Source organism: Ahaetulla prasina, chromosome 6 (genome assembly GCF_028640845.1).
Source record: "Ahaetulla prasina isolate Xishuangbanna chromosome 6, ASM2864084v1, whole genome shotgun sequence".
Taxonomy (NCBI): domain Eukaryota; kingdom Metazoa; phylum Chordata; class Lepidosauria; order Squamata; family Colubridae; genus Ahaetulla; species Ahaetulla prasina.
Genome location: NC_080544.1, coordinates 85,711,765 through 85,855,943, shown reverse-complemented (window position 1 = coordinate 85,855,943; position 144,179 = coordinate 85,711,765). Strand labels below are relative to the sequence as shown.

General features: G+C 40.7%; 1 protein-coding gene, 1 long non-coding RNA gene and 1 pseudogene across 2 annotated transcripts; all 3 read right to left on the bottom strand.

Moving 5' to 3' along the window:
- Positions 1–49,595: 49,595 nt before the first annotated feature.
- LOC131200738 (uncharacterized) lies at positions 49,596–80,836 on the bottom strand. The gene is made up of 8 exons (XR_009155697.1): positions 80,556–80,836; positions 77,707–77,769; positions 72,720–72,809; positions 58,179–58,575; positions 56,117–56,789; positions 51,175–51,250; positions 50,018–50,058; positions 49,596–49,932 (listed from the first exon to the last, which is right to left on the bottom strand). It is a non-coding gene; the product is annotated as an uncharacterized LOC131200738 (long non-coding RNA).
- Positions 80,837–91,614: 10,778 nt separating this feature from the next.
- TIPARP (TCDD inducible poly(ADP-ribose) polymerase) lies at positions 91,615–131,357 on the bottom strand. Its single transcript, XM_058187936.1, has 6 exons — positions 131,009–131,357; positions 126,899–127,859; positions 98,943–99,111; positions 97,986–98,167; positions 94,230–94,499; positions 91,615–92,404 (listed from the first exon to the last, which is right to left on the bottom strand). Exons 2-6 carry the CDS (start codon positions 127,798–127,800, stop codon positions 91,957–91,959), a joined length of 1,971 nt encoding a protein of 656 aa, XP_058043919.1. The 5' UTR covers positions 127,801–127,859; positions 131,009–131,357; the 3' UTR covers positions 91,615–91,956.
- Positions 131,358–134,146: 2,789 nt separating this feature from the next.
- Positions 134,147–138,356, bottom strand: LOC131201322 (protein phosphatase 1 regulatory subunit 12A-like; annotated as a pseudogene).
- Between the last annotated feature and the right edge of the window lie 5,823 nt (positions 138,357–144,179).

Genomic DNA, 144,179 nt, shown 5'->3' with positions numbered 1-144,179 from the left:
TTCTTTGATCAGTTTCCACCCATTGCTTCTTGTTCTACCCTCAGGTGCTTTGGTGAACAGCCTGACTCCCTCTTCTTTGTGGCAGCCCCTGAGATATTGGAACACAGCTATCATGTCTCCCCTAGTCCTTCTTTTTGTTAAACTAGACATACCCAGTTCCTGCAACCGTTCTTCATATGTTTTATCCTCCAGTCCCCTAATCATCTTTGTTGCTCTTCTCTGCACTCTTTCTAGAGTCTCAACATCTTTTTACATCGTGGCGACCAAAACTGGATGCAATATTCCAAGTGTGGCCTTACCAAGGCATTATAAAGTGGTACTAACACTTCACGTGATCTTGATTCTATCCTCTGTTTATGCAGCCCAGAACTGTGTTGGCTTTTTAACAGCTGCTGCACACTGCTGGCTCATATCTAAATGGTTATCCACTAGGACTCCAAGATCCCTCTCACAGGTACTACTATTGAGCAAGGTACCACATATACGGTACTGGTGCATTTTGTTTTTGGCCTAAATGTAGAACCTTACTTTTTCACTGTTGAATTTCATTTTGTTAGATAGCGCCCAATGTTCAAGTCTGTCAAGATCTTTCTGTAACTTGAGCCTATCTTCTGGAGTGTTGGCTATTCCTGCCAGCTTGGTGTCATCTGCAAATTTGATGAGTTCCCCATCTATCCCCTCGTCCAAGTCATTGATGAAGATGTTGAAGAGTACTGGGCCTAAAACAGAGCCTTGGGGTACTCCACTGCATACTTCCCTCCATGTGGATGTAGTTCCGTTGAGGACTACACGTTGAGTGCAGTTGGTCAGCCAGTTACGAATCCATCTGGTGGTGGTGCTGTCTAACCCACATTTTTCTACTTTATCTAGTAGTAGGTTATGGTCTACTTTATCAAATGCTTTACTGAAGTCCAAGTAAATTATATCGACAGCATTTCTCTGGTCTACTAATTTTGTCATTTTGTCAAAGAATGCGATAAGATTAGTCTGGCATGATCTGTTTTTGACAAACCCATGTTGGCTTTTGGTCATTACTTTGTTTGCTTCTAGGTGTTCGGTGATTCGTTGCTTGATTATCTTTTCCAGAATCTTCCCCAGTACTGAGGTCAGACTGATAGGTCTGTAGTTTCCTGGATCTGTTTTTTTTCCTTTTTTGAAGATGGGAACTACATCAGCTCTTTTCCAGTTCTCTGGCAGCTCCCCTGTGCTCCAGGATCTTTGAAAGATATTAGTTGACTGTCATTTGCAAAATAAACAATCTGTTCAATAGCTGTAACAATAAAATGCATTAAGAGCTATCCATACAGTGTATGCATACTCTACAAAAGAGCCTATCCTCTGGAGCGATTGGAGTTGATTGAAGTGACTCTGGAAACGTTTGCATCCTCTTGGCAGCAGCAGATATGGTGGGTTGAGCCAATGTTTGCCATTTTCAGAGGTGTGCTGATTTAGTGAATGTCAAAAAGAAAAGAGGAGGAGGAGGAAGCTGCACTATGAAAGAACCCAACATGAGTTGATGCAGAACCAGGACATGGTAATATGCCTTAATGCAGATTTAGGAAGAATCTCAAAAATACAATACAGCTCTGCAAAATGAGAAGATGTATTGTCAGATAGCTATTGTAATGTGCCTGTTTAGTCTGCTATCCATCCGTATGCCTGCTGGTGATGGAGTACTTCAAGAAACTTGATGCTCTAGTCCTATAGTTTAAAAATTGGTCTTGGACAGCCTTACAAACAGAGAAGATCTCCAGATAAAAAGCTGTCTTCTAACAACCCTTCAAGCAGAGAGAAGACTGCTATGTATTCCCCTGAAAATGCTAGGAATGGGAGATTTTTTTGGTTCCTGACTCTACAAATAGAAAGCATAGCTTGGAGCATTGAACTTTTCCCTTCATTTTCCAGCTGCAGTCCCTGAAGCACACTCAAACAATCCTCAGGTTGTATTTTTCATGAAATGTCAAAAATAAATGGGCATCAATAAGCCATGTTAAGGAAGAAGTGCAGTTCTTGAAACTTCTGAAAGATGTTTAAGCACCTCGTGGGAAGTCTATTTCTCTATTGCTTTCAGGACTATTATCACACGTCAATAGGTCTTACATGGGTTTCTTGAGTAAAGATTTTTCAGTTTTCTGTAGAAGTTTTCAGTTTCAGTCATGGTTCAAATGTGATTTTATTTTTGTAAGAACACTGGGTTTTTTTTGACAATGCATGTCAGTCATAGATCAGTGCCATTGAAACGAAACACTTGTTTCCGGCTTTTTAAAAACATTACAGTGGATTTAAAAGTTCTCTTTAATTTGGGCCCAGGTATCTCTCAGCACTCAAAAGAGTGAGGCTTGACTACAAAGAGAAATGAAGGAAAATTTACTTTCAATAATTAAAGAGAAAATTTCTCAGTGAAAAAGCACAGGGAATTAATTGCTAACCAAAAGTAGAGTTTATACAATAGAAAAAGAAATCAGAATTACTCTCAATACATTTCGTTATTCACAACGTATAACGATGCAGGTAGTCCTTGACTTACGATTACAATAAGGACTGGAACTTCTATTGTTAAGTGAAGTGGTTGGTAAATGAGTTGCACCTAATTTTATAACCTTTTTTGCTCAATTGTTAAGTGAATCATATGGTTTTTGAGTAAACCTGGCCTCCCCAGTTGACTTCGCTTGTCGGCTCAGAAAGTTGTAAATGATTACATGATCCTAGGATACTGCAACAATCATAAGTACATGCCAGTTGCAAAGCATTTGAATTTTGATCATGTACCTGTGGGGATGCTTTACCAATTATGTGTGAGGACCAGATGTAAGACAAGTTTTTTTAACTAAATGAATGATTGTAAGTCGAAGACTACCTGTATCAACAAGAAATATAAATTCACTTTATTATCCATTTTTTAAAAAAACAATTAATTGTAGGGGACACAACAAAACATATTTCAAATAAAGTCAAAGTTTACATGAATCAAACTATTGATTCAGTAAGCTCCATTGTATCAGTATAAAAATATACAGATAGCATAAATACAGTGTGTGAACAAAAGTCAAGTCACATATAGAAATTTCTATGTAAATTCAAACTGGTTATTTTCTTCCAAACACTTCTTTGACCATTTGACACATGACCTTTGAACATCCCTAAGTACAGTAACTTTTTTTTCTGAAAAAAATGTTAATAAAATTAATAAAACACAGGGTGATTGCCCTATGGGCCTGACTTTTGGCACACTCTGTATTTATTCCAATACTGAAAACTGTTGATCCAGTATCTACATAGGGGCAAACTATTGTAACCCTATGCTGTCAGCAGCCCTCATACTTCTTTCCCCAGCTCCCAGTGTTGTGCTGTTCGGATGGTTGATGGTTGTAGGAGATAACATGAACCAAATCACCCATTTTACTCTTCAAAACTCTAGAGCTTCCCTCTCCATATGGGCCCTGTCCCAATCTGTTTTGTAATGTGGTCCTCTGCATGCAGCCTGAGGAACCAATGTTACTAATTCACCCATGTTTTTCCCTTCCTAAAATCAAAGTTAATTACTTTGGACTCAGATGTAAACCTCAACGCATTCAGACAATACGACCTTCCTCCCAAGAAAAGATGCATTAGGTTACAAGTAAAGTTCTTCCTTCAGTTTCTAACTTAAATTAATGAAAAAGGAAAAAGACCTAAATATAATTCAAGAATGGCCCATTTTTGTGAACAACTTGTGAAATGTGGGTATGGGAAATGACATTGGTTGACTTATATTTCCTGCTCAAAAGAAGGAACCTTTAATTATGATGTCCAGAGGGGGGTGGTTTTTTTCCATTTTAAGGTTAGGAAACGTACATTCTTCAGTTGGCATATGTTGCTTTCAGAGTGACATAATTCATCCATGCACAACCATGAGTGGTCTAATTGCACGTAGAGGGAAAGAGGCTGCAGCAGCAGTACTTCCTGTTTGTGGAAACTGCATTTTCTGTTTTTGGTCCTTCCCATGAAACAGCAAAAAGTGAGGAATTCTTGGAAAAGCTCCAAAGTGATCCTTTATTCAAACCTGCCTCATGCCTCAACTTGAAATAAGCAGTTTATTGGCTATAGGCCTAACCCTCTTTCCGTAGTTCCAACAACTGCTTTGATCACATTAAATTTCTCTTATATGGGAGGAACTACTCCAAGAACTGAATGAAAGATACAGGTATACTTCAGGAAGCTGTACTTGGGGTGGTTGTAAGCCCAGGTAATTCTTTGTTATGCATTCTTCATTCATGTCTTTTTCTTTTTTTAGTTCACCATACTAAACTTATCAACCAAAAAGCAAAGTTCACATACAGAATAGCAATAGAATATGAATGCAATCTTAAATATGTATAGCAAGAAAAAAAAGACATAGAAATATTATATATTGAACAACCACACTTTGATCATAATGCTTGAGATTTTTCTTGCTTCTTTCTGGGGAAAAAAAACTAATTTTTAAATGTTGACAAATAATGTGTTACAATAACACCTCGTAACTCTTCTAACTCTTCTATGGCTCTTTGTTATCTTGGTGGGATTCAAGTACTATAATCAAGACGAACATGTGCATATTTCACATGTAACAGTTGATCTAAAGTCATATTAACAAATCTATAATGTTAGTCCCAGATGGCACAATAATTGAACAAGAACAAACATGTCAACTTAGAAGTAAGTAATCCCAATTTATTTTGAAGTATGGCCTCCCTAGCTTAATTTCTGCTTACAGCAGGACAGCTTGTCTAATGATAAGGAATGCTCGAAACTGTAATTCAACATTTTGAGAGCTACAGATTCCTTATTCATGGCTTAAATGCTACTCAAACATTAGAATATCCAGAACCCTTTCCCCTGCTAGTGGTATTTAATGATACAGGTAGTCCTTGAGCTATAACTATAATTCAGCCTGGAATTGTTGTAATCGTGGTCATAAGTTGAAGCATCATGTGACCAAACTCTTTTTTTTTTTACATTTTTTGCAGCAGCCTTTTAGCAAATACAGCTGCAAGAAAGGTGTGTGCGGCCATCAGAACTTTAAAAATGTGTCCTTAGTAACCTTTGGGAGGGGGTCCATTGTAACTTTGAACACTATTAAGTGACCAGTTGTAAGTCAGGGACTACCTGTATTGGTAACTGTAAAGAGTAGAAAGAAAGAGGGAGCACCGCGTTGCTCCCATATAACACCCATCCTGCGCGGCCTGCACTGGCTGCCGGTAGCCTTGCGGGTGCACTTCAAGGTGTTGGTGACCACCTTTAAAGCGCTCCATGGCTTAGGACCGGGGTATTTGCGAGACCGCCTTCTGTCACCGATTGCCTCCCAACGACCTGTGCGATCCCACAGAGCGGGCCTCCTCAGGGTGCCGTCGACCAAACAATGTAGGTTGGTGGCCCCCAGGGGGAGGGCCTTCTCTGTGGCGGCACTGGCCCTATGGAACGAGCTACCTCTGGGGTTACGCCAATTCCCCGACCTCCGGACCTTCAAACGGGAACTAAAGACTTTATTATTTCACCGAGCGGGACTAGCCTAAGAAATATTTTTAGCGAAATTTTAACGGGTTTTAATCGGTCTTTGACTGTTTTAGTGAGTCAGCCATTAAATATTTGCTTTTAATTGTTTTTAAATATTGTTATTTATTATATTTATATTTGTATTGGTGTGTGTATTTTAATATGGCTGTAAACCGCCCTGAGTCCTTTGGGAGATGGTGTGGTATAGAAATGTAATTATAAATAAATAAATAAATAAATAAAAAGCTTTAGATGTAGAAATGTAGGTGTGTTGTTCCAGAGCAAAGACTGCATTGCCATTGTGTTCGAAAGCTAATATGTATAGTTACATGCACAGATGCTGATGTGTTGAGTGTTCTAATATTCTAACCTAGTCTAAAAATTCTTCTTATTTTTTAGTAGCCACTTAGAAATTTAACCGCTAGTGTTATAGGTTATTATGGTAGATATATACATATTAGGCTCTGCAGTTCCTATTCAATTGATGGAATTAGAAATTTCCCCTTCCCTTCCCTTCCCTTCCCTTTCCTCCCCTTTCCTCCCCTCCCCTCCCCTTCCCTATGCATAATTGCAGTGAAATAAAGATCAGCCTTGTTAATAACTTCAGACACATAACAGCTGTATAGGTAGGGGTAGGCAGTTCAAATTACACTGTAGAGCATTTGGACATCTTTCCCATCCATCATATTGCTACAAGAGCTGATGCTGCTTTACATTGTTGTGATATATTACAACAGAGTGTGTGTATGTGTGTGTGTGTGTGTGTGTGTGTGTGTGTGTGTTTTCTGAGGTTTTCGCGGGTGTTTGTATCTAGGTCTTTGGTTATTCGGGTTTTCTTCCAAGTAAAATATAAATGTTTATTTAATGTTCTGCATCTAGAGGAGAATGATAAGCCAGAGAACTGTGTTACTAAGAAAGAGGGGAAAAACATATTTAGCATGATTCAGAGCCATTCAGCCATTCAGATATTACTCACCCCATTATTTTCAGAGACTCTTGTTTTTTAATTTCTGAAGGGGTCCAAGTGATTAATTTTGTCTCCCAAAACAAAACCCTGCTATATAAATTGCTGCTAATCTAGTCTTGTGGGAAATTGAAGTTAAACTAGTTACCTGCTCTATACAAACCAGAACCAGGTTCAGTGAGTGAGATCCATAGTGATGTTTCCCCCATTTACTTTCTCACCAATCCATTTGCTACTAGCAAATGGACATATCAAGCAGGCTTTGTACTGACATACAAAGCCTGCTTGATAACTATAGTACCTATAACATGCTGGAAAATTACTACATCTAATCCAAGTCACCAGGGAAATGGAAAATAAGATTCAGTTATTTAGTTATCACCAATCCCACCAGATAATCTCATGGACAGAGGACTGGTTGGATGGATGAGTCAATAGCTGGAACTATCACATACTTCTTCTGCTCTCAGATGTCTGATGGAACTGTTTCTGCTGTCAGACTTGCACTGTATAATGGCTAAATTGGGATTTAACTCCTAAGTCATCTACGGTCAAATCTGTCTCCTGCTTCACACTGAGATCTATATTTATTTTCCATCTGTGTTGGCATTAAATGGATGTGGAGCTGTGTTCAGTTTAGTGGTTCAAACTCTTCTTTGGGATAACACACCAATAAACTGAAGAGAGATATTTTAGAGGAAAAATATTTAGTGCATTCTCCAAGATACGGCATATTATACTGTATTATGAATAGGGAGAGAGAATAACTTTAAACCACACTGGTTGATGTCTTCTTGCAACAGTTGGCTTAAATTTGTGATTATTCCTAAAAACTGTCGGCCAAATCTCCTGATGGAAAGTTCTTAGCTGTTCTACCAAGGATTTCTTGCTTTAACCAGCTGTTGCAAAAATATAAAGGAGGGTGTTTTGGAGCCTCTATTTAGAATTAACTGAGAAAGCCTTCTTTGTTTTTCCTCCATTCCATCCCCCCCACTTTTTTTCCTCTTTAGGGGAACAGACTTCATAATTTTGTATGATGTGGATCCCCCCTTCCTGACTGGTGTAGAGACATAAGTAAAACACATGAGAGTATATACTCCTCCTTTAGGGTGACCTAAAGTAAAAGGCTATTTCAGTTGCCCAACTAAAGGAAGCAGATACCTGTAATAAGCAGTATCAATATAGGAAGATACTGGAGGTAGGTAATCATCTTAACAAAAGCAACATAAGCATCATTACATACTGTGTGGGAGAAGTCAACAGTAAACCACTCCTGTATTTTACTAACAAAACCATATGGGTAGATGAGATAAAGTGATTGATGATAGGGGCCCTTGGTTTCAGTGATACCCAATGTGCTTCTAGTGTTTATGATGTGACTAGATTGAAACCTTCCAGGCATCTAGCTGCTGATATTACCATTAAGGAAAATAAAATCTGAAACTTCAAAAGCAGAATTTTAGTGGGAACGTGGAATATGAGAAAGCACAAACATGAGAAAGCTCAATGCAAAGATGAAATTAATTTTGTTGACCTCTTGAGTATCAACAAATTCAAGTAGATTGAAGTTGGACATTTTCAGTCAAAAAATCATGTTTACTACTCAGGATATGAAAAATAAAGAATGAACAACCCAGCTTTCACAGTACAGAAGAACACAACAAAGACAGTCCTTGAGTGTAATACAGTTAATGGCTAAATAATATCAATTAGATTTTGCAGACAGCCTGTTTCTACCCGGAAACCACTTCTGGATTTTGTGCTTGAGGTAGAAAAAAAATGAAACTTTGATTTTGGGCTTTACTGATTAAATAGATAAGGTGTTATGTAAATGGCTAGTTTAAACTACTGTGTATAACTAAAAAGTTGTGGTTTGATACCCTATTCTACTGCACCAAAGTGAGTCGGAAGTCAATGCCTTTTCTTTCTTTTTGTCCCTTCTTTTCTACACTTTTCCTTTCCCCTTTCCCTTCTCTATTTCTCTTTCATTTTGCTTTTGTATTTTTTTTGTGTTATATCATAAATTAATAAAATTGTTGTAGACATTAAAAAAATAGGTTTTGCAGACAACCCCTTTAATATTATGACTATTTGAGTTTATGCCACAGTCATTGGTGCGTGCAAAATTTTGTAGATGAGTTTTATGACCAAATTCAATCTGAAATGGATAAAACAAGCAAAATTGTGCTGCTTCTGGTTGGAAACTGGAATGCCAATGTGGGAAATAGTAAGAAGAAAAATGCAACTGGGTTGTATGGACTATAAAACAGAAACAGAGCAAAAGAACAACTTATCAACTTCTGCCAGTCTGATGATTTCTTCATTGATAACACATTTTTCAGTCAAGCCAAACAGCACCTGCCTACATGGACATCATTAGCTGGAGCACTTTGGAGTCAAATTGATTGTATTTTGGTAAAAGGAGAGGAAATATTTAGTTATAATAGCAGAGGCATGATTGAGGGATGATTGGGGAATAGATCACAAACTGTTTTCTGTGCAAATTCCAAGTCAAGCTAAGATAGACAGAGCTAACTGGTTTTCATAATATGATCCTGAATATATATCTACCATTTTATTTATTATTTATTTAGTTGTCGAGTACGTATTAGATAATATATGTAAGTATAAGCATGAGTTGAATACATAAAATGAATACAATTAAAGTGGACATTAGGACAGGGACAGTAGGCATGCTGGTGCTCTTATGCTTACAGACCTCTTAGGAATGTGGTGAGGTCAACAGTAGTCAGTCTAAGGTTAAAATTTTGGGGGGTTTGGGATGAAACCACAGAGTCAGGTAATGCATTCCAGGCATTGACCACTCTGTTGCTGAAGTCATATTTTCTGCAATCGAGTTTGGAGAGGTTTACCTTAAGTTTGTATCTATTGTGTGCTCGTTATTGTTGTGGTTGAAGCTGAAGTAGTCACTGACAGGTAGGACATTGTGGCAGATGATTTTATGAGCTAAGCTTAGGTCAAACCGAAGGCAGCGTAGTTCTAAACTGTCTAAGCCCAAAATTTTCAAGGAGAACACCAGAAACTACAACATACCTCTGAACCTTATTGATCGGGAGCCAGAGGAACTGTGAAATTAAATCAAAGGATATAATAAAGTGTGGGGATGACCTTGGGAGACAGAGAGAAGAGAGGCCGCCAAAGGCAACTTAGACCACATTGGGAATGTGGGCAGGGCAAGCAGTTTAGAAGAGACCCTCCCCAGTTTCTTGAGCTGTAAACAGGGACAGAGGACACGAAACAAAATTCTTTCAGATTTGCAAGATTCTGTTACTGTAACCTTAAAATAAAGTAGAATTAGCTCATCTGGTCATGCTTCCTGTCTGGTCTACCTCAAAAGACTGAGGAAGAAATTGTTAAAGATAAGTGTGAAAAGATATTACCACAGATCCAGAAACAGAAGACAGGAAACTTGGTGTTAAAAGAAATGCTAGAAATTACCAAGAGGAGAGAAGCAAAACCCAGAAAGATTGCAGCAAGCACAGTTTAGGTGCCCATGGTTTGTGGATGTTAAACTGCACCTGTTTCCAGTTTCTTTATAGATGCAATCCAAGGTGTCAGTTATTAAAACCTGAATGGCACAGGTTATTCGTGGGACTGCCTCTCTCTGAAGGAATTTGCCTTCCCAACCTCAATTGGGATGATCCAAGCGAGGGAGAGGAGACACGTCTTGTTGAGCCGGTTTGGGATGAGTTTGACCCTGTGGCTCCCGAGGACGTGGACAGGTTGTTGGGGAGGCTTCACGCCACGACATGTTTACTGGACCCGTGTCCTTCCTGGCTGGTACTGGCCACTCAGGAGGTGACACGAGGCTGGCTCCAGAGGATTATCAACGCTTCTCTGTTGGAAGGGGTTTTCCCTGCCGCCTTGAAAGAGGCGGTGGTGAGACCCCTCCTCAAGAAGCCCTCCCTGGACCCAGCTATTTTGGGTAATTATCGTCCAGTCTCCAACCTTCGCTTCATTGCGAAGGTTGTAGAGAGTGCAGTGGCGCGACAGCTACCCCAATACCTGGATGAAGCTGTCTATCTAGACCCGTTCCAGTCCGGCTTCTGACCCGGATACAGCACGGAGACAGCTTTGGTCGCATTGGTGGATGATCTCTGGAGATCCAGGGACAGGGGTTACTCCTCTGCCCTGGTCCTATTAGATCTCTCAGCGGCTTTTGATACCATCAACCATGGTATCTTGCTGCGCCGGTTGGGGGAATTGGGAGTGGGAGGCACCGTGTATCGGTGGTTCTCCTCCTATCTCTCCGACCGGTCGCAGACGGTGTTGACAGGGGGGCAGAGGTCGACCGCGAGGTGCCTCACTTGTAGGGGTCGATTCTCTCGCCCCTTCTGTTCAACATCTATATGAAGCCGTTGGGTGAGATCATCAGTGGCTTTGGGGTGAGATACCAGCTGTACGCTGATGACACCCAGCTGTACTTTTCCACCCCGGGCCACCCCAATGAAGTTGTTGAAGTGCTGTCCCGGTGTTTGGAAGCCGTACGGGTCTGGATGGGGAGAAACAGGCTCAAGCTTAATCCCTCCAAGACAGAGTGGCTGTGTATGCCGGCACCCCGATTCAGTCAGCTGCAGCTGCGGCTGACTGTTGGAGGCGAGTTACTGGCCCCAAAGGATAGGGTGCGCAACTTAGGTGTCCTCCTGGATGAACGGCTGTCGTTTGAAGATCATTTGACGGCCGTCTCCAGGAGGGCCTTCCACCAGGTTCGCCTGGTTCGGCAGTTGCGCCCCTTCCTTGATCGGGATGCCTTGTGCACAGTCACTCATGCGCTCGTTACCTCTCGCTTGGATTATTGTAATGCTCTCTACATGGGGCTCCCCTTGAGGTGCACTCGGAGGCTTCAGTTAGTCCAGAATGCAGCTGCGCGGGTGATAGAGGGGGCTACACGTAGCTCCCATGTAACACCGCTCCTGCGCAGACTGCACTGGCTACCTGTGGCCTTTCGAGTGCACTTTAAGGTTTTGGTTACGACCTTTAAAGCGCTCCATGGCTTAGGGCCTGGGTACTTACGGGACCACCTGCTGTTACCGCATGCCTCCCACCGACCCGTACGCTCTCACAGAGAGGGACTTCTCAGGGTGCCGTCCGCCAAGCAATGTCGGCTGGCGGCCCCCAGGGGAAGGTCCTTCCCTGTGGGGGCTCCCACACTCTGGAACGAGCTTCCCCCGGGTTTACGCCAAATACCTGACCTTCGGACCTTCCGTCGCGAACTGAAGACACATCTTTTCATTCGTGCAGGGCTGGCTTAAATTTTATTGATTTTAAATTTTCTATTAATAATTTTAAATGGGGTTTTAGTTTATTATATATTTTAAATTTTTAGGCTAATTATAAAATAAGTTTTTTAATTTGCATTTTAAATTGTATATTGTATTGCCTGTTTTTACTTTGCCTGTACACTGCCCTGAGTCCTTCGGGAGAAGGGCGGTATAAAAATCAAATAAATAATAATAATAACCTGGTCTGATAGGATGGGTGTGTTCCAGGTCCCTTCCTTCGGGAGAAGGGTGGTATACAAATTAAATTATTATTACTATTACTATTACTATTACTATTATTATTATTATTATTATTATTATTATTATTATTATTATTATTATTATTATTATTATTATTATTATTATTAAAGTTGGGCCTTCTTGATAGCAGCCACTACTCTTTGGAACACTCATTCCCCTGAGAAGTGGCAGGACTTTATCCTCCTAGCCTTTCAAAAAGCAAGCATAGGAGTAGTGTGTCACTGAAGCCCAGAAAAGTTGTTGTTGGATGTGAGTGGGGGTACTATTTTTACTTTTAAAACATTTAAAAGTACTAACATTTGCTAGACCAATTCTTGAATACAGCTCGACTATCTGGAACCCATACCACATTTCTGACATCAATACAATTGAACATGTCCAGAAATATTTTACAAGAAGAGTTCTCCATTCCTCTGAATACAACAAAATACCTTATGCCACCAGACTTAAAATCCTGGGCTTAGAAAATTTAGAACTACACCGCCTTCGACATGACCTGAGTTTAACTCATAGAATCATCTATTACAATGTCCTTCCTGTCAAAGATTACTTCAACTTCAATTGCAACAATACACGAGCACACAATAGATTTAAACTTAATGTTAACCGCTCCAATCTTGATTGCAGAAAATATGACTTCAGTAACAGAGTTGTTAATGCTTGGAATACACTACCTGACTCTGTGGTCTCTTCCCAAAATCCCCAAAGCTTCAACCAAAAACTGTCTACTATTGACCTCACCCCATTTCTAAGAGGTCTGTAAGGGGGGTGCATAAGAGCACAAGCATGCCTACTGTTCCTGTCCTATTGTTTCCTTTCATTATATCCAATTAATATAGTTATTAATACTCATACTTATATATATGTTTATATATTGTATAGTTATTACATGCTTATGCTTATATATACTGTGTGACAAAAATAAATAAATAAAAATAAATAAAAATACTTATACTTTAAAAAAAAATTAAAATTTTTATTTTTGTTGTAAGCCACTCAGGGCTTTGCTAAGTAAGATAGATGATTAGGTAAACTAGATAGATAGACAAACAGACAGACAGTTAGATATAGATGTGAAAGAGAAACAGAGAGACAGAGAGAGACAGACAGACAGACAGACAGACAGAGACAGAAAGAGAGAGAGAGGGAGGGAGGGAGGGAGAGAGAGATGTAGATCTCAGGAAGAAATTTAACCATCTAGTAGAAATGGTTGCCACTGAATTAGATTATGGAAAGGAGCCCACTTGATATACTGATGTAGTATCATTTGCTCTTTTTACTAGATATTTCTCATTTACTAGATATAAGGCATATGAATATGATGAGTTGGTGCTCTTTCTGTGCCCCACACAATGAGCAATTAGACCAATAGTTCCTAGTCTGGCACACTCTGAATTTACTGGGAATAAAATAACCAGAATGCCTAGATAGCATATCTGATGTGGGTTGGAGTTGTAGCCTGTCTAGAAACGAAGACAGAGTTAGACTCTAATTGTAGTTAACTTCAACCAAGCCTATGGAGATGATTACTGTTTTGTTTTTTGTTGTTGTTGTATAACCTAGCCAACCCAGTAAAATGGAAATTGCCTCAACACATAAAAATATTTTAGAACAATAAGTGACTCTTAAATGTGTAATGCATGTATGTGAACAGAGCCAGTTATGGAGGGTGTATACCAATTTTGAAGGATACAGAGTACATTTCAAAGATGATCAAGTACAGCCTGCTTCTTTCTGTCTATATCTCAACCATCATCATTTTTCCATCCTGAAAGTAATTAGTTTTTTCCTAATAAAAAAACATGTTTATAATGTTTAAGATGCCCATCAGACAAGAACAGTTGATTGCACAGTGTAGCACAGCATTTCAGAGTCAAATTAAACAAAAGTTTCAGTAATATTAAAGACTATCTCCCATCACCTCCAAGGACCAGGCAGCTATAGTTTGATGCATAGTGTTGCATGACATTGAGAACAATGAGCAGAGAAAGAAGATGATACTAAGCCACTGTTTCTGAATCTTGCCTACTTTAAGATGTGTGGAATTCAACTACCAGAATTGAAGTCCATGTGTTTTACAGTGACCACAACTGAGAAACATTGTATGTATTTGTCATATGTTTATTGATAGGTTTTGGGTTTAAGTGCTTGTACTATAGTGAGGAGGGGTGCAGTGGCTCAGTGGCTAAGATGCTGAACTTGTCAATTGAAAGATCAGAAGTTCAGCGGTTCGAATCCCTAGTGCCGCGTAACAGGGTGAGCTACCATTACTTGTTCCAGCTTTCGAACTGCTAGCAGTTCGAAAGCATGTAAAAAATGCAAGTAGGAAAAACCTAGGGTCTATTATCCTTGGTCAGATCCCACCTTCGTTGCCAGTGTTGAGTCATGGGCGAAGACCCAAGGCACAGAGACTCCATCAGTTTAAACATCTTTATTCAGCTCCGGTACAGCAAGGCCAGGCCCTTTCAAATAGGAGCTGTCCGCGGCTTCAGCCAGTGACGCACGCTTATTTTTCCCGCTCCTGTTCCGGCTTCCTGATTGGTTCTCGCATCAGCCTATCAATATCTAACAATCAGACTGATCAGCAGTTAAGCAATGGTGGTGGTAAGGTAACTGCATGCTAAAACAACTAAGAGATTGCTTTCTTTCTTACTGTGTTTTCCAGCAGTGGTTCAGGCTGATATGAATATAGGTTCAGTGTCTTCTGGAGCGGGAGGATTCCATCTATCAACTTTGAACACACCCAAACATGCCAAACACTTGTGCAAACCAGAACAAGTTTTGACAGATGGCTAAACCTGCTAGTCTAGCCATCTATCAAAATTAACCACTTCTTCAGCATCATCATCTTCACTATCCCATGTGAACGAGAAGGACTAGTGGGTGTGCTTCCAGATGGCCAATGACACTTTGTGGGAGGGAAACAAAAGTGTTTATAACATGAACACTGTCAATGAAGATAGCACCATGTCCCAGCATCCTAGCCACAGCAATGTGGGAATCACAATCAACTTTCTGCCAGTTCAAGGATATTGAATTGCTCTTTAACTCATTTCATGAGGGGGAAAAAGCCCAGGACCCAATAAAACAATGTATTTTCATACTACTTGTGTTTTAATAAAACAGCCTTAAGTTAATTTTGACAGGAAGGGAGGTGGAAAAGAAAAACATGGCTTCCCTTTGCTTTGTGAATTGGACATAATGTTCCCACTTCTTCAGTGATTGAGACATATTTGGGTTTAATCAAATAGTGCTGTCCCTATGTCTAGGTGATCCTTATTCATTCTTATTGTTAAGAACACTTCCCTTGATTTAATTTCCATCCTGCTGTATGGAGTGAAAAATTGTTCTGCTTCATTATCGTTTTTAAACATCAGAAACCATCAATCTGTCCTATCTTAATTAGATCCCCTTAAGCTAAAAACACACCCAGCTCCTGTGGTTGGGTGTCATCCAAACCTTCTTTACAGTGTCATCTAAATATTTTCTAGGGCAAGGTAACCTGATTTGTGTTGGTGCTAATAAAGACATTACTAAACTTTGGATTTGGGGATTTCCCCCCCCTCATGGACCAATACAGCTGTATTTCATAAATATGTGATGTAGGTGAGACTTTTGTAGAATGACAGATTTACAGAGCACCTATTATTAAAATATTAAAAACTGGGCTTACTGGATCATGTTAAACTATCTTTTTTTTTAGAATTATGTGAAAGAATCCAGCATTCCTCGGGAGATATTTGGATGTTCATCCATCAAAATTTGGCAGCTGGTCCATTAGATTACCACAAACAACCCAAAGGTTATGCTGGCTCTAAAAAGATCTTATTTCTATGACTCAACAAAAGTTTTCTGAAGTCTCAAACCTATTTCTAAATTGTGGTGCTCAAAATTGAACCCAAAGGTTGCTTAAAACTGAGCATTTTATCTTATCTGGGCCTTTCAGGAATTGAAGTCTTCGGAAGGCACCAAATTGAGGGGATTTTGTTTACATTTAAAGGTTTTGAAGGTGCCTGATTAGATCATCTGGGCTAATTTTATGCCTTCAGGTGTGATTTTGTGGTATAATTTAGCCTTTAAAACAGGGGTGAAATCCAGCAGGTTCTGACAGGTTCTGGAGAACCAGTAGCAGAAATTTTGAGCAGTTTGGAGAACTGGCAAATACCACCTCTGGGCGGCCGCAGAGTGGGGTGGGAATGGAGATTTTGCAGTATCCTTCCCCTGCCATGCCCACCAAGCCACACCATACCCACCACGCCCCACCCACAGAATCGGTAGTAAAAAAAATTGGATTTCACCATTGCTTTAAAATGTTGTTGATCTCAAAAGAAGAGAAGAATTAAGCACTTATCCTGCTATTTCTAACATGGTTTTGCAAATGATTAATTTGGGTTGCAACACATTCATTGTTCCTAAACTAAAATGTATAGTAAGAGACCAATGCTCGCTATTGTTCATTAAAAGGAATCAATCTCATATTTGAAAAGAGAGGGCCTAGATTTTCTTTTCCACCCAAACAGGATGTCTGTGCTACATCCATCCATCTGTGCTTTGGGGCATTTCCCCCCCAACTGCCTTTTTGAGAACATTAAACAGGAAATTGGTGCCACTGGGTATATTCATTCTTCCCATCTTTTTTGCTTGCAAAAAATGTACAGATTTGCCGAGGCTAGACTCACTTCCTGTGGTACACTAATATTTGCCTCTATTTCTACAGGAAAAACTGCTTTCTGTTTTAACACAAAACATGTTTTTGTTTTGTTTTTTAAAAAAAGAAGACAGAGAAATGGAGTAGGAGATGGAAAAGCCAGCCTTTGGCCTATGTTGAAATAGCACCAATGTTTGTAGCATGAGAATGCACTAAAGACTAATGCTTGTTCTAAATCCAGACCAGTTCAGGCAAGCTGGTAAATTGTATCAGGAAGGCTCCACTCCTTGGCAGGGACAGACTGAAATATTAGAGTTGTCTCTGGTATTTGTCCACCAAACATAAGCAAGGAAGGGTGTGAGGCACTGTGAGCCCTTTTTAATGCTGAAAGAGAGCTGGACAAGCATGGAATAGGAAATACGGGCTTCTAAATTGCTTGGTCTATCTTCTTACCTTATTTATTTATTTATTTATTTATTTATTTTGTCACAACATCATACAAAAAGATTATATAGTATATAACCATATAAACATATATAGGAAGAAGAAAAGAAAAACAATAGGACAGGAACGGTAGGCACGTTTGTGCGCTTATGCACGCCCCTTATGGTCCTCTTAGGAATGGGGTGAGGTCAATAGTAGAAAGTTTTTGGTTAAAGCTTTTAGGATTATGGGAAGAGACCACAGAGTCAGGTAAAGTATTCCAAGCACTGATGATTCTGTTGCAGAAGTCATATTTTCTGCAATCTAGATTAAAGCGGTTAACATTAAGTTTAAATCTATTGGTTGCCCTTGTATTATTGCAATTAAAGCTGAAGTAGTCTTTGACAGGAAGGACATTACAATAGATGATTCTGTGAGTTAAACTTAGGTCTTGTTGAAGGCGACGGAGTTCCAAGTTTTCTAAGCCTAGGATTTCAAGTCTGGTGGGATAAGGTATTTTGTTGTTTTCAGAGGAATGGAGAACTCTTCTTGTAAAATATTTCTGGACACGTTCAATTGTATTGATGTCAGAGATGTGGTGAGGGTTCCAAACAGGCGAGCTGTATTCTAGAATTGGTCTAGCAAATGTTTTATATGCTCTGGTTAGTAGTGTGGTGTTTTTGGAAAAGAAGCTATGCAAAATTAGGTTTACAACTCTTAGAGCTTTAGACCTTAGGTTCCATATCAACAGAAGCAATACTGTTGCTAACTTGTCTGGCTATTTTGCTGAATATATAGCTTGCCATCAAATGCTAAGTGACTTCTTGTTTTCTCGTTGAATTTTTCATCCGAATCAAATTCTCGGGTTGGAATAAACAAGCTCAGTTTCTTGTGATACAATGAACTTGTCCATATATTTTTTGACAATACAATACAGGTAGTCCTCGACTTAACAACAGTTCATTTAGTGACCGTTCAAAGTTACAGGGGCACTGACAAAAGTGACTTATGACCATGTTTTCACACTTATGACCATTGCGGCATCCCTGTGGTTATGTGATCAAAATTCAGATGTTTGCAGCTGACTCACATTTATGACAGTTGCAGTGTCCACAGTGTGTGTGATCCTCTTTTGTAACCTTCTTATTTATTTATTTATTTTATTTATTTAGATTTTTATAAATCTATTTCTGACAAGCAACGTCAATGGGGTAGCCAGATTCACTTAACAACCTTTGTTAAATATTCAATAAGGGAGTGAAGCCGAGAAAATAGGCTTCACTCAGGTCTGCCGTCTAGGCGGGAAACATAGTTTAAGCCTATTGGCCTTTTATAGGGAGCTGTCCTATAAAGCCTATTGGCTAAGCCGTCTGACAGCTCCCTATAAAAGGGCAAGTTGTCAGGCAGATAGTTACTGGGTTATTGCTTGTTCTAATAAAGAGTTGAAGTCAAAGATCTGCCTCTGTCTCTTCAATCACCCACTATTCTACAACCATGTTACTAATTTAACCACTGAAGTGATTCAGTTAACAAATCTGATAAGAAAAGTCGTAAAATGGGGCAAAACTCCCTTACCAACTGACTCACTTAGCAACATAAATTTTGGGCTCAATTGTGGTCATATGTTGAGGATTACCTGTACTATGGAATTGGTTTGCTTCTTCTTGAGGGATGGGAGTATTCCTTAGTCTGGGCAACATCCTGCTCTTCTCTAGAAAATTCTTAGAAAGTGCTGACTTGCCCTGACTCTGCCCCTAAATCTAGACAGTCAGCCAGCAACTGTTCCTTCTGGTTGTAGTGGTATCTTCAGGTTATAACAATAAGTGAACCTCTAACTGCTGTTTGTTTTTTGTTTTTTTGTACATTTAAAAAAAAACAGGTGGAGATTTGATCACCCCATCAGATAGATTGCATTGTATTATGTTATCTTTTTTACTGATGTATTGCTTCTAAAGTTTTACCTAACTCTGTAACCTGGAAGCTAACAAGCTTATTTACAGCTTTAAAAAGAGTTGAAGCAATAGAAAAGTTGACACAATAAAATAATAAAATACACTGTCTCCCAAAGCATAAAAAAGAGGCTCAGGTCTTGGACTCATAGTCTAAAATGATAAGCCATTCCAAGAAATGGGAAGCGGGGGGGGGGGGGAAGGAAGAAGTGGAAAGCTTATTACTCAAGGCCAGAAAAGAAATGTTGGACCTAGACTGGCATCTAGCCAGGCAAGCTGTCTACCTCTCCCTTCCTGGAGTTTTTGTTTAAATAGCAATGAGCAGTTCTTAGGATGATTGGGCTAGTATCATGTGCTGGCCTTCAAGAAAACTATAGAAACTGAGTCCTTTGTCTAGCAGGGAAGGGCAAGAGAAGCTTCTTGCACTTCCTTCTTCTTTGAATAATGGAAGAGGCCAGATTGCTTTTCCTGTTCCCAGCAGCAAAGGGTACAGCCTACCAATGGCCCTTAATTTCCTAACTGATGGATGGCATCAAGATATGCCATCCTTCAGGTTTTCAGTCCACAACGATGTACAGTATTAGATTCTGAGGGGTCCTTGGTACTCTCTGAGCTTGGTTGTTTTCTTGCAGATGTTTCATTACGCAAACTAAGTAATATCATCAGTGCTAGTTTGGGTAATCAAATGTCAGCAAAAAACAAAAAACAAAAAACCAAGCTCAGAGACAGTGGTGAAATCCACATTTTTTTACTACCGGTTCTGTGGGCGTGGCTTGATAGGCATGGTGTGGTGTGGCTTGGTGGACACGGCAGGGGAAGGATACTGCAAAATCTCCATTCCCACCCCACTCCAGGGGAAGGATACTGCAAAATCTTCATTCCCACCCCACTCTGGTGCCAGCCAGAGGCGGTATTTGCCGGTTCTCCGAACTGCTCAAAATTTCCGCTGCTGGTTCTCCAGAACCTGTCAGAACCTGCTGGATTTCACCCCTGCTCAGAGAGCACCAAGGACCCCTCATTTCAACCCTGGCCTACAAATATTCTCCTTTATTAGAATTAGACTTCCTATATTGCTGACCTTTGGTGGGAAATACAACTATTGTTCCTGAAAGTGACAAATTTTCAAAAGAAATCTGATAATTTTGCCCATCTGCAAAGCCTTTTTTTTTCCCCAGTGGGAAGTCAATGGGGCAGTTGCCTCAGGATTTTCACTTAGAGAAGTCCCTGTCCAATTTAGTTTGGTAGTTGACATCATGAGGTGAATTAGCTTTTTCATTAGAGACAATAAAGCTGCCTTGTTAAAGAATTATAAGAGACACCAATTTCAAGAGACCAAAAACAAAACAAAACTGTATTGAAAAAAATTCCACTAAGCTTTTTGAGGTGGGTAGAAGTGAGCCAAACGACCATTCTTCCCTTGGGCTTGTCAGTGTCTTTCAGAAGTTCCAGCATATCATTCCTTTAATGGAGAATTTGACATCTAAACTAGTCTTTTCTAACCTCCAGCTCTCTTGAGTTTATAACTTCCTAATGAATATAAACATTAAAAGTATAATTTGCTAGAAGTGGGAATAAATTATCTTGCTTTGTTGTTTTGGTAACCATTCTGAAAACAATGAAGAGAGCAATGAAGACACAGAGAGAGGAAGAAATGAAAAGAATTTCAAGGCCCTTGTTTTCTAGTTAGTTTACATTCCTAATAATTCACTTTGAGAGTTAATGAGGTGGGATTCTGTTTATTTATTTATTTATTTATTTATTTATTTATTTTTCGTATTTTTATACCGCCCTATCTCCCTAGGGACTCAGGGCGGTTCACAGGCAGATAAAAATGTACATATAAATACAAAATAAAACATCAATTAAAAAACTTATTCCAAATGGCCAAATAATTAAAAATGACAGTATACATAATAAAACCCATTAAAACCAATTTAAATTTAAAATCTAGTCCAGTCCTGCGCAGATGAATAGATGAGTTTTAAGCTCACGGCGAAAGGTTCGGAGGTCAGGAAGTTGACGAAGTCCTGTTCTCTATCATTTCTTATTATCTACTAGAGATACACTAGGCCAAGGGTCTGCAAACTTGGCTCTTTTAAGACTTGTGGACTTCAACTCCCAGAGTTCCTCAGCCAGCTTTGCTCACTGAGGAACTCTGGGAGTTGAAGTCCACAAGTCTTAACAGAGCCAAGTTTGCAGACCCCTGCAGTAGGCCAAATAAGCGGCAGAGCAAATTCTGCAAGTGACAAATTTTTTAAAAAGCAAAACAGGACCCTAGAAGGAAACTGAAAACAAAGCTTGGACCAGAAAAAAATGACAGTCACAAGTATATGGGAACACCATCACCAACAGCTTCTTCTCGGGATCAGACTGAGTAATCAGGTAGATCAAACTTTATATCAGATTTATTTATTGATTAAATTTTTATCCCACTTTTATTACTTTATAAGTAACTCAAAAGGTCAAATATACATATATATTATTTCTTCCGCCTTGTGTTTTCCAAACAACAACAGCCCTGTGAGGTAAGGTGAGCTGAGAGAAAATGACTGACCCAAAGTCACCCAGACAGATTTTCATGCCTAAACAGGACTAGAATTCAGTCTCCTGATTTGGGACAGGCCAGCACCTTAACCAATAGACCAAACTGGATCTAATTGCAAACCAAGTACTTTTAATGACTATAAAATAATAATGGGTACTCCAAAATGTGATCAAAGTCTGAACTACAGAATCAAAGAAATTGGCCTTGCTATCTATGCAATGCTCCTTCAAACAGTTCTCTTACTGTACTATCTCTTTATAATAACTTAATTACAGTTTAGCAATTTAAAGTCCTTACAATTTTTCCTTATAAAATTGAATTCAAGACTCTACCACAATCTCCAGACATTTTTTAAAAAAAAAATTATGCTGTCTGGAACAGCTGAGTGAGCAAAAAAAAGTAGAATAGAATAGAATAGAATAGAATAGAATAGAATAGAATAGAATTTTTTTATTGGCCAAGTGTGATTGGAGAGAATTTGTTTTGGTGAATATGCTCTCAGTGAACACAAAAGAAAAGATATGTTCCTGAAGAATCATAAGGTACAACACTTAATGATAGTCATAGGGTACAAATAAGCAATCAGGAAAAAATATCAATATAAATCATAAGGATACAAGCAACAAAGTTACAGTCATACATAATTACATCTCATGATCTCAATATATTTTTATGCTCATACAGTCTAAAATTGCAATGTTGTTATTGTTGTTAAGTAGTCATATGCTGACTCATATTTACTAATACTAAAAATCCCTGCTTCCTTTGCTTTTACATATATAGGATTGTTCTGGAAAGCAATTATTTTTGCTAATCTGAATTTTTATCATAATGTAATAGCATTTTATTATATATTTTTTTAAAAAGGAATATTTTTTAGAAAAGGAAATTGTAGTTTAAAACAAAATTTGAGATCGGTAACCATATTTTATCATGTGGAAATAACGTTGGAGTTTGTTTTTAAAAAATCTTTTCCAAATGATTTGTGTATGTATAATTTTAAACAAAACACTATTAATCTATTTCTTCTTAATTCAGTGTACAACCAGGATGCTGAATGCAAATATATGCTTCAACGTTTGTAAGAGAGTTGCTTTTTTTAAAATAGTGATCACTCCTTTTGTTTATTATTTTGTTCATCATATTTGTATGCTTTTGCATACAAGGCTCTGTGGCTTCCAAGATACAAAAAATGGTATTGCTTTGGCTTTTGCTAACATCTGATAGTATGAGCTTTTTGAGGGAGGATTCATGTTTTACATACAGTTCCTTTTCTTCCAGTCTTCTCATAGTTTTCAGCGTTTGGGAAAGAGAGGGAGGAGAGCTGATATGATGTGGCCATAAATAAGTGTGTATGAATACATATGAATGTGACACATCCTGACATTTTATGCAGGGAAGTATTGCCTGGCATATAGTTCAAACGGCTGAAAGCAGATGGCGAGACAGTTTTGTTCTCTAACAGCCTTTTCAACTGAAGAAGCAGCACCCTGTGGTGTTTTAGCTCCATAAAAGATTAGCTGAAAAATTAATAAGTGGTATAATATTATTTATTGAAAATAGCAACTAATGCAAAGATTATAAGGAACATGTGCTGAGCTCCAAACTGACTTTACATTACCAGCAAGTGACGCTATGCCCAACATTGTGAATGAAAGATTATGAGATGAACTATTACAATATTGAGTGACTGTATTGTTAGAAGTTTGTAGGAGCATAGCAATTATTTATTAGCACTTTCCTCTGGAAACAGCCGTAGCTTTTACTTCAGTGAATAAGCAGCCATGGCAGTTATTTATTGGAAAGAAAAGAGCCATCAACAACATACAATTGAGCAGCTGAGCTTAACCAATGCTTAACCATTAGTGTAAATATGTTATAAATCCCTGCATTCTACAATGAAATCTTGAAGGCTGAATTTGTCCATATGAAAGAAAGCAACTTGCAACAGGTTTTCTGTCAGCTTCAAGGCTGGTGTTGCATAAAATATTTTTCTCTTCGTGGCCGTCTCACCAGGACTCTGATTCCACATATCTTTTGAATTGAACAGGCTCTGGGAACACCACTGCTGTGCTCACACAAACTACCCAACCTCCTTCAGACAGGTGTTAACTTTGTAAGCTTACTATTTTGTTTTACTGAATGGTTTGACAAGAATCGCCCAGGGACGGCAAAAACCTGCAATTCCCATTAATGATGCCTTCAGGAACTCCAATCTATAATATTTGTTTATAGCTTTCTAAATATCTATATTTGTATTCTATATCTATATTACTTTTTCAATATAGTAAAGGTATAACAAACAAACAAAACAATAGAAAGTAAGAAAAAGAGAATAAAAAGAATTATGCCTTTTGCCATTATATGCCTATAATTATAGGCATAATTATGCATTTTGCCTATCGAGTAATTATCATCTTGTTCTTTTCCACGTCCTGTTTGTCCCTTTTAACTCCCACTATATCTTTTCTTAATCCCTACAAAACACTGCATATAATTTGTTATGGCTTTGTTGTTGTTTTAAATACCAACATCTCATGAGATCAACACATCTTTTGTGTGAGATATTGGGCTAGTTATTAAGGATGTCTATGAGTATTACTAGCAATCTCATAGGTCATTTTAATTTTCCTGGATCCTTGTGATTGTGTAAGACAAAATGGTCTGAAAAGATATATTACTGGCTTTATAATCACCTGAAGTATGCTAAAATGGTTTGTTTTTGTTTCTTCGTTTTCTTACTCTCTATTTCTTGAAATGTTTTTCTTGGGTTGTTTATTTTAATTCAGTTTTGCAAGTTTGTGTGTACCTCATTTTGAGAATCTTCAGTAGGAAGGCAGAATGATTTCTCTCTGTATCTGTTTCTCTGTCTCTGTCTGTCTTTCTCTCTCTCTCTCTCTCTCTGTCTCTTTACACACACACATATACATACACTACAATATTTGTTTTCTGAGGTTTTCACTGGTGTTTGTATGTAGGTCTTTGGTTGTTCGGGTTTTCTCCCGTGTAAAATTAGAAGTGTCTTGGCGACGTTTCGATGAAGTCTCATTCGTCTGAAGATGACGAATGAGACTTATATATATATATACACTAATATATATATATATATATATACACTAATATATATATACACTAATATATATATATACACTAATATATATATATATTCTGAGGTTTTCGCGGGTGTTTGTATGTAGGTCTTTGGTTATTCGGGTTTTCTCCCACGTAAAATTGGAAGTGTCTTGGCGCACATACTACACACACACACATATATAAAAATTCAGTGCCAGGTTTCAGGAAAGGGGTAATAGTTTCAAGCTTCTGATATAACTGTCAAAAACAGTGTGTGCATGGACAGTGTCATTTTGCCAGCAATGCGGATATCGCCTTCTATATCTCCTCTGGTCTGGGAAGACAAGATGTTCCTAACAGTTTCATAGGTGACCTTATGCCACATTCTCTCCATTTTACTTTATCTTAAACATCTGTTCGAAAAACAAGCATTCTCACGTAAGGGAATGCAAAATAAGGCACCACCTTAATCCTCAGTCCTGGCTCCTCTCTGTTCTAAAAACTATTATTGTATTTCTGTGTATGTCTGTGTCAGACTCTGTGTGTGTGTGTGTGTGTGTGTGTGTGTGTGTGTGTGTGTGTGAGAGAGAGAGAGAGAGAGAGAGAGAGAGAGAATTTTTATTAATTATTTTTTCCCCACATTTCTGAACTGCCCACCTCCCTCAAAGAGTTTTTGAAAGTCTTGCAGCTTCTGAAGGAGAAAACATTTTGCTCCTTGTTTTGAGTTCCTGGATCTGTTATAGAGAATTTGAATTAAGCACACGTTCATCTCACATGTTAGCAAGAGGACAACCGCCAGTCCCTCTGAAAACTTCTCTGTTCCTCTCAGGACAAGGCTACCCAGCGGAGAGTTCTGAGAAAAGAAGCTTTGTGAAATTTAATCGTCTCTCCTCATCGAGACCAAAACTGTTATCTTTACACCACAGAAAAGAGAACTTCCATGTTGGTTTGGAGAAGTCACACTGTACTGTACTTGTATGCCCTGTGCTCTGCAAGTTGATAACAAAGAACTAGTGTTTCATACAGTTGCTTAATTCCATAGCAGCATTACACTGTTCTCTCTCCCACATACACATACAAGGTGTGTGGTGTACACTAATGAGCAATTTTTCACCAATATCTCTTTCTTCGGGGATGAAACATTATCTTCTTTTTCTTTTTAGAAATGTGAAGCCAATATTACATGGACAGAGCAGTCTTGCCTACAATGCTGTAGCTGTTTTTCCACATGGATCCATGACTACCAGATTGTTTCATTTCCATAGTTTTTTCATTAGTTGGCTTCTATTTACACCTGATGACCTGTTCCCACAGTAATAGCTCTAGGTTCATTGGGTCCGTAGGCAAGATTTCCTCTAATCAGTTTCTTCCTCTTCTAGTGAACACCATCATTAATATGAAGCAATACTATGTCAGAGATATTATGGGAAATTACTATTAAAACCAGCCAGTTTGGCAAGTCAGTCAATAAAAAGGCCCCAGGAAAGCTTTTAGTGAGTTGAAAATTTGCTGAGGTTCTCACACGCCGATGCTTCCCTTCTGTCCACCTTTAAGGTTCATGCATAGATGATCTTTTGCCACCTGCACCAGACCTCTTCTGAAGGAATTACTTTATATTACTGCCTTTCCATGCACCAATAGGTCTGCTCTCTGACTGAAAATGTCACTGACTATGGGAATTGAAATGGACCCTTCTCTCTCTCTCTCTCTCTCTCTCTCTCTCTCTCTCTCTCTTTCTCTCTCTCTCTCTCTCTCTCTCCACTCCAACACTCTTTTATTTCACTCCTTCCTAGTTATTTTCCCCTGTGTGCTTCCTTTTTTTATGAGTACAGTAATAACTGCTTATCACTTACAGGTAATCTTCTAATGTGCTACACAGTTCTATGGGCAGGCTTACTCAAAAACAAGTTCGGTTTTGTTCAGTGGAACTTTTTGGTTAAGTGTGCACAGAATTGCAATTGCATCATAATTGGGTATGAGGAGAAAAGACAGACACAGACTTCAGAGGATAATTAGAACTGCAGAAAAAACAATTGCTACCAACCTGCCTTCCATTGAGGACCTGTATACTGCATGAGTCCAAAAGAGGGCTGTGAAAATATTTACAACCGCCTCGCATCCTGGACATAAACTGTTTCAACTCCTACCCTCAAAATGACGCTATAGAGCACTGCACACCAGAACAACTAGACACAAGAACAATTTTTTCCAGAATGCCATCATTCTGCTAAACAAATAATTCCCTCAACACTGTCAAACTATTTACTAAGTCTGCACTACTTTAATCTTCTCATCATTCCCATCACCCATCTCATTCCACTTATGACTGTATGACTGTTGCTTGTATCCTTACGATTTATATTGATATTGTTTCCTGATTGCTTATTTGTACCCTGTGACTATCATTAAGTGCTTTACCTTAGAATTTTTGATGAATGTATCATTTCTTTTATGTACACTGAGAGCATATGCACTAAGACAAGTTCCTTGTGTATCCAGCCACACTTGGCCAATAAAAAAAAAATTCTATTCTATTCTAATTGGTATGAGGAGAAAGGGGGAAAAGAAGATGTGGAAGAACTGTGCCTCAAACCTCCAGAAAAGCCTTGTATTTTATTATAATAGACTAATTCATCATGCAGTATGGTAAGTAGTAAAGCCAGGCGGGCTATATACTAAATAAGTAGTTTCATTTTTCTGTCTGTACATGGCCCAGCATTCTACTTTAATTAAAATATGTGAAGGAGCCATGGGAGACTTGTTATCATCAGGATGTGATTATACTCAACCAATCTTTACATTTTCATGCCTTGCTTCTCTTATTACACTAGAATGCTGAAATAATACTGTTGATATTATTACAGGGTCATTGTTCATACCTGCACCATGTTTGGAAATCATGCCTAGTTTCTAAGCCAGATAAATTATTATTGCAAAATCCATGACAGCTCTTTCCTGCCACTCAGTTTAAGACTCAGTCTGATATTCAAGAATGAGTTCATGAAGTTCCTTTAGGACTTACTTATTTTCAGTGACTCCACTATGAAGCCCTAAATTAAATAAATAAGTCGATTAGCAAATACTCTGTTGGTCATCTATTCAGCAGGAGTAAAATGCTTGATTATGCATGGATGGTCCAGCTGAGTAAAAAAACCGATGGCCAGACTCTGCTCAAGGTAACCATGACACTCAATGAGAATGTACAGAGAATGATTAGCTGAACAGAACAGAATGCAAGAGGGAGTTGAACTCAAAAGATAAGCCAGAAGTGATTCTTTTGCCTTTGTATGCTACATCAACATTTTTTGAAGAATCTGATGTGATTTAAACAAAAAAGTGAGAACATTAGGATGAGAGTGCAGATGGGTGACCATTAGACACGGAATCTGCCAGCCACCATTGTTCTTACTGTTTGTAGTGGTGCATTCTCACACAATAGCATCACAAGGATGATAAGCCGTCCTATGTTGCTCAATCAGTTTGGAACAAGGGCACAGCTTTTGTTGGAATTCTGAGAAAGGCAGCAGAGCTATTATTTATTTCTCCAACATAAGAGGAGAAGAGCTTTAGAAGAGCTAAAAGCTGTATTTTAAAGAAATGTTTACTGTAAACACGATCAGTGGAAGACTTATGCTCACAAAACATTATTTCTGAAAAACAGAATAAATGAAATCTAAATCTTTGAAGCTGTCGAATGATTAGAGTTTGCAGAAGGATTTCACAAGAATCCCTGGAAGGCTGAAGTTTTATGGCTCTTCTAATCAGAAGCAGCAACAACATATTTTACAGGACAGTTATTCTTTAACTGTTCTTAAATCAGCATATTTTTGCAAGCTCACATTCACAGGCAATATGTCCGAAGAGGGAAACCACAGTTATTTGGTGTTGGGAACAGCAGTTTGTCTACTCATTTTTATTTCCACTCACTGAGAACTCAAAGCTGGCTGAGATCTCTGTTGCTGGTTTAGTTGTCCATGACCATCTGAGCTTCCAAGCCTGCAGAAACCTGAGTCAGGCAGGTGTAGTGTTCAGTTCTAGAGGAAATTTACTTGGGAGTAATAGACTTACTTAGGAGTAAACCCTTTAGTCTGATCACTGTTTCAAGGTGACCAATAGGCCAGGACTGAGATTCTAAAGACAGAAGAATAGCAGCACCAGAACTAGAGTCAACTTTTTTTTTAAATGATCCTCCTTGGTGGTCCAAATTTGTCCTCAAAACTGCATTGCACCTCATCCTTTGGGAATAGAATCCAAGACTGTTTGCTTCTTTTTTTTGCTCTTGTATACTTGCAGGTATTGTATGTGGACTCTGTTCCTGCCCTGTCTTTAATCATAATTGTTTATTCTCTTTGTATACCACCATTCAATACAGACTCAGGGTGGTTTACAACACAATTAACAAAAGCTCCATAGCAGTTAAAAATGCCCACACTAAATATAAATAAACAACCAAGAGCTAATCATAATCACAATACAAGGACAAGTTATAGTCGTAATAATGAAAGATAAACAATCATCAAACCAAGTAAAACGATGTAAATAATTAAATCAATATCAGTAATTCAAAGTGAACTGAATTAAACAAACAATTCAGCCAAATGTTCTTCAGAAATATTCTGTCTTGAGTAGCTTCCAAAATGCTAGAAAGGATTATTTTAATACTACAGGAGGGTATTACACAAGATTAGCGAAATAATGTCTCTTTGACTTTATTCCCTTTACTTCATGAAATTAAGGAATGACCAAAAGCTTCTCCTGAAAAGAATAACAGGTTTCAGAAATCGCTAACTGAAATGTATTATTTTGAGTTAGCAAAACAGATTTCATATATTCACAGACCAGGTCCAAACAAATAAACCATATTGTGGAGGAGCGTTCACAGGGTGTAGTAAAGAAAAACTCAAAATGGCTGCCTTGATGATATGATGATAGCTCCCACTAGTTTTTATGTGCAAAGAATCATACTGATCTTGATAAGCAAATTAAGACTCAGCATTCAAGACTATCCAGGGATGACATGCTACTGGTTCAGTCCGATTCTCCTGAACCAGTAGTAAAAGAGGCTACTGGTTCACTAAACCGGTAGTAAAAAATGTAAAAAAAAAAAAGTTTCAACAATCAGCTGAGCGACACACAAATCGAAACTTTTTTTTTTTTTTACTTTTTAGGCATTTTTTTACTACCGGTTCTCGGGAACCGGTAGTAAAAAATGGTTTTAAAAAGTGAAAAAAAAATGTTCCGACAATCACAGCTGTGGCGTGTGATCATCAGAGTCTTTTTTTACCTTTAAAGCATTTTTTTACTACCTATTCGCCTGAATAGGTAGTAAAAAAAAATGCTTTTAAAAGGTAAAAAAAAGGCTCAGACGATCACATGCCTCAGCTGAGATTGTCAGAGCCTTTTTAAAACCTTTTTAAAGCATTTTTTTTTACTACCTATTCACCTTAATCGGTAGTAAAAAAAATGCTTTTAAAGATAAAAAAAAAAGGCTCCAATGATTGTGTGCCTCAGCTGTGATCCTTGGAGCCTTTTTTTACCTTTTTAAAGCATTTTTAATTACCTATTCACCCTAGTAAAAAAATGCTTTTAAAAAAGTTTTTAAAAAAGGCTCCGACGATTGCATGCCACAGCTGATCACACACACACACGTGCACACTGTTCTACTTACCTTCCTTCCATGCCTCCTTTTGGCATGCACTGCAAGTGCACGCATGCACCTCACATTTGTTGCATGGTGCGCACTGTACATACGCGTGCACAGCACGTTTGGTGCGTGCCGCACATGCATACCCACCGAACCTGTAGTAAACCTGTTCAGATTTCACCACTGAGACTATCTATATGCAAGTGTGGTTACAGTATAACTTTGTGTCCCAGCCTAGTCTAATAAGAGATGATTTATACCACAGAAGGCACTTATATTTCTCATTGTTTTTAGAGGCAGTATCAAACTATGCATCTGAATCTTTGGAGTGAGTGCATTCCTTCCAAAATAAGTTGAATGCCTGCCAGAAGACCATCTTCAGTCTCCTCTGTCTCCACTGAATTGAGCTTTATACTTTGGTGCAGGGGTCTCCAACCTTGGCAACTTTAAGATTTGTGGACTTCAACTCCCAGAATTCCTCAGCCAGCAAATTCTGGGAGTTGACAAGTCCACAAGTCTTAAAGTTGCCAAGGTTGGAGCCCCCTGCTTTGGTGGATCTCATTCAGCCCTTCTATTGCCTCATTTGGAAGAAAAGGAAAGATAGAGAGGCACATGTCATGAGATAACAATGATCTATTTCTCTAAGTCTCTGAATGAACTCACTGTGCAGCTTGACTGATGTTGAAAAGCATGGTGATAAAATGAAGGTTTACAGTACTCCACAGAATAAACATCATGGGATTAAGTGGTTATCCCACAGCACCATCCTATGAAAGCAACCAGTCAGAGACGTGTGAAACCATCAGATAAAAGAAGTGAAACTAATTATCATCCACACCTAGCTTGGATCATATCATTACACCACTGTTCTGTGATGTGGTGCGGTAGTTAATGTATTAATCCAGCACTCAGGAACTCCATGTTCAAGTCAACACACAACTATGGAAGCTCACTGTGTGACTTTTGGTTATCCCTTTTCAGCCCAACATACCTCACAGAGTTTTGTGTGCGGGGGAGAAGACTCTATTGCAATCTATCCGGGTCTGGAGAAACATCATCCTAATGAATCTAATATCCTTGCAGGGAGGAATGCTGATTGTAGATCTAAATCTTGCCACCATCTTTAAGGCTGGGAATTTTTTGAGACCGGTATATACTGTAAATAATTTAAGTAGGCAAAGAACCCAAGTCGCAGATAGAAGTTACAGGCAGTTGTTAATGGTATTGCTAGTTAATCAATTATGTTTTCTTTAAAGGGCAACAACCTTAACTGCAAAACTTCATTTATTATAAAGTTCTGATGATCCTAGCAATTAACCAATTCTCAATTTAGGATACACCTGCTTGATGTTTATAATGCACCATGATTGTTGGGAAATGTAATCTTTGTTCTTGCTACATTCTTCTTGGCTTGAAAGCATTAAGCTATGAACAGCTTTCCAATAGTTTCTGTTTAAACTAGGGGGTGAGGGGAGAGACCAAGAAGCAAGAGAGCAGTAAAATGAATACATTTTGAATGTTCAGGTGTGATAACAAAATAAATGAAACCCTTTTGTTATAAGTAAACACAACACTGATATATTTCTCAAAAGCAGCAAATTATTCTGTATCTTTTGTGAAAAATTACTGGGGGGAAAAACTATGCGACTTGTTTTAGAAAATGAGGGCCTTTAAGCTTAGAGTGCTATTATTAGTCACAAAAGGTAGGGGAAAGGAATTCGTTTGTTTCTTTTATGTAGTTATGAACTAGCTTTTCCTCTGAAATCACAAGGAATTTCTGTAATTGCTCCCGGAGAAGACGCCTAGAGAGCACCTGGAGGTCCAGTCGCTCCGAAGCTGATCGGACACTAGTTAGGACCTATTCTAGGACCTACCTAGTGGCAATGAGGGAAGCGAGGCGCCCACGCCCACCCTCATTGCGTCGGCAGACAACCGCCCGGCCGCCCTGTTTCGGGTGACCCGCTCTCTCCTACATCAGGAGGTGCGGGATGACCCTTTGCAGGGACGAGCCGAGGAGTTTAGTGGTTATCTATACGATAAAATCGCTCAGCTGAGGGACGGTCTGGACCGAATTTGGGATGATCCAAGCGAGGGAGAGGAGGCACGTCTTGTTGAGCACATTTGGGATGAGTTTGACCCTGTGGCTCCGAGGACGTGGACAGGTTGTTGGGGAGGCTTCACGGCACGACATGTTTACTGGACCCGTGCCCTTCCTGGCTGGTACTGGCCACTCAGGCGGTGACACGAGGCTGGCTCCAGAGGATTATCAACGCTTCTTTGTTGGATGGGGTTTTCCCTGCCGCCTTGAAAGAGGCGGTGGTGAGACCCCTCCTTAAGAAGCCCTCTTTGGACCCAGCTATTTTGGGTAATTATCGTCCAGTCTCCAACCTTCGCTTTGTTGCGAAGGTTGTAGAGAGTGCCGTGGCGACAGCTGCCCCAACACCTGGATGAAGATGTCTATCTAGACCCGTTCCAGTCCGGCTTCCGACCCGGATACAGCACGGAGACAGCTTTGGTCGCATTGGTGGATGATCTCTGAGGCCAGGGACAGGGATATTCCTCTGCCCTGGTCCTATTAGACCTCTCAGCGGCGTTCGATACCATCGATCATGGTATCCTGCTGCGCGGTTGGGGGATTGGGAGTGGAGGCACCGATATCGGTGGTTCTCCTCCTATCTCTCCGACCGGTCGCAGACGGTGTTGACAGGGGGCAGAGGTCACCGCGAGGGGCCTCACTTGTGGGGTCCCACAGGGTCGATTCTCTCGCCCTGCTGTTCAACATCTACATGAAGCCGCTGGGTGAGATCATCAGTGGTTTCGGGTGAGATACCAGCAGTACGCTGATGACACCCAGCTGTATTTTTCCACCCCGGACCACCCCAATGAAGTTGTTGAAGTGCTGTCCCGGTGTTTGGAAGCTGTACGGGTCTGGATGGGGAGAAACAGGCTCAAGCTTAATCCTCCAAGACGGAGTGGCTGTGGATGCCGGCACCCGATTCAGTCAGCTGCAGCCGCTGGCTGTTGGAGGCGAGTTACTGGCCCCAAAGGATAGGGTGCGCAACTTGGGTGTCCTCCTGGATGATCGGCTGTCGCTTGAAGATCATTTGACGGCCGTCTCCAGGAGGGCCTTCCACCAGGTTCGCCTGGTTCGCAGTTGCGCCTTCCTTGATCGGGATGCCTTATGCACAGTCACTCATCGCTCGTTACCTCTCGCTTGGATTACTGTAATGCTCTCTACATGGGGCTCCCCTTGAAGTGCACTCGGAGGCTTCAGTTAGTCAGAATGCAGCTGCGGGTTATAGAGGAGCTACACGTAGCTCCCATGTAACCCTGCTCCTGCGCAGACTGCACTGGCTGCCTGTGGCCTTTCGGGTGCACTTTAAGGTGTTGGTTATGACCTTTAAATCGCTCCATGGCTTAGGACCTGGGTACTTACGGGACCGCCTGCTGTTACCACACGCCTCCCACCGACCCGTACGCTCCCATAGAGAGGGACTTCTTAGGGTGCCGTCCGCCAAACAATGTCGGCTGGCGGGCCCCACGGGAAGGGCCTTCTCTGTGGGGCTCCACACTCTGGAACGAGCTTCCCCGGGTTTCGCCAAATACCTGACCTTCGGACATTTCGTCATGAACTCAAGACTCATCTTTTATCCGCTGGGCTGGCTTAAATTGGGATTTTAATGTTGAATTTTATTAATTTTAAACGGGGTTTTTTAACGTGGTAAATTTTAATTACTGGGCTAATTTAAATAAGTTTTTTAAATCATATTTTAAATTTGTATATTCTATGTTCGGTTTTATTATGCCTGTATACCGCCCTGAGTCCTTCGGGAGAAGGGCGGTATAAAAATCAAATAAATAAATAAAATAAATAAATAAATAAAATTACATTGAGATGAGAAGTTCCTGTCTTCTGATGTTCTTTATCAGAAAGTACCAGCACATGCCTTTATAGTCTATATTAGTCTTTATTTTTTTTCTATCAGGAACTGTACATCTCGCAATGTGTACCTTAAAAATATGAATTATTCTCTACAGAAGAAGAGTGGAAAGGAGAAGAGAGCAATTAAGAACCCCTGTAGCCTGATTTCTATGGTCTTTAGAAGGTGATTCTCAAAGGAACAGGAAATGACTCTGCTTTATCCCGCTATTCCCATCCTTACTACTGCAAATACTAAATAAATAAAAATGTTATTCTTAAATCTACTTTAGGCAATGCTTATTGAACTGCAAGGAAGGTTTGGGAAACTGGCATGGGAAAAATATTTTTCAAGTGATATGAAGTGCAAGAACTTAGGCTTCCTTCTTGGCTGCTTCTTTAATACATTCAAAGCCTTCTTTGGTACCCTAGTTGAGATACACGCACACAATTTATATAGGACACATGATATGTTTGATATGATATGATATATGATATGACATATGATATAATACGATATGTGTATTATACACACACACACACACACACACACACATAATATATACAGGTAGTCCTTGACTTACAACCATAACTGACCCCAAAAATTTTATTGCTAAGTGAAACATTTGTTAAGTGAATTTTGCCCCATTTTATGACTTTTCTTGTCACTCTTGTTAAGTGAATCCCTGCAATTGTTAATATAGTGACTCGGTTGTTAAGTGACTCTGGATTTCCCATTGACTTTGCTCATCAGTAGGTTGCAAAAGGTGATCACATGACCCCAGTACGCTGATGACACCCAGCTGTACTTTTCCACCCCGGACCACCCCAATGAAGTTGTTGAAGTGCTGTCCCGGTGTTTGGAAGCTGTACGGGTCTGGATGGGGAGAAACAGGCTCAAGCTTAATCCTCCAAGACGGAGTGGCTGTGGATGCCGGCACCCGATTCAGTCAGCTGCAGCCGCTGGCTGTTGGAGGCGAGTTACTGGCCCCAAAGGATAGGGTGCGCAACTTGGGTGTCCTCCTGGATGATCGGCTGTCGCTTGAAGATCATTTGACGGCCGTCTCCAGGAGGGCCTTCCACCAGGTTCGCCTGGTTCGCAGTTGCGCCTTCCTTGATCGGGATGCCTTATGCACAGTCACTCATCGCTCGTTACCTCTCGCTTGGATTACTGTAATGCTCTCTACATGGGGCTCCCCTTGAAGTGCACTCGGAGGCTTCAGTTAGTCAGAATGCAGCTGCGGGTTATAGAGGAGCTACACGTAGCTCCCATGTAACCCTGCTCCTGCGCAGACTGCACTGGCTGCCTGTGGCCTTCGGGTGCACTTTAAGGTGTTGGTTATGACCTTTAAATCGCTCCATGGCTTAGGACCTGGGTACTTACGGGACCGCCTGCTGTTACCACACGCCTCCCACCGACCCGTGCGCTCCCATAGAGGGACTTCTCAGGGTGCCGTCCGCCAAACAATGTCGGCTGGCGGCCCCAGGAAGGGCCTTCTCTGTGGGGCTCCACACTCTGGAACGAGCTTCCCCGGGTTTCGCCAAATACCTGACCTTCGGACATTTCGTCATGAACTCAAGACTCATCTTTTATCCGCTGGGCTGGCTTAAATTGGGATTTTAATGTTAAATTTATTAATTTTAAACGGGTTTTTAGTATGGTAAATTTTAATTACTGGGCTAATTTAAATAAGTTTTTTAAATCATATTTTAAATTTGTATATTCTATGTTCGGTTTTATTATGCCTGTATACCGCCCTGAGTCCTTCGGGAGAAGGGCGGTATAAAAATCAAATAAATAAATAAAATAAATAAATAAATAAAATTACATTGAGATGAGAAGTTCCTGTCTTCTGATGTTCTTTATCAGAAAGTACCAGCACATGCCTTTATAGTCTATATTAGTCTTTATTTTTTTTCTATCAGGAACTGTACATCTCGCAATGTGTACCTTAAAAATATGAATTATTCTCTACAGAAGAAGAGTGGAAAGGAGAAGAGAGCAATTAAGAACCCCTGTAGCCTGATTTCTATGGTCTTTAGAAGGTGATTCTCAAAGGAACAGGAAATGACTCTGCTTTATCCCGCTATTCCCATCCTTACTACTGCAAATACTAAATAAATAAAAATGTTATTCTTAAATCTACTTTAGGCAATGCTTATTGAACTGCAAGGAAGGTTTGGGAAACTGGCATGGGAAAAATATTTTTCAAGTGATATGAAGTGCAAGAACTTAGGCTTCCTTCTTGGCTGCTTCTTTAATACATTCAAAGCCTTCTTTGGTACCCTAGTTGAGATACACGCACACAATTTATATAGGACACATGATATGTTTGATATGATATGATATATGATATGACATATGATATAATACGATATGTGTATTATACACACACACACACACACACACACACACACACACACACATAATATATACAGGTAGTCCTTGACTTACAACCATAACTGACCCCAAAAATTTTATTGCTAAGTGAAACATTTGTTAAGTGAATTTTGCCCCATTTTATGACTTTTCTTGTCACTCTTGTTAAGTGAATCCCTGCAATTGTTAATATAGTGACTCGGTTGTTAAGTGACTCTGGATTTCCCATTGACTTTGCTCATCAGTAGGTTGCAAAAGGTGATCACATGACCCCAGGACACTGCAACCAAGCATCTAAATTTTGATGACGTGACCATGGGGATGATGCAATGGGCATAAGTGTGAAAAATGGTCATAACTCACTTTTGTCAGTGCCGTTATAACTTTGAACGGTAACTAAATGAACTGTTGTAAGTCAAGGACTACCTGTATCATATATACATATACAAGTAGTTCTAGACTTACAGCAATTTGTTTAGCAATCATTCAAAGTTATAACAACACTAAAAAAAATTAACTTATGACTGGCCATTTTACTTAACAACTGTTGAAGCATCCCCTGGTCATGTGATGAAAATTCAGTGTCTTGGCAACTGACCTGTATTTATGACAGTTGAAATGTCTTGGGGTCATGTGATCATCTTTTGCAAACTTCTGTCATGCTAAGTCAATGGGGAAGCCAGATAGCAGCAGCACTTAGATTTATATACTGCTTCACAGTGCTTTACAGCGGTTTACAGAGTCAGCCTACTGCCCCCAACAATCTGGGTCCTCATTTTACCGAGCTTGTAAGGATGGAAGGCTGAGTCAACCCTGAGCTGGTGAGACTGCCAAACGGCTGGCAGTTTCATTTAACAACCATGTTACTAACTTAAGAACTTCAGTGATTCCCCTAACAACTATGCAAGAGAGTTTGCAAAATGAGGCAAAACTCACTTAACAACGGTCTTCTTTAGGGACGGAAATTTTGGGCTCAGTTGTGATCATAAGACAAGGACTACCTGTACATACATACAGACATATCCTATATCCTACACACAGACACAGACATAGACATACACACACATACACGCTTCAGATATAATTTTTTATGCTTCTACTATGCCTGAACTTCATTGTTCAATTTAGCTAGGCTTTACCTAACTCAATTCCATTTACATGGGCTGGTACAACAACGCCTATCATTCCCAGCAAGAATGGCCCATGCCGGGAATTCTGAAAACAAGTATTCCAGAATGTCGGGGGTGGGACTTTCAGATGTAAAAGACTGACTATATGTTGTTTCAGACAGCATAACACTGAAGGCCTTCTCTTAGAAAAGACAGGTTCTTTCACACGCACCGGAGGAAATAAATTTCCCTGCACTACCAGCCCACCCATAAAGCAGCAGAATAAAAGAGGGATTTATCCAATAGAGGCTAATAGAAGCTCTATTATTATGTTTCCCAGCGTCATCAACTTTAAGCTGTGTAACTTCAACTTCCAGGTTTCCCCAGCGAGCAGGGAATTCTGGGAATCAAAATCCATATCTCTAAAGCTGCTGAGATTGGGAAAAACAGCTCTGTAAGATCAGAGGAATTTTTTTTAATTATTTGATCTTGAAAACTTTAGAGTTATTTGAGGATGGCACCTCCGCATACAAAGCAGATGCTTTGCCACTCAGCTATGTTCTTTCCTAAAGATTAAATCCCAAGATGTCCATGCTACAAATTAAAGCTTGCATGCCATCACAGCTTCAATACAAATTATGCTGGAAATTGCGGGTTGTAAGTGTGTTCAGAATCTCACAGTATTTATAATCACATTTATAATGTCCTAAGAGATTACTTATGCCTAAATTTGTTTTTGTACAACTGGTGAGAAGGAAGTCATTTTCATAACACTTTTTTTTTTAAATGCAAAAACTTCCAACACCCAATTCTGTACGCCAACCATACAGACTTCATGCATATTATTGGGATTTTCTATCAGTGCTCTGTCCAATGATAAGGAACATAAAGAGCAACAACGGAAAACAGGCGATAATAGCATTAGCTCTGATAAGAGAAGAGCACAGAACCTTTAGCTGCAAATAAGGCAATGAAAGCATGCAATAACAGCATGGACTTCATTTAATACAGACGTTACTTCTAACTAAATACTTGCAAATGCTTTGCATTAAGAAAACACAGATGTCCATTTATTTTGTTTATTTCTAACCTTTAGTTGAATTCAAATTTAGCAGCTCCCATTCATTCAACATGCTTAACTAGGTCAAGAGCCTAGGGTATCATGTAACCCACCTAATCAGCAATGTGGGATGGAAGGAGATAGTTTTAGATCTCCATGTAGTCTTGGGACTGTTGGAGCCTAATTAACTGAACTCCAATTAACGGAGTGATACAAACAGCATCAAACAATTCTGAAACAAGAGACAGATCGGCCTTGAAAAATGGGCTTCTAAAGAACTGTCTTTCTACCTCCTTTTTACATTGCACCTTTTCAACCACCCAGAGGATAGCAGTTGGACAGGGGAAAAAAAGCTTTGGCTAAACATGGTGCTGGCTCCAGTTGGGTCACTCTGGATATTGAAACATTTACTGGGAAGGAAGCCAGAAAGTAACAGCTGCTCAGCTTCCTGCATGGCAGATGGAAAGGTAAAAAAACACGACCCTTTCTGATTCATGATTGACTGGGTCAGTAGTATCATATATTGCTGGCACACAAGTTGTGTCAATTAAATACGGTCTATTGGTCCATTGTGTCATTGGAACATGGCCAACATACCTCTTTTTAAGGGTTCATTACCATTTGACTCAGTGGTGGGTTGCGCCCGGTTCGGACCGGTTCTATAGAACCGGTAGTAAAACTGGTGGGAGGCTCTGCCCACTGACCCGAATGTCATCAAAAGTGATCTGCACATGTGCAGAAGAGTGCGTGCACGCACGCAAGTGGAGCAAGTGCTCGTGTGCAGGCATGATGCGAACCAGTAGTAAAGGTAAGAAGAACCCGCCCCTGATTTGACTCCACCACTTACACCTTTTCCCCACTCTACACACTTCCCTAAGGAGAAATAATTCCCTACCTTTTCTCAAAAGAGAACGGACTAAGCTAGTGGTTCTCAACCTGTGATCCATGGACCCCTGTGGGGGAATGTGATGTCATCACATGGTGCCCACAAAGTCTCGAAGAAATGTTATGATTTAAATCTTGAGTCTTGGGGGTAAGTAGCTGGGGCTCTGGGGGCCCCAAAGGTATTTAAAGAGGGTCCATGGTGACAAAAAGGTTGAGAACCACTGGCCGAGGCTATTCCTTTGCTGCAGAGAGGCCTAACAATATTTTCAACAGACTTGACCATAAAAGAATTTGGAGACCCCAACCCAGTGCAGTAACAGTGTGATGCAGAGATGACAAACATAATGTAGTTTGTTCCCTTAGATCCTAAGTAGATGCACTACTATTAATCTTCTCATAGTTAATCTGCACTACTCTCATAATCTGCACTACTATTAATCTTCTCATAGTTCCCATCACCAATCTCTTTCCACTTATGACTGTATGACTTTAACTTTGTTGCTGGCAATCCTTATGATTTATATTGATATATTGACCATCAATTGTGTTGTAAATGTTGTACCTTGATGAACGTATCTTTTCTTTTATGTACACTGAGAGCATATGCACCAAGACAAATTCCTTGTGTGTCCAATCACACTTGGCCAATAAAAATTCTATTCTATTCTATTCTATTCTAGATGCAGGCTTATCCCATGTTGTCTTTAACATTTTTACTGAAATAAAAGAAAATTTGGCCAACAAATCCTAGAAACGATACCCCTTGATTTAAATGCAACACATGAAGTAATTATAATGTGACTATGAATGTACCCTGAGAGATCCAAAAGGCCAAATTTAAAACAACCATTCTGGAAATAATCTATCCAAGTCCTTGCTAAGAGTCAGCATGGTCTGTTGTATGACAAATAGTTAAAACCACCATTTTGACAAGTGCCTTCTCTAATGAAGTAGTTTATATATTGTAAATATCCAATAGAGAGAATTATATCTTCCATTCCCAAAGCAGGTTTTAGGATTCTTAAGCAGTGGTGAAATCCACCGAGTTCTATCTGGCTCGCCGAACCGGTAGCTCCAGTGGCGGGAGGCTCTGCCATCCGCTGGGATGTCATTACATCCCTTTTTTTACCACCTGTGCATGAGCAGAAGATTCTGCACATGTGCAGAAGAGGTATGTGCACGCATAGCACACATGCGCTATGGCGTACTACCATTCCTGAACAGGTAGCGAAGGCAACTGGATTTCACCACTGTTCTTAAGTAATTTTTTAGGTCAGGAAAAAAATTATCTTAAAAACAAAATCCCTCAGGTCAGAGTTCGGATGTGCTCAGTAACGTTGAAAAAAGAAATTAAGAACAAGAAGACATTATTCACAGAATAATTATTTATAATTATTTTATTTTCCTCTTCTTGTTCTTAATTTCTTTTTTCAACATTGATGGAAGACAAACATCACAGAAGAGAAGCTGGTGCAGATAGGAAGAGAATATCCCACTAGGAAAACTCAGAGAATAAAATGTTTCTGGTGGCAGAAACTGGGTTAAAGGCTGTAGAAATCTGATAGTTAACAACTTCATGAATGAAGGCAAATATACCTGTCCCAGAATAATGTTGCAGGATCCATTATGGGTCGGTCACCGGGACCAGAGGTTTAGTCTTCTGAGCTTTTGGACTCATGCTGGAGTCTTTTTCAGGGAACTTCTCTCTCACCAGAGAGTGAGAGAGAAGTGAGAGAGAAGTTCCCTGGGGATGGGCTCCAGCAAGAGCTCAGAAGACTAAATCTCTGGTCCTGATGACTGACCCATATTGGATCCTAACAACTTCATTTAATCAAATATCTCTATGATTCATTTACTTCTGGCCAGTTCCTTAAACTTTTTTAATCAGACTGATTGCTATTTATGACCAAGATAACAATAGTTTGATCCATTTAAAACCAATTTCATATTGTTTTACTGCTAGACCAAAGCTTTGATAATTGTTCTGTTCTGCCATTAATTACGTCTCTCCTTTTGACCCCTTATCAAAAATGATAAACATACACATTGCTTACTTCATTCTTTCTCCTTGGCAGAAATTGGAGTAAACAAAACAATCACTCTAAATATGTCATTTAAATCGTGGAGAAAGAAAAGATAATCCTATAATATTAATATATCATTAAATCAAACATGCCTTAGGAAAATGGAATCCCAAAATATCGCATTGACTTCATATGAAACCCACACACAGGTCAAGAAATTACGGTCTGGATAGAATATGATGAAGCAGACCAACTGCAGATCAGCAAAGGAATGAGATAAGACTATGCTACATTGTTGATGTTCTTTGATGCCTAGTTGGGCAATGAAATGTCTACAAGCAGACAACCAAACTCAGAGAGCACTAAGGACTAAGCACTAAGGACTCTACAGTTCGACCCTGAGCTATATATACGCTGTTGTATTGAAACTTTATGTGAATGTGTACGTAAGGAAGCTGCTTTAGAAAACATAATTTTAAAGCTGCAGGAAGAAACATCAAAAGTCTGAGCTATGCTGATGAGACTGTTCTGATAACTGAAAATGCAAATTAGCTGGAAGCTCTAATAACAAAAATCAAGAAGCATGGTGTAAAAATGAGGATAATATGAAATACAAAGAAGAAATACAAATACAAAGAAGATCGTATAATGGCAATGGATAGAAATTAGCCTTAGAACTGGTAGTGAAGACATTGAAGAGATAGACAGCTTCTGTCCTTTAGAACTGAGTCAACAGTAAATAGCCAAGGAATATGACCCGGCGCAGATCCCAACCGGCTCCTTGGTTCTCCGAGGAGCTGAGAGGGATGAAACGCCGGAGAAGACGCCTAGAGAGCTCCTGGAGGTCTAGCCGTTTAGAGGCTGATCGGACACTAGTTAGGTCCTATACTAGGACCTACCTGGTGGCACTGAGGAAGCGGCGTTGCTACGCCTCCTCCCTCATTGCGTCGGCAGATAACCGCCCAGCCGCCCTGTTTGGGTGACCCGTTCCTCCTTCACCAGGGGCGGGATGACCCGTTGCAGGGGCGTGCTGAGGAGTTTAACGGTTATCTATACGATAAAATCGTTCAGCTTGAGACGGTCTAGACCAAAATTGCGGCGATTCAGATGAGGCGTCTGAGGGTGGTCTTGGTGACATTTTCTGGGATGAGTTTGACCCTGTGGCTCCGAGGACATGGACAGGTTGCTGGGTAGGCTGAATGCCACCACGTGTTTACTGGACCCGTGCCCTCCTGGCTGGTGCTGGCCACTCAGGAGGTGACACGAGGCTGGCTCAGGCGATTCTGAGTGCCTCCTTGTTGGAGGGAGTCTTTCCGGCCGCCTTGAAAGAGGCGGTGGTGAGGCCCTCCTCAAGAAGCCTCCTGGACCCGGCTGTCTTAGGTAATTATCGTCCGGTCTCCAACCTTCGCTTGGCGAAGGTTGTAGAAATATGGTGGCATATCAGTTTCCCCTGCACCTGGATGAAACTATCTATCTAGACCCGTTCCAGTCCGGTTTCCGGCCCGGCTACAGCACTGAGGCGGCTTTGGTCGCGTTGGTGGATGATCTCTGGGGGGCCAGGGGTAGGGGTTGTTCCTCTGTCCTGGTCCTATTAGACCTCTCAGCGGCTTTCGATACCATCGACCATGGTATCCTGCTGCCCGGTTGGAGGGATTGGGAGTGGGAGGCACCGTTTATCGGTGGTTCTCCTCCTATCTCTCCGACCGGTCGCAGACGGTGTTGACAGGGGGGCAGAGGTCCCCCCCAAGGTGCCCCACTTGTGGGGTGCCGCAGGGATCGATTCTCTCCCCCCTTCTGTTCAACATCTATATGAAGCCGCTGGGTGAGATCATCAGTGGCCTCGGTGTGAGGTACCAGCTGTACGCTGATGACACCCAGCTGTACTTCTCACACGGGCCACCCCAATGAAGCTATCGAAGTGCTGTCCCGGTGTTTGGAAGCCGTACGGGTCTGGATGGGGAGAAACAGGCTCAAGCTCAATCCTTCCAAGACAGAGTGGCTGTGGATGCCGGCATCCCGGTACAGTCAGCTGAGTCCTCGGCTGACTGTCCGGGGTGAGTCACTGGCCGCGATGGAGAGGGTGCGCAATCTGGGCGTTCTCCTGGATGAACGGCTGTCTTTTGAAGATCATTTGACGGCCGCCTCCAGGAGAGCTTTCCACCAGGTTCGCCTGGTGCGCCAGTTGCGCCCCTTTCTAGACCGGGATGCCTTATGCACGGTCACTCACGCCCTCGTGACGTCTCGCCTGGATTATTGCAATGCTCTCTACATGGGGCTCCCCTTGAGGGGCATCCGGAGGCTCCAGTTAGTTCAGAATGCAGCTGCGCAGGTGATAGAGGGAGCCCCTCGTGGCTCCCGTGTTACACCTATCCTGCGCAGACTGCACTGGCTACCTGTGGCCTTCCAGGTGCGCTTCAAGGTGCTGGTGACAATCTTTAAAGCGCTCCATGGCATAGGGCCGGGCTATTTACGGGACCGCCTACTGCTACCAAATACCTCTCACCGACCCGTGCGCTCTCACAGAGAGGGACTCCTCAGGGTGCCGTCAGCTAGGCAGTTCGTTCCAGGCGACACCCAGGGGAAGGGCCTTCTCTGTGGGGGCTCCCACCCTCTGGAACGAACTCCCTCCAGGACTTCGCCAACTTCCGGACCTCCGAACCTTTCGTCGCGAGCTTAAAACACACTTATTTATCTGCGCAGGACTGGATTAGATTTTAAAGTTATGGGTTTTAAGGGGGTTTTATTATTTATACTATTTTAAATTTGGGGCAATAGAATAAGTTTTTTAATTGTTTTTTAATCTGTATTTATATGTATTTTAACTGCCTGTGAACCGCCCTGAGTCCTTAGGGAGATAGGGCGGTATATAAATTTGAAAAATAAATAAATAAATAAATAAATAAATAAATATATTGCAAACTAGACTTTGGTGGAATAGCAATGAAAGCTCTGGAAAACATTTTCACATGCTATGATGAGTCTATACCTAAGATAAAATCATATAGAGGATAAATTTTGTCTTTGTTATTTTATGGATACAAAACTTGGATTTGGAGAAGCAGGCTAGAAAAAATGTTGATAATTTTGAACTTTGGTGTTGAACGAAGACTCCTAAGAATATGGTGGTGGTTTGTTCTCCAAGCTTGCTGTTTGACTTCCAAACATTCCATCACCAGGCTAGGTAACACCCTCAATGGAATTTCAGTTGAAGCATCTTGTTTCAGTTCTCTCCTGCTTTTATATAGTCTTGTGTGATTACACAGTCACTCATGCCCATCATCTCTACGTGGTCATTTTCCATCAACTCTAATTCCTAAGAAGAGTTCAGGGATCCCCAAGAAAACAAAAAAAAAAGGGTTGCAAAACACATCAATCCTTAATTCTCACTGAAGGCATAAAGGGCATAAAGGGCTCAAATTATCATATTTTGGATATATTCTGCAAAGGCCCAGCTCTTTGGAGAAGCGTATGAAGCTGGAAAATGTAGAAATAAAAACAAAAAAAGGATAACCAGCATCAAGATGAATGGATTCAGTTATGGAAGCAATGGATGCAGATCCAGTGAAGGAGCAGGACAGATGATCCTAGAGAAAAACTATCTCTATGTTTGCTAAGGGTCAACACCACTTGTTGACACATAATCAATCAAATATGACATGGCAATTTCTGCAGATTACAGTAGTCCTTGACTTACCGGTCACTTAATGGCCATGGGTATACTTCAAAAAAGCTACTCACAACCCGTCCTCAAAGTTACAACTGCCATTCTCCCACCCCCTCCCCCACACTTCACATGATCGCATTTCAGGAGCTAGGCAATGGCTTGCATTTATGATTAAAAAACCCACCCATTGGATATGCTGGATTTCCTTAATAACTATGTGGTCCACTTGATGACCATGTAAGTCACTTAACAACCATGGTGTCTCATTTACTGATCATCATAAAATCAGTTGTAAAATCAAGTCTGGTCACATGGTGCCTCAACATATGATCACAATGATTTATGACCAAAATCCTGGGGCTCCATTATGGTCATAAATTGAGGAGTACCTATAAATATTGTTAACAAATGAAAAGTAGATGGCAAATTTTCAAATATGCAAAAATAAAATAAAATAACATTAATTTTTCTATTTTGTCTGTCTCAAAGGAAAACCATCTTTTGACAGAGTATTAAATTTCAGCATAACCGTGTAAGAAAAATAATAGAACTATAAAGTTTATGCAAAGCTATCAATCAAATCAGATTTTAACATACTCTCATTCCTGTCTTTGTTTCTTTTACTAAGCTAAGTACTTTATTAAGCCCATTCAGTGTTTCTGAACTGCTGCTTTACCTTCTTAATAATAATAATAATAATAATAATAATAATAATAATAATAATAATAATAATAATAATAATAATAATAATAATAATAATAATAATTTAATTTGTATACCGCCCTTCTCCCGAAGGACTCAGGGCGGTGAACAGGCAGATAAAATACAAATACACACAATAATTAAAAACATCCCTTAAAAAACTAATTTAAATGCCCAAATGTTAAAAAACATACTCCCCCATAAAATCACAAAATTTTAAAAACCCATCCAATAAAGATAAAAATCAGGCTAGTCCAGCCATACGAAATAAATAAGTTTTAAGTTCGCGGCGAAAGGTCCTAAGGTCAGGTAATTGTCGAAGTCCGAGGGGAAGTTCGTTCCACAGGGTCGGAGCCCCCACAGAGAAGGCCCTCCCCCTGGGGGCCGCCAGTCGACACTGTTTGGCTGACGGCACCCTGAGGAGTCCCTCTCTGTGGGAACGTACCGGACGATGGGAGATAGAGGCCGGCAGTAGACGGTCCCGTAGATAGCCCGGTCCTAAGCCATGGAGCGCTTTAAAGGTGGTAACCAATAGACTGAACCTCCTGAAAATATATGCTTTTTAAGGAAATGTGTTACTTAGAAAATGTGCTACTAGATACTTTCTGATCAAAACAATTCAGCAATATGTTGTGGGGAGTAATCAGGGAGCCTTCTCCAGGTGTAATATTATTTTTCCAGTAAAATAACACAATCTCTTCTAGTTGCAGAGAAGCAACTTGTTCTGACAGCCTTATGGCAGTGATTTATGTTCTAGGAATCTTACGGTAGGAAACCTCCCTACATTCTGGGCTATAGAAAATCACTCTCTTCAGTTCTGCATACTTGACAGAAAAGAGAGGAAATCTCAAGAAGTGGTAGCTAATGGGTGATGGTTGTGGAGACCACGTAGTGCTTGGCTGAGTTAGTACCTAGATGCGGATACCTTCATAAACAGCAATAGCATTTAGATTTATATACTGCTTCATAGTGCTTTATAGCCCTCTCGAAGCAGTTTACAGAGTCCACATATTGTCCTCCAACAATCTGGGTCCTCACTTTACCAACCTCAAGAAGGATGGAAAGCTGAGTCAACCTTGAGCTGGTGAGACTCGAACTGCTGAACTTCTGACAGTCAGTAGTCAGCAGAATTAGCCTGTAATACTGTGTTCTAACCACTGTGCCACCACTTTGTAGGCTTAAAATGGAAGTTAACAAACTCCAACTGCCCAAAGAAAGCAATGGTAATCTGCTTTTGTAACATTTTTGAGACAATAGCTGGAGCCACCAGGAATTAAGCCCGACTTGAAGACATTTTCTTTTGCTCTAAGGGAAATTCTGTCACATCATCTGTTCTTGCTTAGTGAATTTGGAATGTGGCGTGGTGCTTTCAGAATTGGGAAGTAGAGGGACCTTTTCAACATATCCCAGAGAACCAACCAATAAGACATTTATATTTTGTCAGAATACTCTGACATAGTGCCCAGTTTTGGATACCCTGTGTTTTAGTGCACTTCCATTATTGAAGTAAGCTTGTGTACTCAATTTCCCAGAAAAACCAATGATTTCTTCATCATGGACACCATTTGTTCTTTCAGACTTGATGAATTACAAATAATAGGGAACAAAGTGAACAAATAGGGGAAATCCTTTATTGGCCAGGTTTCCCCCCCACCCCCACCATCTAAATGCTCGCTTGTGTAAGACCCGAAAAGACCTGTTTCTTTCAGCCACACTGTGGTGCATGTTAGACATCTGATGTAAGGCTCTGGCAGTGAGAGAAACTTTTCAATTGTGTTGGGAAGTCTGTCAGCTTCCTTTTTGTGAAAGACCAGGGAGATCTGGCTGGTTTTCATAGTTATAGGATGCTGAGAAATGCTATGAGGAAGCAAACATTAGCAAGCTGCAATAAGTGCTATCAGGGCTTTCATGTGGGAGGTGATAGGATGCACAGCATTGCACAAATACTTCTTATCATATAAAGAAGGGACTTTAAAAGAGGAAGAGAAATAATCTCCTCAAGAAAAGAGCTACTGGGTTCTGAAGGAAATGAACGACATCTGCTTCACAGCATGCAGATGCCATGCCAACAGTTTTGCCTGTGGAGAGGAAACTCACAAAAAGTTGTGTGTATGTACAATCAGTGGGTGCCCACCACTTCCTCCTATGCTGCCCGATACAGCTCATGCTATTCGCAGCCTATTTAGAACATTCTTCCCCTACCCTACCCAACTTTTCCTATAAACTTTGCAAAGTCCATACTAACAGCACAAATGCTTAGATTGATGAGTTGTGTAAAAATATTGAACAGTGTAGTTTTTGTTGCTTCTGCTTCTGTTTTTAGTTCTGAGGACATAAAAATGGTATTTTTATTAGCTCCATGGAAAAAAAGAAAGCTAGGCAAACATTTGGCCATCATGTCTGGATTTCATGTGAGATGGCAGACTGCTAGTTTGTTTTTCCTTGAGATAGCCATTTTGGTCCAGCCCCCGTCTCCCTAAATATCTCCACTGATCTAAGCTCAACTATTGCCAAATGTTAAGATTCTAGTCCTCAAAGTTTTGCCGATCTTTTGCTGTTCTTGTCTGTTAGTTCATAATGCATTTTCTTTTTTCCTGAAGCATCAGAATTTGTTATAGGTCTGTCCTTACAACTTCTTCCAGAGTATACTTAGAAGAAATACACCCAGTATTTGAGGGGCCACCATAAAGAAGAAGGGGTCATTTTCCAAAGCATTAGAAGGCAAGACAAGAATCAATGGATAGAAACTAATCAAGGAGAGAAGCAATTAAGGAGAAACGTTCTAACAGTGAAGACAATTAACCAATGGAACAGCTTGCCTTCAGAAGTTGTAGGTGCTTCATTACTGGAGGTTTTAAGGAAAAGACTGGACAGCCACCTGTCTGAAATGGTAGTTCTCCTGCTTGAGCAGGAGTTGGACTAGAAGACATCTAAGGTTCCTTCCAGCTCTATTCTGAAGCTGAAATAGAACAGCTTGTCTAGATGCTGCTCACGTTGTAAATGATCAGTGAGACAGAATTATGCCCCAGGTCCTCTCTCTGTGATGTGGGACTGAGCAGCAACAAAGAGATCTCTGAAGGAGGGAAAGGTGGATGTATCAGATGCAAATGACATAATTTGTGTCATCTTTTCCAGATGCCTATGTGCTTTTAATCCATAAAGAGTCTGATTTCCATTGCAAATTATCTGCAAGCTCCCAAAGTGAAATAACAATTTTAAAATTAAAGCAAACAGAACTTCCTTTATTTGACCCCTTGTGAGAAAGCTCATTGCAATTCAATATTTTCTCACCAGATTTTGCAATTTGCACTGAGGATGTTACCTACTCAGATAGTGAAATGTCTACAAGCAAACAGCCAAGCTCAGAGAGCACCAAGGACTCCACAAGATTTTGGCCATTTACTGATTGGCACACAATTGCTCCTGGTTCCTACAAAAGACTCCTTTAAGCACGGATTGAATTTATCCAAATCAACAGCCAGTTCTTTTCAGATTTTTACTGTAACTCCTTATATCTGCAGATCAAGTTCTTTTAAGGATATTGTAGTGAGGCTATCACAAGAAAAAAAATTCTTGGCCCAGTGTTGAGATATGCAACATTAACTTTTTCATCTGTGCTGAATATTTTCAGCCTCAGACCTCAGAACAGTTCCTAATTCTCAGGGACACCATAGTAATTCATTTTTCATTTGTTCTTTGGTCCTGTTTTCCAGACAGGTTTTATTTTTTATTTTTTAAAAGAGAAAGCTCCTTCCTTGCATGTAACAGCAGTGTAATTGTGGAAAATTCAGCAAGTGTAGCTTTGCTCGTCTCTTCAGTTCCATCCGTAAAAAAATCTTCAGCCCTGAAATTCTGCTTGTCACATTGCTCCTAAACACGCAGCAGCCCTGCCAGATATAAGCCAGAGACTGATTTGACAGTCATTCTCAATGCAAAATAAAACCCACTTGTTTTGTCTGTTCTTTGTCTTACCCAAGTGTAAATTGCAAATATTTTCAGCAGCTTGCTACCACCTGCAGAATGAATACAAAACATGAGCTTTGGTATCTCCAATAAAATAACAAAACACAGGGGGAAAGCATTGGAATGTCTGTTCCACCCAGAGGTGTGTGAGGTGGTGGGAGCTGGTTTCTCAAGGTTGCAAAATAACCAGAATGTTTTGCTGCTTGCAACTCATGATTGCTGGTTTGTTTCCAGTCCTGTATATATTACTTAGCCCAATGTTCTGGGTTTTTCCACAGAAATGCATGGCCTGGTAGATGTCACCTGAATACAGCTAGCTGGAGAATTAGTTGCATCAGTAGTAGTGACCATTAGTCTTCAGACATGTTTTTGCCTGCAGAAACAATGGAAGGCTGGACTGGACTGACTTTTTTTTTAATTCTAGCAATGATGTTTGCTAATCTGGATGCCTTGGGCAGTATTTCCCCTTGTCATTTGTTGAATCTCAGGGTCTTGATCAGTGGTTTCAAAAAATTTTACTACCTGCTCTGTGGGCGTGGCTTGGCATGGCTTGGGGGCGTGGCAGGGGAAGGATACTGTAAAATCTTCATTCCCACCCCACTCCAGAGGAAGGGTATTGTAAAATCTCCATTCCCTCCCCAATCCAGGGGAAGGTTCTGCAAAATCCCCATTTCCTCCTAATCAGCTGGGACTTGGGAGGCAGAGAATAGATGGGGGTGGGGCCAGTCAGAATTTTTACTACCAGTTCTCCGAACAACTCAAAGTTTCCGCTATCCGTTCTCCAGAACCGGTCAGAACCTGCTAAAACCCACCTCTGGTCATGATGCCTGAGTTGAGGTCTTTTTTTCAGTGTGTTACTCCTTGTTTTGCAGGAACACATAACAATGGTTGCAGTTATTATGAAAATGGCTGAGAAACAGAGTGGTATAATGGTTGCATCCACACAATCCATCTTCTTGTGTGAGGCCATTGTGACTACAGGAAGAAAGACAATTGCAGAACCAAGCCTGCAGCTGCATATCTAGGTATGTAAAGTTTAAAGTGATTAGGGGAGTTAACGGAAGTGTCATTAGCCTATTCTTAGTCAGTATGTGACAGAGAAAGAAACTCATGGATGGTTTTCCAGTTTGCCAATTTAATACCATTATCAAACCGAAACCACTTACTTTGTTTCTCCTTTCTGTGTCTTATCTATAAAGAAGCAAGCTGGGTCCTGGGTGGAGAGAAACTTTAAAAAGAAACCTAACAAGAAAAAGAAAATGATGCCACAATTAGTCCAGTTCAGCCACTTTTTGCTATTATTGTTCCTCAACAGATTGCATAGGTTGTATTGTTTACCAGCTATAAATAGTCTGCTGAACATCATGCAGGCAGCAAAACTGAAAGGAGATAGTATATTAGCAAAGAGCTGTCACAACAGTTCTGAAATAGAGAGACATGCATATGCATTATTTCTGCCTCTAGCCTGATTAAATTATAGCCTACACACCTGCAATTTGGGGTTTAAATGGCCTGATCCATTTCTCTCCGCTAATGCCTGTTATACTTGTTTGCCTGTCATGACTATCATGTTTAAAAAGCCCAGGAAAATCTTGCTGGTGTGAATATAAGCTGTCTTGGCTTGCCCAGTTGACTCGTTTAGAGTGTTGTTGCTGAGACTAAATCAAAAGAGATAATAAAAACAGCTATATTGTGGGGGTTTACTGTTGTGTGATCACGAAAGAAGGATGAGGCTAGGCAGACCAAATTAACCTGGGCTTCCACAACACAATGAATTAAGTACAGTGACTGGATTCATAATTCTCAGAACCACTCAGGATGTCTGGTTGAAAAATTGCAGCTGTGTCTACACAATCAAAACCCTGACCTTTTTTTTTAATGTGTGTTGTGTGTGAATCCATACTAATCAACATCATCCAAGCTCATGCTGGTTGAATCCAGCCTGTCACTTCAAATCTTCATTTGCAGACAAAAAAGATTCACCTCCTGCAAAAGATTCACCTCCTGAAATGATGGTTAAAAGATATCATAGGATGTGATCTCCCAATACGAAGGCCTGGGGGGAAAAAACCCATCCAATTTGAAGTAGCCAAAGTGGAAGATAGCTCATTTGCTTTCCTTCTATTTCTTCCTTGTACCCAGCCCTTCTAAATGAAATTCTCCTGTCCTATTTCTTGAAGATATCCTAAGGCAGTGTTTCTCAACTTCAACACATTTAAGATTGTAGACTTCAAACTCCAGAAGTTTCAATCCAGGGGGCAAATTGTTGATAGTCAACGGTAAAAGACCACAGTGAGTGTTTTGAATAATAAGCCTTGGCATTTCAGGGCTGTAAAAAGGGATTTTATGCCTCACATTGGTTTCTCTCCACTGCATTAAAGCAAAGATAAGGAAATGGTAAACTCCCACTCAACATATATTGCTATTAAAAAATGAATGAATGAATGAATGAATGAATGAATAAAATGTGATGAATTTTGCAGCTATTTTTTAGATTAAGTAATTTATGGAACTGGTATTTGACTGCATGGGTTATTTTATAGCTTTGATGTTTCTTGTCTACTATATCTATATTGTTCAACTTCCTGAGAACTATACTGTGGCAACTAGCAAAGTTCTAAGGTAAAGGTAAAGGTTCCCCTCGCACATATGTGCTAGTCATTCCCAACTCTAGGGGGCGGTGCTCATCTCTGTTTCAAAGCTGAAGAGTCAGTGCTGTCCGAAGACGTCTCTGTATTCTTGTGGCCGGCATGACTAAACACCAAAGGCACACGGAACGCTGTTACCTTCCCACCAAAGGTGTCCCTATTTTTCTGTTTGCATTTTTTACATGCTTTCGAACTGCTAGGTTGGCAGAAGCTGGGACAAGTAATGGGACCTCATCCCGTTACGCAGTACTAGGGATTCGAACCGCTGAACTGTCAATCTTTTGATCAACAAGCTCAGGTCTTAGCCACTGAGCCACCCCATCCCTCTTGAAATTCTACCTTCTCTCTTTCCCTGCCAATCAATCCTAAATTAATGCTATATGAACCTTATTGGATACGGTTATCGGAAGGTTTAAAGTGATGTGTCATCAATATGTCATTGATGCTCAGCTCTACCACTATGTGATCAGAACCTGATGAAACCCAACATATATCTTGGATTCAATAGGGTTTTTTTAGTGTTTATGGTATTACTGCGAGATAATAGAATCTGCCAGAAAGACAAACTAATCTCTATAAACTGATGCAAAAATGGTTTCATAATATTTTATTTTTAGATATAAAACAATACAAATGGTTCCCAAAAATATTGTCAAGAACTGCTAAAATTTGAACAGAATAGAAAAAAGAGAGAGAAAAATTAGGTTTTTTGTGGATGCTTATTCAACTAGCTGTCACTACTGATGAGCTGTACCTAGTTCCCTATTCTTTCTTTCCTTCACATTCACTTTTAAGCAGATGAACATCTTCTTAAAAAGAGTGCTGAATCTGTATCAGGTATCAGTAAAAACAATGGTGCTGAAACTAGTACTGTAAAAAGATGCACCATACAATAACTACAATACCACAAGAGATACCATAGATTTAAACTTAATGTCAACCGCTCCAGTTTGGATTGCAGAAAATATGATTTCTCTAACAGAATTATCTGTGCTTGGAATGCATTACCTGACTCTGTAGTCTCTTCTCATAACCCCAAAAGCTTTAACCAAAATCTATCCACTGTTGACCTCACTCCATTCCTAAGAGGACTCTAAGGGGCGTGCATTCGGGTTTTCTCCCGCGTAAAATTGGAAGTGTCTTGGCGACGTTTCGACGAAGTCTCATTCGTCATCTTCAGGCTTCAGCTTCGTGCTTCTGGGAGCAATGTGTGATTGCAGCTGTTTCTTCCTTTTTAACTGCTAGTGGGGGTTTGAACTGATTGGGTGGGAGCTTGGCTGTGCTCTGATTGGATGGGGGTTTTTTTGTGCTCTGATTGGATGGGGGTGTGTCCTGCTTGGGTGGGGGCTTGGTTGTGCTCAAATTAGTCTGAGTTGCAGGGGGATTTGAGCTGGTGAGCTGCACTGCTGCTGTTTGGCTTCATGTTCATGGTCGTGCTACATCTTCGTAGTGGGTGTCAGTCTGCTGCATGTATGGATTGGAGGGGTTTGAAATGGCTAATGTTGCAGCTGCGGTCTGGCTTCTGGTCCTTGGTCGTGCTTCCTGATCAGTGTGGGTTTGGGTCTGCTTTCTGGGTGGATGTGTGGTGGTGACATCCTGTGTGGACCTCGTGAGTGTGGGTCTGGTGTCATTCCTCGTGTTAAGGACTCGTTTGTCAATAAGGGCGGGTTTCCAAATGGCTGGTAGGCGGGAGGTATCATCTCGTTTGTTCATGCTGTGTGGGCGTTTTTCTATCTCGATGGCTTCTCTGATTATTCTGTTGTTAAAGTGTTCAGTTTTGGCGATAGTTCTGGTCTTTTTAAAGTCAATATCGTGTCCTGTGGCTTTAAGGTGTTGGACCAGGGAAGAAGTTGGTTCCTCTTTTTTGATTGAGTTCTTGTGTTCTTCACAACCACAGCCAAGCTCCCACCCAATCAGTTCAAACCCCCACTAGCAGTTAAAAAGGAAGAAACAGCTGCAATCACACATTGCTCCCAGAAGCACGAAGCTGAAGCCTGAAGATGACGAATGAGACTTCGTCGAAACGTCGCCAAGACACTTCCAATTTTACGTGGGAGAAAACCCGAATAACCAAAGACCTACATATATATATATCTCAAAAGTTTTTTTTCTTCAAAGAATTTTCTATTTTTAAATCTGAGGGATTCTGTATATTGTTTTTATTGTCTACCATGCAGCTTATTTTCTATTTTAATATTTTGCTGAAGTATCTATGAAGATTCTCAGACATCCAGGTCATGATTGTCCCAAAGTTTCTTTTTTCAAGACGCAACTGGACTTCTTGTTTCCTTGAAGATGTTTCACTTCTCATCCAACAAGCTTCTTCAGTTCTTGGATAGAGAAGTGAAATGTCTTCAAGCAACAACAAGAAGTCCAACTGCCTCTTGAAAAAGCACCTTTGGGATGTTTTTCTGAAGTAGTTCCAGTAGTGGGATTCAGCCAGTTCGCACCACTTCGGGAGAACCGGTTGTTAATTTTCTGAGCAGTTTGGTGAACTGGTTGTTGGAAGAAATCATTAGGGCAGAGAACCGGTTGTTAAATTATTTGAATCCCACCACTGAGTAGTTCCATGGATTTATTGAGCTTTCCATTATCCCAAAGTGTCTCTGCCTGTCATACTTCCCAGAGTGGAAAAAACCAAATAAGAGGAAGTTAATATAATGTTATTATTACTTTGATTTATATCTAATATTGTCTCGGGAGCTCAATGCAATTTACATAGTGTCTTCTATTTTACTCCCACAACAACAATCTGTGACAGAGTTGGCTGAGAATGAGAGTACGCAGGTTCCTAATGTTTTCCTTTAATTGAAGTGTGTTCCTAGAGAAACTTCAGACCACTTGAACATTAGATGTATAATGAACAACAGGACATTTCACACCACTTTCCACTTCTTCAAAAAGAAACAGCAAGAGCAGCACACTCCAAACATGAGAATGTCCAAAATTGTTCTCCTGGTTGGAAGAAAATTTGGAAAGATGATGGAGAAAACAGATCTAACAAATCCATTTTTCCTCCCTATCTTTTGGAGATGATTAAGATCAAACCCATCTCCTCTCTTCATCTAATCCTATCAGACTCAAACTGATGCTCCCTGCTCCCATACAAAATCCCTGCAGTATTTTCTAAACCAGAGACTAGAAATCTCCTCCCTAGCACACAGTATAGCCCAAGGGGAATCCTAACAAGGAATTCCAACATGAAAAGCCACAACCTCAGTCAGGCTGAAGACCTCAATATTTCAACACCTTAACAATGGGCTTCTCCAGCTTTGCTGATGCTTCTGAAATGGCTGTTTTGACTAATAATCAAAATAACCCCAGGTGTGGACATGGCCAGCTTTCCCAAAATTGGCTAGCAAATCAAATCCCTACAATTTCCTACTTCTTTTTAAATCTATGCTTTCCCCCTCTTTCTTTTAAGCAGGCACTCAAATCATCAATAAAGTTTGATTCTTACCCTGTGTGGTGCTTAGTACTTCTGAATTTTCTGCAACAAGAAATAAATACACTTCCATCAGCTGAATGAGACCCAGTAGAAGGGACATGCAGGAGAGATGGTTTAACACAGTGGTTCTCAATCTTTATAGTGCTGCGACCCCTTTAATACAATTCCCCATGATGTGGCGACCCCTTTAATACAATTCCCCATAATGTGGCGACCACAACCATAAAATTATTTTTGTTTTGAATTTATCGCGCCTGAAGCCGTATTGGCTAGCGATCTGAACTGCTTGCGATTGCCTTGAGGACGGAGGCATTAAAGCGGAGACTCCTCCCCTATTAAGTTTATCGCGCCTGAAGCCAGATTAGGCTAGCGATTGGGAGTGATTGCAGCTGGCTTGAGAGGAAGACATCAGAGCAAAGATTTCTCTCTTTTTTAATTCATCGCGCCTGAAGCCGAATTCGGCTAGCGATTTGAAGAGCCTGCAGCTGGCTTGTGGAGTCAACCATTGGAGCGCGATTCTTCAACTCGCAAGTATACTTCCCTTATTTCCGATGGTCTTAGGCGACCCCTGGCAAATCGTCATTCGACCCCCAACGGGGTCCCGACCCACAGGTTGAGAACCGCTGGCTTTAACACATCTCTAATGAAGAATTCGGGATCCAGCCTCTGGCATATCCTGAAAAAACTGGGGGGGTGGAAAATTTGGGAAGCCACAGTCAATTAAGGAAAGCAGAAATGGACAGTTTATGGGCTTATGCATTCCCCAGATCTTTTTGGTACTCGTCAGAAGTGCCTTCTCCATCAACACCACTGAGTCAGCAAATGCTGAAAGAATTGGAGTGATTTTTTCCCCTTTTTTTTTTCAGAAGCAAGAATCAAAATAAGGACATGAAGATTCTGCAGGAAAAAAATAAAATTGAACTTCTGCCTCAGTTTTTACTTTAAAACCAAAGTAAAACCAACCCACATATCAAAATGTTCTCCCCAAAATATTTCTGTTCTGTCCCCTTTAGTGATATTGCTGCTTTGCTATCATGGGAGAGTAAAATCTCCATCAGAAGCTGAAGTGTGCTTCTGGCTGCAGAACTGTTACTTGCTGTTGAGCTATGTAAACTAGTGATGTGATATGGTACAAGACATTTGAGAGCCAATTCGGTCTAGCGGCTAAGGCATAGGCTAGAAAGCAGGAGACCATAAGTTTAAAAATCCTGTTTTAGCCATGAAAACCAGATGGGTGACTTTGGGTCATCACTCTCTCAAATCCAACCAACCTTGCAGGATTGTTGCTGTGGGGAAAATAGGAGGAGGAAGGTATGTTGGCTATGTTTGCCATCTTGGGTTGTTTGTAAAATTTATGAAGGCAGGATACAAATAAACAAATAAATTTCCATTGTCCATTAGGTGTAAACGCCTGCAAAAATGAATAGATCCAAACAAATTTTATCTGGCCAGTGGACTTTAAGTTTGTTTTGTTATTCAGCAAGTCCTTGGCCCACCAAGAAAAAGTAAGGCATTTTTTATTAAAAGACAAAGAGATGAGATATTCCTTTAGCATTTTCTCAAATTAAAAATAGACCTCAACATACAACTGTAATTGGAACCCATTTTGGTTATACTTTATGTCATGGCAGTTGTAAAACCATCACTCACCAAAATTTTACACTTTTTGCAGGGGACATTAAGCAAACCACCATGTGTTAAGTGAATCCATAGTCATTAAATGAATGCTACCAATGGCTTGCTATGTGTGTAGTTTTTCTGAAAACTGGAGATAAGTGCTAGTTTTCATCAAAACCACTGTAAAATGTGATCATGGAATATTGCAAATGCAGCCATGTTGCTAAATGCAGGGACACATCTACTGGACCTTCAAATCCAGGATAAATCCCCCTTTTCAGGTTGTTGTAACATTGAATAGTCACTAAGCAATCAGTTGTAAGTTGCAGACTACTTACAAAACAGACGGCGTACAAGCAATTAAGGGCACTGCAGCTTAAGATAGCTTTGCAATATATTGTTTGGTTATGTCTACTTCAGTATCTGAACTTCCACACAGCCTCCTCCTTCTCCTCACCTCTCAGCATTCACAGAAACTATGCTGTATTTTTGTTCCTCGAGCTCACATCCCTTGTGAAGCTTCTGCTTTTTACAGCTCATATTTCAGACCGAAAAACCCTTGGTCATCTCCCAACAATTGCATCTGCAAAACCGTTTTCAGCCTGCCAGCAGTGTAGCTTCCTGCTGTGCTGTTCACATTTGCCATTCATTTCTGCAGCACTTTATTTGTTAATGCATACTTATTAGTCCAAAGTTGAGGCTGCTAGCTGAAACAAGCAGCCACTCTCATGGAGAGTATACCCGTCAGCACATGGTGTTAGGGCAAGATGGAATCAGTTTCCCAAAGCTTTTAACAAGTGTGCCATTTCTTGTTGTTGTACTGTTGATGCTGTCTCTTGTGTTCAAGAACAGGGCTGTGTAGAAAGGGGAAAAAAGGGACAGGGTGATATTTTATTCTGTTTGAATTCTATCCCTAGATAGCATGTCTCATTAGCGGAATTCACATGTCCTACTAGCAGACTAAAAATATACTTGAAAGGGCTGTAATTTCTTACAGTAGTTTGAATTCTGTACAAAATCTGGTTTCTTTGTAGACAATGTCTACAAAAAAGACCTCTCCTCTAGTCTCCATGCGCTTGTATTGGCATAGGGCCCTTTCACACAGCTTCTAAATGTGGTGAGTGTTCTGGTCATTGATCCAAAACTAGGTGATGGAATCACACATTTCTCTGTGAAGGTTTTCAGAGCATCTTGGAGATCACATAATTCCTCAGTTGTCAAAGAAAGCTGGGTTGTCAATTTAAAACCTTGTGAAAATTACGTATTTCTTGTTGCTATTTTGTTTTGTTCTGTTTTCAGCTTGGAAATTACATCTGTGTTGAATGGAGAATAGAAGCTATAGCTTTCTTTTTCCTGCTCTTGTTCTGTTGTTTTTTTCCCCCAACTGCTACAATCTATTTGTTTTTAAAGGATATTGTTCTAAGATGGGTAGTTGATCCAGATGACCCGATAGGTTCCATTCCAATTGATTATAAACTTTTCCTTAAAGATGAACTATTCCCCAACCTGGAGGATTTTTTATTTATTTATAATATTTTATTGGTTTTAAAAACAAAAACAATGGACATTGCTCAACATCTCTGGTTTCTAACATTTGCGTCAAATTCAGATTAACAAGTAATATATTCTTCGATCTATATACAAATTTACGTATCTCCTACTTCATTACATATCAAGTGTACAATGCATTACTTCCTAAACAGCTATACATATATTCAATAAACCTGAAGGATTTTGATGAATGCAAAGAAACTATATGGGATCTCAATTCAGATTATAGCTAAGTAAAATTCCTTCCCATGTGAAAGAAAGTTAAGATTTTTTTCCCCTGTTGAATAGAATTCAGAGGAGGGGATATTTGCTACTTTTCTTGTGATATAATTTTCCATGCAAAATACACCCCAGCTACCGTATTTTCCAATCCACTAAAGAATGCTTCATTTCACTCTTTGCAATGTTGAGAATAGGGCCATCTAATCCAACCCTTTGCTTGATGCAGAATTTCCAGGAGTAAAGCTTCCTCAACCGATAGGTGTTGAGACCATATCTGAAAGAGTTTATAGCTCAATAAAGTGGCTTAGTATAACTGCCCTGTAGAATGTTCTGGCTTCTGAGGAGAGAAATGTATGGGACTAGAGCTCAGTTCTACCATTTGTCACAGCTCATTTCCTTGATGGAATCCTTTATGTCCCTGCTAAGAGGCATGCAATAGGAGAAGTCATTAAGTCCACAAGATATGCAAGAAGAACAGATAGAATACAGTTTGGTGATACAGCAGTTTGACTCCTAATGGTATCACCTGATGCACTATTGTAGAAAACAGAAACTACAATATGAGAACTGGGTGTTTTTTTCTTTTTAACTGATGGGAAATCACGCACTCAGAAAAGTACACGTAAACACTGTCATTTGAGAAATGGCTCCAATACAAATACTGTGAATGAAGAGTTTGTTTATCGTAGCCAGTTGTTCCTAACAGAGGATCCCTGTACAGCTATCCAATCTTTTAGAAGACTTTCATTTTTAATGACAATCACAGAATCTCATTAAAATAACTTTATTGTTTAACCAAACACTGTGCCAGTTAAGTATTTTTTCCATGTCAGAAGCTGAAAGTTTTGGGCTTTTAGATAACTATAAATGATATTTCCATGAAGACTTTGGGATTTGTGCTTGATTTGAGAAGACTACCTTTCCATGGTAAGTGGCTTGCTTAAATACCCAAGCCTAGAATGAAACAGGATTAATTTTTTACAATTAAATTGTTCAGTATGTGACACCCTATTTACTTGGAAGTAAGCTCCTATGGTACTCAAATGAACATGTACAAGATTGCACTGTTAAAGGATTAAGTTTTCTTATAAGAAGGGTCCATGATTTGCTTAAAACTGCTTGCTTCTAAAGCAGGGGTCTCCAACCTTGGCAACTTTGAGACTTGTGCACTTCAACTGGACTGTGGACTTGTGGACTTCAAAAACAGATCCAGGAAAAAAAACAGATACAGGAAACTACAGACCTATCAGCCTGACCTCAATACCGGGGAAGATTCTGGAAAAGATAATCAAGCAACGAATCACCAAATACCTAGAAGCAAACAAAGTAATAACCAAAAGCCAACACGAGTTTGTCAAAAACAGATCATGCCAGATTAATCTTATTGCATTCTTTGACAAAGTGACAAAATTAGTAGACCAGAGGAATGCTATCGATATAATTTACTTGGACTTCAGTAAAGCATTTGATAAAGTAGACCATAACCTACTACTAGATAAAGTAGAAAAATGTGGGTTAGACAGCACCACCACCAGATGGATTCGTAACTGGCTGACCAACCGCACTCAACGTGTAGTCCTCAACGGAACTACATCCACATGGAGGGAAGTATGCAGTGGAGTACCCCAAGGCTCTGTTTTAGGCCCAGTACTCTTCAACATCTTCATCAATGACTTGGACGAGGGGATAGATGGGGAACTCATCAAATTTGCAGATGACACCAAGCTGGCAGGAATAGTCCACACTCCAGAAGATAGGCTCAAGTTACAGAAAGATCTTGACAGACTTGAACATTGGGCGCTATCTAACAAAATGAAATTCAACAGTGAAAAAAGTAAGGTTCTATATTTAGGCAAAAAAACACAAAATGCACAGGTACCGTATATGTGGTACCTTGCTCAATAGTAGTACCTGTGAGAGGGATCTTTGAGTCCTAGTGGATAACCATTTAGATATGAGCCAGCGGTGTACAGCAGCTGCTAAAAAAGCCAACACAATTCTGGGCTGCAGAAACAGAGGGATAGAATCAAGATCACGTGAAGTGTTAGTGCCACTTTATAATGCCTTGGTAAGGCCACACTTGGAATACTGCATTCAGTTTTGGTCACCGCGATGTAAAAAAGATGCTGAGACTCTAGAAAGAGTGCAGAGAAGAGCAACAAAGATGATTAGGGGACTGGAGGCTAAAACATATGAAGAACGATTGCAGGAACTGGGTATGTCTAGTTTAATGAAAAGAAGGACTAGGGGAGACACGATAGCAGTGTTCCAATATCTCAGGGGTTGCCACAAAGAAGAGGGAGTCGGGCTGTTCTCCAAAGCACCTGAGGGTAGAACAAGAAACAATGGGTGGAAACTGATCAAGGAAAGAAGCAACTTAGAACTAAGGAGAAATTTCCTGACAGTTAGAACAATTAATAAGTGGAACAACTTGCCTGCAGAAGTTGTGAATGCTCCAACACTGAAATTTTTAAGAAAATGTTGGATAACCATCTGTCTGAGATGGTGTAGGGTTTCCTGCCTGGGCAGGGGGTTGGACTAGAAGACCTCCAAGGTCCCTTCCAACTCTGTTGTTATATTATATTAACTCCCAAAATCCCTCAGCCAGCAAAGCAAAGCTGGCTGAGGAACTCTGGGAGTTGAAGTCCACAAGTCTTAAAGTGACCAAGGTTGGAGACCCCTGTTCTAAAGCATTGGTCTTTGAGTGATGTCCCATGGTTTTAGCTAAACAATGAGTCAGCACAAAAACTAAATTTAATGTAATGTACATTTAAATGCAGTTAAAACAAATAGGGTTAAGCATTAAGTTTTTAAGATGTTTAATATACATATATTTCATTTTTTTTAAAAATGAAACATCTGTTATGTTTGCCAGTGTTGATCTGAAGTACTTCAGGGGCTGATGAAAGGGGGTGTGGGCAGAATATTATTGTTGATCTCTTTTATCATTTTTCCTGTGAAGATGATTATTTCCCTGCATACTTTTATCCTGGACAAATTAGTTCTTGGTTTAGCTATAGAGAAGAGGTTCAAAGACACATATTCTAATAGATAACTAAAGCATATAGAATATATAAATACTTTGCTGTAAAAGAAAGATATATTGGATCGTCCTCAAAAGAACATACCACGGTTTCCCACAGACTCTGTTTTCTAACTCTGGTAGCACTAAGGTAATTGGGGCACAAGACATTAATTTCAATTAGATATTCAAGTATAGTCCATGTAAGCACTTTGCAAAATTACCATTATGTTGCCATAGTGATACTAAAAACAAACCCGGAAAGTACAGTGATGAATATATATTGTATATGTGTGTGTGTGTATGTGTGTGTGTGTGTGTGTGTAGGTCTTGGCATTTTCGGGTCTTTTCCCATGTAAGGTTGGGAGTATTTTGGCAACGTTTCAACGAGGTCTCACTCATCATCTTCAGGCTGGTGTCTTCGGCTCCGTGCTTCTCGAGCAAAGAGTGGTCGGAGCTGCTGTCTCTCTATAAATACTGGTGGGGAGGTGGGGAGTATTGCTGTAAGCAGGTTGGTTGGCTGTGTGGTTGCATCTTGATTGGTAGATTCAGTCAAAGACTACCAGCTCAGTCAAAGCTGGCTGAGGAACTCTGGGAGCTGAAGTCCACAAGTCTTAAAGTTGCCAAGGCTGGAGACCCCTGCTCTAGGATTTCTCAAAAAGGGGTACATGAATAGGTTGCTATTCATCTCATGAGGGAGCATTTTAATAAGTGAACAGTAGGCTTTTGCATGAAAGCCAGTTTATCCTGATGATAGTCAAGGCATAAGGGTAGAAATTAGCAATTTCTAATCTTGCATTGAGCACTAAGCCAGTTGGGTAATTGTGGACTAGTCACTTTCTCTCAGCTCTAACAATGAGGCAATGGCAAACCACTTCTGAAAGAGACTTTTCCAAGAAAACCTAGGGACCCCCTAGAATTGGACATGATTGAACAGATGAAAATAAACAATAAAATAGACTTTTGCAAAATATCTGTCATTATAACAGGAAAGAGAGGGGGGTATTATGGAAAGGCTATCTCAACCTCTTTGATAATGTCCCTTAATGTATATTAAGCATAAGAAGGAGAAATTTTGTTTACTTGGCTCTATCTCCATTTTTTTTCAGATTTTACTAAGCATATTTATGGTTTTCCACCTAGTACAAGGAGATTTAGGAACATAAATACCCACCTTCCTTCCTTCCTTCCTTCCTTCCTTCCTTCCTTCCTTCCTTCCTTCCTTCCTTCCTTCCTTCCTTCCTTCCTTCCTTCCTTCCCATTATGGCTACAGAGGAAAAATATGAACAAGTAGTATTCTTTCTAACTTGTTTGTGTTATTTGTATGCCCTGAGGCAGGGTTGTTTAGCTTCCTTTTGAACCACAGTCTAAAACTTTGAGTAAAATGCTATGGGACCTTTTTGAAATAAAATGCACATAATCAGGACAAAGAACATGACACAGTAAATTTGATCTGAGTTAAATGAATGCATTTTAGCAATATGATAATCTTTGCAGTGTAACTATGACCTAATCATCCTTTTCCCCCAACCAGCTGACATATCTCTGTGCATTCAAATATTTCCAGCTTATTGGCACATCCAGAAACTGGATACCAAGGACCAGTCATAGCAAACCAGCCCCTCAACACATGATCTTGGACACCTGTTTGGCCTTTCTGATCTTCAAATGCTACCTTGAATTTTACCTGTTCCATATCATGCAGCTGCTGTAGGTCCATTAGGCTGAAAGACTCTAGCTAAGTTTAGGCAATAAGCAATATGTAGTTTACACTGTAGGTTACATTTGTTGTTGTTTTTATTTATTTATTTATTTATTTATTTTTCAAATTTATATACCGCCCTATCTCCCTAAGGACTCAGGGCGGTTCACAGGCAGTTAAAATACATATAAATACAGATTAAAAACGACAATTAAAAAACTTATTCTATTGCCAAATTTAAAAATAGTATAAATAATAAAAAACCCTTAAAACCCATAACTTTAAAATCTAATCCAGTCCCGCGCAGATGAATAAGTGTGTTTTAAGCTCGCGACGAAAGGTTCGGAGGTCCGGAAGTTGACGAAGTCCTGGAGGGAGTTCGTTCCAGAGGGTGGGAGCCCCCACAGAGAAGGCCCTTCCCCTGGGTGTCGCCAGACGGCACTGCCTAGCTGACGGCACCCTGAGGAGTCCCTCTCTGTGAGAGCGCACGGGTCGGTGAGAGGTAATTGGTAGCAGTAGGCGGTCCCGTAAATAGCCCGGCCTATGCCATGGAGCGCTTTAAAGATTGTCACCAACACCTTGAAGCGCACCCGGAAGGCCACAGGTAGCCATTGCAGTCTGCGCAGGATGGGTGTAACACGGGAGCCACGAGGGGCTCCCTCTATCACCCGCGCAGCCGCATTCTGGACTAACTGAAGCCTCCGGATGCCCCTCAAGGGGAGCCCCATGTAGAGAGCATTGCAGTAATCCAGGCAAGACGTCACGAGGGCGTGAGTGACCATGCATAAGGCATCCCGGTCTAGAAAGGGGCGCAACTGGCGCACCAGGCGAACCTGGTGGAAAGCTCTCCTGGAGACGGCCGTCAGATGGTCTTCAAAAGCCAGCCGTCCACCCAGGAGAACCCCCAGATTGCGCCCCCCCCCCATCGGGGCCAGTGACTCGCCCCCAACAGTCAGCCGAGGACTCAGCTGACTGTACCGGGATGCCGGCATCCACAGCCACTCTGTCTTGGAAGGATTGAGCTTGAGCCTGTTTCTCCCCATCCAGACCCGTACGGCTTCCAGACACCGGGACAGCACTTCGATAGCTTCATTGGGGTGGCCGGTGTGGAAAAGTACAACTGGGTGTCATCAGCGTACAGCTGGTACCTCACACCGAAGCCACTGATGATCTCACCCAGCGGCTTCATATAGATGTTGAACAGAAGGGGCGAGAGAATCGACCCCTGCGGCACCCCACAAGTGGGGCGCCTCGGGGCCGACCTCTGCCCCCCTGGCAACACCGGCTGCGGCCGGTCGGAGATAGGAGGAGAACCACCGATGGCGGTGCCTCCACTCCCAATCCCTCCAACCGGCGCAGCAGGATACCATGGTCGATGGTATCGAAAGCCGCTGAGAGGTCTAATAGGACCAGGACAGAGGAACAACCCCTATCCCTGGCCCTCCAGAGATCATCCACCAACGCGACCAAAGCCGTCTCCGTGCTGTAGCCGGGCCGGAAACCGGACTGGAACGGGTCTAGATAGACAGTTTCATCCAGGTGCAGGGGAAACTGATATGCCACCATACTCTCTACAACCTTCGCCGCGGCGGGTTGGAGACGACGATAATTACCTAAGACAGCGGGTCCAGGAGGGCTTCTTGAGGAGGGCCTCACCACCGCCTCTTTCAAGGCGGCGGAAGACTCCCTCCAACAAGGAGGCACTTGTAATCGCCTGGAGCCAGCCTCGTGTCACCTCCTGAGTGGCCAGTAAACACGTGGTGGCACAGGTCCAGTAAACACGTGGTGGCATTCAGCCTACCCAACAACCTGTCCATGTCCTCGGGAGCCACAGGGTCAAACTCATCCCAGAAAATGTCACCAAGACCACCCTCAGGCGCCTCATCTGAATCGTGCAATTTTGGTCTAGACCGTCTCGAAGCTGAACGATTTTATCGTATAGATAACCGTTAAACTCCTCAGCACGTCCCTGCAGCGGGTCATCCCGCTCCCCTGGTGAAGGAGGGCGGGTCACCTGAAACAGGGCGGCTGGGCGGTTATCTGCCGGCGCAATGAGGGAGGAGGTGTAGCGCCTCGCTTCCCTCAGTGCCACCAGGTAGGTCCTAGTATAGGACCTAACTAGTGTCGATCAGCCTCTAAGCGGCTAGACCTCCAGGAGCTCTCTAGGCGTCTTCTCCGGCGTTTCATCCCCTCAGCTCCTCGGAGAACCAAGGGCGGTTGGGATCTGCGCCGGGTCAGAGGCCGCAGAGGCACGACACGGTCTAAAGCCCCAGCCGCAGCCCGTTGCCAGGCTGCGGCTAGTTCCTCTGCCGTGCCGTGAGCCAGACCCTCAGGAAGTGGCCCAAGCTCCGTCCGGAACCTCTCCGGGTCCATCAGGTGCCTGGGGCGGGACCAACGTTGTGGTTCCGTCTCCCTGCGGTGTTGAGTGGCGGTCAGAAAGTCCAGGCGAAGGAGAGTGATCTGACCATGACAAAGGTTCTATGACTACATCTCTCAAATCCAGATCCTTCAACCACTGACCAGAGATAAAAATAAGATCCAGAGTGCCACCCCCGATGTGAGTGGGGCCATCCACTACTTGAGTCAGGTCCAAGGCCGTCATGGAAGCCATGAACTCCCGAGCCACTGTCGATGACGAGCCGGCAAATGGCAAGTTAAAGTCCCCCATGACTAAAAGTCTGGGGGTCTCCACTGCCACCCGGCAAGCACCTCCAGGAGCTCGGGCAGGGCAGCTGTCACGCAGCAAGGAGCCAGGTGCGTGACCAGCAAGCCCATCTGACACCTATGACCCCATCTCACAAGAGGATTCACACCCGGCGATCTGAGGTACAGTGGTCTCCCTCGGCTCTAGACTCTCTTTAATAGCAACCGCCACCCCCCCACCCCTACCCTGGGCCCTCGGCTGATGGAATGCACGGAAACCCGGTGGGCACATTTCGACCAGGGGCACGCCCCCTTCAGTGCCCAACCAGGTCTCCGTAACGCCTATAAGATCCGCGGCGCCACCCTGGATAAGATTGTGTATTAGGGGGGCCTTATTGGCCACGGACCGTGCATTGCATAACATAAGACGAAGGCCCAGGCTCTGAGGGTCTTGACCATCCGGGGAACCGGAAAAGTCAGAGGGATCGGGGCACGCGATCGCTTGCAGACATCGAACGCGCGACCCCCTAGACCGATACGATCCCCCCCTTCCGCCATATCTGCCCCTCCCACTTACCGTGCAAATGGAACCACCCTCACAAAAAGGAACACATTCCCCCCCCATAACCTCCGAACCCACTAAATAATCGCCACGAGCACGCGCAGGGACTGGTTTCCCTCCTGACGGGCTACCCCCAACACCCGCCTTAACCCTCCCACCCCCCCACCCGACCCCCCCTCCAACCCAAATCCGTCAGTTCCCGCCCTCCCCTTAAAATTCCCATTAAAATTCCCCTTAAAAAGCCGATTAAAATAATTAATTAAAATCCCTGAGTCTCCTATTTTGGCATGCCATCTCGGGGTTCCAAAACCCGTCCTCAAGATGGGCCCTCGATAATGTGGGGGGCCAAACCCGCGAGAGAGGGGAATCTCGCAGGGCAAGAAGGTCAGCCGCTGTAAATGTCCGCATGATAAGAGTCCGGCAAACAGACCCATCCTGGACCTGTCAAGATGGAAATTGACGCACCAGTAATTCCGAGTGGAAGACAGATGGGATATAGGTCTTAGGCGGTAGATAAACAAACCGCCATGATTCAGTCAGAGCTCCAACCCCTCATCTCCAATCCCGAGGGGTGGTCCATGGACGAGGGGGGGGGGAAGGATGTAGTCCTACAATAGTCAAGCTAGGATTGTCCAGGTCCATCCTCAATTCCCCCAACTGGGGACCAAAGGTCTTCAGAAGATCCCCTTGCAGCCAGCCCATGGGCGTCCTCCAAGATGGTAAAAAGGTGCCCGCATGGCCCGTGATCATCCTTCAAGTTGACAAAGAGGCCGAAGCACGCGCCTAATGGGCCAAGCGTGCCCAAGATTATTGCGGAATCTTGGTATTAACAATGTACGATGAGAGCATATGCACCAAGACAAATTCCTTCTGTGTCCAATCACACTTGGCCAATAAAAAATTCTATTCTATTCTATTCTATTCTATTCTATTCTATTCTATTCTACTCTACTCTACTCTATTCTACTCTACTCTACTCTACTCTACTCTACTCTACTCTACTCTACTCTATTAACAAAGCATAAGAGTTTTAGAAGAAAAATTACCTGAACAAATATCTTTGGTAATTGGAGAGAGGGTTGGAGAAAGGGAGGGGGAGAGAGAAAGAAACAGCCAATAAGATTAAGATATGAATAGGGAGTAAATTCAATTTGTGCCAAACTATCTAGGTTCTCCCTGACCTCAATTAGCTATAAAGAGCATCTTGGTCAGATTTCTACATATTAATCCTTTTTTATTATTTATTTTAAATAATTAAATAGAATTGTTAAATTGTCCCGCAACAAGTTGTCTCATGGTGAGTTGACCAAGGCAAGTTGTCCTGCGCCAAGTTGACTGTGGTGAGTTGGCTGTGGCAAGTTATCCCATTCCCATCAGCTGGAGTTTTGAAATGGGCCATACTCCTTACCACCCCATTGAAAGAAACAAATGAATATTTGTTGATTATTAACTGAACTTAACAATAAGTTGGACGAAGGAGAACAAGCTGAAATGACACCCAGCAAAACAGAAATGCTTTTGGTAAATTGGAAACTGAACTCAGGATCTGAAGTTCAGCCCCTTGAGATGAAATGGCTTTCTCCCTGAAGAGCAGACAGTCTACTTGGAATTGTTCCTCCAAATCCTTATGGTTACAAGAGCTTTAGCAGAATTCTTTCTAGTGCACAAGCCATGTTCCTTCCTGAATTAGATTTAGCGACAATTATCTGCACCTTGATTACATTCTTTTGGGACAGCTTTGAGCATAAGTGTATCAGTGTGGGATCATACTTGAAAGGGGTCTGAAAATTACTCTAATATACAGCAGCTGGGCTGCTAAGTGGTCAAGGTACAGGGATCACAAAATGCTTGAATGGAAAGACTTCACACTGGGTACAGCCAGTTTTGCTGGCTGAGGAACTCTGGGACTTGAAATCCACAAGCTGCCAAGGTTGGAGACCCGCGTACTAGAGGCTGTTTCCCGCTCCTCACCCCTCTTTTTAAGGAAGTCTTTCTTCAAAAAGCAAATCAAGCAGGCTGTATACATGATGTACCATGACAATAAAGGCTATTATTATTTTAGGAGTTCAGCTTTGTGGGAAGCATGATTTTCCCTTCTAAAAATACTTTTGGTGTTAAGATGTGGGCAGAAAAAACCTGTTCCATCATGGACGATGCTGGTTGCATCTATTTCTTAGGCGCCGCATGGAAAGGGGGAGAGAGAAAGGGCCTGCTTGCTTGCCAGTTATATGATGGAAAAGACAGCCCTGCTGAAATGTAGCCTCAGGGCACCAGCACAGTGAGTCATTGATGAGAAGTTGTCAGGAACAAAGCTACCTTGCTGTCAGGGTATCTGTGTCAACCAAGAGAAGAATGTCCAGATCGCCTTGACCTATTCCCACAATTTTGGGGAACTGGGACAGAATGACACTTGTATAAATAATCTGAAGCCTGAGTCAAAGAAAAACTTGGCATATTAAATGTTTGCATTTGACTGCTGAGTAGTTGCTTTTATTATGTGAAGGCCCTTCAAAACTTTCAGAGGTAAATTTGTTCCAGACTTCATTGGCAACAATTGCAGGGTGAGGAAGCTTCCGAAATCTCTCCTTTTCTCTTTATCCTTTAGTGTTTTGTATCCATTCGCCCAGGCTGTGGAGCAGGCATGGAAAGAGAGTGGAGCAGAAGAGAGAATAAAGTGTGTGTGTGGGGGAGTGTGGGGGTGGAGAGAAGAGATTGAAGTAGGAAAAAAAAAGGAAATGGCTGGAAGGAAATATGAATGTGCCCAAAGGAGTTGTGAGTTGTTTGGATCCTGTCCAGGATCCAAGCTTGACTTATTCCATCCATTACTGACATAATGCTCCATACAACTTCTATGTTTAGCCCAAGGGATACAGGTCTATAAGGAGATGATGGGAGTGGGAAGCAAGAGACATTTTCTGAAGAGCCATTTGTTGGTTCTGCAAGCTAAGATGACATTACATGCATCATGACACGATTGCACAAATGAAGCAAAATAATTATTCATGTCATTTACACAATGATGTCATGGAGAGAGAGGGAGGGAGGGAGGGAGAGAGAGAGAGAGAGAAAGGGCCTGCTTGCTTGCCAGTTATATGATGGAAAAGACAGCCCTGCTGAAATGTAGCCTCAGGGCACCAGCACAGTGAGTCATTGATGAGAAGTTGTCAGGAACAAAGCTACCTTGCTGTCAGGGTATCTGTGTCAACCAAGAGAAGAATGTCCAGATCGCCTTGACCTATTCCCACAATTTTGGGGAACTGGGACAGAATGACACTTGTATAAATAATCTGAAGCCTGAGTCAAAGAAAAACTTGGCATATTAAATGTTTGCATTTGACTGCTGAGTAGTTGCTTTTATTATGTGAAGGCCCTTCAAAACTTTCAGAGGTAAATTTGTTCCAGACTTCATTGGCAACAATTGCAGGGTGAGGAAGCTTCCGAAATCTCTCCTTTTCTCTTTATCCTTTAGTGTTTTGTATCCATTCGCCCAGGCTGTGGAGCAGGCATGGAAAGAGAGTGGAGCAGAAGAGAGAATAAAGTGTGTGTGTGGGAGAGTGTGGGGGTGGAGAGAAGAGATTGAAGTAGAAAAAAAAAAGGAAATGGCTGGAAGGAAATATGAATGTGCCCAAAGGAGTTGTGAGTTGTTTGGATCCTGTCCAGGATCCAAGCTTGACTTATTCCATCCATTACTGACATAATGCTCCATACAACTTCTATGTTTAGCCCAAGGGATACAGGTCTATAAGGAGATGATGGGAGTGGGAAGCAAGAGACATTTTCTGAAGAGCCATTTGTTGGTTCTGCAAGCTAAGATGACATTACATGCATCATGACACGATTGCACAAATGAAGCAAAATAATTATTCATGTCATTTACACAATGATGTCATGGAGAGAGAGGGAGGGAGGGAGGGAGAGAGAGAGAGAGAGAAAGAGAAAGAGAGAGAGAGAGAGAGAGAGAGGACACCAATGGATATATTGTATAATTCTTTATGAATACATTTAACTTTTAAATTCAAATTTTCAACCATTGGCAGATTTATATTTATTTATTGCTTTCAACTGTGCATAGGGTTTTTCTGTCTTTTTTTTCAACTTGATGGTGGAATCTTCCCAAGAATCTATTGTCTATCCCAGTATGCCAATTATCACTTCAGCTTGTGGCAGAATGTTCAGGCAATGATTAAGTAGCTTCAAGTTAAGAAGAGTTTTTGGTTTTTTTTAGAATAGAATAGAATTTTTTACAGACCTCAGGGGCCACTAAATTCATAATTTTAAATCCCATGGACCACTAATATGATCTGTCTAATGACTGGCTGGGTTGGCGTGGCTAGTTGGTCATGTGCCTGGGTGGGAGTGGCAATATCACTCATGTTGAGGCTTACCTTGACGAGCTCTACTTGCTCTTCCTCTCCCAGACACTCCTTGCCTGCCCACCTGGGCTCCTTAGGGCCCCAACAGGAAGCAGTTGTTGGAGCTAAGCAGCCACGATGAGAAAGAGTTGGCAAACAGCTGGCTCAGTTCAAATTGGATCTGACTGAGAAGGAGAAGCACCTCACTGAGGACTACGAGTATAGACTTTCGAAGCAGAGGGAAGATCTGCCAGAGGGCAAAGTCAGGTTCCGGTGCCTGGAGGTTCAGTGGGCTGAGATGGTCAGCCAGTTCCAGGCCATGATGAAGTCCCACTGGAAATACGTCCTCCAGCTCTTTGCCATCAGCGGCACTTCCCGCTAGCCTTCACCCACAGCCCCACACCAGGAGAGTGAAGCAGACCCTAAGTCACAATTTCTACCTCCTCCAACACACACAAAAATACCCTGAAGGGGGAGACTCTCTGCAGCAACACAAACATTCATTGCACGTATCCGGCCATAGTTTGAGGACCCCTGATTTAGTGCAATATAAAAAATGCAAATCATTTTTCTGCGGACCACTAAAATTTTCTCGTGGACCACTGGTGGTCCATGGACCACCTGTGGGTGACCGCTGCTCTAGTACAAACCTGTGCCCAGTCAGGAATCCTGATACCAAAAATGTCCATGTTCCTAGGGAAATGTAGAAATAAACTACAACTGAAATACCATTTGTTAAAATCAAAGTAACAATTCATTTTTGAAAATCTCCTTAGGCTTGCTTGATCAATTGCTTGCACTTTTTTTTTTTTTTGCTTTGGGAAGTTCTGCAGACAATGTTACCTAAAAAGGCCATAGTAACCTCCCAGTTTTGCTACAAATGCCAGCAAATGGTTTTATCATAACCTTTTGCTCTGACATCATTCTGTAAGATGATAAATTACCTTAGCAATAGTGGGCGGAGGTATAAACACTCATCATTTATTGGATCTCTGTGTTCTTTGCTCTCACTTATCCAGTCTGCTGAGTTCTTTCTGTTGACAAGATAATCAAGACCACACAGTGTCAAATACGTGCACCAAAGAGTCGTGTTAATCTGCATGTTCAATAGCACAGGTTGTTTTGTTCCATGCATTTTTAAAGTTATTGTTCCATTTTTAAACAGCACAATCTCTTCCTTTTTCTTACCCATGGAACACAATTTTGTTGTTCAGATCAACCCGTGCAACACCCTAATATGGAATTACGAACTTTCATAATTACTGGTGGTATAAATAAGATTGGTAGAAATATACGCATGTAGGAGTTTGGCTATCTGAAATACATTTAGTGTTGTCCTCTGTTTTAATTGGATTTAGTCCCAAGTAAGTGTACATGTAAAAGGGCTCAGTGGCTAGGAAGCTGAGCTTGTCGATCGAAAGGTCAGCAGTTCAGCAATTCAAATCCCTAGTGCCATGTAACAGGGTGAGCTCCCGTTACTTGCCCCAGCTTCTGCCAACCTAGCGGTTCGAAAGCACATAAAAAATGCAAGTAGAAAAATAGGGACCACCTTTGATGGGAAGGTAACAGCGTTCCGTGCACCTTTGGTGTTGAGTCATGCTGGCCACATGACCACGGAGATGTCTTCGGACAACGCTGGCTCTTCAGCTTTGAAACAGAGATGAGCACCGCCCCCTAGAGTCAGGAACGACTAGCACATATATGCGAGGGGAACCTTTACCTTTACCTTTTAAGTGTGCATGTTGAACAGTGATCTATATAACGCTTGGATCAGATTTGCTATGTTAGCCCTCCTTTTCTTGAATATTTTAAAGCAGGGGTGTCAAACTTACGGCGTCACAGGGGTGTCATGTGACGTATTGCAACTTTTCCCCCATCGCTAAACTGGGCATGGGCATGGCCAGCATGTGATGCATCCGGGCCACGGGCTGCAAGTTTGACAGCCCTGCTCTAAAGAAACTGAAGAACACAATTGATTGTTCTGGTGTTTACAATCCATAATTTTATAATACTGTTTTGTATGCTTGCTTTGGGATGATTACATTTATCAGGAAAAACAGAGAATGAATGCTATCAATCAATAAGTAAATAATCCTCAATTCTACTCCAAGTTCATTTTTTTTCTAATATTGTCAGTTTTTAGCTATTAAATCTTCAGACTTAATTTAGATAGATCAAATTAAGAGCATTGCACCATTAGTAAAACAAAGTCAAAGTCAGAAAGTAATCATGAACCAAGGCACTACTTGTAGAAATATCTCCCGTTTCTGGAAGATTGAAAATGAAATGCCTTGAGGTTGGCCTATCTGTATTATTGATACCATATTGACCTGGGTAACATATTTTTTGTCAGGAGCAGAGCATGGTTACCAGAAAGCTTAAATTATAACATAACATAATAACAGAGTTGGAAGGGACCTTGGAGGTCTTCTAGTCCAACCCCTTGCCGAGGCAGGAAACCCTACACCATGATTGGTCACAATTTAATAATCTCCAAACCTTGATTTTGCTCTGCAGAGCATTTCCCAGAGCAAGATGAGAATATGTGCCTGAATATCTAGGTTTTTGTAAGGAACAGAAATACATATTTTTTTTTTAAATGTGATTTTCTTTATTTTTCAAACGTTCACAATCCACCTTTTTGTTATTATGAACCTAGGAAAATTCTTGATGATCAGACCAATTGGGTTATTTAAAAAAGAAGAAGCAAAACATCTAGCCTTTGGAACATATTGTTAATGCATTTAGAAAAAGCAGGATAATTGAAAGAAACAAATATTTTCTAGATGGTAGGAATGAATCTGAGAATTTGCCAAACTCAGGAAAAAGTTGAACTGTCAGAGGATGTAAAGTTTCACTGAACCTTATAGAAGGAATGCCCTCCAGAAAAGAGAAACACGTGGAATGTCCAGACCTTTGAAAAATGGATTGCTTTATTGAGAAGAAAGAACATATTTCCAGGAGCAATAAAAAATGCAACAAAGAAGGCTTAATCATGAGTTAGGCACGTCTGCATCACATCTGCATCATGTGGTTGTCAGGCAGATTAGAGATTAGTGAAGCAGTCCATTGCCAGTGTAACCCAATTACAGGCAGAAGTTTAGAGCTGCCCCAAATTCATTAAAAAAAGCCAGCTATTGTACCAGTTTATATAGCCTTGGTTTTGCTCCTTGTCCAAACTCCCAATTTTACATTTTTAAACAGTTTGAGTAGGTGATGCTAAGTACTTTTCCTAAACCCTGTGGAATTATGTTCTATGAGGGCACATAAAAAGGGGGCTAAATTGTCTTATTATAATATTATTTTATATTTAATATTAAAAAAAAATATTTAATATTAAAAAAATCCTTTTTGACAAGTTTTCATAATGCCCAGAACCATGAAATAGTCAATCATATTTGAATCTTGTGAGAGATGTAAACTCAGCCTGTGCATAAATCAGTATGCCTTAAAAAGATGGAAATATGGATTAATTTCATAAATCATAATCATTAGACACCTTACACCAGAGTTTCTCAATTTTGACAACTTGAAGAGGTGTGGACTTCAACTCCCAGAAGTCCACACCTCTTCAAGTTGTCAAAATTGAGAAACACTGCCTTACACAAAGATGGCCATCCTCTGCTACTTGTAGAGAAAGACTAGGTAAATCCAAAATTGACCTGCAATATTTTCCTACCTGCTTTTTAATCACTGACTTATCTTCCCTTCCCTTCCTCTGTTCTAGTAAAAGTTTAAATGCAAGCAGTTCAGGCAAGGATTTGCTCTCTTGCACTTTGTAATGTGCAATAAGTATTACACTGATGCTGTAAAAACCAAGGTAATAATAACAATGCATCTTAATAAATGTAAGATAGCAGACTGGTTCATATTTGATTATAGAAATGACATGTTTATTTGGATAGAGTTGCTTTCCTTATTCAGCAAACACTTGAAGTTTCTGGTTTAACTTGATATTAGTCTTTATTCTCAGTTTCAACTCTTGGTTGCCAAAAATGCAACAGGAAAAAAATGCATGAATCATTCTCTGTTTTCTCTTGCCATATCCAGGGTTGGCTCCTATACATGTAGCTCCCTGATTTTGCATATTCACTCAGCAGGAATTTGTAGAAGAAAAAAAAAAGGGGGGGAATGACTCTTAGTGGCCTGTCTCTTTCCTTTTAACTACAGGGAATGTGCTAGTAATTTTGCAATGTTTGTGTAAACATCCTGTCATGGGCAGTGAGTTGGATATTTGCTCATGACCTTAAATTAGGCTTTCAGTTTTGGTTTCCCAAAAGAGGCAAGCCCAAATACCAACCCGTTGGCATTAATCCCAGCTCCTTGACAGCTTCAGTCTCTCAGATGCTCTGGGGACTTCATCTCTGCCAAATATATGGACAGCCCTTTAGATCTTTCCAAATTTTCCCACAAGGCTGGAAATAGCTACTGAAGTCTGGCCCACAGTGCAGCCTGTCTCCCTTGGAGGGCTCATTCCTGACGCCTGAAAGGCTAACCTTGTAGACATCTAGCAGGCCCGCCTTCTTCTACCTGGCACCTCCCAGCTGGATTTAGAAGATTGAAGATGAGATGAAAGCCTCGTTGTGAGGATCATGTGGCATACAAAAAGACTGCCTGGGTATGATATGTGGATGAGCCTTTGCTACCCCTCTCCTCTTCATTCTCCCTCTTGAAAGCAGGTGAAAGAAAGGAGCAAGAGAGCCATCCTCCTTTTTTTAGGGACACAATACATTCTTTTAATTTTTTTTATTTACATTTATATCCCGCCCTTCTCCGAAGACTCAGGGCGGCTTACAGTGTATAAGGCAATAGTCTCATTCTATTTGTATATTTTACAAAGTCAACTTATTGCCCCCCCAACAATCTGGGTCCTCATTTTACCTACCTTATAAAGGATGGAAGGCTGAGTCAACCTTGGGCCGGGCTTGAACCTGCAGTAATTGCAGGCTGCTGTGTTCTAATAACAGGCTTCTTACCAGCCTGAGCTACCACGGCCCCTTAATGCCTATCTCTAGATACCAGAAGGCATAGTTAAGTCTCTCTTTTTCGTTTGCATGATACTAGCTAAGTTTCACGTCATACAGGCTACTTTTGGGACCTGGGAGGCCTGTTTATGACCTGGAAATAATCTAATTGTGACCTGATCTTGATCTGGGTTTGCATATCGTTTGGGCTTTTTAAGTGATCTTGTCAAGCCTGACAGGCAAATAGAGTCATTGACTGCTAGATGGGTGGTAAATATACAGATTTATCCATGCATCTACTACTTACATTGGATATCTGCAAGAGGGATCTAAAAGCTTTGGGAATGGACATTAACAACTGGAAAACCTTGACCTCTGATCATTCAGCTTGGAGGCTGAAGACCAGAGGTGGGTTTCAGCAGGTTCTGACCAGTTCTGGAGAACCGGTAGCGGAATTTTTGAGTAGTTCGGAGAACCGCTAATAAAAATTCTGACTGGCCCTGCCCCCATCTATTCTCTGCCTCCAGAGTCCCAGCTGATCAGGAGGAAATGGGGATTTTGCAGTAACCTTCCCCTAGAGTGGGGTAGGAATGGAGATTTTACAGTATCCTTCCCCTGCTATGCCCACCAAGCTACGCCCACCAAGCCACACCCACAGAACCGGTAGTAAAAAAGTTTGAAACCCACCACTGCTAAAGACGCAGCATGGCCTTCTCCAATTCAAAGAGACACTTGTTTGGCAGGCTGAGGCAAAGAGGCAGTCCCGGAACCAGCGAAATCTGGGGGCTGGGCAGGGGATAGAATGTATCTGCCCTCAGTGTGGAAGGGATTGCCACTCTTGAATTGGCCTTTTTAATCACACTAGATGCTGTTTTAGGACCTCTTTCCAGAGCACGATACCATAGTCTTTTGAGACTGAAGGCTGCCAATGGTCACTACTTACATATTCAGGACTACTGGGCATTACCTCTCACTTTCAGTAGCCTTTCAGGAAATCAGCTCTGCTTGCCAGCTATCTGGTTAGGCTGATCTAAATGGAGGATGGAGAAAACCAAGTTAAATCTCTGGAAAATTTGTAGGGTCAATGGGAGGGACTGGGTGAGTGGAGGAAGCATCTAAAGTTCTCTTTTTTCCACTGCTTTGCTATAGATATGATTTCTCATTGCATTATCAGTGGAAAAACTGGTCTGCTCTCCACTGGTCAGTTTAGTTTGATCACCTTGCTAACCAGGGAAAGTAGATAGGCCTTCTGGTACCTTTGCAGTCTGAGTGGTGTAAGCTCAGTGATGCCTGATCTTGCACATTAATAGCAATAATATTTTTACTGAAATCCTGGTTTTCACTGTGGACCGCAGCATATTCATGAACACCATGGGACCGTGGTGGTGCAGTGGTTAGAATGCAGTATTGCATGCTAACTCTACCCACGGTCAGGAGTTCAATCCTGACTGGCTCAAGGTTAATTCAGTCTTCCATCCTTCCGAGGTTGATAAAATGAGAAGCCACATTGTTGGGGGCACTCTCTTACACTGTAAAGCAGTACTGTATGAAGCGGTATATAAATCTAAATGCTATTGCTATGTCCCATTGATGACTATCAGTCCCTTGTTCTGGTGAACTTTAAAATTTAAATTTAGGCTTTAAAAAATGAATAGTAAGCGACAATATTACCTAACAAACTACTGATTTTCAGAATCGTTTTAACTTTTAAGAATGCCCTGAGCTCTTCAGGCATTCTTTGAAAATAAAGAGCTATATCTCATTGTCTTGCTTCAAATGTTTCTACTTCCCCCCCAAAAAGGCAAAGTTAATTGGAGAGATAATCGTAGCTCATTTTTCTACCAGTATGCCTGCTAGGGAATTGGTGTTCTGCAACTGGCTAGAGTAATTGTGGCAACTGTTTTGTTGCAACTTGCCTAACTAACTGTGCCAGGACAGCCACTGGATCCTCTCAAAATGTCAAACACGGTCATTGTGCCCAAACACCTGATGATGTTTGCATTAGAGCAGGGGTTTCCAAACTTGGCAATTTTAAAACTTGTGGACTTCAGCTCCCAGAATTCCCCTTGTTGGCTGAAAATTCTGAGAGTTGAGGTTCACAAGCCTTCAATTTGCCAGGTTTGTAGACCCCTGCATTAGAGTGAAACCAGTGTTAGTTAACAATTGGTTAGCAATCAGCAGATCTGCCTTCGCCGTACAGAACCTTTGGTTGGATTCTCAAGCAGGCAGACATACCCAGTTTGGAGTATGCAAATATGTTCCAGTGCTAGCAAAGACCAATGATTAACTGCTACCACTGGGTAGTTCCGGTTCATCCCACCAAGCACAAGGCACACTCATCTCTGTTTGAATGCAGAACTAGAACTTGGCTGTCATCTAATATGGAATTGCTAATTTGATAACAGTTTGCAGGGGTGCTACATATGTTCCAGAGCTGTTGGTATGGAAACAAACACAGACACTGTCATATTAGTACTTTACTGTCATATCTTCTTGTTAAATCGATCAATCTATCAATCAATCAATCAGTCAATCTCAGGACAGGTTAGTAGTAAATGTAAATTAGTTGAGATTTAGAATAAAGCATGGAATTGCCCATATGCTTTCAGCCTTCTATAGAGCCAGTCAGTGTCAGTGTTCCAAGGAACATCCCCAACAAAAGAAAACTCCGAGGTTTGAGTTTTCTCAAAGTTCCATCTTATTAGAGATGTCATATTGGCACATCTGGGAAAACCCAAATCTGAAAGCTTTCAGGTTTTCCTCACCCAAAGAAAAGTTCAAGACCCTGCCCAGCACCCAGATGTCCATCACATGGTCCAATCCAAACACCATGCCGACTGGAGATGCCGTCCAGTTCCTGCCTTTCAGGTGGAGGGCAAGATGTCCTTGACACTCTGAGAAAGGAATGTTATTATGACTATGTATCACCCTGGCTCCATACAATCCCCCCTTCCCAATTTCCCACAGTAATAAATGTCCTAGGCCTGAAGGCCCAATGCAAAAGATGGCTTCCAGGCCTGACAGTCAGGTTCAAAGAAATTCATCAAGCCCACTATTACTAAACTTTTCTGTTGCCAAATCCCCATCATTTCTCATTCTTGTGGATTTCCAAGGAAAAGCAAGGCACTCAGTTCACCCATTTGTTGTTCAGCTCTCCACCCATCCTCACATCATTAGAAAGCTATGTTGGCATAACATTTGCTATCCCTCTGCTAATCCCTGTTCTGGCTTTAAAGCTTTTGTTCTGACTTGTTAACAGGACATGTTAACCAAAGCCAGTGGTTAAATCTAGTGGTTTGGCTGCCCTTCCTTTCTCTCAGCATTAGAACCCCGTAGGAAATGATGAGCTAATCACAATGATCTGGGATACGGTGGTGAGAAATGGCTAGACACATGGAGTCAGACAGTTTTCAAAGTACTGAACAGGTAGTCCCTGACTTGTAACTATTTGTTTAGCGATCATTTGAAGTTAGAATAACACTGAAAAAAATGACTTATGACCTTCATAGCATCCCTACTGTCACGTGATCAAAATTCAGGCACTTAGCAACTGGCATATATTTATAACAGTAGCAGTATCCCAGGTCACGTGCTCGGTATTGGTTACCTGCCCAGCCAGCTTCCAACAGGCAAAGTCGATGGGGGAAGCCAAATTTGCTTAATGACCATATGATTCACTTAACAACTATGGTGATTTGCTTAAGAATTGCGGCAAAAAAACCAATAATCATAAATCGAGTTTAGCAACTTAACAACTACCTAGCTTAGCAGTGGAAATTCTAGTCCCAGTTATACTCAGGGATGGGTTCTACTTACCTTTAGTACAGACTTGCAACGGGACCATGCGTGCGCACATGCTTCTGTGCATGCGCAGATCACCCATGATGGTGTCGTGGCGGGTGGGCAGAGCCTCCTGCGGGTTTTACTACCAGTTCTATAGACCAGACCGAACCAGGAGCAGCCCACCACTGGTTATGCTCATAAATCAAGGAGTACCTGTAGTGAAGTAACTGATCCAAAGTAAGGCAGTGGGGGATTTTCTGCTTTTATGGGAAGTTTTTCTACAATCCTCAGTTAAGGCATTAGGTTGTGGCTGATTCATAGATGGCAGAGACTGTCTTGTAAAGCAGAAGAGCTTTTGCTACTTCATTAAGCCTTCCCCAGAGTCATGGGATAGTGTGCCATTTCTTCAGATAACCCTCCCAGTCCTGATTCCCCTTAGGGCTCTGGCAGAAGAACACTAAACTCGTGTTTTGGCTGCTTTTAGAAGAAGGCGGAAGTTAGGTATGAAAGCTGCCTAACAGTTGATAGGAAGGGGGGAAATTGCTTAGTGCAGTCGGAGGACTCCTTTCCAATCCACCAACTTACAATACATTGCATTCTAGCTCCCCACATCTCTCACTCCTATGCCTGCCATCTATTAACTCAGATTATTTTTAAACATACTTCAGTGCACTTTTGATCCCCAATCTTTCCGGCTCTGCAGATTAGCAGTGGCAGCGGCAGAGGTGGCAGTGGCAGGGGGAAGGGATGGTTTCGGGCATGCACACTAATCTCGCACATCAGGGGTGAAATCTAAAAAATTTCCCTACCGGTTCTGTGGGCGTGGCTTAATTGGTGGGCATGGCTTGGTGATCAGATGATTGGGTGGGCGTGGCCAATAACAATCAATAATAAAAAAATAAAGTATACAAAACAATAAGAGGTACCAAAAACCAACTTTCACACTTTACATACACACAACACAACACAACTGACTCACACACAAAATGCCACATACAGCTTTGTGAGATTTTGTGTGTTTGTGTAGTTAGAGTGAAACATTACAGAAACACACCAATCTCAGAAAGCTACATAAATATTTTATTTTATTATTTTATTTTCTTTATATTTTTTAGATCAGGGGTCTCCAGCCTTAGTAGCTTTAAGGTTTGTGGACTTCAACTCCCAGTTCCTCAGCCAGTAAAGTTGGCTGAGGAACTCTGGGAGTTGAAGTCCACAAGCCTTAAAGTCACTAAGGTTGGAGACCCTGTTTTAGATAAAAGCAGCTAAATTTAAAACCTCCTTAACTTTAAATTGCTGTCTAAAAACCCCCAACTCCTTAAAAAAAAAACCAATTAGCTATTTTTTTAAAGCTCCCCACATTTACTTACCCAATTGGAGGAAGGCAGATTAAATTGCTCACTGAGGAAATGGATTGCAGGCAGGCAGATTCAGTTGCTAGCTGATGCAAATGATTGCAGCAGCCAAAGCAAAGCAAGGCAGGAGCGATCCTGAAAGAAGCAGTAATTAGGTAAGTGGGGAGGGGGTGATTGGGTGGGCATGGGCAGGGGCTGTTGCAAGAGGTTGTTAAAAAATGATTTTAAAAGCCTGTGATGATCAGGAAACTCATCTGGGATCGCCAGAGGAAAAAAGGATTTTAAAAGCTCCTCTGATGATCCCAGCTGAAATTGCCTGATTGCAGCCCAGAACCTATTAAAAGGATTGTTTTAACAACCTCTTCGGCCGAAGAGCTTGTAGAAAACATGCTTTTTAAAGATTCTGGTGATCAGGCAGCTCAGCTGCGATCGCCAGAGGAGCCTTTTAAAACCTTTTGTTTTTACCACGTCTTCAGCCAAAGAGGTTGTTAAAAAAACACTTTTAAAGGGTTCTGATGTATCCCAGCTGAGCCGCGTGATCATCAAAGGCTTTTTTTTACTTTTAAAAGCCTTTTTTCGGCTGAAAAAAGAAAAAATGCTTTTAAAAGTAAAAAAACCCCAAACCTCTGATGATGGCGCAGCTCAGCTGGGGCAGGGGATGGGGCCAGGGATTTTTGCTACCGGTTCTCTGAACCACCAGCCACCATCGCTACCGTATCAAGCGATCCGGTCCGAACTGGGAGCATTTCACACCTGCCACACATGCACAAATGGAGCTTCATGCGCTGTCCTACGGCTTCCGCATCCCGGTTCCCACTGGGCTGTGAACCAATATTGGTCCACAGCCTGAGGACTGGGGAACCCTGCTTTAGTGAGTTTGTTTAAAAGTTGGTGAAGGGGTGTTTCCTGAATTTCTCTCCCTCTCCTCCAGTCAAAGTCCTCCCCCTCCCCCATCAATTTCTTAGCTACTCTTGGGAGCCCAGCTTGGGCTTTTGAGCTAGAGATGGGCTCAGGGACTCACAGGGGAGAGCCTGCTACTTGAAATAAAATTGCCTCCTAAAGCTATTCCTCAGGGATTGGAGGAGGGATGGCTGCCCATGGTGGCCATTGAATGCTGGACCCATCCTGTTCTTGGAGGTCGCCTGATGATGGTGACAGAATGATCAGCAAAAGAGGCCAGATTGTATCCATGATAATACCTGTGCTAGGATAAGGAAGGAAACTTTTAAAAAAATACTGGATCAGTTAAGGCTGATAATACTCCTAAATGTATGCTTGGATGTGATGAGAGCAACCTAATGATGACATGGCAGAAAGAAATGAATTTGCAGGGATGTTTGAGCTACAGTATGGATCAGTGCAAATGGGAAAAATGTTTGGTGTCCTTTTCAGCTTTGTTGTATCATCTCTATTATGTAATCTTTAATCAATTACCCTTTTAGTGCTTCAGAGACTAAAGATTGCATTCACCTAGCTGTCTTATGGCTACAGAATTTTTTGATTTTCTCTTCCAAAGATAGAGCTCAGGTTCCAATTTCAAACCAAAGTCAGATTTCTCCTCCTTGCAGTCATGCCTGCAAAGGGGGTTTGGGGTATCAGAAATCAGAATGGGACGACTTGCCAAAGCTCCCAGAAATATCAGAAAATATGGATGTGGTAGAGATCAAGATGAATGGCTCTCAACTCTTAGCATTCTTCCTATCCCCTCACAATTGACCATCATATTAGTAAGTTTGAGTATGTTTAAAATAGTTGAAAATGATGAAAATGGAATGTAAAAGAGAAGGTGGGAGAAAAAAATCAATTTTCTGGCAATGCTGGAGCACTGCAACTTTGAAGTGTTGCAACTCAATCATGTCTATGGAGATGCTCAGTTATCCAGGTCATGGTTGTTCCAAAGGTGCTTTTTCAAAAGGAAACTGGACTTTGTTTTACCTTGAAGATATTTTGCTTCTCATCCAAGAGAAGCATAAGTCAAAACTGAAAAGCTTTTGGATGAGAAGCAAAATATCAGTTAATTTTTGAGGAAGTGAGGTCTAGAATTTAAAGCACATCATTTATTTTCTTTCAGCACTGGTTTCATTGTCAGCATTGAACCTAGAACATGGAAATTGAGTGAAGAGAGAATGTAAAAATGTTAGGCTAGGTTGCTGAAAAATGGGCTCTTAATTCATAATTTTGAAGAATTTAGTACTGTACAGTACATCAGCGCTACATTGATAAATTGCAAAAATCAAGCATCGTTAACCTGTTAAATATTTCAGTTCTCATAAGAACAGCTCAGACTTTATCAACAGGGGGGTAAAAGAAGGAAAATTAATTACACGGAATCAAATAAAAATATTTATAGAGTTGACTATTTGTAAAATTTCCTCCCCAGCAAGATCTACTCTAGAGAAAATTTGAGTTTGCTTTGGAGAAAATTCTATTGTATATTGGCCAAAGATGTGAGAAGGGAAAGGAACATAGATTTATCTATAACACTCAGCTGGATGTTTAGCACCTGCAGAGAGAGAATTGGCTCAGAGCTTTGCACAATATGTCCCAATGTGCATGCTTCTACCCAGGAGGTCCTTCCTTATGGGCCACTGAAGGAACAAGAATGGAAGAACAGTTTTACAGCATTCCCAAACTCAGTATTGCTATACTAGCCAAAAAAATCATGCTGCTAATAATATGTAAGGGTTATAGTGCGGACTGAAGGAATAGTTGGAATACCAGAACTGTTTATTTAATCAATTGACTTCTAGATATCAAAAATGTTTTTGTTTCCTTCTGAGATAAATGCTTACTTCCAGGAGAAATTATAAAAATTCTTATCAATTAAACACTTCAGAATGGCATTGGCACCTACTGTCATCTTTGGTTTAAAAGGCTATCCTGGACTGAGTTGGGACAATTTGGAACTTCAGACAGATGTAAGAAATGATTGTGAGAAAAACTGATATTTTGTTCTTTGCAAAGGAAGCCTAAAAGAAGCTTGGCCAATCTTAGCATAATTATTATGATGTGCATATTAATAAGATGTGATATGACCTTTTGAATCAGGGAGAGCAGATAGCAATAGCACTTATTTATATACCACTTTACAGTGCTTTATAGCCCTCTCTAAGCAGTTTACAGAGTCAACATATTACCCCCAACAATTTGGGTCCTCATTTTACCCACCTCGGGAGGATGAGTCAACCTTGAGCCTGATGAGATTTGAACTGCCAAATTGCAGGCAGCAAGCAGAAGTAGCCTACAGTACTGCACTCTAACCACTGCACCACCGTGGCTCAAATGTTATATTACAGCACATTTCTGTTTTGCTGCTTTGTATCTCTGTCCATTTGAGCAACCATCAACAGAATATATTAGACAATTCACAAGTTTGCAAGATACTCCAGCTCCAGTTCCATAAGAACATGGAATCTTCTTATTATTGTTGGATCTTATTAGAAGTATCAGTGGAGGTTCTGCCTAGGTCTTATCAGCAGTTAGGACAACTTCCCTTTCAATCATTCAACTAGCATAAGAATTAACATACATCCCAACTAAAGAAATCTATGCTGAGGATCTGAGACTGTCAGCAGTATCTTGTACTAATAAACCTTTCATCGCTATCTTTGAAGTTCCATGAGAGTTTAGCTCAAGGTGCTTGTGCAGGTGGCTTACATAGATTAAACATTAAGAATAAACTCGTTTAGATCCTACTTTCTACCATTATTGAATGCAAAATAGTCAGCATGGAATTCCCCTAGACTTTGATCAACAGAGACCCACTTATTCATATGGGATATCTGTGTTATCAGGACCACAAAATATGCAGGCTAGGAAGGTTCCACTTTGAATGGAACTCTTCCTGGCTGGCAGTTGTGATATAGTCCTTACAAGAAAGAAAGAAGAAATAAAAGAAAGGAGGTCTTAAGAGTACACATTTCAAGAACCGATAACCTTTTTCAGGCTAAGGACTTCCCATTGTCTTTTGAGAGGTACACTAAAGCTCTATAAAGCCACGAGAAAGATAAATGGGCAGGGCTAGGATAAAAATGAAATGTTGATGTAATTTCAGTTTAATTAAATATTGCCCATATGATTGTTATCTGGCTAAGTTCTTACAAGACTTGAGTCATTTCGCTACTTATACAGTCTTCTTAAGTCATTCAACCAACTTTTGTGCCAAGTAAGAGTAATAAAGGTGATTTTTCTATCATTTCAACATCATTTCAACACAAGTTTCTAATGGGGAATTTACCTTGATTCTGAACGAAACAAGTTTTCTGGTTTTGCAAAATACACTACACTATAAAGTAATCAAAGAGGGTGGCTTTTCCCAACTTATTAACCCATAAGATACCAATCAAGATTATTCGTAACCAAGATTAGGTATTGTGTTCATCCTACTGTTGTCTGACTCCGTCAAAAATATTAGACGAACCCAGCCTTTGCATACTTCATATCTTCCTTCTGTCACATTCACAATCAGTTTGGGGGATACATCCAACATTGTCATGCTCTGTAAGCAGTACTGAGGCTTAGTGTGTAGCCCTGGCATATTGCAAGAAACCCAGTTCGTCTGCAAGTTTGAAATAACTGCTTCTTCAGCTGAGAAGCTTTACTTTTTGCTTTTGAAGTTCAGAATGGTTTTACATAGTTCAACCATTTGTGATCAGGGGCAGAATTATTGTCTCTGTGAAGTATATAACCTATGAAGCCCAATGGTTAAGTTGCTATTTGATCCCAGTCAAATCCTGCATTTTCCCTTCATTGCTATCTATGTCCTACTGATATTATTTTTTTTAAAGTTTGACATTGTGGACAAAGTCCAGCCCAGAGGCATTCATAAGATTTTCCTGAACTTTGTTCTAGTGGGGTTACTTTGCTGCCCAGATTCCACAAATTGCTTGTTCAATAAAAAGGGTGTGTTTTTTTAACAGTCCACTTAGTTAAAATTTACCTTCAACCTTTAACAACCTTAGCTGCAAGAAATATTTTCCATACCAAGGAACAGATACCACCCCCCTTTTTTTAACTTCTGTGAAAATCACGTCCTGTGAACATTGAGAAACAACCATGAAAGTTAAGTGTTTCCTTTTCTAGATATAGGTAGAGTGTGTGGAGAAATAAAGATAAGAATCGTTGCAGATGGTGGTTCATCCATCTATCACACAATCTGTTTTCTGTACAAAGGAAATGGAGGCCTATCACTTGGGCAAAGCAAAGCACAGTGTAGTGAACTGAAAAGAAAAGCAATAAAATAGAAGCCAGGTGTTCTGTGATAAGTGCTGCTGTATACGCATCTGTGGTTTTCTCAGGAAAAAAAAAATCATTGCAAACAAATGTCCCCAATATTCAGGAACAAATACTATCCTTAGATAAAAAGCCCATTAACAACAACAAAAGTGGCAATAATTCTAAACGGGGATTGCTTTTGGCAAGGTAACTTGAAACCCTCCAAATGTTTCAGATAAGCGCTGCCATAATTCCTTATGGCTGGCCATGTTGGTTGCATTAGATTGAGGTTAAAATTGAGAACAAGTGAAGAGCACTGTTACACTGCTTATCCCTGGCATGTGGGAAAGGAGGCGGTTTTATTCTATTTTATCTGAAATTTACATTACTGCCCAATTCACACGAATAGGGAAGTCATGGTCTAAGTGAGAAGTCTGGGTCCCATCAAATGACATCGCCTTAAGAAAGTCACTTGAACCTATTACAGCAGGGCAGTCAAACTCGCGGCCCACAGCCCAGATGTATCATGCACTGGCCATGCCCACACCCAGTTTAGCGAAGGGGAAAAAACTTGCGATACGTCACATGATGCTGGCATAACGACACAAGTTTGATACTCCTGTATTAGAGCATCTGGCATATAGTCAGAAAAAGTAGTCCTACAACTAACTCAGTTCTTTGCCATTGGGGGGGAGGGGCTCTGTAGGGGATAATCAGTCCCTTAACTAGTTCTGAAAACTCTCTAGAGCCAGGACAGCTAAGTAATAGTCTTACATGAGCACTTAAAAATACACTCAGGACTGCATTGCTGCAGTCTAGCCATGCTGCCATTATGTACTCAACATGTTTGTATACATGAATAATGCAGTCTAAGTCGATCCAACAGCAAACTGAGATGGTATCCTAGCAATAGCACTTAGATTTATATACTGCCCCATAGTGCTTTACAGCACTCGCTGGACAGTTTACAACGTCAGTGTATTGCCCCCAGCAATTTGGGTTCTCATTTTACTAACCTCAGAAAGATGAAAGGCTGAGTCAACCTTGAGCCTCTTCACAACTGAATTCTAGGCTGTGGGCAGATTTGCCTGCAACACGTACTCACATGTGCTCTCATCCCAAAATATGATGCAAATACACAAGTCATGACATTTGCATGAGGACCTGGTCATACATTTCAACCTCTGGCAGTTTGTATGCCTGTGAATCCATCCTTTTGAATTTTGACTGCTGTTTCTGTGTTTAATAAATATGCCACTGATTGATTACCCTATACCGTTGTTGTCTAGACCAGACAGATGATGGGAAGTCTAACTAGAGGTTATGGTGTATACATTTCACTTGCCTCTTTTAAGTATTCATCTCCATGAGTTGCAGAAAGCAACATGGCACAGCCCTTGCTAGTGTTCAATTCCACATGATTCTCAATAAATAAAAAATATATTGCCCAAACTTTTGTATTCTTCCCTGAAATGCTTATTAAAAAATAATAAAAACCTTCCAGAGAGCAATTTGGATGAGAAAACATTTAAGCATGTGATCCTTTAGCAGCAACCTGGAGTGACCAGAATCCAAGAGCAGTACTATTTTATGCTGCTTGGCTCTAAGAAGCTAAGCCAGAGGATAATGTAGGTGCCCAAGGATGAAGGAGCCTTCTGTTGTATGTCCCAATGCCAACCTGGGTGTTGCCATCACTGGGAAGACAGCCTGGGTGGAATCCTCATTCCAGAACTCTGTTTGCCACTGGAAAGTCTCCTCTGATCCAAGCTAATCTCAACTAAATGACTGGGAACAATACAATTAAACTAGGGCCCCCCTTCTTCCTTTATTATTACTTCCTGACCTCTTGAAACAGTTTAGTTTTTCAGTGAAAAGTATGCAGGCATGCAGTGAGGACAGCTGAAATACTACAATTTCCTTTTTCCCCTTTCAATTTCTTCAGGTTTTCATTAAGAATGCGGGTTGTAATAAAAATTTAATCAGGGACAGAAGTATAAGCATATTTTGTGTAATGTAACCTACCCAGAGATTTTCAGATAGGTGGAGGTAGGGCTGTAGTATAGGGAGTCCTCGACTTACGATCACAATTAAGTCCAAAATTTCTGTTGTTAAATGTCTCGCTTAATTTTGCCTCATTTTACGTACTTATTTGCCACAATTGTTAAGTGAATCTCCACAGTTGTTAAAGTTAGTAACATGGCTAAGTGAATTTGCTTCTCCGTTGACTTTGCTCATTCAAAAGTTTAAAAACGTTCACATGACCCCAGGACACTGCAACTGTCATAAATATGAGTCCGTTGCCAAGCATTTGAATTTTGATCACATGACCCTGAAGATGTTACAATAGCTGCAAGTGGGAAAAATTGTCATACGTCACTTTTTTCAGCACCACTGTAATTTCGAACGGTCACTAAATGGACTGTTGAGAAGTTGAGGACTGTCTATATTCAAGTAAATAACAAACAAGCCATTTGGATAATGTAAATGTATAGCAAGTAAGACAACAATGGCTTTTTGACAATCAAAATTAATTTTCGTACTATAGTGTGCTTGTTTGTGAGTTAAGAGTGTTAAGTGAACCCAATCATCATTTGCAAGCATGATAAAATGAACCATGGTTAGATATGTTGTAGGATCGCAGCCACAATATTGTGAAGTGCAAAACTGACTGGGTGGGGACAGCATTAATTCTTACTTCTGAACAAATGGAAAACACCTGGCCAATGTTAGCATTATTTTAGCCTGCTTCAGTGATTATAGTGGAGCAGAAGTGAAGACTATGCTATGTTTCCATATGATTGGCAGCTGACTTGCCCTTCATTTTAAAAGCAATCTCATATATTATTTTTCTTTTGGAAAAAGATAAAAAATGTATCTATAGCTATATAAGACAAAGAATTCCATACCGAAATTTGTAAGGCAGAAATTAGAAAGGAATAATTTTTTAAAAGTGATGTTTATGCATTATTTCCCTAACAACTGTGAATACCTTAATGTTCACAATGAGTTGAAAAAAGCAAGTGGGTAGAAATAACCAACTATGGTATAGGGCAGGAGTCTCCAACCTTGGTCCCTTTAAGACTTGTGGACTTCAACTTCCAGAGTTCCTCAGCCAGCTTTGCTGGACTTCCACTCCCAGCTTTGCTGGCTGAGGGACTCTGGGAGTTGAAGTCCACAAGTCTTAAAGGGACCAAGGTTGGAGACCCCTAGTACAGGGGACAACTTCAAACAGCACTGGGCTATAACCTGCACTTTATTGTTCAGTGGGCTATTTCTGACTATAAATAATCCTATGTAATCTAGTCTTATGTAAGACTAGAGGCATTCTTTAAAAATACAAATACCTGGCCCGTTGCAGTTTTCCTTTCTTCATTTAAAGCTCAAAGGCCAACGGCCTACCTTGAGTTCCAAGAATGGAATTTTGTTTTGAATGGATAAGCTTTAGCCTTTTGTACTGAATTATCCAAAATACAATCAATGCCTTCTTTCTGGAAGGTAGGCCTTTTTTTCTCAGACCCCCAGTTCAATGCATCTTGGCAAACCCTATGTCTTAACATCTGCATGCCAAAGAAGCGGCATTAATTGATGAAACATAACAGTTGCAACCAGGTAATTTAGGGCACACCTGGAAATGCATTAGCTAAGTAGGCAAGGGACAGATTTTGGCATCCTCAATGCAGCTTACCAGTATCTTCTTTCATTGTGAAAAGCCAGATAACATTCTAAATAACACAGGAAGAGTAGCTGCATTACTGTGTTACAAAATATTGGGGAAGAAAGGAAATAGGAACAAAATGTTGTTTTTTAAAGTTAAAACACACAAGGGCATCAGTTTCTGAATGAAAAAACAAATTGACCTAGCTGAATTTGGAGCTTAAGCCATATGGAATCAATATATATTGCTTAATTCTTACTTAGGGCCATTAGCAACTGGTAAAATTATCAGAAAGACATGGATGTTACATGCAAGTAAGGCATACAACTAGTTTCCACAATGGATTCATTGTCAAGCTGCTATCCAATGAACTTGTTAAGTTTGCATCTCACACGTGCTTGTGTGTGTCCCCTTTTAAAAACCTCCACAGCGCTAAAGGATTAAAAAAAGACAGGAAAACAAACCCTTTCTAAGTATAAATCGATTTCATCATCTCCCCAAGCATGTCATTTTGTTGTCTTTATCTCTTAGCCATCTTGTCACAAACCCCACTTGTAGAATGCTTCAAAGGGAAAGTAGCCATGAGAAAATGAAGTGTTTCTATGGAAGCAGTTGGCTTTCCTTTCCTGCTATCACTATGTTTTCTGTAGCAGGAACTGAATCCTCAACCTTGTTCCTTTTAGTGAAGCAGATAATATATTGCACTTGGGCATGCTGCCAGTAGATACCTGTACAGGTGCAGAGCTGTGATGTAGCCACACCTGCCCTCCAGATACAATTCAAAGGAGAAGCATTTCACAGTAAGGGGTCAAGTAAAAAACCCAAGAAAGAAGCCAGGTAAGAACAGCAAGCACTCAAGACAGACAAATTACAAGTTTTCAAGATATCACTGGGTCACACGATTAAGTTTTTAAAACATTCAATTTACTAACATAAATAGTGTTTATAACAAAAGGCACAGTCTTTTTTTCTTCTCAGCTATAAACAATGGAAAATATTTACAATTTGCACAATTGGTCTTTTCAGGATTCTTTTTCTTTGTTTTGTTAAAAAGGTTATTTTTTTCCCTCCCTGTTCCTCAATATCTTTATTAAAACTTCCCCAAACTGGATTTCTTCTCCCCCAAAAAAGGGATCCATCCTACAAACAGCAGATTAAAGTCCATTAACAATAATAATTTATCAATGGAAATTACTTCTCTCTCAGTCTCTCAGATGACAACAGTATTACTAACTTCTTCATACTGGATAACAAAATAAGGGTAACTCTGGTCATCGTTAAAAATGACAAAAATCTGTGGTTCAAAGTAGTTGTCCACACAGGAATCATACAGATCACTGGTGATGCTGGCAGGGTTCACAGGTGGAGGTCTTCTCATGGTGTGGTTCCCTACTGTGTACTTTCCGGTCAGTACTTTTGCCAAAAACATGTAGTGGATCCCTTTGGGTGACCGCTTGGAGAAATTATGGGAGTAGCTGGCTTTCCGAGCAAAGTAGCTCCCTTGCCCGAACATGGTGGCGTGTTTCCCACATACCCGAGGGTCAAAGTTGTGCTTGCAGATACCGTCTACCACGTCTTGGGAGGTCCCATGGAACAAGTGTCTTTCATTCATAATCTTGTCTAAGCCAGTCATTTTTTTAGACATGTATTCTTTTTTCCTGGAAATGAAATATAGACACATATGTAAGGGTATATCTTTTCAAATTGCTAAAAGTTAAAAGTCTGCCTAATGGAACTTTAAAAAGAGCAAGACGTTTTGTAGACCTTCGAGTTTGAGTGGTATGTCCTTGGCTGAAATAACCCTCAAAGCTGTCCTCAATTCATGTCTGGAAGACTGGGTGGTTTGCTTTCCCCACTGTTTATCTGGTGCTCTTTAGCTATCCTTAATAACTGGCCCCATTGCCAATGCTCATCCTGCTTCTTTTGTGTCTGTTTTGACTCATTGCCAAATGGTACTGCCTGATCCTGGCACACCCAGTGTGAAAAAACAAAGAAATTGGTTGATTCCACCAGTTTTCTCTACTGAATGACACCTACCAACAAGATCAATCATAGTCTTGCAACAAGAATGATTACTACTGCTTAACATCCACCACATTTACTTAATTAATGATTCCTGCAAAAAAAGGGCAGAAAATTACTTCTGGTCATGTGAGTGCCTTGACTTATGACCACAAGGACTGTAATTCCAGAATCAATTACAGTCATAAACTGAGGACTATTTATAGACCTGCCTTACTTGTAGGCTGGGAATGAGATGGAGGCAACATCATTGAGACATGGCAGAAACAAACAATGCCAGGCCGTGTTTGTACCATGTTTAAATGAAACCGGGGAAACGCTCTAAACAATACACAACCTAATTATAAAATGCAGAAATAGTAGCATTGCAAAATCCTCTCTTCGCTCTACCACCTGCCTTTCTGCTCTTCTTAAGGGGAATATTAATCCTGAGAACACTTACTTGTGGTCAAATGTAACTAAGATTTAGAAAACACAATTATAAATTGCTAATCTGTATTATTTCAGAGGGAAAGCTGGAAATAGAATACTTGGCTGTACCATAACATTAGGAATACTTCTTTTTTTTAATGCTAGCTTAGAAATTCGCCCCATCTCAGATGGTACTTTTTCTATCAGCATACAGTACAATATATAGAGGCCATATTCCAGGAGGAAAAAATAAAATACAATTTTATTCTGTAGCTCTATTTGTGGGATCTGCCACTGGGATTTCTGCTCTTCTTAGTTTGGGTTAGAAGCTAAAACATGGTGCCAACTTAACAAAACGAGAGAAACCAGGAACTCTATTCAAATTCAATCAGGCCAAACAAAACAGCTGTTCATCACCAAGTCTGGTGCTTCAACAAAAGGCCTCTTTCATAGGTTGCAAAAGAGATGCAGGTTTTAGTTCAGAGGGTGGCTTTCAGCAAAGCAGGAGGCACTTTTTCTGTCTAGGCTGCACTCCTCCTGAACAAACTGTACACAACAAGGACCATTCCTGATATTTCCCAACAGACAGCTGTTGCCTGCAGTTTTTCTCACTCACAATGTAGCTGAAGTTCTTGTTTGTATTTCTAAAGACAAACCCTTCACCAACATCTAGGCCAATAGTATTTTGCAGCAACTGGCCACTTTAAGAAGCAAGATTTATTTAATTTATATGTCCCCTTTGTTATTTTTATACATAACTCAAGGCAGCGAACATATCCAACTTTCCTCCTCCTAGATTCCTCCCAAACAACAACCCTGGTCAAGTTGAGTTGGGCTGACTGTTTCATGAGTAAGGCAGGGCTAAAAGTCACAGATTTCCACTTTCTAGCCTAGCACCTTAACCACTAGACCATGCTGGCTCTCTTGTTGAAGGCACTGGCAGTAAAAAAAAATGCTTTCCCAAGAGATGTCACTATTATTGTCCCACCTCTCCAAAAAACCATAAAATAATGAAGTTAACAGGAAATTGTTGATCTGATCTTGACTCACCTCTTGTACTTCTCCCACAAAAACTGGTTCTGAACTCGCAGTATTTTCAAGATTTTATATTTGGTCTCGGGCACAGTCTTATGAAAGAGATTATAAATGGTTCTGTAGCTTTTGTCTTCCTTTGAAACAGGCACTTGGATAAAGTCCTGAGCCGGGTCCATGCTAATCCATGTTTCTGGATAGAAACTGGGAGAGGTAACGGCATTTGGGGATAAAACTTGTGATGGGATAGATTCTGTCATTGGCACTGCCAGGCTGCCACTAAGTGTCCTGGAGAAATTGGGAGAGAAATGGAAGAAAATGATTCAATAGGATATCTGTAACACCTGTAAGCTGCTGGGGGTCCTCCATAATTTTTTTAAAAGTGGGAAGGGGTGCTAAAAGAAAAAAAGAAACACTGCTCTAGCCTCTCATCCTGATGCTGAACTTTTTGGTCTTCTAATATGTTAGTGATCCTCTTCTGTTTTTTGTTATCTGAACTTTGATAAGCATTATCTCTTCACTGAGGTTATTACTGAAAATACTTCATCTGTTGTGTCTTGAACTAAACCACAAGGCATACCAGGGGTTTGAAGAACCCCGATGACTTATCTTTAGTACAGCTTTCAAGCTGGCTATGAACCCAATCAATAAATATAATCTCCATCCCATGCTTGCTAAACCATGTCATGACGACTTTGTCAGATGTTTTGCTGAAGTCTAGATGTATTATCTCCATAGTTTTCCCTCAACTAAGGAAGTTCTCCAAAACAATTTGTTCTCAAGAAATCTGTGCTGAATTCTAAACAACCTGCATGCTTTTCAAGGAGGTGGTTACAGATCTCTCTATTTCATGATCTATTCTAGAATCTTCCCATAGAGTAATGTCAGATAGATTGATACTCCATACCTTGTATCCTTCCTTTTCTAATTTCACAAGACAGGAATATATTTTCCTTTCCCAGGTTTGTATTATTTTGAACTCTGTTGATGCTCCTTTTACAGATTTTTGGCCAGACTATCATCAGGTTACTTCTGTATCATAGAATGTAAATATCTCTGACCCAGAAAGTATTGACTCATTTAGATCAGTACATATTCTCACTTATATTTCTGTCAAGCTCAAGCTGAGAGAGATTCTGTTCCTTCAACCACGTTTTCCTAACTGTTCGGTAGAATGCATATTTCTTACACTTAGGAAGATATCTAAAGAAATACTTTTAGTTGTTCTTTAACGTGTTTCCCAAGGGTACCTTATATCTGAATTTTAGTTGTTTCTACAAATTTGGGTTACTTGCACATTGTTGTCTTTGCTGACCTATTCTTCTTTCTAACTCCTTTATATCGCATGCACATAAACACACAGGTTTGGTTTTTCAGGTTTACATCATTTTCTTCCACTGTAGTTGCTATAATTATCCCCAATTGAGTTTTTAGTTATTTTTAGGAATTCCCGTTCCTACCCATCTTGAGTTCCCTTTCTCCATTCCTTTTGCTATCATATAATCCTATTAATCCTTGTTCTGGTCCGTGTATATTAAAACTTGCACCTTTAACTGCATTCTGCTTAGTGTCCCATCCTAAACGGAATTTCAACATTCATTGGTCACTTTTGCTAAAATTCACATTCTCTAGTAGCTCTTCCCTATTGGTTAAGGTTGAACAAAGAATGGCTAATCTCTCTTGTCTCCTAGACAAGAGAAAGGTCAGGAATTTCCTGGAAGTAGAGGCCTTGGCAGAGTTTGTCTCCCAGCAAATGCTGCGGTAATTAAAAAAAAAAACCCATCACAACTAATTGATGCTTGTTGAAAGATCAGCAATTTGCTCTTTAAAAATAAAACCACATTTTCTCTTTGGTTGGATGATCAATGGTAGCCACCAACAATGAAACTATTTTTATTGCACTTATTTTAAATCCGATGCTCTCAATAGAGAGCTATAAACAGTGTATGTGCTGAACTACAGCAATTTCAAATGCCTATTAACTCTTAGAAAGCAAATAATGCACCCAGAAAGAGCTAGATCCAGATGAGGTCAATTCCATTTTGGTCCTTTCAAATTCAGTGTAGTTCATGCTAAATATAAATAGTTTTTCAAAGGAATATAAAGGGAACTTGAGTGCAAATTTGACTGGATCCGGCTAACGGTGTTAAAATCAAAGCCATCCAAAGGATTACGATTCAATTCCAAAACCAGTGTATGCCAAACCAATTTTGTCAAAATATGGATTGTTGGTTTCCAGAAAGAAATATTTGTACATTGCTTACTTCTACACTGAATTGTTCAGCAGTCCAACCTGCCTTGTTCCCAACAAAACAGAATCAACTTTAAAAACAGCTGAGAACTGGAAAGTGACTTAGAAATGGAAAGTAACTTCCTTGCAGAAAAAAGGCTCCTCGAATAATATTTTTTTCTTATTAAAATTAAATTTTTACAAGTTTTTAAAAATTATTTGTGGATGCATATTTTTGTGTAAGGCCACCCTTATTAAAACAAAAGTAATGTTCAAGCTAGTTTGTTGCCTTTAGCATAAGTGAAAGCTGTGCACCTTGTACAATCCCATCAGATTAGTAGCTAGTCAAAGGAGCAGAATCATTTGAATAGAGAGGATTAATAGAAATCCAACAGAAAAAAGAGGGGAGAAAACAGGAGTGCAATTCATTTCAGTGTTTCCACAACAGAAACCAATGCAATTATTATCTGCAGTTAAAAGGAGGACATCTGAGCAGACTGCCAGGCAGAGTTGTTGGCATTTACACTCCAGATACGACAAGTAATTCCATTGCTAAGCAATTTGGTCATAAGGTGTAACATCACATGATCATGCCAACTTATGCCAGCAGTTCAAGCTGCCCTAGTTGCTGTCAATAGGTGAATTCTGCATGGTTGCACTGTCCTGCACTCAAGTAATCACCATCTGTGACTTCCTGTTGGCTTTTCCATTAACTTTGCTTGTTTGAAGCTGGCAGTGGAGATAGGCAGTTCATGGGACTGTGCAGTGCTGTGGTGTCGTAATTGTGAAGTTGCAATCATAGGACTGTACAGATGCTGCAATGGCCACAACTGCAAGGACTGTTCGTTCAGTGCCATCGTAACTTTGAACACTCACTGAATGAGTAAACCTTGAACGAGGACTACCTGTGGTATCAGAAGAACATCTAACAAAGCCACTGTCTGTTTCTATTATGTTGAGTATGTGTTTGTATGTGCATGATGGACAAATAGATTGTTTATTTGTGCAGTCTTGGTTGTTGGCAACAGCTTTTAGTGGTATGCAAGCACCAGGAGGGAAGAATATGATGTTTTGCAAAAACAAAGAATTGGCTAACACTATGACTAAGACAAAAAAAACCCATTAAAACTGCATAATCAATTTACAGATTACAGATTAACAGAGTTGGAAGGGACCTTGTAGACCATCTAGTCTCCACCCCAGCATGAGACCCTACAAATGGCAGTCCAATCTCAGCTCCCACAACTTCCAAAGGCAATTTCTGTTCCATTGGTTAATTGCTCTCACTGTCAGAAAATTTCTCTTTATTTCTAGGTTGAATCTGTCCTTGATCAATTTCTATCCATTATTCCTTGTCTGGCCTTCGGACTCTTTGGGAAATAGCTTGACCCCCTTCTCTCTGTGGCACCCCCTCAAATATTGGAACACTGTTATCATGTCTCCCCTGGTCCTTCTCTTCACTAGAGTATATTGTACGCCTGTGCCACCACCACATCATTATTACTGAGAACACCAAGAGATACAGGAAAGATTGCAATACTTACTGCAAAAATGGCATGAGAATCACACAGGAACGGAAGAGAGGTCTCTTCTTGATTTCTCGTCGAACACATGCATTTTGTTGGAAGCCATCTTTAATGTTCAAGATATAACGATTGTGCCATGTAACAAATCGGACCTCTGCCAACCCTCGGTAGTTGGCTTCTTCTATCAATCGTACTACAGGCTGTTTGAAATAAAAAAAATAATTCACTTAAATCTACTTCATGTTCAACTTCTTTTTATTTGGTAGAATTTACTCATCAGAGTAAGCAATATTTCCCTTCTCCTTTCTCCTTTCAAACACAGCCAAGCTTTCTTAATAATTTTAATAAAAATGTAATCATACATAATGACCTGTTCATAGGTAGGACAGTCCCACTCTAATCAACAATCAAAGCAACTCCAATCCAGAACAACAAATTTAGTATCTAAAATTACTAAAACTAAATAGATCAACTTGTGTTCCCTCGAAACTGAATTATTAAGGAGCTCTCACAATAGACCATATTTTCTCTGGATGCTGAGAATTACATTTCCATAACAAATGAACTGTCACATGTTATGTATCCTTGTAAATTTGAAACAGCCTGCTCAACGTTTGGCTGAAAGTTTCACTTTCTTCATACAAGGAAGAAGATGAATAAATGAATATAATATGTAAAATCCTTTGAGCATATCCCTTATTTCTGTATTAAGAAAATTACTGTTCTCTGGACACCACCTTTAAGCATTCAAAACTCTTAAGACCAACCAAAGGGGCTGAGTTTGCACAATTCATTAAGCCACAAAAAGAATTCATGCTATAAGACTAACTAAGCCTAACATATAGTACAAACATTAGGTCTTTAACTGACCTGATTAAACATGTTGCAGAAACCCAGCTTCCTGACTAAGTGGTAATTTCAAAGCAGACTAACACAACCAAACCCAGTATATTATTCCAATGATGAGAAAATTACCTCGGAATATTCTCTCCAGCCAAAGTGATCCCTGCAGAAATATTTCCAGACTGTATAATAGTTGGAGTCTGTACTTGTGCAGACAGGTGTAGAGAGTCTCCTCAACTGGTCAAACTCAGTCGTATCATAAAACGTCAAGGCATTCAGGTCCACTAAAAATTCCTGACCTCTGAAGGGGAAGATGACAAAAGGTTCAGTTCTTCCATTTGTTCAGAAATGGATTGAAAGCTATATTAGCACATTAGTACTATTTTTATAAGGGCTGCCATTTGGGACTGGAAGCCAAAGTAAACTGGAAGTCACAATTATTAAATGTGTAGAAATAACTAACTATAGGCTTCTCATTATTCTCCAATCCTGTAATCAACTCTCAACTCTCCAACCCCTGGAGCTTTAATTTAGCTTAGTTTTTCCTTCAAACAGGTCTGCAAGAAGGATATTATTAATTAGAATGTTCTAACAGTTTGTACATAAGACATGTAAATCTTCCACAAAAATCCTTCAATCCTTTTCATGCTTCATTCTCCCAGTCATTTTTATTTTAATAGTATACATTATCCATTCTTTCATATCTATCTTTCTCAAAAAAAAATTTGGTCAATTTGATCTGGACACTGAACAGAATATGGGCAGAAATAAGAAAAAAACAAAATGGGGAGATACTGTAGGACTATCACACCTGGATTGAAAATTTCTAGATGAACACTTGATGGATAATCTGAATAAAGAACTAAAGTACTGTTTTTTAAAAAAATCTCTTTGCTGCCCTTAAGTCTGCATTTTTTGCAGCCCACTCTGATAATTTGAGCAATTGAGAACAAGGAATAGAAACTATGCTCCAATAAATGATACAATCACCAGCACCACCATCCAAAACAAATACTAGGTAGAATTTAATCTCCCTTCTTTGATTACTTTGACAGGCTTTGAAAGACTATCCCTTTTTCATCACCACTGCAATAAATCCCAGACGGAACAATATGTTATATTCTATGGAGTGATGTTTTTTCTTTATATATGTGTAGTGCAAGGCACACTTGTTTTGTATGAATTTGGCTACTAACAATTATTTTCGGATTTAAAATATTATAATGTTGTTGAACTACTTTTGATAATAAAGGATTTTATGTCCTTTATGTTTTACATTACCACATATTTTATTATGTTTAAACTATTTACTAAAACGTTGTACACTGCCTGCAGGTACGCTGCACAACAGGTGGAGATATTTTTAAATTCAACAAACAAATGAATAAACTGTTCCTTTCTCTAGAGCACATTCCATAAACTGGGGATCTCCAGAAATGGGGATAGAACTCATCCAAGACTAAATACAACACTTGAGTACTTTCCAGTCTTGGCTGTGTTTGTCTCTTTTTGTTCTGCATTGCTATGGAAATTCTTATGATAGATATAATTGCTTTTTTGGTTATTGGACAGAACTTCAGCAACTGGAAGATAAGGTATTTTATGATATCATGTTTATCTGCAATAAGTCATTATATCCTTGTAAAGCAGAAACAGGGCAAAAGCCAACTACACTGCACCATATTTTTTTTGCACTGTGTATAGAGTTCATGGTTCAAATAACCCTTTCCGACTTCCTAATTATATGCCTTCCCCCAGGGTTAAGATACCTTGTTTTGTTATGAGTAGTTAGTTACAGATCCCTGGGTCTTTCTCCTTTTCTTCATTAACCACCCAAGGACTACTCCTACTTCCTAGTCAATTTAGATGGAGAAATACCTGAATATGACATATTTTATAAACTCATCGCATTTTGAATGAAATGTTCAAGAATTCAATCTGACAACTGCTTTTGTGAGCATGATACGTATTGATTGCCTGCATATTCCAAGGGAACTGCAGTTTATATTGTCCTCTTACAATTTACGCTCGCAAAGCCTTAGAGGCAAAGGAAAACTTTAAAAAGAAGTCCCCCCCCCCCGTAATATTATAGGTAGCACAGCACTCTCTCTGGGAACTCACCTACAAATCTTTTTAGTAAGAGCAATCATTCTTTGAGTTTTTAGAAAAAATATCGAGCATTTTCTAATACAGATATTCCCCAACTATAGCTCAAAAGCATGCAAATGCAGATAGATAAATAGGTACCACTAGGAAGATAACACTGTTCTGTGCACCTCGGCATATGCTGGCCACATGACTACAGAAGTTTCTTCAGACAATGCTGGCTCCCTTGGCTAAGAAATTGAGACGTTTCTAGAGTTGGGCATGATTGGTCAAGATAAACCTTTACCTTTAATGTTCTGTGAAAACTACCTGATTCAGATTTAATTGAGAACTTCATTTTGGAGAACTTCAAGTTTTGTGCTTTCAACTGATCATAGGAAAGCATAAAAAGTCAAATAGCTCTATCTCCCCCCACCCCACTTTATTAAAAAAAACAACTTTGATAACATGTTCAGGCTCAAATGACCCTTCTTCGAGGGCTGCCAGATTTTAGACTTTACCTACCAGATTCCAGATGGATAGCATTTCAGAGATACACTTATCTGTTTGAATCTTCCAGCTTCACAATGAGTACCATATTTGCTAGGAAACTATTTGTTCAAATCTATAGAAGACTTGATTCCCATCTCCCTTCTACAACAACCTCATAAAAGAAGGCATATCAAACTACAGCTATGTACCTTAAGATTGCTATAAATCGGCAACACTTAAAACTGTTTTTGCTGGATTAATTCACTGATTTCACAAGCACTTTTTTTTTTTTTACTTTGCCTATAAGGTCAAAAAACACAATTTTAATGGCACGTTAAGAAGCAGAGTATGAACGTAGTGAAAGTAAGGATGAGTTATAAGAATAGAATGTATGGGGATGTAGAGTAAATGATGGTGTAAACAGATTTAGCTATTTTTAAATTTTTCCCAATCACATTGTATCTGATTTATTCTAAATGTTACTTCTCATTCCTTTTCTGTGTTTTGCATATGGCTGCTTACTTCAAAAATATTAGGCTAATGGCTATGCACATGTGCATCTGAAACTTCATGGTGATTTAGAAATTCAATATTCAAATGCTGTATTGCCACACAGCTAGTTTGCAATTTCCTGTGCTTTCCAGATGGTAATTACCAGAGCATGGAGTCATGTACCAAATTTACTGCATGGATCCCTTGAAACACAGAGCCCAACCTTAGTTTTAAAAGTCCCTGTGAAAGAAAATAAGATTTAAAAATGGCTACGATACAGAGTCTAGTTCAGCGGTCACCAACTGGTGGTTCATGAGAAAATTTTGGTGGTCCCCAGAAAAATTATTTGCATTTTTTATATTGCACTAAATCAGGGGTCTTCAAACTATGGCCCCTGGGCTAGATATGTGCAATGAACATTTGTGTTGCTGTAGAGAGTCTCCCCCTTCAGGATCTTTTTGGGTGGGTCAGAAATTCCAACTTGGAGTCTGCTTCAGCCTCCTGGTGTGGGGCTTTGGGCGAAGGCTGGAGGGAAGTGCCGCTGGTGGCGAAGAGCCGGAGGGCCTCATTCCAGTGGGACTGCATCATGGCCTGGAATTGGCTGACCACCTCAGCCCACTGAGCCTCCAGGCACCTGTACCTGGCCTCGCACTTCTGCAGGTCTTCCCTCTGCTTGGAAAGCCTATGCTCCTAGTCCTCAGTGAGGTGCTTCTGCTGAGCGTCCTTCTCAGCCAGATCCAATTTGAACTGAGCTTTTTTGCCAATCCTTTCTCTTGGTGGCTGCTTAGCTTCAACAACTGCTTCCTGTTAGGGCCTTAAGGAGCCCAGGCGGGCAGGAGCGGAGTGGGTGGGAGGGGCAAGTAAAGGCTGGGGAGTTGTCCCTTGATGTGAGTGACATTGAGTTGGCCACACCCACCCAGTCACATGACCACCTAGCCACGCCCACCCAGCTGGTCATTAGGCAGATCATATTAGTGGTCCGGAGGATTTAAAATTATGAATTTAGTGGTCCCTGAGGTCCGAAAGGTTGGTGACCCCTGGTCTAGTTATATTATTTTGTGGACTATAAGAAGGTTTTCCTGTTACTCTTAATGAAATTGTGGTAGGGCGAGAAGAAGATTCGGAAGAGTCTTTACAAGTGAAGTGGCAAAGGCTCATCACCATTAGCTCTAAGGAGAACAACAACATTTGTCACTACAGCCACATTCTGTTCATAGTGGTACTAAGAGACATACAGCATTTCTTAATTCAGTCTCTAGTAAAAGAAGGAAGGGTTGAATTCAGCTGGCTCTGCAGGAAAAGGCATGCAAAATTGTGCTAAAGTTCATCAACTCGCTTTAAAGCCTCTACAACAGATTATAAACGCACACAAACACTGTGCTGATCCTACAACCGATAGCTGAATGAAAAAGATCTGCAAGCTCTAGTAATAAAAACCAAGGAATACATTAAAACAAACAGCAAAACTAAAGGTAAAGACCAAATGAATGACAGTAAGTAGAACAATCAGCCTTAGAACTGACCAATGAAAATAACTGGAGTGATAGATGGCTTCTATTGTTGATCAACCATTAATAGTAAAGAAATAAACAGCCAAAAATACACCACAGACTAGCACTTAGTAGAGCAGTCATGAATGCCTTGGGAAATGTATTCAAATGCTGTGATGTGTCTCTACCTACAAAGATCAGACTTGTATAAGCAACATTCCTTCTGACAGTCTATGGAAGCGAAGGTTGGTCTTTGAAGAAGCAGGATATGAAGAATTGATTATTCCAAGATCCAGCTCTCTGGAGAAGGCTCTAAAGATGGAAAGGTGGGAAAATAGAGAAGAAGACAAGAAAAGTGGATAAGCTCTGTTAGAGTGGGGATGACTGCATCATCTAAAGAGCGGAAAGACCGAGCTAGGATAGCCTGTCATAAAAAAAATCTATGTGGTTGCTAGGAATCGAAAATGACTTAATGGCATCTAATCAAATAAGACTGAGATGTTTTTAAAACACTCTCCATCTAAACTTTAGAAGAGGGCATCTGCTTTTAGCAAATTTGCTACTTAAAAAGGCCAGTCCACTTCTGGGAAGGCTGTGAGGAAGACATTGCCCTCTTTGTTCTTGCTCCAAACACATCTGTTCCTGGTGGAATCTCAAAAGTTCGATTATCATGTGCAGGACTACTATTAGTAAAGAAGGTTTCAGTGTGGGTTATGATTCCTTGCAACCTAACCTACCCATCTAATAAACTGCGTATATCCTCCCCCCACAAACGAGAAGTAACACTTTGAACTCATAGATCGCATTTGCTATTCAAGAAAGGGCTCCAAAATCTGCCTAGCTGGACTCTATCACAAGAAACGTCCTTAAGTAAGCTTATTTCTTGTCAGTAGCTAAAACATTTCCAAATGATTTTATTAATTTGCATTTCACCAAAAAGAACTCAAGCCATTTCTGCAAGGGGTAGAACTTGCTTAATTTCAATCAGAGCATTTAGTCAAAAAGGGAACAGCATGGTGGCCTAGTGGTGAGGATGCTTGCCTCCCACTTGGAAGGTTGAGGGTTCAATCCTAGGTAGGAGAGATGTTTCTCTTGTAGGGCACAAAGAAAACACATCTGCTGCAAATTCCACATAGGCGTCAGGAAGGGCAGCCAGCCAGTAAATGCTCAGCTCCATCCAGTCGCCTGGACTCTACCCCAAATAAGGACTACAGGGTTGTAAAAAGGGTTTTTTATTTAATCAAAAAGGCTTAATCTTTTAAAAAAAGATAATATTGGACCGTGTGAATAATTGGATGGGAAACCCACAGGAAACCCCAGAACTATAGGCTAAGCTTAGAAGTTCAAAAAAACATCCCAGAACAAGGAAACTACTGTCATATTGTTGACAGGAATCCTTCTTAGATAGCTCTACAAGGTCACCCAGAAGTCAAGTTAAATGTGGCACAGCAAAAGTTGCTTCTAATAATTTTGCTGAAGTTGTCAACTTCATATAAACATGCAAGGAACTGAGCAACGCATAATCCTCCAAATGTTGAACTCAGTTCTGATTAATCCAGATGTAAAACAGTCCAGCTATACCAAGTCTCCTAAGTTTTTGTATGTTAGGAACAAGTCAGAGGAGAGCTGTGGGTAGGCTTTACAAGGATTAACACAACAAACCATGTTCTTTCTCACACCTTGCTGCATAGAGATTTGTACTTTTATATGCTAATTAATTCAACAATCAAGCTCACCTTGTCAGGTTACAGCATCTGTATCCTGGCAGGAATCTAGCACCTTAACAAGCCACTCATCTGAGGAATGGATCAAGCTCAAACTGATTTATGATATTAGACCAGCTGACAAGATTCTTGTGTTCATCAGTTTTAATATTTTATAATATTTGCTACTGGAAGGATAGGTCTCAGTAGTTGGATAATTATATTTATTTAATAATTATATACATTATACAAAACGTTAAATCAGAATGTGAGTTTGTTGAATTAGTATATAAAAGAGAATGAACTTTTATCAATAATAATTTATTAAAACTTGTACGCCGTTCAACTCTCAATAACTCTGGGCGGCTCACAAGTAGACTCAAAATCATCTACATAATCTCAAATGAATTCTGGATTATAATCTCAATTCTGCCCTATTATAACAACACTGGAGATACCATCAGTCTACTTTACAGTGATTTGTGAAGATCAGGATTGTTGTGGATAGTACACAGGAAAGTACAACATAAGCATGAACGCACCAACGTGTGCTTACTGTCCCTGTCCTACTGTTCCCAATTATATGTAATCATTCTATGTGCTTATGGCTATGTTTTGCCTATTTATATCCTTTTTTGGTGCCAATTTTTTTCATGTGTCCATATCCATATCCATGTATATGTCTATTCTGTTACTTGTTTTCTTGTACTTACAGATAGATAGATAGATAGATAGATAGATAGATAGATAGATAGATAGATAGATAGATAGATAGATAAAAAATATGAAATCTGAGAGCTCAATGCCATGAAAGTTACAAAAATTCTACAGTGGTGAAAGAAGTGGTAACTTTCAGCCATTTAAAGCCTATCCGACCTTCCAAGAGTTGCCATTTGACAGGAGCCATGGTGGAGCAGTGGTTAGAATGCTGTATTGCAGGCTAATTCTGCTGAATGCCAGGTGTTCAATCCTCACCAGCTAAAGGTTGACTCAGCCTTCCATCCTTCCAAGGTTGATAAAATGAGGGCCCAGATTATTGGGGGCAATCTGTTGACTCTGTAAGTCTCTGTAAGCTTAGAGAAGGCTGTAAAACACTGCGAAGCAATATATAAGTCTAAGTGCCATTGCTATTACTCCTGGTAAAAAGCATCCCTTTGCATTACATGTTGACACTGCACGAGGGCACAAAAATGAGTGCATGGAAGAGCACCAGATGCAGGTTGATTTCCATGCACGTTACACAATGGAAACTTCTGCAGACGTGATTTTCCTAATCTGGCACACAGGGTGTGGAAGCAACATTCATATTCAATTACTGCCTTGCTGAGAAAGACAGGGCAGACTATAGGAGTCAGTTCACCATGCCATGAACGGCTTCCATGTACCACATTAACTTCAGCCTCCTGGCTAAAAGGCTCCTGACAGGAGACAGGAGGATTCTGTGCCCCATCATTTAAGGCTTTGCTTCAGTGACTATGCCCTGATTCATCAGCACCGGTCAAGTGGTCTGTGCCCTGCAGTTATAAGGGAGGAAGGAGAAAAACCACATGCAGAACGGAGGTTTTGCTTAATCACTCTTGGAAACTGGCTGACAAAGCTCTTTGTTCCCCTTTTGCCAAACCCTTTGTGGCTTAGCAACAGTAGCTAGGCATACACGCAAATACAACCAAAGTTAACATATAATGCAATGCCTAGTTTTGAAGTTTTGAAGTAATTCAGTGAAGGAGAGTGTGTGGAAGTCAATGCCTCCTTTCAGGTTACTGAGAAAACATAAAGCAGGACACGGAGCAATTTGCTGTATGGAACAGAGGAGAGGTTTGAGTGCCAATGTCTCTGCCAAGGTTACGTAGAAGCTGAGAACTTTTATCCCCTCCATGAAGACCGGGCTCAAAGAAAACAACTTCTGCAATAGGAATAGACAAATTGCAAGTCTGTTTGTGACTCTTATTTATGTATTTAAAACATTTATCTAGCAGCCCATCTTGTAACTAATTCTAGGCAGCTCTCAATCGAAGGTTAAAACAGCAGAATAGAATAGAATAGAATAGAATTCTTTTATTGGCAAAGTGTGATTGGACACACAAGTAATTTGTCTTGGTGAATACGCTCTCAGAGTACATAAAAGATACATTCGTCAAGAATCATAAGGTACAACACTTAATGATAGTCATAGGGAAACAGTCAATATAAAGCCATCCTAAAATTAGAAAAATGAAACATGGTGCTAAGTCAAAGCTCTGATGTGCAGCCACCTCATCTTATTCCAGTGTTGTTGTGTTTTGTTTTGTTTTTGTGGGGGGAGAGCCAGATCTTCATAGCTTTACTGAAAGCTAGGAAGCCTGCTAAAATGTTCAGGGGCAGAGTGTTCCACAGGGTAGGAGCTCCCATGGAGAAGTCACACTTGCCAACTCACACCAGATAGCAATATTTAAGCAAAGAAACTAGAAGCATGCCCATCTTATCTGGCCTGGAAGGATGGGGAGATGTCCTTAGGGAAAGAAGGTTCCACAGATAATCTGGCTCTGATTCTTTCAGTTCATTGTAACTTTTAAATCACAGAGAGACACAAAGCACAACTTAAAATATGATCAGGAAAAACACAGCCCAATGACAAAATAAGCTTTTCTGAAGAAACCCAAAATGACCTCAAGCATTTTTAAAAACAGAAAGGCCAGTTTTCAAAGTCCTAACAACTCAATTACAAATAAAGCCCATTTGGGAATAATAGCCTGCTTCAAGATCATTATCAGTATTTACCAATCTAAATGATTAAGTAGGTAAGTTTGTTTTAGGGCATGGATACATTCCACAATTTTGAAGAGGTAAATCGGGTCTTTTTGAGTAAATGTCAGCTCACATTTTCCAAAATAGTGGGCCAGAACAAACTTTAAATTTAATTCAATTAAGCTTCAACTTTGTTAAAAGTTATTCAAATAAAATTTATATGTTCACTCCTATGTACAATATAAGCAATGTTTCCCTCCATATGTCATATTAAATAATACAATTTGGAAATATTTAAAAAGGAACTTTCTATCCCAAAGTACTGTTACAAAGAACAGAATTCCTAAGAGTCTAAAGTAAAGGATGGATTTGCTAAGACTTCTATAATTGAAAATTATAGACTTTTGTTTACCTAAGTGATGAAAATTACCACTAAAATATCACCTAAAATAAATTTCACCAGTTAATCCCCAGTTATGTGTTCCTAAAGGAACCAATGTTTAATATTTGATTTCTAATTACTATTATATTGTAAGAAAAAAAAGAAGAGACAAATGTAAAAAAAACCCAAACCAACACATTACATATAATCAACACATTACTCCATTAATCTGGGTATTTTTCTCAAAAAAGATTTAGTAATAGAACAATTTGTCCATTTTAATTAAGTAAATACACAGATCTAAATTGTTAATTTTTACAAGTATTGTGACAAAGAATCTTATAAACAGCATAAAAGTAGCACATCTTCCCGGGCAAAAGAAACGCATACCAAACCAGAGAAGAGGACCAATTTCTTATTGTCAGTTTACAATGGACTTGGACTTCTATCATTCTGTACTCTCCTGCCATCCCAAAAGCACTCTTATTGTAGAATCATATCAGTTATAGAAACATTAATAGTATGCACAGTCTGCATTTCTAGGTGCACAAATAAGGAAATGATAAGACTGGGGGAGACATCACAGGTGGCAGACTGACAAAAGGCCTCAGTTCCCAAAGAGACTTATGACCACTTTTCACACTTACAACCATTGCAGCATTCCCATGGTCACATGATCAAAATTCAGATGCTTGGCAACTGGCATGTATTTATGATGGTTGCAGTGTCCCGTGGTCATGTCACCACCTTTTGTGACCTTCTGACAAAATCAATGGGGAAGCCAGATTCACTTAACAAACAAGTTTCTAACTTAACATTGCAGTGATTCACCTAACAACTTGCCAAGAAAGGTCATTAAATGGGACAAAAGTCACTTCATAACTGTCTTGTCTTGTTTGGCAACAGAAATGTGGGGCTCAATTGTAAATTGAGGACTACCTGTATTAAAAGCAATTCTATTTAAGAAAGAAGTGCTTAGATGTATTAAAGACTGGGCCTGGATAAAAAAAAATCTTGTCCACAAAACATTTTTCTATATTTTACTTATTTTTATATCCTTAACTACATGAGAAAACAACATTTCCTATTTTATCTTCTGAACAATAATCCTGTGAGAAAAGTTGGGTTGACATGAAGTAACTAGTCCTGAACCATCTATGAACATAATACTCTTCTTCATTACTATCCAACTGTAACTACTGTAGGACTATTACTACTATTACTATTCTCCACCTGGATTTTATACAAATTCTCAGTATTCATTTGTACCATATAAAAACCAAGCATATTTGACAGTGATAAGCAAAACTGTTTGATTCAAAACTAATTCCTATTCCATTTTTAATGTAAAGCTATCTGTTTCCAGAATTTTGGAAGTGTCCTAAACTTGAAACAAAAACTGCTTTGAGTACGAAGTGCTATTTCAAGCTTGGAACACTTTTAAACATGCACAAATATTTGGAGGATGTTTTTCCCTCTTCATGGCTAACAAAACTAAAACCCAGGTGGTAATCAGAACATTCTTGGAACAATTCACTTGAGTAGGCTAAACTGGATTGCTGCCTTTACCTATGCCTTCTTTTCCTGTTAGGCTGCCATGCATTTATTACCACTATACAAGGAACAGACTGACCCAGATCAAACCAGGTGACAGCTGCTTCCCCAATCTTATCATCATAGTAACAGAAATAAATAGGAGAGTGTTGACAGTTACCTACTCTGCCCCCCACCATTTCCGACATGTTTCTTTCAGTTTTCTGAGATCTGTAAGGAGAAAGTCTAATCACTTTGTTTCCCGTATAAACACAGCATACGAGTTTGCAGGAACTCATAACATAGATACCCACAATCATTCAAAGCTGCTCCCATTTTAGATTTTTGATTCTTTTAGTCTTGGCACAGCCAAAGCACCCAGCCGACACAATTCTCAGAACCAGCCCAGAAATCAAATTCATCTGTACTGATTCATAGAAAGTTATCTCTGTCACCCAAAAAGTGTACAGGTACAGTTTATGACCCTAATGGAGCCAGTCCATTATGATCGTAAGTCAAACTGAGTCATCACATGACTGACCCAATTTTACAAACATTTTTTTTCCAATGGCAGTCATTAATCAAATCACCATGGTCATTATATGAATCTGTGGTCATTAAGTAAGCACAGCTGTCATTAAGAGAGCCTACTGTTCACTATGGAACATTTTTGCCCGAAATCAGAAGTAAACACCAGCTTTTGGCAAAAATGGTGTAAACTGCCATCAAGTGACCACCGGATGCTGCCCATAACTATAAATGAGAATTAGTTGTCAAGCACCTGAATGGGGTCACATCAGAACTGGGGGGGGGTCATCAGAACTGGGTCACAAGTACCTTTTGGAGGGTCTCTAAGCTACAGTTGTTAACGCATAAGTTGAGGAGTATCTATACAGATCCCCTTGCATAATTTTTCAAGTTAGGTAAACTCTGTCTTCCAGGAAAATATGGGTTTTAAGTCAAAGAACATTGACTTAAAAAGCTAGAGGGCTTTTAAAAAAAGTCTGACATCTTTTCACATCAAAATATAATCTACAATCCATGTCGAAAGCAAAGAAAAATGCCAACAGTTTAAGTTATGGCAATCTGATTCGGATCATATTATACAACAGATGCAAATAAAAATAAGTTCCATTATGTACGAGAATTTATTTTTAAATAAGCTATCGGGACACCTGCAGCTAAAATAGCAAACACTTTGACTCAACAGGAGCAGCTTTATGTGCCTTTATATGGTGCCAGAAGTATAATCACTACATTCTGTTTTGAAAAACAGATTAGCAGAAAACCTTTGAACTTCCTGTTCCAAATGCAAGGGGGAAATTATTTACATGGCACTGGGCCTACACATGAAAAAGAATCAGATGCAAGAATGTGAAGATGATAAAATGAACTGAACTATGCTAGTCAGCAGATGGATTTTGCTTTGTGAATCTTCCTTAATATGATTTTTAAACTTAAACACACACATATGGTTTTTAAAATTCACTCACACACACAACTAGAGGTGTTAAGTCTATTTGCTGAGGCTTTTGTATGTAATGAAGCATTCAAAATTCTACCCACAGAGTAGCACAGTCCATTCTTTTAACCCATTCTCACAACACAGCAAATTTCCCATTCTTCTTTGTAGATGGGGAGTAGAGGATCAGACCATCAAACAAAACATGTTTCTCACTGAGAACCATTTTTTTTCAGTCCGAGCTCATAAAAAAAAATAAAGATATTTCTAATAATGTTGAAGAAAATTAACTAGAATTAATCGTTTTAATAATTCTAAATTTTTTAAAGAAACAAATGTAAAGTTCATTCAAAATACACATCCTTCTAAATTTAGAAGGATCGACTTCCATATAAGTATGCATTCCATAAGTATGCATTCCATATAAGTATGCATGTTATCAACTGCCAGAAGACACCCCCCCCCCTATTACATAGTCAACACAGATTGTAAAAAGTGAAAATGTAATATGTTATACCACTGGCAATCCAAGGACAACCACTTGAGCTATATATAAACAGAACTTCTATAAAAGCCTCCTAAAAATTATACCTAAAAAACAATAGAAAACAGACTTCAATAAGCATAAACTATCAATTCAAAGGAGATTTTAAGGAAGGAGAAGAGAGCTTGGGCAAGAAAACCTGAATGGATATCCTTTATTTTGTGTTCCTCCAATTCCTTATCAGTACAGAGTCCATTCCCTTCTTTCCTTTCATGGCCCCAAACAATTCTATGCCCAAAGAGGAAGTCAAGGCCATGTGCTCTTCCATTTCACTCCTTGGGAATTTGGACAAAGCAATCAGCCAAGCAAGTGATAGCATAGAGGAACAGCAGCTGTGAGGGAGATCCCAAGTACAAACAAGCCCCCTTTAACTGGCATTGGCTATGGCAGCTGCTCAATACTTCTCACCCCCACATCCACCCTATCTGTACATATGGGCTATTTATTCTTTCTTACATTGCCAACAAGGCTTGGCAGCAGAAAAGAAAAAGGAATGCAATGTTGAATTTAAGTTTTAGAATAGATACAGGGGGTAAGATCAACTGAAAAGCAAGCTACTTGTAGGGCACTTTGTTCTTTAGCCTCTGGATGAGCCATTGGTCCAGAATCATGAATGGACTTAAAAGCACCAAACAATGAAGGTATTATGGATACCAAGCACAGTGATGGGTCACTGTGCCATGTAAACCATTCAAAACAAAGGGGAAAAAACAAACAGCTACCCCCTGCAGGTTACTACCCAAGGCTGGCTGTAGCTTGTCATCTCTTGGATACTCAGAACTGCTGAATTAGACGTTTCCTTGTTCCTGGCAAGCTTTGCGGATAGTCCACTGAAGTTTTAATAGCTTTAGCCAAACCAGAGTGGTAACCATGTGAACTAGGAAGCTCACAAGCTAAATGGTAAAGGAGCCAGGTTCAAAAATACCACCATCCATGTCAAGTTGCCAGGATACACAACATCCTCTGAAAAACAGAAGGAAAAGTTGGAGTGCAGCGGCCACATGTAGACTCCATGTGAAGTTGGCATGAGCTTCAAAAGTTCAGATTTTCTAGACTTCAGTGGAGACTGGAAGAATCCAATGTACAACAGATTAGATGAGTTTATAAAACACATTAAATTAAAACCCAGAGGAGAAAATCATAATTCATGTAATGTACCACGCCTAAATAATGAAATCATAGTATGACTTAAATCAATAACAAAGTTCTCACAATATGCAAACTGAACGGTCAGGTATCTTAACACTGGACTACAAACTAAACCGCATCATATACTAAGTCACAAATTAACCAATCCCATTGTATCCTAACATGTTGCTTAAAAAGTTAGCTACTTGGATGTGTGCAACAATAATAATGTGGATTGGTAAAAAAAGAATAATTTGGTTTAAAAAAAAAAGATTAGTGGACAGGTTTGCTGTAAAGGATATTCCCATCCCAATCCAGGGTAATGTTGGAAGAAATATCCATCTGGGTTCAGTTCCAAGTGGGGACAAAGACACTGGAAACATGGAGGCTGCTTGGAAAGATGGTTTAATGGTGGTCAGGATCACATGGCTTGAGATCCTGAACAGAAAAAGGGCTGAGATCCTGTGTGCTCCCTGGTTTTATGCTTTTTCTGAGCTTTGAACTTTCTGGGGCACAGGAAGAGTATCTTGATTGGTTGTCAGACTCCCAGGGGGCGGGGGTCTTAGCTAACATTGTAGGTTGTCTCAAGCTTGCCTGAGCCTTGCCATGTGGTGAGTTTCTATTCTATTGTGTTGCAAATGATGGTCATTGACAAAGGTGGGGGGATTGAGTGAGCTTGGCTGAAGCCTTAATTGCCCATTGACAAAGGTGGGGGGGGTGGCAGGAAGTTGCAGGGAGCTGCTTTGTCTTTAAAACATGTTTCTCCATTTCTCATCCAGGGAAATATATTCTGCCTTTTTAAATATTTTCTAAAATATTTCATTCTTCTAGGCGGGGGGGGGGGTGCTAAATTCCTACAGTAAGGTTACTGCAAAATCCCCATTTCCTCCCTATCAGCTAGGACTTGGAAGGCAGAAAATAGATGGGGTCAGAATTTTTATTACCGGTTCTCCAAATTACTCAAAATTTCCACTACTGGTTCTCCAGAACTGGTCAGAACCTGCTGAAACCCATCTCTACCGAATACCCTTACCAACCCAACTTCCATCTCAAGCAGAGTGGATTTAAATCATGATTTAAATCGCTAGTAAAAAGGCTTGATTTAAATCAACTCAATTTAAATCATAATTTTTAAAGAGCAGCTCTGTCCCGCAGCAGCTCCTCCTCTGACCGGCTGTTGACTCACCAACTGTCCCAATATTGCAGAATATGCAGCCTCCTGCTACATAACTAAGCTCTGTTTCATGCTGAATAAACTAAGTTATTAGTGTATCTTAAATAGAAAACTATCTTTAGATAGATTTTTACTCCAAAAGCATTTTATTAAAATAAATTTGATAAAATTAAAAAAACAGATTTTTTTTATTTTTTTTTAAAAAATCATTGATTTTTATCCACCCTAATCTCAAGCCCATGAAAAAATTGTACAGATAGTCCTCAACTTAACAACTACAATTGAGCCCAAAATTTATGTTGAGACATTGGTTAAGTGAGTGTTTCCCCATTTTACAACCTTTTTTGCCACGGTTGTTAAGTGAACCACTGCAGTTGCGAAGTTAGCAACATGGTTGTTAAGTGTATCTGGCTTCCCCATTGTTTTTGCTTGTCAAAAAGTTGCAAAAGGTGATCACATGACCTTGGGACACAGCAATGGTCAGAAGTATGAACCAGTTTCCAAGCATCTGAATATTGATCACATGATCATGGGGATACTACAAAGGTTGTAAGTGTGAAAATTGGTCATAAGTCACTTTTTCCAGTGCCGTTGTAACTTCAAACGGTCACTAAATAAGCTGTTGTACGTCAGTTCGTCAATTCTGGTGACCTAGAATTTGCTGCATTTATGGGGACTGATATTAACTCCCAAAGGGACTTAATTGTCTGTGGAAGTTGAGTTATGGCAACTGGACTTCTTGAGTTATGGCAACTGGAGCTCCTTCACTCTTCTTCAGTTCAGCTGAAGAAGCTAGTTGGATAAGCAGCGAAATGTTTTGAATCAACAAGAAGTCCAGTTGCTATGACTCAGCTTCCAAACAACTCTACCTAGATGACTGAGAATCTTCATCCACATATTCCAACCTTGTAGGCTGCCAAGCTTCCCTGGTTTGTTCTAGGAAAAAACAAGCCTTTCCTTGTTTAGGAAAAAAGGTGGAATTCAACTATCTAACATATCTTAAATATGTTAGTATCTATTCATCAAAAACAATTCTGTGAAAATCTATTTGCACCCTTTTTAGGTTTTCAGAATTTTTGCATATTATTGCCACTGAATATTAGCAGAAAAGTTATGTAGTCTTCTTGATGTGGAGAAGATTGGCAGCGATAGTGAAGATTCCCAAGTATTTTACTTGAGATTTCTGGAGGAATGATCTAAACACCAAATGAATCAAATTGAAACTTTTTAGCTATGTGGGTGTTGTTGCATTTGTCAGAAACCAAACATTTCATTCGCAATAAGAACCTCATACCAACTGTCAAGCATAGAGGTGATACAGTCATGGTTTCGGAATGCTTTGCTGCCTCAGGACATGCCACAATTAAAGGAAGTGTATATTCTGTTTTGTATCAAAATAATTGGCAGGCCATCTTATCTTTCTTTCAGCTGATGCTGAAACAGAAGTAGTTTGTGGCACAAGGCAGGGGTCTCAATATATTGTATAAGCAAATTCAGTGGATGAAAAACAAATTCAGAGTTTTTGAATAATCAGGTCAAAGCCTAGAGTTAAACCTATAGAAAGTTTATGGCAATAAGCTACAAAATGCTAGAAAACTCTCAAAGGTTAGGGTTAGGGAGTTGAAGCAGCTCATTCTGGAGAAAGGGGCCTAACTTTCTACACCGGTACTAACAACCTAGAGCAGTGGTACTAGTGCACTACAGTACAGTACAGTACAGTAGTGGTAGAGCAACCTGGTCCCTACCGCCCACTAGTGGGCGTTCCAACTTTCATGGTGGGCGGTAGGGGTTTTGTCCAATACTGAAGCACTTTCTTTTTTTTTAATTTAATTGACTTTCATAGCATTATTTAAAAACATTTTCATGAGGTTTTCATAAAATTCCCTGTAACAATTTAAATTTCTGAAAATATACTATCTGTATCACTCAAGCATAACTTTAGTTCACGTTACGTAAGTGAACGTAAATGGCGCTATAGTGCGACCGCAAACAAGAGCCTCATCCCCGAATAAGCTCGCGCATCTCCCCTGCACTACCAGCTGTAACAGACAAGCAGAGCTGGTAGCCGGCGCTCCCCCCCCAATCCATGATGCGCAAGAGGCATGCGCAGACGACGATACACGGCACATGTGGAACCGGTGGGCGGTTAGAAAATTTTACTACTAACAGAGATATAAAAGTGGGCAGTAGGTATAAAAAGGTTGACTACCCCGACCTAGAGGAAGTATCTGTTTTCTGGTAAGAATAATGTAATGAATAACTGAATACATGGGGTGATTACGTCTTCACATGAGCACATTAACATGTTGGATTGCCTTCTTTACGAGATAAATAAAACAAGCACCAAACTTCAGGATTCTTTTTCTTCTAGGATCCACGTGAGATTTATTGAAGAACACGATCCCTTGAATTTGCCATGAAATGGAAATTTTACAGTATCCTTCCCCTGCCACACCCGTCAAGCCACGCCCACCAAGCTACACCCACAGAACTGGTAGTAAAATTTTTTGAAACCCACCACTGGTGTTCGGGTCCATTCCTAAGGCATGGGACTCTATGGTCCAATTCTCATTTGAGACAGCATTTTTTTCTTGCAATTTCAGAAATTTTGACTATCCCATACATGTTTAGAGCATTTCAGCAATTCTTCTTCCCACCCAGCAGGTGAGGCTGGGTAGGAAGGGAAACACTGCAGAGTCCAATGTGAGTCAGTCACCGAGACCAAAGGTGACCGACTCAGATTGGAGCCTGCAACGTTATCCTGGGACACGTACAGTATATGTACCTTTGTTCGTGACAAAGGGAAATGCTGATGGGAGAATACACTAATTTGCTGCCCTTAAACTGTTCTATATTAAAACTGAAGAGATAGTATCAGTTGCCGCCTTTTCAGTTCTCATCAGGGCAGCAAAGTATTTAATCAGCATCCTTTCCCGCTGACTCAAGGATAGAAGGAATGTACATCAATGTGAGGAAATATCCTTTGTCTATCATTGCAAAGTACTTGAGTATAAAATAATACGGCTACCAAATCTAGGCTGTAAATCATGGCCGATAAAAAAACATAGAAAACCCAAACTCTTTTCTGTCTTAACATAAGAACAAAAGTTGCGCTCTGGTGGATCAGACGAGTGTCAGATCCACCAGAGTTCAACTTTTGTTCTTATGTTAAGACAGAAAAGAGTGCAACTTCTAGTCCATGGGTGTCAAACTCGCGTCATCACGGCATTGTCACGTGACATATTGGGACTTTTCCCCACTTTGCTAAACCACGTGGGGGCGGGGCCAGCACGTGACGTAACCGGACTGCGGGCCACGAGTTTAACACCCCTGTTCTTGTCAGTGGCCATAAGGAAAGTCTTCCAGCAGATGACCTTGGCAAATAATGAAAATGGTAAAGTTATGTTTCAAGATAAAAAATGACTTGCCACTTCAAATATTTTAAGGCTTTTTGGCAACCGTCAGCAAGATGATAGGGCAGATATGCTGAATCATAACTGAGTGTAGCCCTTTTGGATCAAAGCAGCTTAATAGCAAAAAGCAAACAATTCAGTTGCATTAATCAATAAACCACCTGAACACATTTAGAAAAAAAAAGTGCAGCCTTTAAAAATTCATTAGCTTCCATCACTAATAATTATCCTAGCAGCAGTCTTAAAAACTCAAATGCTTCAATGGAAAAGGCTTGAGTATAAAAATAAGTTTTCACATTCTTTCCTCAATGCCCAGGAAAATAATCAACATATGTAGTCTTTGACTTACAACCATTCATTTAGTGACCATTAGAAGTTACAACAGCCCTGAAAAAAAGTGACTTATGTATCAGTTTTCACACTTACAACCGTTACAGCATCTCATGATCATGTGATCAAAATTTGGGCACTTGGCAACTGCCATTTATCCAGTGTCATGTGATTACCATTTGTAACCTTCCTAACTGGCTTCTGACAAGCAAAGTCAATGGGGGAAGCATGATTCACATAACCACCACATGATTCATTTAATAACTGCTGTGATTCATTTAACAATGGTGGCAAAAAGGTCGTAAGATTAAGTGCTCACTTGATTGTCTGGCTAAGCAACAGAAATTTTGGGCTCAACTGTGGTCATAAGTCTAGGACTACCTGTATAGTTACAGAGTCTGTTGTCCCAGTTCTCTTAATTTTATCTTCTTTAAAAAACATTTTATTGTCTTGTATGCTTTTTATGGCAACCTTGTTGTTTATTTGAAGATATTTTTAATACAGTACTTTAATTGAATTTGTACCAGGGGTGAATATAAAACAATATAAATAATTCCAACAGAGTAGTTTTGAACACTATAACCAGCCAGAAATTCTGCATTGTAAAATGAGAGTTAAATTTTATGGAGTTGTACGAAATGAGAGCGATTAGATAAAACCTTAAAGCGCCCTGAAGAATTTTAAATTTATCCAAACCACATTGTAAAAAATACTTTACTATTTTCCTCTGTTAAAAACAACTCTTATTTAATGCCATGGTTTCTTCTGTATTTTCACTTCTTCCTCTTTTCATCAATAATTTGCCCTGCTTTGCTGGCTGAGGGACTCTCCACAAGTCTTAAAGGGACCAATGTTGGAGACCCCTGGACTAGAGATTTGGGCTCATTCTCTACTGTTAAGTTTGGGTATTGACGAGGCAGGAGACCAGGTTAGTGACAACAGCTCTTTAATATAGTGTGACCCAGCAACACTCTGGAGAAAAACCTCTCCTTATATACACTTCAGCCTGAGGCTGCATCCAATCAGAAGCGAGATATTTCCCGCCTAAAACTCCCGCCAAAACTTACAGTAATACATTACACTCCTTCCCTCCCAGAAGGCACTTTGCCAGTATTTGCATATTACTTCTCTACGTAGTCCTGCAGGTACGTGGGGCGTCTTCTGACTCTCCCGGACCTGCGCAGTTCACTTTCTGGAGTTGAGTCGAGCTTGCCGGAGGGACTTTTCGTTCCTCTGAGCTCCTCCTCCCGGCCATCCGGCCCTGGATTATTCGCCGGCTCGGACCTGCTGTCCTCTAGAGGGACCGGAGGTTGTCGCTGGACCTCGCTTGACTCAGATAAGTCTCTGTTTGGTTCTTTGCTTACGCTTTCTGTTTGTTCTTGGCTCCGGTCAGCTGTGGGGTTAATTAAATCATAGTCAGGGCTGCTCTCGCCTAATTCTGCCTTATCGCTCAATCTGTTTCTTAATTGATCTATGTGGCGCCTCCAGATTCTGCCATCGTCTAGTTCCACTAGATAAGATTTGGGGCCCGTTTGTCTATGACTATCCCCTCTTCCAGTTAGGGCCGTCGCTGTAATTATGTGCCCACACTGAGTCTCCTATGTTTAACTCTCGGATTCTATCTGGTTTTGTTTTGAACCCGTCCTGTACGTAGTTCGGTGTAGCCGGTCTAGCGGGCACCGTAGCTTCCGCCCATTAATAGCTCGGCTGGGCTGCGGCGGTGGCCACACAGGGGTCCTGTGTTGACGGTTAGGAATGCGTCGATTTGTGCCTGCCAATCGCCGGGCCGCTTCGTGATAGCGCTTCTTCGCACTCCGAACAAAACGTTCAGCAAGGCCGTTCGACGCAGGGTGGAACGGCGCTGAGAGGGCATGTCGGATACCCTCTTCAGCCAGGTACCCTTCAAATAATGCTGCGGTGAACTGTGGGCCGTTATCGGACACGAGGGTGTCCGGTAGCCCGTGCGTGGCGAAAAGGTGTTTTAGTGCTGAGATGACAGCTCCGCGGTTGTGGATTTCATTAGGATGATCTCCAGCCATTTGGAGAATGCATCCACCACAATTAGAAATGTTTGGCCGTGGAAGGGGCCGGCAAAATCAATGTGTATGCGGGACCAAGGGCCTTGGGGTTTCTCCCACTCCAAAACTGGGGCCGTAGGCGGTAGTGGTCTGGATTCCTGACATACTTGGCATCGGCCAACCCTGTCACTGATTTCCCTGTCCATTAGGGGCCACCAGACATAGCTCCTAGCCAAACCCTTCATCCTCACAATTCCTGGGTGACCCTCATGCAGGAGTTCCAGAACTTTTTTCCTCAGTTTCTCTGGAACTACCACCCTATCCCCCAGAGCAGGCACCCCTTGCACAGACAATTCTTTTCTTTACAAATTCCTTAAAACGCTCGCCCGGGCGCAGCGGCCCATCCCCTTTGAACCCAACTGATTACAGTCCTTAAAACAACGTCCCGGTAGGAGGCCCGAGCCACTTCCTGCGATGTGACTGGCCCCGAGTCCAAAGAGTCAATTAGTAGAACGGGGGTGCCCGGAGTAGGGTCCTCGATTTCCCCGGGCAATGGGCATCTGCTCAATGCGTCCGCATGCCCCAGCTCTTTTCCAGGTCGATGCTGCAGTTTGTAGAGTAGGCGGCCAAAAAATAGTCCATCTGGTCAGCCGGGTGATAGTGCCACTGGCGTTGGGCGGTCGCCAGCCAGTAATCCCAATAGCGGTCTGTGGTCAGTGATAATTTCAAAGTCTCTCCCAAAAGCGTATTCGTGAAATTTTTCACCCTGACACTATTGCGAGAGCCTCCTATCTAGCTGGCTGTAATTCCTCTCAGCCGGGACATCGTTCGTGAATAGAACGCTATAGGGGCTTCAGTGCCGTTTGGGAGTCTGTGGCTAAGTACAGCTCCTACTCCATAGGGGACGATCACAAACCAATACTAACGGCAGTCTGTTGTTGTATTGTATTAACAGGCTATCGCTTGATAGCAAACTTTTACTGCCTCAAATGCCCTATTCTCTGACTTCCCCACGACCAAACAGTGTTTTTTCCAAGCAATTTATGCAGCGGTTCAGCAACGGTTGCCTTGTCTTTTAAAAACACGGCGTAAAAGTTTACCAGACCCAGGAAAGCCTGGAGTTCTGTCTTGTTTTTGGGTGCTGGGGCTCTCTTTATCGCCTTGACTTTGCTCTCAGTGGGGTGAATCCCTTTTTTGTCTATTCTATAGCCCAAAAATTCAACAGATTCGACCCCTATCTGACACTTGCTTGCTTTGACTTTTAATCCTGCCGACCTAAAAATGGCCAAAACTTTCCTTAACCGCTTCCCCAGTTCTCTTAAATCTTCCCCTGATACCAACACATCATCGAAATAGGGTACGACTCCCGGTAACCCTTGTAGGAGCCGCTCCATCAAATTTTGGAATAGCCCCGGGGCCACACTCACCCCAAACTGTAACCGGGTGCACTTAAAGGCACCCCGGTGCGTTACAATGGTCTGGGCTTCAGCTGTGCTAGCATCTACGGGTAGCTGTTGGTACGCTTGTGCCAAGTCTAATTTGGCGAAAACTTGTCCGTGCCTAGTGAGTGCAATAAGTGTTGCACTACTGGAACTGGGTAGGCGCTCTTTTGCAATGCTTTGTTCAAGGTAGCCTTGTAATCAGCGCAAATTCTTATGGACCCGTCTGGTTTTATAGGGGTGACGATTGGCGTCTCCCATTTGGCATGGTCAACTGGCACTAGTATCCCCTGGCTGACTAATTTATCTAACTCTTTGTCGATTTTAGGTTTGAGTGCAAAAGGAACCCTCCTTGCCTTTAACCTAATGGGAGCTATTTGGGGGTCTAAATTGAAGGAGATAGGGGTCCCTTGTACTTGCCTAAACGGTCCTCGAATCGTCTGCGAATTCCTCCATTAGGGCGTTTGCAGGTTGCATCCGCTCCGGTGGACGCCAGTCACCCCATTCCCAACGCCTGAACCAGTCTAGCCCCAGCAAGCTTGGCAAGGTTCCTCGACTAACGTGATGGGCAGGGTCTTTTCGTATGTCCCGTACTTGACCTCGACGGTCGTTGTCCCTCGAACAGGGATGCGGTTGCCCTGGTAATCCTGCACCCGGAGCCGTTGTTTCTGTAGCTTGCGCTTTGCGATGTGCGGCAAGGCTTTCACAAAAGTGTCCCAGGACATGATTGTGATAGCTGATCCTGTGTCTACTTCCAGTCGGCACGGTACGCCTTCAATTGTCGGGTTTGTGAAGATCTTTTCTTCGATGCGGGTAGCTGCGTGGTCTATGGTAACAGTCATTCGGTTTGACTTCGCTCTTTCTTTCCTGGCCAATCGCTGGTCGCCTCGCCGATCTCGCGCTCTGATTGGCTGGTTTGAAATTTCGGGAATGTGGGGTTTGCATCTCTGACTCAGAGCCGCTCTGATTGGCCGATTTGAATTTTCGGGAAGGTTGGGGTGCTCGGCAGACTTGAGCCAGGTGCCCTTCCTTTCACACCGCCGCAAATGGCGCCCCTGAACTTACATCTTTGGCGCTGATGTCGCCCGCAACTTCCGCATTCCTCCGGGTCTTCCTTGTCGATTTTCCGGTGTAGTGGACTTCTTCCTCCTCTTCGCTGGTTGACTCACGATAGGTTTCTTCGTGGTGGACTGTGCTCGCTTTGCGCCCGCCATCGGCGTGAGTCGCTTTTGTAAGGTGTCTGCTGCATGGTTGGACATCTCATGGGCTCTGGCTTCGTCCAGAGCGTTTGCCAATGTCAGGTTGCTCTTGGCTAGCAACCGTCTCCTCAAACGGATGTCTCTGACCCCCCGTATAAGTTGTTCCAGCAGCTCTTCGTCCAGATCGCGGTACTCGCAATGCTTGGAGGCTTGTCTCAGGGCTGCCATGTAGTCGCTGATAGACTCGCCTTCTTGTTGCCTGCGCTCCCCAAACTCGTACCGTCGAACGTATTTGGACGGGGCTGGTGCGTAGTGATTCTTCAGGAGGGTCTGAAGGGTCTGCCACGATACGGAGTGTAGCGGTGTTGGCTCCGCTAGGGCTTCTGCGACGGCGATGACTGCGGACCCACAGTGGCTTATGAAGTAAGCCCGTTTGCGGTTGTCGGAGACTCCCTGTAGCTCGTTTGCCTCCAGGAAACTTTCGAAACGGGTCATATATATTCCCCATGTCTCCTGGGCAGGGTCAAACGGAGTGGGTGGCGTGTAGCCGGTCATCGCTGCATTCGCCATCACCTTGCTGGGTTTGATTCTCGTAGTGAGTTCAGCTCTGTTCTGGTGCTCTGCCTCAAGATCCCACCTTCGTCGCCAATGTTAAGTTTGGGTATTGACGAGGCAGGAGACCAGGTTAGTGACAACAGCTCTTTAATATAGTGTGACCCAGCAACACTCTGGAGAAAAACCTCTCCTTATATACACTTCAGCCTGAGGCTGCATCCAATCAGAAGCGAGATATTTCCCGCCTAAAACTCCCGCCAAAACTTACAGTAATACATTACATCTACAACATGCACATTAGGCATTCCTCAGATCCAAACCATCCTCAACAGAGGTTTTCATTCAGCTTCTGCTTTAATGTCACAAAAAGAAATTCCACAACTTCCCCAAGGCAACTGTTCAACCAGCCAACTGCTCCTACTCTTTGACAGCCACCCTGTCCCTCCTCCTACTCCCAACACTTTCACTGTGTCGGTTAAATCACTCTGATTACTCTTCCTCCTGCATTTGCATAAGCCTAGGCTACTTCTGTGCTGACCTAGACTGGAATGTCAAGTGGGTCCTGTAAAACCAGCCCAGCTGCCCCCAGCAATTGCTTGGAGCAGCAGCAATTTTGTGGGTGCAACTAAGGCTTTGTTCCATCCAAGTGGAATGTCCCAGGATGAGAGATGAGGGCATGAACTTTTGGGTCATACAGTGCAGCTGTTTCAAAGTATGGCAAATAGCTGTAGGTTAGAGCTGTACAAAATCATTTCTCCGAGTCCTGTTTTTGCTATTGTTGATTGTTTAATAACAAGGTCAGGTGCAAGCTAATTTCTCTGGCACGGTTCCCCCAAAGCACTGCAGGCACACAAGATTAAAGCCAACCAGTTTTGACATTTCTTTCTAGGTTCAGGTCTGAGTCTAAAGAAGTACTCAGATAAATTCTATAATCAATACGGATGTAATATGCCATGATGTTAGTGAATCAGCACCAACAAGAGAGATTTGCAGAGGGAGCTCAAAAATACTTGTTGACTTTCAAGAGGTTTCTTTTGACATCCTTTGCAGGCAAATTAGAAGAGTGTTTCTCCACCTTAGCAACTTTTAAGATTTGCGGACTTCAGCCTCCAGAATTCCCCAGCCAGCATGGAGAATTGGAATTCATGCATCCTAAAGTTCCCAAGATTGAGAAATATTGATCTAGAAAGAGGCATGCCATGTTCTTTTCAGCTGCGCAAAATATGAACAAGTGTGATGCTGGTACTCTCTCAACCCGACACAAGCAGCTGAGTCAATAAAGCAGCTTAGCAAGGAAGAAAGACATTGAATCAGCAAGCCCATGTAGTACAATGGCCAGACAGACTAGCAACCCATTTGTGAGTTACTCTCTCGTTTCCAATAAATGTGCGTGTGTTGCTTTTTAAGTATTTGTTAACCAGTTCCTATAGGGATACCATTAAAGACCCTCAATAATCTTGTGAATTTTTTGTTTTGATCAACAATAACTTGCTAAACCAGCTTTCCAAGAACAACACTTAAGGAGCATGACAAACAGCTGGATAAGCTCAGAAGCAATGAAATAAAATGACATTAACATTTTTTATATAAACATTTTATCATATTTAACACAATAAAAATATGAATGAATAGACAATGCAATCCTATCACATGAACAATTTGATTCAGTGGCCACTTTTGGATGTGATTTCAGGGGCCTCTCTCAAGACTTCTGGGTGTGCTTTTGAGTCATATGCATCCTTGGGGATTCAGATCACGTATGAACCTCTACTTTAAAGAAATTAGTAAGGAGTGGTGTACAAGTTCTTCTACTCTGTATCTCTACCCTGTTGCCTAGAATTTAATAAAATTTTGTGCTGGCAAATATAGACAACAGACAGTATGTTCCTCTCCCAAAGGTCTGTTAGTCTACATGTTACTTCATACACTCCTTTGTTCCTAGCACAGATTGCTCTGCTTGCATCACAGACAATTCAAGCCTAAAGTCCTTTGGTGCTTAGCCAAGACTGGGTGCAACCCAATCTAAAGAGTTCCCAGAGAGCTCTGTGTGCATTAGACACCCCGAGATCCTCCATTAAAGGGATCCTCCCTTTAATGGATGTTTTAGCCTCCATTAAAGGGAAGCTAAAACATATAAAAGCATGGGTGTCAAACTCGATCGCATCATGTGACGTATCACATTTTTTTGCCTTTGTGGAACAGGGATGCCCGTGGCCTGCGCATGACGCACTTGGCCCGTGGGCTGCCAGTCTGGCACCCTGATATAAAGAATGGTTGCTGGAATTGGGTATATCTAGTTTAATGAAAAGAAAGACTAAGGGTGACATGATAGCAGTGTTCCAATATCTCAGGGGCTGCCACAAAGAAGAGGCACTCAAGCTATTCTCCAAAGCACTTGAAGGCAGGACAAAGAAGCAATAGATGGAAACAAATCTAAGAGAGAAGCAACCTAGAACTAAGGAGAAATTTTCTAACAGTGAGAGCAATCAATCAATCAATCAATCCAGAAGTTGTACATTTTAAAGAAGAGATTGGACAATAATTTGTCTGAAATGGTATAGTGTTTCTTCCCTGTGCAGAGGGTTGGACTAGAAGACCTCCAAGGTTCCTTCCAACTCTGTTATTCTATTAATATTTAGGGCTTAACAGCTGCCTTTAACAGCTATAATAACTTCATTTAACTTTACCATTTCTTACCTATTAATCACCTTTTGCAAGTATGGAAGTCAAACTCTATGTTTTTTCTTACTCATGGTGATAAAGCACATTTTTGGAATCTCAGTATTTTAGCTGTGTATAAAATGGTGCATAGCTACTTCAACTTTTGCCTCTGTATAAATCCAACCACATTTGGAATATTGCATGTATTTTGCTGCAACTTAGAAAGGAAATTTGGGAAAAAAATGTAGAAAAAGACCATCTATATGGTCAATTCAGCCACTGCTCTGTAAGGAAAGGTAACAGCTTTGGGGCTTTTAGATATGATAAAAGTAAACGTAGTTATTAATGTAGAAAATAAAAAAATGTATAAAGAGAAGTTCCTGTCTCACATTGAGAAAACAATATCAATTATAGCCTGTAAGACCAATAAGAAAACTGTTAATTCATTTATTGAAAATTCCATGTGCCTTTAGAAATATATAGCAGTGGCCATCAGTAGTATGACATTAAAAATCCATTTAAGAACACAGTGCATGCTCTTTAAATCTAATCAGAAAAGAAAAAAAACAGGAGACAAGCATCTGTTTGTTGACTATGGGAATCTAGTTGATCTAATTAAGGTCTGTGATCTGACTAGAAATGTGCAGGGTAGTATAGTGATTGAGAGACTAGAAGTGAGCCAGACTAAAAATGCAGAGGCTCACTGGATAACTACTATCTCTCAATCCAAGTTATCTCAGAGAGACTGGGGAACTGGCAGGAAAGGTAAGATATTGATTTAACAAAACAGCCAATCAAAACTTTTTAACAGTTTCCAATTTACAGCACCACTTTTTGTTTCCAGACCAGAATTAATCATCTGAAACCAATGATAAAACTCAAATAGTATATCCACCAACATGTTCTGTTTTCTTCAATTACTTGTTTGACTTTTATTTTGGTTTTAAAGAGTATCTCTTGAATTATTATTTCACTATTACTGACATTAGATAAACAACCATCCAATTAATGAACCTAGAAACAAGTCTCAATTATGTAGAAAGTCTTCAGAGAAACTTCTTTTCTACACAAAATTGTCTTTTAGAAGGTGAGGGGAAGAGGGAAGGAAGGAAGCTGTTACATTTAAACCTGTTCCTCAGCATATACATCATCTGCCCTAATCAGACATGAACTGTTGCGTTCTACGGCACAAATTCTGCAACTCTAGTAAGATTTCTAAATCCTATTTTTTGTTCCACCAGCACAATTGTATTAAAAGACCTACCGATATCTCATTTTGACCTTGTCGTTGTCTGGATTGCAGTACAGTCTCTCCAGATGCTCCTGGGAATCGGTCGTCACACTTTGCCACACCTGTGTAGTGGTTCTCCTGGCTTGCCAGTGATATGGCAGGACAGTATGATGCTTGGGGCAATCGCTGCCATACACACACATGCCTTGAAGAAAGTGCACACAGATCTCAATCCCATCTTTCTGGTGGGTGTGATACTGCAACTGATTCAAAAGTTCAAACACCAGGTCAAGGGAAGCGTCTTCACTTTTGTTCTGGAAAAGACCAGCTCCAAACTTATCGCCTGGATTCCCATTACACTGGAGCAGGCACTGATTGTTACTTGGGGATATCCCAGATGGGTAACCTTCAAGTATCTTGCCAGGGTATGCAAGGAGGGCAGCAGCATTAGAGGCAGCATGCAAGCAGCTATCTTGGAATGGCTCATTAGCAGGAGAGGTAATGGAAGGGAAGCTCTGCTCCTGTGGCTGGACCTCCTCTTCAAGATGTCCATCTGATAGTTGTCCCTGAACTGCTGGAGCTCCTGGCACTAAGACATTGCTATCTGGTTGTGGGCATGAAGCTGCAATTCCCAAGTTCTTTTTTGCAACAGATTCGCACAAGTTACTATGGCTACTATTCTGTCCCCTGGGCACGAAAATTCCATCTAAGGTGCCCGTGCCAAGCAAGCTGGTGAAGATCGGCCGCAGAGCCCTCAGTGCTTCTGAATCCAGTCTTTTCTGTATCTGTTGCTTCTTCTTAAAGCATGGCTTGATTGGTGGTATCTTTTCGGAGACACTTGCAGGTGGAGGAAACACCTCTGGAGGATCAGGGGGCTTTGTTTCCGGACAGGCAGCTGGCTGGACTTCACACGGAGACTCCATATCAGTTTCCATTGGGGGTTGTGTGCCTCCTGGGCCCACCGTGTTCAGAGTACTTTCCAAGTCCTAAAGACCTACAGGTAAACAAAATAAAGCTGTTTATTATAGAAGGAAAGTTGCATCACGTCTATGGTGTCAAAGAATCAGGACTCCGGCAATACTTTTTATAATACATTTTATTGACTCTTTCATCAAGAGATGAAAGTTAGAAAAGATGCTACCAAGTTCCCAAAATTAAAATGTAGTTAATCTCTCCCCTATTCTTGAGGCTGGAGACAAAGCCTGAAACCATTTAAAAACAGAAGACCTAGCCTAGGACCCAATTAACCCGAATAAACATATTCAAGTTTCCCTGAATCCATAAATAGTCCAGTTCTGGAAAAGGCAATTAAAAACTACCTCCTCACCCACCCACAATTTCCCTATTTACTTACCCAGGACAGATTATCCTGGATTCTTAACATCCCCTTGGATGTGTTCACTGTTTTCCTTCCTTCTCCTGATCTTTCACTGATTAATGAAGATAAAGGACAAACATGCCTGCACCAGTTGGTTATCCCAACAACAGGAAAAGATTCATTTTCCTTCCACAGATGACCTTGCAAGTTGCCACATTCAGAATTAATGACTAGCAGCATGTGGGAATGTGAAACTCTTTTCAAAAGGCTCTTTTGAAAGAGACCTTGTGCACAGTGGCTTCAGAACTGCCAATTGTTCCTCCCTCCAAGCTTCCGGGACAGTTTCGTATTCCCACATACTGCCAGTCATTCTCTGTCTGAATCACATTCCACAAACCCTGGCTGTTTCTGGCTAAATGACACAGCAAATAAACATGCTGCCACCCGCAGGCGGAGCCAAATACTGCAGTCGCAGAAAGAAAAGGCAAGACAGCAGCTGCACACACATGCAAAAATTAAAGTTTGGAAATGTTTTCTTCTAACAAGAGCCTGGGGAGGGAGTTAAAATGCTTAAAAGGAGGGGAGGAAAGCTCTTTTGAATTGCTTCTCTGGCTTTCTAAATAAGCAGCACAAAGACTGTAGCTAGGAGCAAGAAGAAACTGGATACAAGAATACATACTAAATGTTAAGAAACATTCTCCTGCCTTTTTCCCACCAGGCCTTTCTCAATTTTACAAAAGTGAATTTGCATGAACATTTGCTTTCAGAGGAGAACAGAATTTCAGTTAACTCTCATGGGTGGAGTATTCTTCCACTTCCTTAATTACAAGGTGGCCTAGAGTGCTGCCTTGCCTGTCATCTTTCCAGCAGCCAACAGTTCTTGTCTCAGATTTTACAAGTGTCAATTAAATCCCCAAGGAATTCTTCCTGCTGGGATGTTCAGACTAGGGACATGTGGGCAGCCAGGCAGGTTTCAGAAGGCTAGAGAACTATACCACAAAAAATGTTACCATTGCTAGCTGTACTATATTATCATCAATCCACAAAGAGGAAACAACACACACTGCTAAAATACAAAAGAAATTCTTGGGCCCCTTGTAAGATAGAAAAAGAGGAGCCACTTTTGCTGGGGAAGAAATCCTGAGAAATTGCAAGGCAGATTTGGATATGATATGAATACTGAACCCAGCAAGTCAGTGAAGGCTCCCTATCCCTCTGCACCAATACAGAAAAGTTGCCTCCTTTAAGACACAGAGCTGTGCCAGGCTACCGTACAAAAGACTGAACTGCCTATCCCATTCTGCTGCCAGGCCAATTTTATTCATGCATCTTATGGACTAGAAACCTTTGCAAGCTAGTTTACAGGGTTGTTTTTATTTTTATCTAATGGATGCTTTAAAGTTTTGCTTCTGCAAACAAAATAACCTATCCATTTCTGGGACCACAGCTTCATTTTTCACAAAACCCAAGGTTTTTATAAATGCCCTAAAATGAACCTTTCCATCTTATCGTTAATACAAGGTTATGCCTGCTTTATGCCATCATTAAAAACCTCAAATCGTTATACACTTTGCTTATATCAGAGCAATTTCCATAAGAAAAAAATGGATGCACACATACATACACACCCCAAATTAGTATGATGGGTAATCTATCCCTAGACCAAATAGCTTTGGAGAGGTTGCCAACCAATTTACTCTCCGTGCAAACCTTCAGGTGTCTAGCAAGTTTATGCAGCACCCAAAGATTACTCAGATGGATGAGTCCCTTTCCTGTTCACCAGCTCCTGACACGCAGCGTTTGATTCATTACACTTCCTGAAGTTTTACGATTCCAGGATCATACACCATCGTTAAAAGGCGCGCCCCCTCCCCGTTATTTTGTCTACGAGGGATCTCGTTCCAAGGAGATCAATTATTCAAGAGCGAAGAAGCTGCTCCTCTCGCCTAACGCAGATCCAAAGCATCGAAACGGCGGTGGGCGTACGGTTTTGCTCGCCTTCTTTTCTAAAGCGTTTGTTGTGAATTGTGGGGTTCTCTAATCCAGATTTCTCCCTGCGCCGAAAGATCCAGATTATTCGCCCCGCATTAATTCACATACCATTGTTGCGTTCCTGCCAAAAAATCGAAGTGGGATTCCGAGACTCCTGGTTCTGGAAGGCGCTAAAATCTCATTCACTTCTACGGCTTTTTTTCTTTTCTTTTCTTTCTGAGGGTGGGACGGAAACCGTCCCGCTTTCAGACAAGCGGCTTAAAAACTTTTCTCTCTCTTTTGTCCCGGTTGCTTCCTGCCCGGCCAATGCAAACGCTTAACTTCGAAACAAGTCCTAGCCAGGCTCAAAGCGAGGCTTCGGAGGGTTTGGGATCCAGCCCGTGGACCGAGCCCGAAACGGCTGCCCCCCCCGGGAAGACCGAACCACAGGACTGGAGAAAGACGCGCGTTTTGAGCCAAAAGCAGGCTGGAAAAACAAAAAAGAAAGAAAGAAAAAGGCCCGCGCCTACCTTCGCCTCTGCTTTCTTTCTCCTCTTCAGCGATCCAACCCAACCCCCTCTTCCCGCCTGCCCCCACCAACCCGGACCCCTTTTTGTTCCCTTCACGACCCGATCCCGTCTTCAAGAAGTCGGTTCGCAAAGCGAGAGGGCATTTCTCAAGTCAACCCAACCTCCAAGAAGCTAAGCATTTTTTTTTAAAAAAGAACCATACTCCTGCGCGTAAATCCCTCTGCCCGGGCCCCTCCTCCCCCCCCCAAAAGTAAGGACGCCTTTGCTGAGGAAGGAGAGAAAGAAAGGACGTCCCCCCCCCCCAAATCCGCGGCTTGGACGCACCTCGCTTCGCGCTGCACGGCGGCCGGCACCAGCAGCTAAAAAGAAGGCGAAAGTCGACTCTCCGGGGGGTCTCCGGGCTGGAGCGGCGGCTCGCTCGCTCCCTCCCTCCCTCGGGCACCGTCCGTGCGCTCAGTGCAGTCTGCTAGGGACGGTGGGGCTCGGCGAGCTGGAGCAGCCGTTCCTGCTGCCCGTACGTGACCAAGCTCCCATTCCGGCCGCGGGGGTGGGGAAGGGTGGAGGGAGGCCGGCGCTCGCACCAATTCCCAGCCAGCTCCCTCTCTTTCTTTCTCTCTCTCGCCTCCGCCTCCTCCGAGCCCTTCCGAAGACTGCGCGGTTCACATGTTCCTGGCAGCCTGTTTTAAATACCGCTTCCTGCAAAAGCCCTCGGCCAACAGCTGCACGATCCGGGGGGAGGAGCCTTGCAGCCTGCAAACGGGGAGGGGGCGGAGCGCTTCCCACCTTTCATGTGGGGGGGTGGTTGGGGTTGTGTGAGAGGAACTCCGGTCCACAGAGAGGCATTCCGGCCCGACCCCCCGACCTCTTTTCCCTCAGGCCTGGCCTCGCTTGCGCCCTTCTCCCCCGCCCCCGCCTTCGCCCCCCGAGCAGGGCGGGCTGACCGGTGGGTGGGCGGGCGAAGAGGAAGTGCCGGGCGGGCTCCCTATTTGCATACAGTTCTTGCGGCTTGGGGAAAAAAAACAAAACACGAGGAACACGGACGCACGAAGCCGGCAACTGCCCTGGTTGCAAAGAGCCACTTTGTTCCCGAGCCGGCAAAAGAAGAAGAAGAAAGTGGGGGTGTGGGGTGTGGAAAGCACGCTTGTGTACACGTGCGCGTGGAGTTAACCTGCCCCCTCCACAAACTTTCTTTTACAAAAAGTGCTTCTCGTTTTTCCCCCAAACCTTTAATCCTAAACCCGGAGCGTGCTTTGAATCCAGAAGCTGGAAACTTGGATGCAAAGAGTGGAGCAGTTCTTGTATACACGCACGCACGCACAACGGTTGGGCAACAGCCTCAGGTATAAATTTCGGGTAAAACAAGAATTCCATTTCAAGTGTCAGTTTCTGGCTTTCGAGGCGAAAGGGAGGGAATCCGAAATGGGCGAGAATGACTGGGTTGTTTGGGTGAAACTGGCCCGTGTTCCTAACTTAAGTCCTCGCCCTCTTTGAGGGCTTTTAAATCAAACCGTCATTTCATATAAATTAAAAAAAGAAAGCGAGGAACCTCAGCCAAAAAGGGTGGGGACGAAAGAGGAAACTGCAAAGTGGTTCCAGGAATACCGTCTCTGTGAGAAAGTTTGTGAAGATACCATCATTCGTACTCACTTTTGATGCGCGGGGCTCTTGCAACAAGAATTGCAACCGTGTGGGTATATCAAAAGTGAATGTGAATTATTGCTTTCTCACAAACTTTCTCACATAGGAACAGCACCTAGTGCCTGCCTGGAAACGCTTTACAGCTTTAACTTTGACTGGCAAGATGACTGGTTTTGCTTATTGAGAAATATTAAGTTACAAGTAGAGAAAGAGTAATTTCACAAAGAAGGAAGTACAAGTGGACAGATAATAAATTTATAGATTTGGACAAGGTCATTTACACTATCAAATCCAACCTTTTGTTTAGGACAGGACTAATCTCTATTTTAATTTCACTCATCCTCCCTGCTTTTCACACCATTCATCTGAAACCATTAAATCAATATGTCCATCTGACACAATGAACTGTAACAATCATAGACTAATCCTTTTTTTCAGCATGGCTTTAGCACCATAATAGTACAGAAACTTGTTCCAAGATACAAATCCCTATTAAGTTAACAGGAAATGTAGTTAAAACTGCTGTCAAAATTTAAATCATCAATGCAAAGCTTTTTGATATAGGTAATGCTCGACTTAACAACAGTTCATTTAGTAATTGTTCAAAGTTACAACGGCGCTGAAAAAAGTGACTTATGGCCATTTTTCACATTTATGACCATTTCAGCATGCCCCATGGTCATGTGATCAAAATTCAGACACTTGGCAATATTTGTGACGATTGCAATGTCCTGGGATTTTGCAATCTTCTCACAAGCAAAGTCAATGGTGAAGTTAGATTCACTTAACAATCATCTTACTCACTTAACACCTGCAGTGATTCACTTAATAACTGTCTCACTTAGCAACATAAATGTTGGGCTCAATTATGGTCGTAAATCAAAGATTACCTGTACTGCCATGATGTTAATACTGTGGATCTGTGACATTGAATTTCTGGTTTTTATACCAAAGCTACCACACTAAAATTATATTTGCCATTAAATTGGTCAGTGGGTAGTCGGGGAACAGAGTGGAGATTGTGACTTTTGATTCTCTTTTATCTCTCAGTGGCTATTGAATCTTCAGCCTTTATATTCTTTTGGAGCACTTTTTAAAATTAGGACATCCGACTGTGTAATGAATCTAGCCTTACTTATTTTACTTATTAAGGAAATTTATACGGCTATCGAATTCATAGTGATTCCAAGTGGCATATAGGAATAAAATCCCTGCCAAAAAAACCAGAAACAGTGACAAAGCAACAAAATAAGGTAACAGATAGCAGAAAGCTTTTATTAAAAATGCATTTATGTACAATTAAGGCTTACTGATTCAATATTCAGATTGATCAGATCTTGTAAATGAGAGTTCTCAGTCATTTTGTCTTCTCAGCAGCTGCTTTTAACATAAAAATAGGATCTTGGTTTAAAACACACACAGGTAAAAGGGCTTTTGACAGAATATCTGAAAACAACAGTCTCCAAGAAATTTTCCCAGGAATCCAATGACTTCTATTCTGTGGTCCACTGGAATTACTAATTATGTGCAATCCCCTGATTTGCTGATAAGAGTAAACAATTTTATTTGGAGAGTTTGCTGATTACCCTGATCAAAGCCGAATATTCATCCTTTAGCCCCTGGTTATCTGCCTTCAGTCTGATAGCATCTTGAATTCTTCCATTTCATATATTTGCCTTTTCAGAGCTAATCACTCCCCTTTTTCCATTTCTTTCAAAGATTGATCAACACATTTTTCTGGGTTTCCTTCCTTAGTTATAGTTTAAGGGCCATTAATTTGTATCATGCAATTATGCTTTCAGTTTTCATTTTGAGCTATAATCTTTAATAAAGTTTGTAAAAATAAGTTCTATCTTCTTTTTCTAGTTTACTGGCATATAATTTGTGATTTTCCAAGTAACTGTAAGCGGGTCATCTTAATATTGAGTCATAACAATCTCCAGATGACCCTGTGTCATATCTTGAATGACTGTCACTCTTCGCTTCTTTTTTATTAGTTTCCTCTTCTGGAATTGGGCACATGTTCTTGTTTCATCATTATCCTAAGTCCAAAAACAAATTTCAGTGGATCTTTGTTTTTCTCTTTCTCTTGTTGATTTCGTTCATGATTTATCTTTTCCCTTGTTCTTTCTTGTCTGTTTTTTCCTTTCTCATTTTCTTTTGCTGCACTTCTTGAGTAAGCAGAAGTTATGTCTATAATGCTGTTCGCTCTATTCGTTTGGGTTGAAAAATTAGAAGATGCGGCTGCTAAGAAATTGATGGAGTTGAAGATGTATTTCTATAACTACGATACAGCTCTTCTAAGGTTCACACATAACTTTATCATCATCCTTAGTTTCTGGTTCTTTCTTTTCTATTTGGTTTCCTTTGTCATGTTTTTCTTTTCCTTCCTATTCTTCATTCTCTTGTTCTCTAATTCATGTAGCCCAACTTCTATCATTTTTTCCCCTAGCTTCCTGGACATGGGTTAATGTTACACCCTGTGTAGATCTTCTGGATTGCCTTGTTTGTCTTGATCTAGCTTTTCTTTGGGATTCCAATTCTTCTTCCTGAACAGGAATGAAGTATAACCTCTGCCTCTCCCTGACTTCTGAAGGTGAAATAATACCGCTGGTCCAACCAATACAGAAAAGATGCCTCCTCCAAGATACACGGGAAAGAGGAGGATTAAAAATGCCTAACTTAAAATTGTATTATGAAGCAGTTGTTCTCTCTGTAATAAGTGATTGGTTTAACTTAACGGAGGAAAGGATTTTGAATATAGAAGGCTATGATTTATTATATGGTTGGCATGCATATTTATTATATGATAAGAAGGTAGATAAAGCTTTTAAGAATCATGTGTTGAGAATTGCTCTTTTGCGTGTTTGAAAGAAGTCACGTGACATCTCGTCTGGATTACTGCAATGCTCTCTACATGGGGCTCCCCTTGAGGGGCATCCGGAGGCTTCAGTTAGTTCAGAATGCAGCTGCGCGGGTGATAGAGGGAGCCCCTCGCGGCTCCCGTGTGACACCTATCCTGCGCAGACTGCACTGGCTACCTGTGGCCTTCCGGGTGCGCTTCAAGGTTTTGGTAACCATCTTTAAAGCGCTCCATAGCATAGGGCCGGGCTACTTACGGGACCGCCTACTGCTACCGAATACCTCTCACCGACCCGTGCGCTCTCACAGAGAGGGACTCCTCAGGGTGCCGTCAGCGAGGCAGTGCCGTCTGGCGACACCCAGGGGAAGGGCCTTCTCTGTGGGGGCTCCCACCCTCTGGAACGAACTCCCCCCAGGACTTCGTCAACTTCCGGACCTCCGAACCTTCCATCGCGAGCTTAAAACACATTTATTTATCTGCGCAGGACTGGATTAGATTTTAAATTTATACTGGTTTTAAGGGGTTTTATTATTTATATTGCTTTTTAAAAATTCGGCCATGTAGAATAAGTTTTTTAACTGTTATTTTAGTCTGTATTTATATGTACTTTTTATTTGCCTGTGAACCGCCCTGAGTCCCTAGGGAGATAGGGCGGTATATAAATGTGATAAAATAAATAAATAAATAAAATAAATAAATAAGTATTATTATAAGTTAAATTATAAAATTCCTATATGGGCGAGTCCCCGGCACACCAGTAGAGAATATTAGTATAGAACAGGAACAAGAAATGATTACTTACAAACAACTTTTATATAATGAGAGGGGAAATTTACAATTAAAATCTTTGCATACATTAAAAGAAGAAGGGAGGAATTACACGTGGTTTCAATATGGGCAGTTAAAGGCTAGATGGAAAGAAAATCAGAAAATTGGTATTATTCAAAATGAAAAAAATTTGGTAAAACAAATTAGAAATCAAACCCAGGGGCATATAAAGAGATTGTATAATGTGTTGGTAGAAATAGATTCTGAAAGGGACTTGATAAAGGATTGTATGATAAAATGGGCGCAGAATATTCAGGAACCAATAATTGGAAACTTGGGAGAGAATTTGGGTTAGAAATGTTAAATTTACGCAAGCGCAAAATTTAAGGGAAAACTTTTATAAGATGTTTTATAAATGGCATTTAGATCCTAAGAAACTATTATGTATGTATCCAGATATGCAAGCGAAATGTTGGAGATGCAATTGTGATGATGCTACATATTTTCATGTATGGTGGACTTGTAAGAAAATTAAGTCTTTCTGGATAAAAATTTGGTGGATTATGCAGAATATTTTGAAGAAGATTAAGTTTCAACCACAATTTTTCCTTTTAGGGATTACGATGGACTATACAGTAACTGATACTAAATTGATATTGAACTTGATAACAGCAGCAAGATTACTGATTGGACAGTACTGGAAGAAAAAAGAACTACCCACAATAGAAGAATGGAAATTGAAAGTTTCTATTTTGGCGGAGATGGCCAAAATCTCAGCCTTTTTGAAAGACAATACTCAAGAAAAATATTTAAATGAATGGAAGAAATGGATTGACTATATTCAAAATAGATATCAGACTAAGAGATATCAGACTGCCTTTGAATGAAGGACGTAATTTTTGACTTTAAAGGAGGAAGTCAGGATATGTGAAAGAGAAGGATTATAATTGTGTTAGACTTTAAAAATTTAATGTATGAATGTTAGTTTTTTGAACTATGCCTTGTGTTTGCTCCGGGAAGTCTGGGGGGGAGGGATTTTTGAGAGAGGGGGGAGGGAGGGGGAATGGGGGAAAAAACATTTCTTTTTGTAAAACTTTTCAAATAAAAAAAAATACCGCTGGTCGTTGTAGACCAGGCGGTTGTAGTACTCAGTGGTGTAACAGGAACAATCAGTGATGTAGAAACATTGTATTCCTCAGCCCATAAACGATTTGAGATACTGCTTTGCATGGCTGATGCTGCTGAGCCTGTGATGGCCTTTGTAGGAGAGTTTATGCTAGAAAGCAGATTTTTCTGAACACCAGTCACAGACATAACAGTCGATGTGGATGTAATGTTTGGAATACTAAAATTAGTCAAGTCATCTTATCTTTTACAAAAGGAACCACTTTTATGATAGCCTGACTTAAGTGATGAAGTTCCTTCGTTTCATATATTTCCTCTGCATCTTATTCCCATTTTCTTCTAGTATAAGAACCACTGCCATATTATTATACTGGCTTAAGAATTCCTATTTTCTTACTCCTCAGATTCAGAGCCAGATATGTTCTAGATATAGATATTGTAAGTTTCATATATACACGTTGTTGTTTTTGTATCTATCTCCTTGTCTTTATTGTCTGATGAAGAGGACAATCTAGGGCTTGAAGCTGAATGTGTAACACAGTTCAATCTTTTTCCTTCTGAATTGGTTTGCTAGCTGTAATCTTTGCCAGAACCCTGTCTTATATTTTTTTTGAACCCTGAAATAAACGCTTGGCCTTATTGCCATGCGATCAAAAGCCCGATTGGGCTTATTATCAGGGGATGTCTTATTTTGGGGAAAACAGGGTATATCCCACCTTTATTGTTTTTTTACAATTAACTCAAGGTGGTGAACATATCCAACACATCTTCCTCCTCTATTGGTGCAGAGGGAAGACTCAAAAAAGGTCTCAACAGAAATGGCCTTCAGATTTTTGGGAAACTCTTCAAGCACCTCCAAAACCAAATGAATCTTGCAGAATTGATGTTAGTCCTATGAGATAGACCCTACAAGAAGCACAGCCAGGAGTACTAGCTCTGTTCTTTATTGTAAGGTTATATTAACAGAAACTTGCAAGACTGATGGTATTTCTTACTCTCTGAAAAACTAGGGAGGGTCCCTTCTGAAATGTTTTCCACGCCTTCCTTCTCTTCTGTGGGTCAAGACATCTTTTATATGCCTGTTGTTCTGTCTGTAGCTCTTCCTAAAGTTCCCCAGGATCATTCCCACATACCATTACAACAGATTCATCCACCTATAAAAGCTCTGGCTGTAGTAGTCTTGACACACCATGCTCCTCCTTTCCCATTCTCTGCACAGTTGCACGGTTTTGCAGATTCTGCTTGTGACTCCGAATGACACGTCCCATCCAGCTCCATCCTCAGCCAGATGAGTCTGAACTCTGTCTGTAATCACCAGTCATCTCACATTTTCATTGTGCTATTCTATTCACCTCAATTTCTACCAATCTCTATATCCTCCCATATGTCCTTATCATCAACCACCCAACAGGCCAGTTCTTCCTGCCTGATTGCCATTCTCCTTTTATCTGAACGATAATTCCACCCAAATCAACCTTTGTCCTGATCACTAAGTCCCTGAATAAACAATATATATATATATATATAATGTTAAAGAATATGATCCTCTATCTCACAATTAATCTACCCTCCTGTTGTCTGGAATGTGGATTATTATTAGGCATGGAGTTACACTTTCAGAATCAACTACCTCTGAAGAAAACATTCAGCTGACAATGTTGTTACACTTTAATACTTTTCCAGTGGAGATTTAGAAAATGGAAAATATCAGTCCTTTCAGCCAAGAGATTTGTTTTATTTAGCAAGCTTTTGTCTGAAATGTAGAACAATGTGGACACAATTAGTAAGCAATCTGTAACCGTAATTATAATGAATATTACAAGCAATACAACAGAGATTAAACCATGATGCTGAGAATTAAATCAGGAGCTTGAGATAAATATTTTAAAATACTGCCACTTGATGCCTTCCAAATAATATAAATGAACGTGATGCTCACCTCAGTCCCTCTTTTCTTTAGGAGATTAAAAAAAAGAAAGCAATCCCATGCCTGAGTACAGCTCAGAGCCTAATTTGTAGCCATTACGGGAATCGTGCTGATGAAGTCTGACTGCAGCAACTTATTTAAACATTTTTGCTTGTCCTTGATGTTTAGCTGGCAAAAGCTTTATAATTTCAAATTTGCTGAGCTATTTGGTCTTGAGATCAATTGTGCCTGGGTAGCCTCTGTTTCAGCCTTAGTTACCCCTAGTATATTACAATTATTAATTATTTGACACAAATTTCTTTACTCTTTATCCCCTTGTGAATTGCTTCCAAGGATTTACACTGGAATTCCCTTATTGTTTCAGACCTGTTAACGGCATTCCTTTCAAACAGAATAGATCTCCAGTAAGCACACATCAGTAGCCAGAGGTCAGTATCTGTTTCATTTAATATATGAGCATAAAGCGCACATCAATGCATATTATACTCCCTACCCCTAATCAATGAAGATTAAAACTAAGGAGGCTTACTATGTCTTTAAGTGCATGTGGCTGCCTTTGAAGACTATATGGAAATTTCAGCTGGTCCAGAATGCAGTGGTGTGGACAGTTATCAGCAAGCCTGTTTGTCCTCTGCTTCGCAAGCTTCACTGGTTGCCAGTTTGTGTCCAGGTATGATTCAAGATGCTGGTTGTGACCTATAAAGATATACACAGCATGGGGTCCACTTACTTGAAGGGCCACTACCTGCCCAGCCAATTCAGACTGACCAGGTAGGTAAGGTCCAGTTTCTTTTGATTAAACAGCATCACTTATCAGGACTTGGGAAGTGCACTTTCTCTATGTGGTGCTTGCCCTCTGGAATGAGATTCCTCCTGAATCCAAAGAAGCACAAAAGACCTGACTATTGCCCTAGGATTTGTGCTGGAATGTTTGTTGTCCCCTTTGTTGGATGTCAGTTGTTAGTGGGAGGTTTGGGGGAGGGAGGGGAGGTTGCTGGATTTGCCATTTTGCTCTTCTTTGGGTTCTAGGGTTTGTATGTCTGTTTTTATATTGTTTTGGTGTGTGAACCACCTAGAGGCAGTGTGGCCAAGCACAACAATGACGTCATTAAGCAAGTTGTACAAACTCAGTCATAGTGTTGCAAGTGTGAGAGAAATAGGTTAAAAACTAATGCATTTATAAATATAATGCATTTTAAAAAAAACAAAAAACCGGAATGCTACATAACTAGGCTCCCATTGCTGTCAGTCAATTAACTGAGTCAATTAACTGACAGTCAATCATTATGTGCATCACGATAAAATAATATAAAATTGATTCTGCATGTTCATAAATATACTCCTGCCCCAGCTCCATTAGTTGCCTTTCTCTTTTCTTCAAACAGGCATCCACAACAGCAGTCACTGGCTTTGAAAGGACAAGTGGAATTGCACAATCAAAGCCCTGCCCTTTTAATGTACGTTATATACATTGTATGCACCTAAAAAGAGGCAGGGTTTTGATTGCCAATTCTTTCTGTCTTTTGAAGCCAAAGACTTCAAACACAGTTGCTGTGTATATTCCAGTAATTTCTCCTATAAATTCTCATTTATGTTTGTCAATTTCCCTTGCAAATGTCTATTCTGTAGTCAAATTTCTAAATAAGTTCTTATCAGCAGATCCCAGCTTTATCTGTTGTTATCTTGTAGGCTTGGCAAACTGCTTGGATTATTTTCTTTCTTTAATTTAAAAGTTTGTGTGTGTATAATTTTTTCTTTAGCAAAACTCTGGAATTAAGATGAATATTGTTGAGTTTTCAAAGATATTGTTCTTACCAGCACAAAATAGACACTCTCGCTGCACAAAATATCTGTCATAATCCCCCCCACACACACTGTTCTACACAGCCAACGTGTATAAACAGCTGTGTTTTAGAAAGAGAAAAACAAGCAGCTCATTTTCTTAGGAATTCTAATACGTTTTTTGTCAATAGCATTTCACAGGAAAAACAGGTGTAAGTGGGCAAAAGTCAACTCTATACTGTAAAATTTCCATTTCTTGCACAGTATGGTTCGTAGGTGTGTATAAATAGGATGTGAATACTTTTATAGCTATTGCTTAGTTTTTAATGCCAAAAGGCAGAATTTCTACTAAGTGACTATTCTGCTTGCAATTTGTCTCAGGGAGAGAGTAATAATGAAAAATAGAAGAGAACAGGAAGAAGGAAAGGAAAGGAAAGGGGTACCGGTAATTATGCATTTTTTTTTCAGATAATAGAATAGAATAGAATAGAATAGAATAGAATAGAATAGAATAGAATAGAATAGAATAGAATAGAATAGAATTTTTTATTGGTCAAGTGTGATTGGACACACAAGGAATTTGTCTTGGTGCATATGCTCTCAGTATACATAAAAGAAAAGATATGTTCATCAAGAATCATAAGGCACAACACTTAATGATAGTCATAGGATACAAATAAGCAATCAGGAAACAATATCAATATAAATCGTAATGATACAAGCAACAAAGTTATAGTCATACAGTCATGAGTGGAAGGAGATGGGTGATGGGAACAATGAGAAGATTAATAGTAGTGCAGACTTAGTAAATAGTTTGACAGTGTTGAGGGAATTATTTGTTTAACGGAGTGATGGCGTTCGGGGAAAAACTGTTCTTGTGTCTAGTTGTTCTGGTGTGCAGTGCTCTATAGCGTCGTTTTGAGGGTGGGAGTTGAAACAGTTTATGTCCAGGATGTGAGGGGTCTGTAAATATTTTCACAGCCCTCTTTTTGACTTGTGTAGTATACAGGTCCTCAATGGAAGGCAGGTTGGTAGCAATTGTTTTTTCTGCAGTTCTAATTATCCTCTGAAGTCTGTGTCTGTCTTGTTGAGTTGCAGAACCAAACCAGACAGTTATAGAGGTGCAGATGACAGACTCAATACTTCCTCTGTAGAACTGGATCAGCTGCTCCTTGGGCAGTTTGAGCTTTCTGAGTTGGCACAGAAAGAACATTCTTTGTTGTGCTTTTTTGATGATGTTTTTGATGTTAGCTGTCCATTTTAGAACTTGTGATATGGTAGAACCTAGAAATTTGAAAGTCTGTACTGTTGATACTGTGTTGTCTAGTATTGTAAGAGGTGGAAATAAGGAAGGGTTTCTCCTAAAGTCTATCACCATTTCTACAGTTTTGAGTGTGTTCAGTTCCAGATTGTTCTGGTCGTACCATGAGGCTAGTTGTTGAACCTCTGATCTGTATGGAGATCCATTAGTTTATATTGCAACATGCATGTGCAAAATGACACATATGAGATACATATTTTAGAATAGAATAGAATTTTTATTGCCAAGTGTGATTGGACACACAAGGAATTTGTCTTGGTGCATATGCTCTCAGTGACATAAAAGAAAAGATACCTTCATCAAAGTACAACACTACATTTACATGTAGGGTTAGTTGTTTAATGTATCTGTTTTTATTTTTCCTTCTCCTCATTCAGCTGCAGCAGGTCTGACTGGGTCAGCCTAGTCACAAGGCTCCATGTGGCTTTCTTCGAGCAGCTGGCTCTTTTCTTCCTTGAACTGACTCACAAGGCTGGTCAAGGAGAGAATCATGTGGCTCATACTGGCTTTGTGTTCCACTTGGTTCTTTTATGATTTTGGTCTCTCATATTGCTGCTGGATTCTGGGACTCTCCAGATGCTATTAATGGATCAACGTCTATGTGATTGAGATAGTCCCATTTCTACTGAAGTCTCCAGCCACAGAGATGGGCTGGTAATGACATATGGAACATGATAATTTGAATATAAGAGGAGTAGAATAGAATAGAATAGAATAGAATAGAATAGAATAGAATAGAATAGAATAGAATATTTTTATTTATAGACCGCCCTTCTCCCGAAGGACTCAGGGCGGTGTACAGCCAAGAATAAAATACAGAAAGAAAACAACAATACAAAACTAAAAACATCCCTTAAAAAACCTATTTGATATGGCTACTTATAGATAAAATATTACCCTCTAAAATTTACAAAAAATTTAAAACCCATAAAATCAATTTGATAATTTAAAATTTAAGCGAGTCCAGCAAGACGAAATAAGTAGGTTTTAAGTTTGCGGCGGAAGGTCCTAAGGTCAGGTATTTGTCGGAGTCCAGGGGTATTTGTTGGAGTAGATGGTAAACACCATGAATTAATGAAATCAAAAAAATAAAGATAGATACTTGATAGAGAGAAGAAAATAAGAGGTCTGAATGAAAATGGACTGATAAAAAAAAAGACAGAGAATCAAAATGTATAGTAAAAAATGTATAGGATGTATTCGAATTGGAATGTTATGCTATGTAAATGGTCGCAGATATGCTTAAGATATAATTAAGATTTGCTTAAGATGTAAAAACTCAATAAAATAAAATTTAAAAAAAAGAAAGTGGACTGATCTTCTGGAGACATGCCTATATGTATAGGTATCTGCGTATGCATATGTATATGTATATATAATGGAATCTTAATATGAAGCTGATTATTTTGGGAGCAGCCCTTTCAGTTTTATTAAGAATAAGGTTTGGAAACTGGTCTTCTTTAATCACTGTAATTACATCATTTCCTTCTAATTGTATAAAAGCCCTTGTTATACCTCTGATAGAATTTGAGGAGGCTCTTGGGACAACTTGAAGATAGTTTTACGTCCCCTTTTATAATGTAATTGGTAATTTTCATGCAAAGATAGGCAGTGATAAAAATAAATTATTTATACATTTAAGCTTGGAGGTCTATGGAGATTCTCAGTCATCCAGGTCATGATTGTTCCAAAGGTGCTTTTTCAAAAGGCAACTGGAGTTCCTTTGTTTTTCCTTGGAGACATTTTGCTTCTCATCCAAGAAGCTTCAAACCACAAAGAAAACAAGTCCAGTTGCCTTTTGAAAAAGCATCTTTGGGACATATAAGTCTGGAGATACTGAAAATATTTCCTCCCAAGTATTTTTAAATGTGGGACGTACCTGACATATTTATTCAGGTCTCAAGTGTACTGTTCATTCTGTGTTGTTTATAGTAGTTACAACACAGGGAGCAATAATAAACTTGTTGACACCTTTTTTTTTAAAACAGGGAAGATGAAGGAAAGGTAACGCCTAAAGTTTTGCAATAGGCTAATGAACACATGGAACATAATATGTGTAGCTCATACTACA

What these genes read in the sequence shown, in the direction of transcription:
- TIPARP (XM_058187936.1), bottom strand. Translation starts at nt 127,800, where the DNA reads ATGGAAACTGATATGGAGTCTCCGTGTGAAGTCCAGCCAGCTGCCTGT. An exon ending in GCTGGAGAGAATATTCCGAG is followed by an intron (nt 98,168 to 98,942) that starts GTAATTTTCTCA and finishes TATTTCAAACAG; the next exon opens with CCTGTAGTACGATTGATAGA. An exon ending in TTGTGGGAGAAGTACAAGAG is followed by an intron (nt 92,405 to 94,229) that starts GTGAGTCAAGAT and finishes TTTCATTTCCAG; the next exon opens with GAAAAAAGAATACATGTCTA.